This window comes from Schistocerca americana, chromosome 8 (assembly GCF_021461395.2).
Source record: "Schistocerca americana isolate TAMUIC-IGC-003095 chromosome 8, iqSchAmer2.1, whole genome shotgun sequence".
NCBI lineage: Eukaryota > Metazoa > Arthropoda > Insecta > Orthoptera > Acrididae > Schistocerca > Schistocerca americana.
The window spans coordinates 111,616,590-111,760,768 of NC_060126.1; the positions used below are offsets into that span (position 1 = coordinate 111,616,590).

The following is a 144,179-nucleotide window of genomic DNA, read 5'->3' on the forward strand; positions in this document are numbered from 1 at the left end:
TTAGTAGTATTAGTTTTTGCCGATATAAATATACAACTTCGCTAAAATAGAGATATATTCAGCTTTAGTAACATGATTCCTTCATTTGTTAACAAAATATGATTAATCACTCCGTCTTTTATGTTATTTGGATCATTTATAGTGACAGTTCTGTCTTTGAAACTAGTATTACGTCTAGTTACTTCAAAAATAGCATTTAATCCCTTCTGAATATATTTAATTGCATATTTTTAGTCTACTGCTGATTATACTTATTTGAAGTTTTTATTTAACAATTGTAATTATGTTTTATTTATTTGATTTTGTTGCGTATTCTGCGTGAACTTTGAATATTATTGTTGGTAGAAAGTTTTTAATTTTTCACTGAAAATCTTTTATTTTTGATTGAAAATCTTCAAATTACGAAAATAATTAATTTTTAAGTTGTGATTCAAATGATTGAGGTTTTTTTTCTTTTTTCTAAATCGTTACTGAGTTTAGCATTTAACTTATTTTCAAAAATTCAAAGTTATTAAATTTAAAAAATTATTTAACTTTTCATTAAAATATGATAGACCTAAAAAAATAAACAGAAATAACTACAAATTAATTACTATTTTCCATTCTTTCAGTGTTATAGTATAAATCTTTTCTCCTTAATTATTCACTGGATGTATAATCTGTTATATCACGTTCATGATTTTTTATTGATATAATATTGTTAAATTATCAAAATAACGTTGATTTTAAGGAATAATTTGTTTTTCAACTACTCTAGTTTCTCCATTTGCTTTTAACACAGTTGGCCTATTCCTTCGATTCTTTCTTTAAGTTGTTTAATTACATCAATAACTGGTTGATCTTCCTTTTTTGAGTTTTCCTGTTCTACTCTTGGTTGATTTTTCGATTTTTAAACTCTTCTTTTAATTCTTCTTTTATCTTTATATTTCGTCTAGCTTTTTAATAACCTCTGGGTCGCTTATTTAAACATTCATTAAGAATAATAATACAATACTGTTTTTTATTTTACATTGAATGTACATATTTAATGTTTTCTGATCAACTTTTTATGTTCACCGTTTTTGTATTTATCGTTTTATATTCAGCATTTTCATATTTAACTTTTTTATTTTCAAAAATTTTATATTAAATGTTTATTTGTAACTTTTAACATTTAAAAAATTGTTAATCTTTTCTCTGTATTTATGATTATTAATTTTTTTGTCGTATGTATTTCAATAAAACAAATTCACCTGCATTTCGACTTTTACTATACATTTCTTTAGAATCGATAAATATCAAATCACAAACATCAAAGTCATGATAATTATAATTTTATTTGTGCTATATTGTCTGAAAATTTTTCAAAATATTAGATTTTTGCCAATTAATTGTTTACGTATTTTTGAGGCAGTTCGAGCTAAAGAAAAACAAACAATTTTTTAGGTCTTCAACTACATTTTGATTTTCAATAAGGAAATCGCGAAAAACAACAACTCAATTATTTTCACATTCTTCTAATGGAATAATTTCATCATTATTTTCAATAATAGTATTAATTTTTCATTACTTTTATTCCAAATTTTTGCCTATCTTTTTATAAATTCTTGATATACTGATTCACCCAATTTTTAAGAATAAACATACAAATGATTTTTTTTTCAAATTTATCCACTCAGGTGCTAGAATATAATTATCAGTCATTAATGTCGTTTTTCAGTAACTACTTGGTCTTATTATCAAAGATCAAATCGACTTTGGATAATGTTTACCACTCTTATTTTTTATTTGTTTTTCAGGAATTTGTATTTTTGGTTCCCGATCTATTATTTACTTGCATAATTATTGTTAAGAGAAATGAATAGATTATTCCAGTTGAGTGATAATTCATCGATTCTTTAAAAAGGTGAACTGTCCTAATAAAAGTAACTTACAAAAGTTTAACTATTTAATTTTTCTTCATCTTCTTTAACTCTAAATATTACAACATTAAATTATAAATCATACACTAATGATTAAACGATTCTATTTTCTGTTGGTGAATATAGTTTGAAAAATTTAGAAAAATTTATTCAATCGAAAAAACCTAATATACACATTAAGAATACAGGGTACTTTTCTGGCTCAATATTTTGTAAAAATCAACACCTATTTCTTTTGTGCACAGTTTGTAATGTATATGTTTTGCAGGTTTTTTGTTGATATAAAGTAATGCAGCACATTTTCTAAACAAATTAGAAGTATTTTGAATATTTTTTAATCTGCTTGTGGTTATTAAAAGAATTACAAGGAAATTCATGCAATTTTTTTCCAAAATTCTTCCTGAAATTGAGCTACCATTTAATGTTATGAATTTGAAGGAGACCAAATGTTTACCAGATATGCATGACCTGATTCCTAAGGTACTAGATCTATTTAATTTCACCTATTATGTATAATACAAGGATACAAAATGTCACATCTTACATTTTAATTTAATGAGTTTTTCCTATTAAAAATGTTATTTTTTCTATAATTTAGTTAAGTCTGCAATAAATCTTAGGTCTACTACATACGTATGGACTATTGCAAGTTGCAGAAAAAAATTAGAGTAATGGTTTATGAATTTAATGAACTATTTGTACCTGAATTCTGAAAAATACAAACTTGTGGGAAATTGCAAATGAGGATGTGAGTCCAATTAAACTCTGCCTCAGAACATTCCAGCACCATTTCTTCATCTTCAAGCTTTTGTTCAACAAAAACAGAGATAGATTCGGTAGAGACAAGTGTAGGACAAACAGTGAAAGCTGAGGCGAAGAAAATTGAGTCAGATATAGAAGGAACGTTTGATTCATAATTAGAAGCTATAAGGGCAGGCGTAGGCAAAATTTCTTAGGAGGTAGGCCTGGTTGACACCAGGGTCGATACAGTGCAAAAAGAAGGACGATGTGGATCGCTATGTCAAGTGTTGTGTGCTGAGGTAAAATACACTTGAGGGAGTAACCACTAAATCAGTTAACAATATCTCAGTTTCAACATTTCGTTGACGGGGAATAACAACTTTATTTAAAATTCCTAAAGCGTTTATTAATCGTGCTGTCAACAGTTGCAGTATTTATAGGTTGACTAGTTTCGAATCTTAGGGGTGCATTTTCAAGCCTGTCCTACTGAGGCTGCACTGACAGTGCCTGATCTTAATAATAAACTTTGAGTGGCAACATATGCTCTATATAATGTTTGCAGGATGAATGCCATAGTCAATACATCTCAATTACCAAGTTTGCTTTTCAAAAATCTCTAACTCCTCACTAGCGCAAACCAATGATATCAAGGGCGGAAACAAGGAAGTTAGAATTCTAACAGCCTTGGACGGAAATGTGTCTTGTATAGCATCTTTGAAGTATTTTTCTAGCTGCGCGACTATATCTTTGTGTTTTGTTGTTAATGTGTTTGTTATGATTTGTATAATGGAGGGATTCATGGTGACGAGTAAGTAGTGCGATGGAAGTTGATAATGATGCATTAAGAGACTTATCTTGCTCTAACGAAAACAGTGACGAATCTGCCCATAAAATGACTGCTGAAGAAGAAGTCGAGGGTGGTAATGATTTGTTGTTTGACCAAAATTCCGACAGTGATTCAGATTCCTCGTCCAACTCGGATGAAGAAGAAGCAAAATTGGAAAAGGAAGCACAGGAGCTAGAAGAAAAGGTATTTTTATTTCTAGTTAATAATAAACGTTGATCTTTGAGTAATTGAAACAGAGGTAAATAAACAATTATTTGCTTGACATTTTACTCTAATATTCAATTAGTGTGATACAAGGGCCAAAGAGACAAACGCATCGATTCTGTATCATTTTGGTGAAAGCCATATCATATAATGGGTATTGAGGTTAAACTACGTAATATGCACTTTCCACATTCTGATCTGTAGCGTAGCCTGATATATAGGTTGGGCTGGAAGACGATGGTCTGCCCGTGAGATGGCGAAGCCAGAAAATATTAACACAAAATGCAGGATATGTTTATGATTTGATGTGTAACAAGTGTCAGGTGTAAGTTCCCTCCATATTTAAACAATTTTTTATTATAGATACTGAGAACTAAAACTCAAAGGTAAATTCATTAAAGCTGTACCAAATAATAAACAACCTTTCAGTGACTATTGCAATGTATATTATACACCTATGTCATGCAACAGTTAATACATAACTCAAACACAAATGATCCATTAAGCGTTGTCACTGCTAAGGTACAAAAATAATTTATGGTGCCTGTGTCGACTACAAACACACTATCATCATTCTAAAATTTATGTCATCAAAGACATGGTCTTCCGTTTAGAGCTACTTTGAATCTGTTAGTTGCTCACACCAAGAAAATACCTATTTCAGTGGCTTTTGTTATGGAAAGGGTTGACGTAGGCTCTGCCATAATACCATCTAGTGCTGTGTCTCTCTGTTCATTCTAGAACAGAGTAAATGAGAAACAAATGAAAATCACAAATTGTACGGTTCTCTTTTCATTCCATTAAAACAGGAGAGCTACAACAAAGTAGATATAGCTCTTTATATTAGCCTATCATGTTGTTGTATTGCAGAGTGATTGTTAATGATGTAGGTTGTCTAAGGACATTTGCCTAAGGTACAAGCATCAGTAAACGTATTTGTATATCATTGTGAGCAACACAAATTACTCGATCCTGAGCCTTTAGTTATAAAATGTATCAACAGTCTCTGAACATGACAACAATGAGCAGTTAATTGCCACTCAATCGTGGTTTGAGTTTCATCTCCTTACATAGATCCTCCACTACAGTTTGTCTGGTAAATGACAACTCTGTAATTCATTTAAATCCTCAAGCACCACATACTATTCTTGTTGTGATAATAACTCTTGTATTGTAGTCCATATACTGAGACACAAATTTTGACAGTTGTCATGGCCTTAGTGCAGCTGCTTTGCACTCCTGTGATGACCAGTCCAGTAATTCAGCTTTGTTTACATTTCTGTGGCAGTGCCTCATTGTTATCAGTTGACTATGGCTTTCAGGTAGATCTGACCCCAGCGTTTTGCACCTCATGCTTGCAAGCTGTTTGGATTCTTCTTTCACTATACAAACTACAGTATTATACTCTGATATACAGTTACCTTTTATACACAGAAGATGCAAGCAAATTGTTATGCTGTTGGTTTGCATATAGTTGGCAACAATGTGTTAACCTTCAATCAGTTTGTTTGTGTTTTTCTGATTGTTTGTTGTTTTTTGTGATTTACCTGTACTTGTAGGCTTTGTAAACAAGTTATAAAAATTTCATGTAATAATTTATTAAATTACATCATGATTGCTTGGATATATGAAAAAAATATTGATGTTACAAGTTTTGGCAAGTAGTTTCCTTCTCCAGATGTGCTTAATCCACTAACAAGCTTTGTACAAATATATAAACAGTATAGTTAGGCACTTTGAACATGATGAAGTCATTTAACATTTCAATGAATGGGCCTCGTATCATCACATGATAAAATACTGAAATTAGAACATTGCACTGTGTTATTACAGGGTGACAGTTATTGCACTAGGCGTCTATGAAAAGAAAACGCAAATTAGTTACAAACTATGGCGTACACACGCTTTATTCAACTTATAAACATCACTGCAAATATTCGGATTTAACTTGACATGTTTGATATGCCTGTCAACATTAGTGAAGGTGTGGCACAGACAAAAAGTTAAATTTTGCGTGACCCACTGAAGTGTCAGAAAATCGATGCTGTCGATGACCTCCTGAATAGCTGTTTTCAGCTCCGCAATAGTTTTGGGGTTATTGCTGTACATCTTGTATTTTAAATAGCCTTACAAAAAGGAGTCACATGTGTTGGGATCTGGAGAATATGGCAACCAATTGAGGCCTGTGCCAGTGGCCAGAGCCAGAATGTGGTCTCCAAAGTGCTCATCCAGGACATCAAACATTCTCCTGCTTTGATGGGGTCAAGCTCCATCTTTTTTTAACCACATCTTGTTGAAATCAGGGTCAGTTTGGATAATGGGAATGAAATCATCTTTCGAAACCTTCATGTACTGTTATGCTTATTGACGAACCCATCCAAATGAAAGTGGGCTTTGTTGCTAAACCACCATACTACGAGGAGGGATCAAATATAAACGAAATTTTTGTTCCTGAACATCAACAGCTGGTAGGACTGGCCCGTGCTTATGCTACGCTTAGGCGGGACCACCAGTGTGTGCTGTTATCTATTTCTCACAATTTCATCAGTAACGCTCATGATGTCTGACAACAGGTTCACCCCTCCATTGTGCAAAGCATAATTACCAAATTTCTTGCTCATGAAGGAGTTGCAGCACTGGAAATTTGCCAAAGATTGACTGCACAGTTTGGTAATAAAACATAATCAAGAACACCTGTGTTTGCCTCACATAAAAAGTCCAAGGAATGAAGGACAAGAATGTGTGGAAAATCAGCAACACGATTGCCGTCCTTGGACCAGCATTACAGACAAAAACATTTGTACGATTAAGACATTATTGCTGATGATCGACAGGTGAGAGTATCAGAAATTGCACCAAAAAGTCGGAATCAGTTGTGGGAGCTGTCAAGCAATCATTGCAAATGACCTGCAGTTCTGTAAAGTGTGTTCCAGAGGGTCCATAAACTTTTGACCAAAAATCTTAAGTTGAGACATTTGGAGGTCTGTTAGAGGCTTAAAGCAAGGTTGGCGGAAGAAGGTGATGCATTTTTGAGTCGAATTGTCACCGTCGACGCAACATGGGTTCACCACTACATTCCAGAATTCAAACAAGCCAGTAAGGAGGTGCAGAGGAAAGGGGAAGCAGCACCAGTGAAAGCCAAGACTCGACTGTCAGCTTGGCAAGGTTCTTTCAACCATTTGTTTTTTCAATCAGCGAGGCATTTTGCTGATTGATTTTTTGCATGAGCGATGCACAAACAATGCTGCTTACTAATGCGAACTGTTGAACAAGGCGAGAGTTGCATATCACCGCAAAAGACGAGACCAATCGATTCGACAGGTCATCCTCCTTCACAAGAATGTGCGATCCCATACAGCAGCTCAACTGTCTCGAAGCTACAGGAAATGCACTGGACTGCACTCGATCATCCTCCTTACAGCCCCAACTTATCACCCTGCGAGTTCTATTTATTCTGACCACTTAAAGAAGCTGTAGGAGGGTGATAATTTGAAGATGACGAGAGTGTGGAAGACTTAGTGCGCAACAGGCTGGTGACACGGCCCAGTTCTTTTTATGATGGGGGCATCAGAAAGCTGCCCATACGCTGGGACAAATGCATTTCCAAAGCAGGAGACTATGTGGAAAAATAAATTATAATTGCCTTGAGTTTTTCAATAAATGAATTTAAATAAAAAATAAAGTCCCATTTATATTTGACCCGCCCTCGTAATTGTGATAGTGTATGTACATCATCACCTGACGTATGACATCCATTGCTGGGTAAAGACATTCTCCAAACTTTTCCAATCTGAATGAACATACATACTCCAAAAACCATCATTTCCTCGAGTGTTCCATTCGCAAATAGAGTGAGGAAAAAATGACTGTCTAAAAGTGTCCATATGAGCCCTAATTTTGTGTTCCTTATCTTCATGGTCCGTATGTGAAATGTATGTTTGTGACAGTAGAATCATTATGCAGTTGGCTCCAAATGCTGGTTCCCTAAATTTGCTCAATAGTGAATTGTGAAAAGAACATAGTTTTTCCTCCAGGATTCCCATTTGTGTTCACAAAGCATCTCCATAATACTTGTCTGATGAGTGAACCTGCTGGTAACAAATCTAGCAGACCACATATGAATTCCTTCGGTGTGTACCTGTAATCTGACCTGACTGGGATCGTAGACACTCAAGCAGTACTCAAGAATGGGTCACACTAGTGTTCTGTTCGCCATTGCCTTTATGGATGAGGTACATTTTCCCAAAACTGACTTGTATACACAAACTTTCCTGTTTCAAGGAAATTTGTTGTATTCAGACACAGAATATGTTCAACTTCCTGCACCAAACCTATGTTGAAGATATTGGTCTATAATTACATGGAAGTTTCATATCAGCACACATTCTGCTGCAGAGTGTATATCTCATTCTGGAAACATCCCCCAAACTGTGGCTAAGCCATGTCTCCGCAGTATCCTTTCTTCCAGGAGTGCTAGTTCTACAAGGTTCACAGAAGAGCTTCTGTGAAGTTTGGAAGGTAGGAGCTGAGGTACTGGCAGAATTGAAGCTGTGAGGATGGGTTGTGAGTCGTGCTTGGATAGCTCAGTTGGTAGCACTTGCCCACGAAAGGCAAAGTTCCTGAGTTTGAGTCTCGATCCGCCACACTGTTTTAATCTGCCAGGAAGTTTCATATCAGCACACACTCTGCCGCAGAGTGAATATCTCATTCTGGAAACATACCTCAAACTGTGGCTAAGCCATGTGTCCGCAATATCCTTTCTTCCAGGAGTGCTAGTTCTGCAAGGTTCACAGAAGAGCTTCTGTAAAGTGTGGAAGGTAGGAGATGAAGTACTGGCAGAATTGAAGCTGTGAGGACAGGTTGTGAGTCGCACTTGGATAGCTCAGTTGCTAGAGCACTTGCTCGCGAAAGGCAAAGGTGCCTAGTTCGAGTCTCAGTCTGGCACACAATCTGCCAAGAAATTTCATATCAGCGCACCCTCCGCTGCAGAGTGAATATCTCATTCTGGGGGTAAATATTATTTAACATGTAACAGCTGAAATGTCACTGTTCAGTGTAGCCTAAACAAACTGCGGTATAGACCAGTAAACAAATTTTTTGCAGATCAGTCTGTCACCACAGACACATTTTTCACTGTTACATTCATTGGCTTCGCCAACTCACAACCAGACTGTTACATTCCAGCATAACCCAGACCTGGGACCATGCTATAGACATCTGTCACCACAGCCAGATCTTTCAGTATTATGTTTGTTGATTTGTCAAATCACAACTAGACTATTGTACTCCAACCTAACCCAGATGTTGGCCTACACTGCAGAGCAGTTTGTCTGCACAGACAGATGTTTTTGCACTTACTCCCGTGTTAACAGTTTCATGCTACTTTGCCAGTCAGTGAGATAACCACAGGGTCATAAATCTACATCCATACTGTGCAAACCACTGTGAAGTGCATGTCAGTCGGTACTTCCCCTTGTGCCAATTATTAGTGCTGCTTTCCATTCTGTTAAAGTTCCAAATGTGAAAGGAATGGCTGTTTAAATGTCTCTGTGAGTGCTGTAATTAATTTCATGTCCTCCTCTTTATTCCTACAGGAGCATATTTAGAGAGTAGTAGCATATTCGTAGACTCATCATTTAAAGCTAAGTTCTTGAAACTTTGTTTCCAATCTTTCCCAGGATAGTTTGTATCTATCTGTTGCAAAATTTTAAACGACTATTTTGTCCATACATTGCAAAATTTTAAATACAACAGAGTCCTGCTAATCCGAACCCCGGTAATCCGAATGTTCAGTTAATCTGAAATATGAAAAATGTTAGTCTAAGTATGGAAAACTGTGCATTAAACTGCTGTACATACACACTATTTTTAATTTACACAGTACAATAAACATGTATTACAAAAATTGGCAAGATAACATTAGGCTTAAACAATGCATAACAATGAAAGAAAAGCTGTCAAACTTACTAAAATACAGCGGACATTTTATCCCTACTGTTAAGATTACAAAAACTCAGTCATTGTTTTTGGGCATAATGAAGACAGTCTTTATATGATGCATAGCTGCGCCATCGTCTCATAAACATCAAATTAGCACGTGTAGCAGTGGGCTGTTGCTCCAATAACGTAGCGCGAGGTCAAGGGCTTCTGCTGTGTCACTGTATGGCACCAGATCTCCTTCGTCGCTTTCAGGCTCATTGTCACTTCTGTCACAGCAGTCCACTTTTCCTGGTCTTGAGTCACAGCGGCAACTAAATCAGCGTCAGTAAGGTTCTCCACACACGCCACATCCCCTGCCATCCACTCATCTACATTTTCTTCACTAGCTTCTTCACATCCAGGGATTGTCTGTATCAGTTGTAGTAGATTTTCAACTATGTTGTCCTGAAATTCAACAGATGTCCACAGTTTTCTCCACGATTTTCTCAGAGTATTTTCTGAAATATTCTGGCATGCCTCAGCAGCCCAATAAACAACATCCTTCACACTGGTTCTTTTGTATTTGGTCCACTAAAGGAATTCTATCATCTTGGATCAGCATTCTTAAAAATTGTTTTCTGTAAATCAGTTTTAATGTTTGCTGTACGCCCTGGTCCATCAGCTGTAGAAGTGCTGTAACATTCAGCGACAAAAACTTCGCCACAATTTCTGCATCACATAATTCCTCAGTGCTGGGGTGAGATGGTGCGTTATCAATCAGAAGGATTGCACAGGAAAACAAATGATTTTCCTTAGAAAACTGTTGAACAGAGGGAACAAACTGGCCATGAAACCGTCTTTGAACAGCTTACCACCCATCCATGCTTTTTTCTGGTTGCGATAATATACAGGCAGGGACTTCACGTTGCAATTTTTAAAAGCTCTGGGCCTAGCAGATTTTCCGAACAGCATTAAAGTCAGCTTGTGATTACCAGTAGTGTTTCTGCACGCTAATAAAGTCACACGATCTTTGCACATTTTAAAACCAGGAGCATGGTCTTCTGCTTCTGATGCCAGGCTTTTTGTTGGCAATGCCCTAAAATTAAGGCCAGTCTCGTTAGCGTTATAAATCTGTTGGGGAGAATACTTTCCCTCTCTTATCACTTTTTCAAACTCACCCAAGTATTCCTTCACTGCATCACGGTCAGAAGAAAGCTTCTCTCCAGAATTGTTAGCTGATGGATTCCATGACGTTTTTTGAATCTGTCCAACCAACCTGTACTCGCACTAAAAGACGCATCACCATTCAGTAACTGGTTCAGGTAAACAGCCTTCTCCTGAACCAGTGCTCCACTCAGAGAAGTTCCCCTTTCTCTTTCCTGCATAAACCAGAGAAAAAGAGCTTCATCCACTTTATCATACAGAGACTGTTTCAAAGTCTGCCAAATTTCAAGTGTTTTTCCCGAAGATGTTGCACAGGACTGTTCAAGCTTCACTCAGTTCTTCTTCCAATCACAAGTGGTTGCTTTACCAACACCGAGTTCAGTTGCCAGTTTAGATACATTCTTATCATTGTCTACCCGTTTTAAAGCATTCAGTTTTTCTTTGAGAGTTAACGTTGTATGTTTCCATTTACTCATGACGAAAATAAGTCCACCACTACTTCTGAATGAAAACGATACAACTGTTATGCATGCCAGCGATCAATAACTAACATAACCAAGCGCATTACGAGCCAACTGGCAGTGCACTGACCTCAGACACTACAAAGGTCTCAACAGTGCACAACAACAAGGGTAGGTAGTGAGAGTGAGCCATTGTTCCCACACTTGTTCTCATTTGTTACTATGGTTTACCTACTTATCTGCTTGATATACTTCATTTTAGAAACTCGTCACTGTAATTCCGGCTAATCCGAACAAATCGGTAATCCAAACAAGGTCCAGGCCTAATTAGTTTGGTTTAACAGGACTCTACTGTACCTACAATTCAATAGATTTAACAATTAGTGATATTTTTGTAAGTATCATATTCATAAATTTTCCAACATATAAAATATAACTCATGAAAACATATAATAGTTTCGATGCAATTATCATTTTCACTAGCACATCATTTTTGATGCCAATTACCTCTATAAAATACATGTAACATAATAAAGACACCATTAGAATTGTGTAAATTTGCCTCCTAATGTTGTTAATTCCAAAAAATATTAAATCTATTTTGTTTGGAATATAATTAGCCCATGCAGCAGACGAGGATCTGTTTAAACTCAAAATTATTGCACTTGTAAATGAATCATAAATCTTTTGTTCCATAATTTTGCATCTCTCTTCACTAATGGCACTGCAACAGCAACAAGCTTTTCAAGTTAACACTTATTCTGAGAGAGGTGCCACGTACATTGTTGCTTCGAAGGTTTTGCATCTTATTCACCAGAGGCACTGCAGGCATCATGTTTTTTCTGATTGGCTACTCTCAGCCAATAAGGTTATTATGTATGCTTCAGGCACAAGCGAGTGGTGCAGTGGTTAGCACACTGGACTCACATTTGGGAGGACAGTGGTTCAGACTAGCTTCTGGCCATCCAGATTTTGATTTTCCGTGATTTCCCTAAATCACTCCAGGCAGATGCCGGGATGGTTCCTCTGGAAGGGCATGGCCGATTTCCTTCCCAATCCTTAACACAATCTGGGGTCCAGGTACATGTTCTCAGTCTCGTTGCAAACATACGATCTGTATTTTAGAGAATATCATTAGTAAATATTTAATCATGATAAATAAGTGCATAAAAACCATATGTTGTTGTTGTTGTGGTCTTCAGTCCTGAGACTGGTTTGATGCAGCTCTCCATGCTAATCTATCCTGTGCAAGCTCCTTCATCTCCCAGTACCTACTGCAACCTACATCCTTCTGAATCTGCTTAGTGTATTCATCTCTTGGTCTCCCTCTACCATTTTTACTCTCCACGCTGCCCTCCAATGCTAAATTTGTGATCCCTTGATGCCTCAGGATATGTCCTACCAAACAATCCCTTCTTCTAGTCAAGTTGTGCCACAAACTTCTCTTCTCCCCAATCCTATTCAATACTTCCTCATTAGTTACGTGATCTACCCATCTAATCTTCAGCATTCCTTTGTAGCACCACATTTCGAAAGCTTCTATTCTCTTCTTGTCTAAACTATTTATTGTCGATGTTTCACTTCCATACATGGCTACACTCCATACAAATACTTTCAGAAACGACTTCCTGACACTTAAATCAATACTCGACGTCAACAAATTTCTCTTCTTCAGAAACGCTTTCCTTGCCATTGCCAGTCTACATTTTACATCCTCTCTACTTCGACCATCATCAGTTACTTTGCTCCCCAAATAGCAAAACTCCTTTACTACTTTAAGTGCCTCATTTCCTAATCTAATTCTCTCAGCATTACCCGACTTAATTTGGCTACATTCCATTATCCTTGTTTTGCTTTTGTTGATGTTCATCTTGTATCCTCCTTTCAAGACACTGTCCATTCCATTCAACTGCTCTTCCAAGTCCTTTGCTGTCTCTGACAGAATTACAATGTCATCGGCGAACCTCAAAGTTTTTATTTCTTCTCCTTGGATTTTAATACCTACTCCGAATTTTTCTTTCGTTTCCTTTACTGCTTGCTCAATATACAGATTGAATAACATTGGGGAGAGGCTACAACCCTGTCTCACTCCCTTCCCAACCGCTGCTTCCCTTTCATGCGCCTCGACTCTTATAACTGCCATCTGGTTTTTGTACAGATTGTAAATAGCCTTTCGCTCCCTGTATTTTACCCCTGCCACCTTCAGAATTTGAAAAAGAGTATTCCAGTCAACATTGTCAAAAGCTTTCTCTAAGGCTACAAATGCTAGAAACGTAGTTTTGCCTTTCCTTAATCTTTCTTCTAAGATAAGTCGTAAGGTCAGTATTGCCTCATGTGTACCAACATTTCTACGGAATCCAAACTGGTCTTCCCCGAGGTCGGCTTCTACCAGTTTTTCGATTTGTCTGTAAACAATTCGCGTTAGTATTTTGCAGCTGTGACTTATTAAACTGATAGTTCGGTAATTTTCACATCTGTCAACACCTGCTTTCTTTGGGATTGGAATTATTATATTCTTCTTGAAGTCTGAGGGTATTTCGCCTGTCTCGTACATCTTGCTCACCAGATGGTAGAGTTTTGTCAGGACTGGCTCTCCCAAGGCCGTCAGTAGTTCTAATGGAATGTTGTCTACTCCCAGGGCCTTGTTTCGACTCAGGTCTTTCAGTGCTCTGTCAAACTCCATACATGTGACCTAAAAAAGTAACCAATTTCATACTAATTGTTTAATGAAATATTGTTTTAGCCAGTTGTGGAGAAGCCTCTCCAGCTTCTGTTCTTTCTGACAGCTTGTTCGTTAACTATTGTGATGTCTGTATTGAACTGTGCGCCAAGCCCTACTTTTGTGTGTGGGAGAATATATCATGTCTCTCTTTCTCACGTCCTAAATCAATTTCATATTGGTTTCATGTAATATTAGACCTTCCCCATCCTACACATAATGATAGTTTGGTATTCCTGTCCATATCTATATATAAATTAGTGGCTTCCTTTGGCGTAGGTAATTGATACTTCTAAAATGTAATACATATCAGTCTGTGTGTTTCTGAACTGGGAATGTTTTGTGTTGATAATCCCCATCACCATTAGAAACTCCTGGCAAATCAAAAGAGTCATTACAGCACTGTGCTATGTTCACATGGGAGATTTTATTGCTAAATATGGCTACTTTTGTCAGCATCTTATGTCTGTGTGTGATGAACATGTTGCAGCAGGCAGTTGTGATACATAATCAGCCAGTTTACATAAATCATTTAAGGTGAATACTGGAATGATTCATTTAACAGTTAGTTTGCAAAACAAGGAGGTAAACAAGAGTGTGTCAGAACCGGGAGCACCAGAATATTAATTATCCATCTGTTAAATGACCAATGTAGTTTTCAAGCCATTTTCCATTTTTGTTGAGAGAAATCCTCACTTGGTTATCCATGTCCACCTCAGGTGGAGTGTACACGAGAAGTTAAGTAAGATACTTTCACAAAATGTGAATCATGCAATTGACAGGCTGTTTTCACACACATCATTGCTGTCTTCACATTCAGATTAAAACCAAATATCATTAGAGATTAGTCATGTAATGCTACAGTGTTGCCACATTAACTGTAATTTGCACTTCTGTTTAAGTTCAAACAACAGAAATTGAGCTGCCAGCATGGGCAGAAAGTATTTTTTTTTCTAGCAGCAGTTAAATGGAGTGCCAGTGGTGCCTTTTAACAGAAATTCTTGTACATGACACCACTAAAAAACTGCATGCCAGCTGATAATGCTTTGCTGTGGTGCAGTGGCAAAGACATGCAGTTTGTGCGTGATGAGGAAAGCTTTGATGAGAGAAACTGAGTTCCATGGTGCGAAGAGCCAACTAACAAGTAATTTTAATCAGACTTTAGTTTAAAGTGTTGATGGGTGTCTTGGACCTATATCCAACCACAGAAAAAAAATGTATATCCAGAACTAGCAAAGACACTCTACATGGGGGTCAGCACTGTAATGAGAGCAATGTACAACAATGAAAAAGTTATTTCTGGGTCATTCAAGACTCGAAGTGAAATTTGAGTCTATGTTGTCAGACAATCTGCATGAATGTTTTAGACCTTTGGCTTGTGCATTGCAAAGGACTCTACATCTACATCTACATTGATACTCCGCAAGCCACCCAACGGTGTGTGGCGGAGGGCACTTTACGTGCCACTGTCATTACCTCCCTTTCCTGTTCCAGTCGCGTATGGTTCGCGGGAAGAACGACTGTCTGAAAGCCTCCGTGCGCGCTCTAATCTCTCTAATTTTACATTCGTGATCTCCTCGGGAGGTATAAGTAGGGGGAAGCAATATATTCGATACCTCATCCAGAAACGCACCCTCTCGAAACCTGGCGAGCAAGCTACACCGCGATGCAGAGCGCCTCTCTTGCAGAGTCTGCCACTTGAGTTTATTAAACATCTCCGTAACGCTATCACGGTTACCAAATAACCCAGTGACGAAACGCGCCGCTCTTCTTTGGATCTTCTCTATCTCCTCCGTCAACCCGACCTGGTACGGATCCCACACTGATGAGCAATACTCAAGTATAGGTCGAACGAGTGTTTTGTAAGCCACCTCCTTTGTTGATGGACTACATTTTCTAAGCACTCTCCCAATGAATCTCAACCTGGTACCCGCCTTACCAACAATTAGTTTTATATGATCATTCCACTTCAAATCGTTCCGTACGCATACTCCCAGATATTTTACAGAAGTAACTGCTACCAGTGTTTGTTCCGCTATCATATAATCATACAATAAAGGATCCTTCTTTCTATGTATTCGCAATACATTACATTTGTCTATGTTAAGGGTCAGTTGCCACTCCCTGCACCAAGTGCCTATCCGCTGCAGATCTTCCTGTATTTCGCTACAATTTTCTAATGCAGCAACTTCTCTGTATACTACAGCATCATCCGCGAAAAGCCGCATGGAACTTCCGACACTATCTACTAAGTCATTTATATATATTGTGAAAAGCAATGGTCCCATAACACTCCCCTGTGGCACGCCAGAGGTTACTTTAACGTCTGTAGACGTCTCTCCATTGATAACAACATGCTGTGTTCTGTTTGCTAAAAACTCTTCAATCCAGCCACACAGCTGGTCTGATATTCCGTAGGCTCTTACTTTGTTTATCAGGCGACAGTGCGGAACTGTATCGAACGCCTTCCGGAAGTCAAGAAAAATAGCATCTACCTGGGAGCCTGTATCTAATATTTTCTGGGTCTCATGAACAAATAAGGCGAGTTGGGTCTCACACGATCGCTGTTTCCGGAATCCATGTTGATTCCTACATAGTAGATTCTGGGTTTCCAGAAATGACATGATACGCGAGCAAAAAACATGTTCTAAAATTCTACAAGAGATCGACGTAAGAGATATAGGTCTATAGTTTTGCGCATCTGCTCGACGACCCTTCTTGAAGACTGGGACTATCTGTGCTCTTTTCCAATCATTTGGAACCCTCCGTTCCTCTAGAGACTTGCGGTACACGGCTGTTAGAAGGGGGGCAAGTTCTTTCGCGTACTCTGTGTAGAATCGAATTGGTATCCCGTCAGGTCCAGTGGACTTTCCTCTATTGAGTGATTCCAGTTGCTTTTCTATTCCTTGGACACTTATTTCGATGTCAGCCATTTTTTCGATTGTGCGAGGATTTAGAGAAGGAACTGCAGTGCGGTCTTCCTCTGTGAAACAGCTTTGGAAAAAGGTGTTTAGTATTTCAGCTTTACGCGTGTCATCCTCTGTTTCAATGCCATCATCATCCCGTAGTGTCTGGATATGCTGTTTCGAGCCACTTACTGATTTAACGTAAGACCAGAACTTCCTAGGATTTTCTGTCAAGTCGGTACATAGAATTTTACTTTCGAATTCAATGAACGCTTCACGCATAGCCCTCCTTATGCTAACTTTGACATCGTTTAGCTTCTGTGCATTTCCTAAACTGTTGGTAACAGACTGAGCTAACTAGCAGCTGTAGATGAAATCCTGTTTCATATGTAAGTTTCCTAAAGCTACTAAAACTATTTGTGTTTTTTCTGTAGGTTGGTGTGAATCCATATGACTACAGTGGACATGTAGCTTTGATAACTACGTTGCAAAAATTAGCTGATCTTAGCAGACTGCGTGCTGCCAGGGAACGCATGTGTAAATACTTTCCCTTGGCACCTGGTAAGTAGATTTTATTTTAAACAATGCAATTTTGCTTATATTTCATATAGTAATGTGATCACTTTATGTTCCAGGTCTTTGGCTGTCTTGGTTAAGAGATGAAACTGCTGTTGCTACGTCAGAGGAAGAAAAGAAATCTGCTCTGAATTTATTTGAAAAATCAGTGCAGGATTACATGTGTAATTTTCTGATTTGTTATTAATTCAGTTTTACATTACTGACTCAGGATAATATTTAAAATACCAAATTTCTAATTTTCTTCCAGCTGTTGACATATGGCTAGAGTATATCCGATACAGTCGCAGTTGTGTAGGGTCTGCCTGTAATGAGGATTATGTGCGTGATGTTTGTGAGAAAGCTGTTGCAATTGCAGGACATGATTTCAGGAGAGGTACAGAAGTCTGGAAGGAATATATGTTATTTGAGAAACAATTAGCAGCTGTAAAAGAGGTATGATGTTATGTGTAATATTTATGAAAGAAATATGAATATAAGTGTAACTATCGCTTAATGGTCAGTATGTGGGGCCTTTGTATTAGTTTTTTGATGAGATTTTCCTCTTTCTCATCCTTGATGTTGCCATGTGTTTAAATTGAAAATATCTGTCTGTGTTAACCCGTTCCTGTTTGACTACATGAATTGTTTAATTTTTCTTGGTTGCATTTCTTTGGAAATGCTTTTTCCAGTTCATCAGTCTTCCCAAACATGGATGTTAACTTTACTAAATTCTCATGTGGAAGATGAATGTTACCTATGTAATGGAAACCATAGAGAAGAAATACAACATACATTTGCTGCTGCAGTCAGCCTTGTTTTCAGTTTTGCTGCTCTATTCTTTTATTTATCCCCTTCTGTTTTCTTTCCCCCTGTGTTCTGGGGACTCTTTTTAAAGCATTTAGTACAACAAATAGAATACTTAGTCCTTTCTTGATTTGATGCAAATTATTTCAGTGGGAACAGTAGAGATGAAAGCACCAATTCAGTTTTTGAGTTGGTAAGAAGTACTGCCACATTTGAAAACTACATAAAAACTTTGAAGCTTATGTTTTATTCATGGTTGCATTTGATAGAGAGAAATATGCTTCAAAATATATAAGTCCAAATGTTGAAATTTCAAAAATTGTTTTAAATGTAGATTAATAATTAAATAAAAAACATCTTAATGCTGACCCATAAACATTGGTTAAAAGCACAAAAAAAAGTAAAATACAATCCACACTTGTGCCCCACAGCCCATCATAAGGTATGCAGCAGAGGATACATGCTGATGAGCCAAAACATTGACTGCCTGTTTAATAATGTGTAGGTCCACCTCTGGAACACTATACAGCAGCTGTTCTGCTCGCTTGTGTTCAGCAAGCGTTGAATAGGTTTCCAGAGTTACATGGCACCAGATGTCTATGCACAGGCCATGGAAATCCAGTAAATTACTGGCTGGCAGTCTGTGGGTGCCAGACAGTGTCACAGATGAATGGAGGGGTATTGGTACCCTGCAGTAATGTTCGTATAGTCCACAGATGTCATATAGTTCACAGATGTATCTGATTACTACCACAGCTCCCACAGAAGCCCAGATCAACATCTCCCATAGCATAATACTGCCCTCAACAGTTGTGCCCATGGTACAGTGCTCATTATGAGCAGCTGCCCACCTGGGTGACAGCACGTTGGGACACAATTGTTGACCTTAACTAACAAGAAACTTCATTCATCTGAGCACATAACACATTTTCATTGATACACGATCCAATCCTGCTGCAGTCAGAACTGATTCAACAGTGTGTGCTGAGAGGCATGTTCCAAAACACTTATGCCTCCACCAGCATTATACTCTTGTCATCAGATTGCTACCTATCTTTATTTATAGAGTGGGAAAGCATCTGACCTCTACATTCAGTGGCAAGACATTGGTGTCAGACACCTTGTTGCCTACTTGTGATTTCACCATCCTTCATTCTCATTCCATAGATGCTCACAACAGTAGCACACTAGCAGTTGATTGGCTTCGCCATTTCTGAAATGCTCTTTCCTGGTACCGCTGTAACAAAACTACTTTTTGTCAAAATCGCATGTCAGTGAATTTCCCCATTTGTGGTCCTTATAATTGCTAGAATGATTCCTTGTTTGCCTCTGGTATGGTCTGGTTATGCACTTTCCTTGTTGTGTCACACAACTATAACAGGTGGCATTCGGTCTCATTGTAGGCGGTGGTGAGAATGATTTGGTTCATCTGTGTATAATGTACAGTTATAAAGAGACAGAGTGGCAGGCCAGTACTTACTTTCAGCAGTGAAATTCCTGTACAGTCAATATAAACATTAAAAGTAGATAAATAAACAGCTATAGCTGGCCTTTGGAACAATCAGTTCTTTCATCTGGGGGAAAAGAGGGATAGGACTGGGATTGAGGGCAGATCGGTCAGACTCCGGGGTGAGGAAAACCCACCTGTTGCACCCATTCTACATTTTCTCTCTCTCTCTCTCTCTCTCTCTCTCTCTCTCAAGGTGAACAGTTGCCAGCCATTCTCTCTCCTTTTAATTTTACAGTTTTACTAAAGTGAATTTTCCATTTGATACACTCTGTAAAGTAGGGGCATTTGTATCCTCACCTCATACACTTCTGGTGAATGTTGTGCAGGAAGAACAACCACTATGCATACACGAACTTCCATTATCATTATTTACTACACAACACCCAAATGCGAGGAATGTTATCTAGAGCTGTCTGTTTCAAGGGTGAAGCTCCCTTCATGCGTGTCTGTCTGCATTCAAAGTCTCATACACAGGCACTTAAAAAAAGTACAAAATAGACATGAAATGAAATCAGAGGTATTTCTACATAAAGTCCTTTCTCTTACTTTAAAATTGGCAACACCTGACTCTGTTATGGTTCTTCATACTACCACCCATTCACCAAATTGCTACTTTCCTATAATGGTAACACTCGGCACAACTACTTCGTGCTTAACCATCTGCTTTCCTGTATATTGGCTAGTCCTGTAAACAAGTATACTGACTGCAGTATTCCAGAAATTTTACATGGGACATGAAGAAATAACGTACCAATAGTTGTTTGTGCAAACTGCTCATGTGTATTACGTTACTGCTAAATCCAGAAAAGGTCCATGAAGCTGTTGATGGATGTCTTACTCCTCTCCTGTTTGTACATTATGCTTGTTATCAAATCTGTCTTAGTGAATCAATATTTTTAGTTCTTCACATACGTCAAGCTTGCTTTCTTTCTCCACTATGTGCATCGCTTGTAAATCATCTCCAGTGCATGGATAATATTCCTTGTATTTGTGTATTGTATGCTAAATCACGATAGCGATTATCTTCACAACCATTACATCCAATCCTTACAATGGATAATATTAGAATATGTTAGCTTTTCTATTTTTAGTGTCATGGTATTTACAATATGTATACCTATAGGTAATAATAATACAGGGCATTCAAAAGTGTTTATCTAGATTTTAAGTGATCTCAACTCTGAAATTAACATCAACACAGACACCATATTTGACACATGCATACACACAATCATAAAGTTTTCAGTCATTTAATACACTCAATTTGAGTGTAACTGGCAATGTGTAAAACATCCAAATTGTACTCTGTACTACACCATACATTTTGTTGCTTGACATTTTTAAAGATTTGCATTCAAAAAATGTGCCTGTCTGGTACAGGTTTTACGTACACCTTGGTCTTAACATATCCCCAAAGGAAGAAATCCAGTAGGATAATGTAGCTGTGGGATTGGGCCATCCCTTCTGATCCATTGATTTTGAAATTCTTCATTGAAAGAGTCCCAACTACATGTTGTTCACTGAGACAGTTCTCCATCTAGTTGAAACATTACATTGGGCTGCTTCATATGGAACTGGGGTATAGCATAATTCTGATATGTCTATAAGCACACAGTACCAATAACATGGAAGAAGAATGTACTGATGACTTTGGCATTCATTAGCGCACACCAGACACTGATCTTCCAGGTATCCCTTGTGTGCTTCCTCACAATCTTTCCGTTGCCGCAATTACACATGTTACATCCATTTACAACACCACTTAAATGAAATATTGATTCATTTGAAAATGCTATTTGCTGTAAATAATCTTCAATCCCTTTGATATAGAATAACATATTATTTGCAAGGCATCAGCTTTTGCAAAATCTGGAGTTTTTAATTTTTTTTATTTATTTTATTTATTTATTTATTTTTTAATGTACAGTTGTGACTAGTTCTGTGATCTTCAGTGCCTGAAGCTGATGACCTGTGTGTCTCTCTCTTTTGGATGATGACTGCGTCAACACATTTAGTATGTTTTCGACAGTGTCTGTTGTGGATGAAGGTTGCCTGCTGCTTTTAAAATATTTGCATCTATGCCTTAACCAATTTGACATCTGGTGATGGTTTCCCTTAGTTGTGCTGAACCTTTGTTGTACCATGATTGGAGATATCCGGGCTCCCAGTAACAGTTTCAGGAGTCATGGAAGTTTAACAAGTTTGTCAACACACGAGAAACAGGATAGCATAGGTCCGTGGCATAAGTAAACAGCAATATCTGTTAGAATCAGGGTAAACATTCTGGGATACCTTGTATAGTTTTTGAATTTTTTAGCAGTCCTTTTCTTAATCCACTTTGCCATTTAGCAACCAAAATTTGAGTTTTTACTGTCTGTAACACTCTCAATATGACTACACAAATGCATGCAGAAGCACGCAGCTCTTATTTTAAGATTATCTGTAGTCTGTTAATCTTACATGGTGAAGAGCCATGTATGTAACAGAGGTGTCTTACAGGCTGACTCCTCCACAGTTGATCTATGTGTTTTTCTTTTTTAAGAATTTTACCACTAAATTTAAGTCTTGCATTAGCTTTTTCGACAATTTATGTGGCTATTTCAGCTAAAGCCACGGTAGATGTCAATGGCTAAATATTTAATTATTTCTTGAGACTGAACTTTGTATTGTTCTTGATACATTTTGTAGGAAGTATATTCATGACTTCTTCCAGCCTCAAAACAACTTCAGGTACAGTTGAACAAGGAGTTTGAATCATGATGTAACTTCATTCTTTTTTTCACATATCGTAAGCACTGTCAGAAGTGAAAGATGTGTTAGGTTAAAAAAAATTCTAGGACCAACTGGTAATTCAGCCCTGGACTTTTACATTTGTAGTCTAATATGGGCCTAAGCAATTGCCAACCACATTTCTTGTAAAATGATATCAGAAGGGAAATTCACTTGATTTACTTATTTCTTGTTCCTTGGATTATTTTGCATGATACATCAAGCAAATATGCGGAACGAGTCATTTGCCATTCACAGCACAAATTAATATGTAAATATGGCTACATGCTGAATAATTATAAATAAGTTTAAAAAAACCTGCAGATGTATGTTGGCGATTTCTGTCCACCCCCTTTTACACATTACAATAAAAGAAAGTATTCTATGGAATAGAAGGAGTTGTCAAGGAGAAACTTTTGCAGTTTGTTTTAAAATTTTGCTTTGCTTTTTGGTAGACCTTTTGTATCCCTGGGTAAGTGATTAGAAATTTTAGTTGCAGCATTGTGCACCCCTTTGTGTTCTAAAGACAACATTAATGTGGAATAATGAATGTCATTTGCCATCTGGTATTGTAATTATGTACATAATTGTTTCTTTTCAACTGCAATGGATCAATTACAACAAATTCCTTGAAGAAATAAGTATACTGTGAAACAGTAGTCAGAATAGCCAACTCCTTAAATGTATATGAGAAGATCAGTGAGCGAAGTGGTTAGCAAATTGGACTTGAGTTGGTTACCACGCTGGACTCACATTTGGGAGGACGATGGTTCAAACCCGCATCTGGCCATCCTTGATTTAGGTTTTCCATGATTTCCCTAAGTGGCTTCAGGGAAATACTGGAATGGTTTCTTGGAAAGGGCATGGCCAACTTCCTTCCCTAATTCAATGGGACCGATAAACTCACTGTTTTGTCCCCTCCGCTAAATCAGCCATCAGTGAGCACCAACAAAGATTAAGGGAAATGTGTCAGAGAGAAACTTTGCATCCTCTTTTACTCACAACAGGTGGCTTCCTCACTGAGTCTGAGTCATGTGTGCTGCATCCTCAAACCTATCCCACTTTTCCCCTCGACAAAGGAACTAACATTTCCCAAATGTGGGAATAGTTTTTCCTCTCTCTTTTAAGTTCACGTATTAGCAGTACTGGAATTTCTCGTCATCAAAGTAAGTGCTACCAGCGATACTGTCTCTTCGTAGTTTTGAACATGTAAATGGTACAGTTATGAATGAACCTGACACAACATGATTATGTTTTAGGACTTGTCTTGTGACTGACCTGAGTTCTTGCATATAATACATATCTGGATGCAAATAACAAAGTGATTGATTTTCATGAACACTACCTTGCAAATTATATTTTTTTTATAATACGAGTAAGTCCCAGTTATTTTTGCAACATTTTTTTTCAGGCACCACCCGCCCTGTATAAAATACATTCCTGATAGTATTTTGAGATAAGCACTTTACTACCTATGCCTCACTGATGACATCACATTAGCAATGATATGGTAGGTTCTGCCTAGTAAGAAGCCAACGTGTGTGTGTTCTGGCGTTATGCAAGCATCTGTTTTTTTTTTTTTTTTTAGTAAGCAATAACATGTAACTGGAGCACTGTCTACATTCTTCTGTATTGCATGAACAGATTGGCAGGCAGAGTAATAATCAGTCACTGGTTAAGGAGTCAATGCTAATTCACACAGAAAAATTGATTGGATTTCAACAAAAATTTAATTGCATATGATAAGCAAGTATTGTTCATTTTATGCAATAAATCAGCTTCACTGCAGAAGGAAGTAGGCTTGTACTACACACTTTCTCAGAAACAATAATGACTTGAATCCCTCAAAACAACCTACACATTGGAAACTGCCTTATTTTACTTCATTGGTCATTCCCATAAAGGAGACACTTGTGAGAATAGTAATATGTGAAAGAAGAAATTTATATTTTGCATTATGATAGTAAACACTGTAAGCTGTCTATGTATGTTATCTCAGTATCAGTTCAGCTTGTTATTTCTTTCCAAATTACAAAGTGTGCACCTAAGTGAATTAAAGTTATGATCTTTGTAAAACTTCTATTTTAAATATTAATTGTATATGAATATCCATGATAAGTTACCAAGGTATTCATGTAGGCGGTGCACACTGTTAAAATGAAATTTTTCGTCTTAAGGTGCAAATCAGAGATGCCATTGTACGAGGTACGTTTGCCACATATTGCGTGGAGAGGAGGGAGGGTGGACCAGTAAACATATCATTGTTTGTTGAAATACTCTCACTTTTGCAAAACAGAAATATAATTGTAAAATAATGATGACCTTGGAATGTTTATATTTGGTGTTTTGCGTGCAAGCTCTACTACATCCTTGTCTCTAGATCAGTTAAATTTATGGGCTCTGTTGATTGATATTTTACTCACACAACATACGTTTATGTATACACAATCACTGTTGTCTCTGGCCCAGTTAAATTTTTGGCGTCCATTGATTGATATGTTATTTGTGGAACACAAATTTATGTATACGTAACAGCAAATAATAAAATTACTATTCATTCATGTAGACCAATGTCCCCTCGTAATGCACCAGATAAATATTCATTCTCCTTGCTTCCTTATGTGCATATTAAGCTAGCAAACTATGCTGTAGGAATTGACTCTTGTAATAACATATTTATGTTTGACAGTGACATCAGCAAGGCAGACTTTTCTGTGTGATTGATACCTTAGAGGACTTTCAGAAAGGACAGTTTGTCTCATTTGCTGTGTACATAACATAATTGATAACTTGAAAATAATATGCTTTACTGCATTTTACTTGAGTTGTAGAATGTGACTTTAGAGAAACAGGGTTCTGTTTCAAATTGTATGTAGATAAAATGATTGAGGTTACTATTAAATGCATCTTGCTTTGTGATATATTATTATAAAAATTTGTGTCGTTAGTATAGCCTCCTGTACTGTTCATTGCTCATGAAGAAATTATTGTTAATTTCATTTCTAGGTTGATCAGTTAGAACAGGAAGCAAAACTTTGGCGTCGATTGCTATCTGTCCCTTTGGCAGGGACAGACAAATCTTATAGAGAGTTTTTTGAATGGGCAAATTCACATAATGTTCCAATAGATTTTGATGTGTCTGAGGTAGAATCAGAGATGCACCGACTGGAAAAATTCGAGAAACAGCTGGTATGTTCCTCTTTTTACAATAACATGGCATTCTCTATATTGTTGTTGTTGTTGTTGTTGTTGTTGTATTGTTTGCAGTAGTAACAGTAGTAGTATTACTCACTATACTTGACACTATAATGGAAGAAAGGGTCAAAATGATCCTTGTCATACTTTTTTCTTCAATGTCGAATCCATTTTTTAAAATTTGTTGGTGAAATCACAGAATTTTTTCAAGTTTTTTTCTCCTTGTTATTATGAGGTGTTAGGTTTTAAAAGTCACTATATTTTACTTAGACATTTCATTTGGAAAACTTAGAACAGCAGAAATGGTTGATTTGAGACTTCTGTAATTTCTCTTTTGAATGTATTTATATAATCTACCATAACAATTAAGCAACAACAATCGGTAATCATTATATTGTGTCATTCAGGTAAAATTCTTTGTCTGTGAAAGACATTCTTAGACATGTCAGCGTGGACATTCTTCTGAAGAAATGTTACAACAGTGAACTCTTAATTGACTTCAGTGATGAAGTTAAGAAGTTTTTACCAGAGACAAAGATGAAGACATTGTGAAAGAGGAGGATTCAGATACTGATCTCAGTCAACACTTTCCTCTTCCGTCTCTGTAGACTCAGTCTGATCATCACTACCGAGATGGTTGCTAGGGATGGAACTGCATGGGAGATGGCCAATTTTTCATCTTCTTGAAGGTCGTCTGTGAACATTCCGAAAGAGATAGGAGGCCCTGCCTACTTATGCCTGCCAGTGAGTAGACTACCCTCTCATCAGTGCTTTCTGTCTTATTTTGGCTACATCTCATTGAGGAAATGTACAGCACCAAATGCTAAAAAAGGACTACAAAAATGATGATAGGACCGTGTCACTTGATGAACTGTAAATGTTGCTGGCTGTTATACACACTCAGGGTGTCATTTTTACAAAAGGACTACAAAAATGATGGTAGGACCATGCCACTTGATGAACTGTAAATGTTGCTGGCCGTTATACGCACTCAGGGTGTCCTTTTTACAAAAGGTTTGTTTGTGGATGATCTTTGTTTGTATTCTTGGAGGCCTACTTTTATCAGAGATGTTATGCCAATAGACAGGTTTCAGGAGCTTCTCAGATTTCTCCATTTTAATGAAAAATCAATGCAAGCTGAATGACTTTCAGCCAACAATTTTACCCTTGTATTTGAAATTTGGGGAAAGTTCATAATAATAATAATGATGTTTATTTGTCCATGTTAACTTTACATCATCATGGTAGACCATATTCATTCTCACTGTGCTGGAGAAAATATAACCCCAGACAAGCAAGTATTATCAAGCAAAACAAAATGCAGGTTCATTTAATTCATGCCAAACAAAGACGAAAAATATGGTCTCAAATTGTGTTGCTGTCAATGTAGCAACAAAATATATATGTAATGCATTTCTGTCCCCCAAAAAAGAGGACGCACAGAGAGAGGAGCAGTCATTTGAAGAATACATTGTTCTACATCTCAAGGAGCCATTTTCAAATCAAGGAAGAAACATGATGAAAGACAACAACTTCTCATCTCTTCCAACTTGCCAAGAAGTCCAAAGAAAATAAAACTTCATTAGTTGGTACAATGAGTGATATGAAATCTCTTAAGAGGTAAAGAAGCCAAATACTGAAATACATGTCACCATCATCCTATGTAAAACTGACAGCACAGACTGCACCATGACTACATATATTGTAAGGGAATAAGAAGAAAAATGCCACTCTTCTGAGTGCACTGCATGCTGAAGTAGCAATAAGCGAAGAAGGAAAGGAGAAACCTAATACTATTACAATATACAATGCGATGAAGTTCGGATGGTTGATCAAATGACCCATAAATTTACTACATATTGGACATGGCATCAGTAGATGCATGAGTCATCTGTGAGCAAGGAAATGAAAAGGAAGAAGTTCAAAATTCACCTGGCGAATAAACTCAAGGAAATGAAAAAGCATGAAGAAGAGTAGATGAAAGATGAGGTTATGGGACCAGAATCATCTAGAAAGTTGAAGAAGTTCCAAATCAGCCTCTGCAAAGGCAACAAGACCAGCAACAACTGAGCCTTGTGCAGAAAATGTGCACATAAAGCAGAAATCACCCATGCTAAGTGCGTCTAGCAGATTCCAGTGACTTGATGAAAGAGTACAACAAAGTCACGTGTAAAATATGTGTGAGTATAATATTTGGACCATACATACAAATTTTTCTAGAGAGTTTTACAAATAGTTAATATATGAAAATCTACACCTTAGGAAATTTGTTAGCATAAACAGTGATAAACAATTAAGATTTATTGAAAGAAATAATTAATGTATTACTTACCATGTTAAGCAGTTGTTGTTATAACTTGCAGAAAGGTGGGGATTAATAAACACAAAATAAATTACTTGTTTACTTTAAATTTGAAAGTGTTTCATGTGGACTCAAAATGACCTCTTTCTGCCATATTAGGAATCTGAGAAACTCCGTCATTCTAGTAGTAAGGCATAAGCCAGCGATGGTTCCTTTGAAAGAGTGCGACTGATATTTTCTTCGCCAAAAGGAGCGTATGCTTTGTCTCTCATGACCTTGTTCTTGATGGGACATTAAACCTAAATCTTCCTTCCTTCCATCATTCCTTCTTTGTGTTGTATTTTTTTAAATATAGTTTTAATTAATGTCGTATATCCCCTGGTAATAAAATTCAACTTCTGTACTATGTTCCAATGTCAACTTTGGGACAGAAACACATTTCTTAATTCAAAGCCTTTTTCTTAAATGAAGGCCTACATGAGAAGATTTTTTGATGTGAGTCACGTATGTATGCTGCTGTAATGCTATCCTTTTTGCAGTTGGAACTGTTGTTTGCGGCTGTATTGTTATTAGTCAGAGTGCCAATGGTAAACATTTTCTCAAAAAGATAATACGCTAAGTTACAACTGATAATTTGAACATATCTCATATCACCAGCCCTGCCTGTAAAAGCAGCCTTCTGTATTTTACACTGAAAAATGGGAATTGATACATCAGAAAACAATTTTTTCAAAGCATTTTTTAAGCTTTTTGTTGGCATGTACATATCAGCTAGATTTATTTCCACACTGTAATTGTCTTCACTATTAACACTCTCCTCTTGTTATTTCTTAAATTTTTGCATGCATTCTGATACACATCTTGTCGAGAAAAACCATGTGAGGGGAACGAATTTTCTTCACTTCTTCTGTTGCATGCAAACAATCTGCCATGAGAGCAGTTTCTATCATCAAATGGAAAATCACTCCCAACATCTAAATCAAATAAATAAAAAATTGAAGATACACTAATCGTAATTTTCATGCTATGTTTTGGATGTGGCAGTGCAGTGACTGTGTATGATTGTAGTCTCATTAAGAATAGTACAACTTCTTCAATGACAACAACAATATGGTGTATTTTGTATTTAAGGGACTTAGTGGTACTATACTTGCATTGGTGATATTTCCTCATACAGCAGCTAGACCATATGCCATTACCTTCACTGACCTATCTGCAAGAGTTTTGCAGAATTTGCCACAATTTTGGTCATTGTCTGCATGTGACAGGCCGTCACATATTCTACCACCTTTTATTGTAGCATTGTGGACAGTAATCCATGAGTTCAAGTACAATATGCAGTCTTTCAACAAAATCATTACAGTAGCAAATTAATGTTCCTTTTTTAAAATAAATGCAGTTACAAAAGTTCTGACGTTCTGGCAGAAAGTAAATAATTTAGGAGTAAAGGAGGCCACTCACCAAACACCGGAGGCTTTGAGTTGTTGACAGGCACACAAAAAAGAATTAAATTTTTGTTAGTTTTCAAAACCCTTTAACAAGCTAGGGGACGGACACACACACACACACACACACTCTCTCTCTCTCTCTCTCTCTCTGTGTGTATGTGTGTGTGTGTGTGTGTGTGTGTGTGTGTGTGTGTGTGTGTGTGTGTGCACCTACATTATGCCATCTGGACACAGAATGCCAGGTTTGCAGTTCGGCAGATGAGATGGGGTGAGGGTTGCGTTGGTTAGAATGAGTAAAGGCTGTGAGGACATTGAGGTAGTGGAAATTGGGGCCAGGAGAATTATGGGAGCAAAGGATGTGTTGGAAGGATAACTCCCATCTACATAGTTCAGAAAAACTGGTGCTGTAGAGAAGGATCCAGATGGCACAGGTTGAGAATCAGCCATTTAAATCGAACATGTTGCGCTCAGCAATGTTTTATGCCACTGAGGGGTAAACTCTGTTCTTGGCCACAGTTTGGCAGAGCCCATTGATTCTGATGGACGGTTGGTGTTCATGCCCAATAAAATGCTGTGCAGAAGTCAGCAAAGTTTATACATGATGTGGCTGTTTTCATAGGTGGCCTTGCCTCTGATGAGAATGGGTGAATTGGGCAGGTGTTGCACCTGGGTCTTCCACTGGGATAGAACCCCTGTGGCAAGTAGTTGGGAATTGAAGTTGCATAGGATGGTGTGTAGGTAGGGTGGGCACAGAATACCACTTTAGGAGGAATGGGAAGGGTCATGGGCAGGAAGTCACTCATTTCTGGGCTTGATAGATAACTAAAGTCTTTGGGAAGTCGCTCCATTCCAGTGTGATCATGGATTGCAAGGGGAGTGGGCACTCTTTTGCAGTGATTCTTGGGAGGAAGAAAGGAGTGTGAGGTTACGGCATGGGAAATCTGTTCGTGGAGTAGTTTTTGAGAGCCTGTCTGTGAAGTCCTTGAGCATACTGGGCAAGGGAATTCTTATTAGTGCAGATATAATGTTTGTGGGTGTGCAGACAATATGGGAGTGACTTTTTGGTGTGGAGGGTTGGCAGCTGCCAAAATGCAGGTGTTGTTGGTTGTTAGTGGACTTAATGTTGACAGGGCTTTGGATGGAGCCATCAGAGAGGAGGTGCTCAACATCCAGGAAGGTGGCATGTTGGGTAGAGGAGGACAGATGAAGTGGCTGAGAGGGAAAGTGTGAAGGTTGAGGAGGAATGAGAATAGGGTGTCTTGGCCATGGGTCCAGATCATGAAGATATCATCACTGAATCTGAAACAGGTAAGGAGTTTGGGTTTTGGGGGGCTAGTATGGTTTCCTCTAGATGGCCTGTAAACAGGCTGGCATAGGAGGTTGCCATGTGCATTCCCTTGGCTGTTTATTTACCTTCCCCTCAAAGGAGAAGTAGTTGTGCATAAGTATATAATCAGTAAGGTGTATAAGGAATGAGATATTGTGTTTGTAGTAGGAAGGATGTTGGTAGAAGTGGTGTTCCATTGTGGCAATGCTATGGGCATGAGGGATGTTAGTGTATAGGCATATGGCATCAACAGTGATGAGTAGGGATCCAGAAGGTAATGTGGTGGGGATGCTCAAGAGTCGGTGAAGGAAGTGGTTTGCACCTTTGGTATGAGAGGCTAGGTTATGGCCAATTTTTTGCTCTTTTTGGTTGGTTGATTAGTTTGGTTGGAGATTCTTTCAGTGGGAGCACAGTAACCAACTACAGTGTGGAGGAACATTCTACACAACGCCTTACCACAAGGCTCACAGCTGTGTGGAGTCCCAGGTGCAAGACCTGCCCAATTCACCCACCCAGCACATCCTACTGCAGTCCTGCCATAGGCTTATCCTATCCCATCAGAAGCAGGGCCTGTGAAAGCAGCAGTGCTACAGTTTCTGCACAGCATTTTATGTGGTCATAGCCGCCGACCAACTGTCCACCAGAATAAATAATAACAAGCTCACTGTTGCCAAAAACAGAATTTACCAACCAGAGGCACAACACACTGCTGAGCACAACATGCTTGAGTTCAATGGCTGCTTCATAACATGTGCCATTTAGTCATTCTCACTAGCACCAGCTTTGACCCCACACTTACTACTCAGCAGTTTCCTCTCCTCTGTCCAGTCACTCCTGTCCCAACCCACACTTCCACACCACACCTCACCAGCTCCAATGCCCATGTGTTACACGCGTAGCCCGTGTACCTGCCATAGCATCCTCCTGCATTCCTATCCTTCACATTTGCTGCCTCCCTCCAAGCCAGTAACTTTCTGACCGCAACCCCTCCACCTGCTTCCTGCTTTCCATTCCTTTCCTACTCTACCCATCCCACACAGAACAATCCTCACCTCAGTCCATCTGTCGAACTGCAGCACTGGCAGTGTATGTCCAGCTGGCAAAGTTTATGTATATATGAGAAGGAGAGGGGGGGGGGTGGGGGGGGGGGGGGGGAGATAGAGAGAGTGTCCTCTAGCTTATCAAGGGTTTCTTCCAAAAGGTGGTTCATCTTTCATTCTTCCTTGTGTGCCTGTCTACTGTTCAAAGCCTCTGCTGTTTGGTATTTGCTATTTTAAAATAACTATTTTCTCAGGGAATGTTGTGCATTGAAATAAGGAGAAAGAAAACTTTTGCTGCTTTTCAAACAGAATGGGTATCAATGTAGAGAAACCAAGGTGACACATACATTGACTTTCAGGAATTGGAGGAAATAGACTAATTAAACAGGAGATGTGCTGAAGAGGCACAGCGGAATAAGGTGAGGGAGAAATCAATATTGGAATGCTTACAGTAGAAAACATTTAAAAACTTGAAGTTATATGAGGTAGGCCTAATCGAATAAGTGCTAAGACAGAGAGAGAGAGAGAGAGAGAGAGAGAATATAGTTCGTTATATCTGTAATTCTCTTAGTGGTAATAATTGCATTGCTGGCTTCTCTCTGTTCATAAAATTATTCTAAAATATTCAGGATGGAGTAATGATAATATTATGATAACATATTGCTGAAAAGGATAGATTACTACCAATCATAAAGATAACCTCTTAGTTGCAGCCGGCCAGGGTGGCCGAGCGGTTCTAGGCGCTACAGCCTGGAACCGCGCGACCGCTACGGTCGCAGGTTCGAATCCTGCCTCGGGCATGGATGTGTGTGATGTCCTTAGGTTAGTTAGGTTTAAGTAGTTCTAAGTTCTAGGGGACTGATGACCTCAGCAGTTAAGTCCCGTAGTGCTCAGAGCCATTTGAATCTTAGTTGCAGACAGGACCAATGAAAAGACTATTACACATTATAGCTTTTGGCCAAAGCCTTCTTCAGCAAAGAAAACACACACACACACACACACACACACACACACACACACACACTACCTCCAGCAGCTTCAACTGGAATGCCAAATGCTCATATTTACACAGGTGCACAGTTCTAAACAAATGTAAGGAGAAAAATTGTTGTTTGTAATTGTATCAAAAGTTGTTGCAAATAGGTAATGTTGAATTAAATTTTAAACCAAACAGTATAGTTTTACAGCAAGTGAAAGTATTTCTAAGCATGCACTGCGTAAGCTGCCTGTACGCAGACACTGCATTTTTGAAGTTCGACGCTGTTACAACCTCCTCCCCCCCCCCCCCCCCCCCCCCACACACACACGGAATATGAATAAACATTTAATATGGATACCTGTGGATGGGGAATGATATAATAAAATAAGGGAATACCTCAAACACTCGCTAACCTCATGTAATTTCTGATATCTCTCTCTCTCTCTCTCTCTCTCTCTCTCTCTCTCTCTCTCTCTCTGCTCTTCCTCCTCTCTTCTTTTGAATATTTTGCAATGAGTATTTTAATGCTGTTAATAACTAATGGTGTGCTTTGGCTGAACACCCATGCCAAGAAAATGTGTTAGTAAATGAATTTCTCCATGATCATGACCTGTGTGCTGTTTGTCCTTATGTGTGTATTAACACTAACTGCAAAACACAGTGGATGAATGTAATTTCTACACCTCTGATTGTTTTATTGTCAGGAGTCATGTGAACTTGGGAAAAAGCCACAGCTATACCGTGACTATTGCCATCGTGAAGAACTGAAAAGTCGAGCACGGGCAACATGTATTTGGGAGCGTGCGGTTGCAGAAAGCTGCCTGGATCCTGAACTGTGGTTCGACTACTTGGAGTTTGCATATCAGAAGGGCGGAGGGACAGCCTCAGAAGTGCTAACTCTGTGTGAGCGTGCAGTGCGAAATTGCCCATGGAGTGCCCAGTTGTGGCAGTTTTACTTACGAGCACTGGAACGATTTGAGAAGCCAAATAGTGATGTTACAGGTCAGTGATACTGCATTCAAGCTACTATGACAACATTTATAGCTCATTGGGTTCAAAAATTACATAAAATGCAGTCTTCCGCAGAAATTCTTTTTTTCTCTGAGAACTGGAATTAGTAAAGCTCCTAGTCACCCACTGTGTGTATTTCAATTTTAAGTTTTATTTCTCTTCTTTTACCCAGGATTAATGGAACGAGCCTTGATAGCATGCTCAGATGCAGCTGACAGTTTACGAAGCATCTGGATTGGATTTGCATCATACATGCTGCGCAGAGTGAAATGGTCTACGAAATCCAATTCGGATAGTGACAAAGGTGAACCTGAAGGTCTTGAGGAACTGAGAGCTACTTTCAATAAGGCCTGTGAGCATTTGGCACAATGTAAGTGTATGACATATTTGTAACTGTATTTGGGTGAAAAGAATAGAAAAGATATTTGCTATACAAATGCATTGCAAGATAGTAGAAGTGTCTGTGGATTTGAACAGTTTCTTTTATTTTGGTTTTCAATTCTGATTATTTAATAATAATTCCATTTTATGTCTTAACCACCCCACTTCATAGCACCATGATTTTTCTCCATTTTATGAAAGTATAACTGTGTGTATGATTTTATCAGCCATTCCCATAATGAATTGTATTTACTGAAGTTGTGTTTGGATGTACATAGTTTACTGCAGCTATCAGTGCTATGCTGTAACAGCAAGTTATAAATGAAATCTTATGAGGAATGAACACAGTGACATTATCATACTGATAGCTGTTTCATTCTGTACTTAAGACTTTATTGGACACAGCAAGCTATGTCTACATGTATATGGTGCAAGGCATTGTGTAAAATTTCAGAATAATAATGCATGTAATCTGTGCATCTTCCTGTGAAAAAGTTCCAAGCAGGCCTCATCGAACCTCACTTTATGCAACAGGTGGTCTGGTTCTTGTTGAAGTACCCATAACATGCTGAATTTGTGACTGGATGGGGGGGGGGGGGGGGGTAAAATTATCTGAGAAGCAAATGGTGAAACATGCACAGTTTCTTTAGGCCTGTTGTTTCTCAGTTTAAGTTTCTACATAACACATATGTAGAAAACAATTACAAGGATTGACACTGTACCTGTGAATGACGGCATTTGTAATCCTGTGTATAAGAGTGTGTGAACTTAACATTAGAAAAAGAGCATTCTATGAAGCCTACAGCTCCCATTGTCATACAAGGGCAAACATTCTGGCTAAGAACCTTAAAAAACTCAGGTCCTACATAAAATAGCTAAATAGGTCAGAGTCTTCTATTCAGTCACTCATTGACCAGTCTGGTGCGGCAACAGCAGACAGAAAAAGGAAAGCTGACATTTTCACATTTAAAGAAATATTGGTGATGGAGGAGGATCATGCAGATGTACCATAGTTCGACAGCCACACAAACTGCCATATGGTGGACATAGAAATTGATATCCTTGTTGTTGAGAATCGAAGAGTTGAAATCAAGTAAGTCACCAGGTCCACATGGAATCCCAATTCAGATTTACTGAGGATACTCTTCGGTACTGGTCCCTTACTTAGCCTGTATTTATTGCAAATTTCTTACCCAGATTAGTGGAAAAAAGTGCAGATGACTGCTGCATGTAAGAAGGGAAAGAGAACAGGCCCACAAAATTATAGATAGATATTCATAACATTATTTTTTTGCAGAATTGGTGAGCATATTCTAAAGTTAGAATGTAAGGATTTTCCTTGAGACAGAAAAGCTTGTGTCCACAAAGCAGCACAGATTTAGAAAGAAGTGCTTGTGTGAAACTCAGTTAACCCTTTTTTCACACAGTATCCTCCAAACCATGGATGAAGGGTAACAAGGAGATTTCATATTCGTAGATTTTTGAAAAGCATTTGATGTAGTGGCACTTGCAGGCTGTTAACGAGGATGTGAGCATACGGAATAGTTTCTCACATATGTCAGTGGCTCGAAGACTTTTTAAGTAACAGAACTCAGTGTGTTGTCTTGGACAGTGAGTGTTTGTCAGAGGCAAGGGTATCATTAGTTCAGGAAAGTGTAGCTCATCTATAAATAAGATTGTCTATAGAACACGTGCGCGAGTGTTTTGGGATCTCCTCAGGTCAGATTACCAATAGTCAATAGATTTGATCAACATTCAGTACTAAAATGCTCCATGAACTCCTTGGAGGGAATACGATGTTCTTTTCATGAAATGCTATTGAAAAAAGTATAGGGAAATGGCATTTGTGACTGCCAGCAGAACGATTCCCCCCCCCAACATACACAACATTGTATTAGGGCTATGAACTCAAGATGAGAGAAATTACGTCTTATGCAGAGATATAGATAATCATTTTTCTGTTGGTCCATTTGCGAGTGAAAGAGGAAAAAGAATGGTTAGCAGTGGTACATTGTGCTGTCAAACCATGCACTGTATTGTGGCTTGCAGAATGAGCGTGTCTGTAGTTTGAAAATTAGTCAAGTCTTTGTGCTGTTGTATGAGTCTTTTATTGGCTCATCAATCAACTTTTCTTCATTTTTGCCCATTGGTTAATTGCAAAGGATTGAAGTTCTTCATTTATATCCTTTCTGCGGTAACAAATTTGATTTGATTCTGTCTTGACTGCAAAGATTAGAAACTTTATCATCAGCATATCTGCTTATGAACATTTATGGAACATTCCAACAATAATTACATGAATTTGTTGTTGTTATTGTTGTTGTTGTGGTCTTCAGTCCTGAGACTGGTTTGCTGCAGCTCTCCATGCTATTCTATCCTGTGCAAGCTTCTCCATCTCCCAGTACTTACTGCAACCTACATCCTTCTGAATCTGCTTAGTGCATTCATCTCTTGGTCTCCCTCTAAGATTTTTACCCTCCACGCTGCCCTCCAATGGCAAATTTGTGAACCCTTGATGCCTCAGAACATGTCCTACCAACCGGTCCCTTCTTCTTGTCAGGTTGTGCACAAACTCCTCTTCTCCCCAATTCTATTCAGTACCTCCTCATTAGTTATGTGATCTACCCATCTAATCTTCAGCATTCTTCTGTAGTACCACATTTCGAAAGCTTCTATTCTCTTCTTGTCCAAACTATTTATCGTTCATGTTTCACTTCCATACATGGCTACACTCCATACAAATACTTTCAGAAATGACTTCCTGACACTTAAATCTATACTCGATGTTAACAAATTTCTCTTCTTCAGAAACACTTTCCTTGCCATTGCCAGTCTACATTTAATATCCTCTCTACTTCAACCATCATCAGTTATTTTGCTCCCCAAGTAGCAAAACTCCTTTACTACTTTAAGTGACTCATTTACTAATCTAATTCCCCTCAGCATTACCCGACTTAATTCGGCTACATTCCATTATCCTTGTTTTGCTTTTGTTGATGTTCATCTTATATCCTCCTTTCAAGACACTGTCCATTCCATTCAACTGCTCTTCCAAGTCCTTTGCTGTCTCTGACAGAATTACAATGTCATCGGCGAATCTCAAAGTTTTTATTTCTTCTCCATGGACTTTAATACCTACTCCAAATTTTTCTTTTGTTTCCTTTACTGCTTGCTCAATATACAGATTGAATAACATCGGGAGAGGCTACAGCCCTGTCTCACTCCTTTCCCAACCACTGCTTCCCTTTCATGCCCCTCTTATAACTGCATCTGGTTTCTGTACAAATTGTAAATAGCCTTCGCTCCTGTATTTTACCCTGCCACCTTCAGAATTTGAGAGAGAGTATTCCAGTCAACATTGTCAAAAGCTTTCTCTAAGTCTAAAAATGCTAGAAACGTAGTTTTGCCTCTCCTTAATCTTTCTTCTAAGATAAGTCGTAAGGTCAGTATTGCCTCACGTGTACCAGCATTTCTACAGAATCCAAACTGATCTTCCCGAGGTCGGCTTCTACCAGTTTTTTGATTCGTCTGTAAACAATTCGCGTTAGTATTTTGCAGCTGTGACTTATTAAACTGATAGTTCAGTATTTTCACATCTGTCAACACCTGTTTTCTTTGGGATTGGAATATTATATTCTTCTTGAAGTCTGAGGGTATTTCGCCTGTCTGCTACATCTTGGTCACCATATGGTAGAGTTTTTGTCAGGACTGGCTCTCCCAAGGCTGTCAGTAGTTCTAATGGAAAGTTGTCTACTCCCGGGGCTTGTTTCAACTCAGGTCTTTCAGTGCTCTGTCAAACTCTTCACGCAGCATCACATCTCCCATTTCATCTTCATCTACATCCTCTTCCATTTTCATAATATTGTCCTCAAGTACATTGCCTTCGTATAGACACTCTATATACTCCTACCACTTTTCTGCTTTCCCTTCTTTGCTTAGAACTGGGTTTCCATCTGAGCTCTTGATATTCATACAAGTGGCTCTCTTTTCTCCAAAGACCTCTTTAATTTTCCTGTAGGCAGTATCTATCTTACCCCTAGTGAGATAGGCCTCTACATCCTTACATTTGTCCTCTAGCCATCCCTGCTTAGCCATTTTGCACTTCCTGTCGATCTCATTTTTGGGACGTTTGTATTTCTTTTTGCCTGCTTCATGTACTGCATTTTATATTTTTCTCCTTTCATCAATTAAATGCAACATTTCTTCTGTTACCCCAAGGATTTCAAATAGAAGGATTTCAACTAGCCCTCGTCTTTTTACCTACTTGATCTCTGCTGCCTTCACTACTTCATCCCTCAGAGCTACCCATCCTTCTTCTACTTTATTTCTTCCCCCATTCCTGTCAGTTGTTCTCTTATGCTCTCCTGAAACCCTGTACAACCTCTGGTTTAGTCAGTTTCTACAGGACTCATCTCCTTAAATTCTCACCTTTTTGCAGTTTCTTCAGTTTTAATCTACAGCTCATAACCAATAGATTGTGGTCAGAGTTCACATCTGCCCCTGGAAATGTCTTACAATTTAAAACCTGGTTCGTAAATCTCTGTCTTACCATTATATAATCTACTGATACCTCCTAGTATCTCCAGGATTATTCCATGTATACAACTTCTTTTATGATTCTTAAACCAAGTGTTTTTTATGATAAAGTTATGCTCTGTGCAAAATTCTACCAGACGGCTTCCTCTTTCATTTCTTGCCCCCAATCCATATTCACCTACTATGTTTCCTTCTCTCCCATTCCCTGCTCTCGAATTCCAATCACCCATGACTATTAAACTTTCGTCTCCCTTCACTACCTGAATAATTTCTTTTATCTCATCATACATTTCATCAATTTTCTCTTCATCTGCAGAGCTAGTTGGCATATAAACTTGTACTATGTAGTAGGCATGAGCTTTGTGTCTATCTTGGCCACAATAATGCGTTCACTATGCTGTTTGTAGTAACTTACCCGCACTCCTATTTTTTTATTCATTATTAAACCTACACCTGCATTACCCCTATTTGCTTTTGTATTTATAACCCTGTATTCACCTGACCAAAAGTCTTGTTCCTCCTGCCACCGAACTTCACCAATTCCCACTATATCTAACTTTAACCTATCCATTTCCCTTTTTAAATTTTCTAACCTACCTGCCCGATTAAGGGATCTGACATTCCACGCTCCCGATCCGTAGAATGCCAGTTTTCTTTTTCCTGATAACGACGTCCTCTTGAATAGTCCCCGCTCAGCGATCTGAATGGGGGACTATTTTACCTCCGGAATATTTTACCCAAGAGGACGCCATAATCATTTAACCATACGGTACAGCTCCATGCCCTCGGGAAAAATTATGGCTGTAGTTTCCCCTTGCTTTCAGCCATTCACAGTACCAGCACAGCAAGGCTGTTTTGGTTAGTGTTACAAGGCCAGATCAATCAATCATGCAGACTGTTGCCCCTGCGACTACTGAAAATGTTGCTGCCCCTCTTCGGAACCACACGTTTGTCTGGCCTCTCAACAGATACCCCTCGTTGTGGTTGCACCTACGGTACGGCCATCTGTATCGCTGAGGCACTAACGGCAAGGCCTATGGTTCATGGGGGGGGTCATGAATTTAGACACGCTGAAAAATATTATCTATTTTGTCTCTACTGAGTGAAATGGTACTGTGGTCGGCATACGGAACTTGCATTCAGAGAAAGAGGGAGAGAGAGAGAGAGAGAGGGAGAGGGAGAGGGAGAGGGAGAGAGAGAGAGAGAGAGAGTGGGGGGGGGGGGGGGGGGGCAAATATTCAAATTTCTTTACAGCCACCCAGAGTTAGGTGTTCCACGATTTCCCTAAATTGCTCCAGGTAAGTGGTAGGATGGTTGCGTTGAATGGGGCATGGCCAGTTTCCTTCCTTATCCTTTCATAAACTGAGCTTGTGCTCCATCTCTAATGATCCCACTGCCGAAGGGAAAAATAGGTCTCTTCTGAAAATTCATCATAATTGTATGATATATTGTCTAATTATAATTATTGTTCAATGTTTGTTCCATTTCCGAGTTTCACAAGTTATGTGTGGACCATATTACCTGAATTTTATTGTTTATGCACTTTTAAACAGCACTATGGCTGCATTGCTGTAGACAACACAGACACTAGGTCAAGACCCACCACAGTAGTAGAAGTGTACATACCTAGTAGCTCCACAGATGAATATATATATAAAAACAAAGATGATGTGACTTACCAAACGGAAGTGCTGGCATGTTGATAGACACACAAACAAACACAAACATACACACAAAATTCAAGCTTTCGCAACCGACGGTTGCTTCATCAGGAAAGAGGGAAGGAGAGGGAATGACGAAAGGATGTGGGTTTTAAGGGAGAGAGTAAGGAGTCATTCCAATCCCGGGAGCGGAAAGACTTACCTTAGGGGGAAAAAAGGACAGATGTCATCATTCCACGGGGGAAAATTATATCGAAAAACAAAGATGCTGTAACTTACCAAACGAAAGCATTGGTATGTTGATAGAGACAATAACGAACACAAACACACACACAAATTTCAAGCTTTTGCAACCCACGGTTGCTTCATCAGGAAAGGGGGAAGGATGTCTCCTTACCCTCTCCCTTAAAACCCACATCCTTTCGTCTTTCCCTCTCCTTCCCTCTTTCCTGATGAAGCAACCGTGGGTTGCGAAAGCTTGAATTTTGTGTGTGTGTTTGTGTTTGTTATTGTTTCTATCAACGTACCAACACTTTCGTTTGGTAAGTTACAGAATCTTTGTGTGTGTGTGTGTGTGTGTGTGTGTGTGTGTGTGTATATGGGTTATAAGAAATTATTCATCTCTTTACTGAAGATGAGAATTTAATTATGCTGGAAGATTGGAATTTAAATATAAGAAAGAAAAGGAAAAAGTGCAGTAGAAAATGGACTGGGGAATGAATGAAAGGGGAAGCTATCTGGTAAATTTTTCACAGAGCACAATTTAATTATTGCTAACCCTTAGTTTAGAAAGAAAATTGTATATGTGGGGGAGGCCTGAAGACACCGTAAGGTCTCAGATGGATTATGTAATAATAAGAGAGACATTTAGAAATAAGATTTTAAAGTGAAGACGTTGCAGAAAGATAAAAAATTAAGGAGAGTGGATTAGGGTAATTTGAACAAATCAGATGTTCTTAAGAGTTTCAGAGGGAGCCGTAGGCAACTTTTGACTAAGCCATGGGAAAGAAAGACAATGCGGTGATGGTGGCAGAGGATCAAATAAGCAGAAAGACAACTCCTAGTAGAAATACTTAGATAACACATGAAATATTGAAATTAAATGATGAGAGGATAAAATATAAAAATGCACGAAATGAAGCAGACAAAAGGGAATATAAGTGTCCTAGAAATAAAGCTGACGAGAAGTGCGAAATAGGAAAGCAGAGATGGCTGGAGAAAAAATTCAAAGCTGTAAAAGCATGCATGATTATGGAAAATAAACATGATACTCCACTTTACCAATGAACTGTGTCATCTTGTTTTGTCCCCTGTAACAGCATAGTATGGTACTGTGGCATGAAGATTTCAATGTGTACAAGAGCTACAGACATGTACCCACAAAGAAATAAAAAATAACTATGTAACTTTATTTTTTTGAGCTATCAATTAAAATTATGTGACTACCCTGCACAATGTCTTTTGGCCCCTTAGTGTTGAGGGAACTTAAGCATATTGTGCTTTGCACTGAAATGTGATTAATTGTAACTCGTGTATTAATTTTGAAGAAATACATAAAGAGAGGTAGGCACACCCATTCTGCACAGTAGTGTCCTAAAAAACTATAACATTAATTTTCTCAGTGTCTTTTTCAGAAGTTATGGTAATAATTTTGCTGTCCCACAGACGAAATACAAATAATATGTAAATTTTATTGTGGAGGAAATACGGTGTATCGTTTACAGACAAAACGACAAGTTTTGTACATCCATCTTCAGATATATAATAGGACAGAATATAATATATTTTCTTTGTTACTGTCTAGTACATTCTCAGTTGTGCAGGATTATGACCGGCCAGTTTGTTAGAAATTGTGTTACCTCAGTTATAAGCTACTAAATATTCCTGACACAGGTTGTAATAATTCAAGTTTCTTCTAAAACACTTTTCCAGGTTTTGGGTTACAGGGTGATCCTGCCTGTGAGATATTGCAGTACTGGGCACGTGTGGAAGGTGGACGTGTGGGTGACATGGCACGTGCTCGACAGCTGTGGAATGACATACTCAGTCAGGGCCACAGCTCCAGTGCAGCCATGTGGCTTGAGTACATCAATTTGGAAAGGTGAGTAACTTATATGGTCTATTTCATTCTTCATACATTATACAAAAAAGAAAAAGTTGGGTTGGGTTGTTTGAGGGAGGAGGCCAGACAGCGAGGTCATTGGTCTCATCGGATTAGGGAAGGACTGGGAAGGAAGTCGGCCGTGCTCTTTCAAAGGAACCATCCCGGCATTTGCCTGGAGCAATTTAGGAAAATCATGGAAAACCTAAATCAGGATGGCTGGATGTGGGATTGAACTGTCATCGTCCCGAATGTGAGTCCAGCGTGCTAGCCTCTGCGCCACCTCGCTCGGTAAAGAAAAAGTGTGTTTCCTCAAAGAATAATATCATAATAGAATTGTAACTTTAACATTTATAGCAATAATGTGACCTCCTTTATACGAGTAAAAATTATGTAGCAACAATTTAACATATATTCATGGGAGTGAGAAATTTGTTTTCAGGAATATTTGCTGTCAGTGTTTTTGTTTTCATTCACTGTGTATGAGATGTGCACGATGAATTTTCAGGCTAGTCAGTGCACCTCACATCTCTTTCAGCAGCTGTTTTTTCAACTGAATAGATTGATAATTTGATGTTCCACATTGGGAGTAATCAGTGAAAATACAAAGTTACAGCATTTGTGGGAATAGTTGGGAGACTCTGTTGTCATTAAGAATATTAGAGACAAAAAACTAGTAGGTCTATATGGAAGTAACAATGGAATCATCAGTTCAAACTGAAAAGTTCATAGGACAGATCAGATACAAAAAGGGAGTGTGTGGCCATGTTTATATGTCACAAATACAGTGTAATGAGGTCAGTACAGATTAATAAGATAAAATGTTAATAATAAAAAAATAGACTAAATTGTGAATAGTCACTTTTATTAGTTTCAAACTTGATTAGAGTGGTGCTTGCAGTTGTTACTTTTGACAGCTTGGTACAGAGTGAGTGCATTGAACCGTAGTTGCCAGCAAGTGCCGAGCGCCGGCATTTGACGATAACATCACACCTACCTCAGGTTGTGGCCATTAGCCGGCCACCAGGCCTTTGGTGGTAAGGAAATGACAATACTGAACAAAACAGTCATGTCACTGAATCTCATAGTTACAGTGTAAGTAGAGCGACCCCAAGAGAAGAATAGTCACTATCCTCTTTCTCAGCTCTAGAACTGTTACAGGAGCTACTGAAATTACCATTTGTTCTTCCAGCAGTCCTCCATGAATCCATGTCTCCTCTACTACCTTCTTCATATGGTTGACAATTCAAGACAGGTCCTGTGGGTAACATTTGCAGTGGCCTGTTTTGTCCGCATTTCAATCTTTGATCATAAACTTCTTGTTGTTTCTTGCCACATATATGCTCAGTCAGATTCAAATCAGCATAATACAGAAGAAGCATTACTACACTAAGCCCTTTAGCTTCAGTCAGTTCATCGACCTGATAGTGTGGAGCTTTGGCTTGTATAGTGTTACAAGTTCCATTAACTCCACGTTATTCATGCCAGGCTTGACTTCATCTGATGGAACATTTGTTTGCACCCAGAGCAAAATATTTGCTTTTCTCCACTGCTTTGTTGGGACAACAGAGTGGTAGAGCCCATTTTCCATTACTACTGTCTCATTTGAAGAATATTTTGCAGCAGAACATTAGAAAACCACTACACGAAAACTGTGGCATTCATATGTTCGTGACAGTCACCTCGCTTCCTGGAATGAAACAGCAATAAACAGTTCGGAATGAAACCGCGAGCAGGAAGACATCGAAGCAATTCAGAAGCAGTCTGTTAGATTTGTTACTGGTAGTTTCAAACTGAATTGGGGCTCATATGGAGGTCTATAGAGAGTCATTTTTCCCTCACTCTATTTGTGAGTCAAACATGAAAGGAAATGACAAGTAGTGTTACAGAGTACCCTCTGCCACGCACTGTATGGTGTCTTGCGGGTATCTATGTAGATGTAGAGCCAGTATGAAGGGTGATTATTCTGCTACCCTTGCCTACTGGTGCTTTCATTGTTCTTTTTCCTGTGGAGTCCATCCACCCTTTTGTCAACATGTAATGCACAGTAATTGACGTCTCATCCACCTAAACAGTGTCTCATGAAAACAATTTTGAAGTGACTATCTGCTTCCAATGAACTCTCCACTTCTTTGAGACTGAAAAGAAGTAAAGTACAGTACAGTATTGCTATTGTTGATAACAAGCATACATGCCTGCGCATTGCATCCTGCTGGAATACATTCAACTTGGTAACCTGTCTATTGTAGATTCTTTTCTTGGGTGGGCTGTCTAATAAAGAACGACTTCATGTTGCTGCATCATTGGTATCTTCCATTCTTTCCTTCTCCTTCCCATTTTTCAATGCCATATATATCAATGTATGTTAAGTGCAGCAGCTGTTCTGCTTACCACTCATTTAACATTTAAAATTGGACTGTCACTAATGCACTAAGGTTCAGCACAACTGTGTACAGAGTACACAAATTTGTGCCCTTGTCTACGGATTATAATTTCCCTTCCGGTGCTCGATATTGTCATACCTGGTGAACATGTTCTTGAGTGACCTTGTTTATTCTATATCTTCTGTTCAGATATCCTGCTCTGTTATTGTTGATGCAACATAAACACAAAATACTCATTTGTAACACCTGACGATTGCAGAATGCTTCAGTGCAAAAAGATACTATTTCACAATGAGATCTAACGAACATAGGTGCATCTAATTTGTGACACCACGTGGCACTGTTTATACATGGTGTTGCAACAGAGGTACTGTATCAACTGAGTTGTTAGCAGTGTGGTTGGGAAAGCCTGCTCGCTACTGGTGTTACCCGGGTAATGGTGTCGTGTCCCCTGTAGTGAGCCAAATGTCAAAAGTCACAACTTATTTTAAATGTGCTATATGTAATGTTAAGTAGAGTGCTTCCTGAACAGGGGAACGTTTCTATTACAAAATATATTTTTGCATCTAGTATGTGTAATTGTAATAAATAAACAACTGTAAAAGGTCTTAGAAGCTTGTAATTTTGGTCTCATGTAATTTACTGTTGGCCACTCAGCAGCAGAATGTGAGCCTCCCTCATTACAATTTTAAAGAGTCCATTAGTGTTTAACTTATTCATCAAGAACCTTATGCATTTGAAATCTATTATTCTCAGTATTCAGAACTTCTAACAACAAATTAACGTTTCTGTATTTTCTGTTGCCATATCATTTATATTTTGCATGATGAAACTGCCACATATAAATTGTGCTTGAAGTGTTAAATTTAGTTAGTTGGGTTTCATTGGTTGTGATTGGCCTGTTTTATTTCGTATCTTTTGAGTTAACTTCATCTTAATGCAGGTTACACGGTGAACGCAAGAGGCTGCGCTCAATGTTTGCACGAGCTTTGTCTTCTGTTCAGGATTGGCCGGAAAGCATCTACCAAGCATGGATAAACTATGAACGTGATGAGGGTACGCTCGATACATTGGAAGACTGTGACGCAAAATACAAGAAGTGGTTAGTTGAAACATTATCTTGATTTAAAATATTCCACATCAATAATATTCACATTATCTTGTAAAGTTCATGAAACTACACTCTCATCCCAAAATTTACAGTCTGAGAAACACCGAAAACTCAATCGAGGTTCCGTAAATACATGGTTTGTGTTTAGTGATTACTTTTTAAATGTCAAATCAGTATATTTACAGTAACGTGAGAACTGTTTCCCAGTGCTGGGTAACTCACATAGCTGATTTTTAGCGTATTAATTACTTCACTCAAATGATTTGTACTTAAATTTTACTTTTTATTTAGGCACACAAAACATACAAAGCTTTACAAGGCTATAGGATTCTCCATACGGCAGTTTGGGAACCACAGCAATATTTTAAATGAATTGATATTCGTATTTCTGGTATTTTGTCCTTTCATCCGACTGAAACACATTGTGCTGCAACAAGAGAGATAATGGTATTTCAAATTGTGAGAATTTTTCAGTAAATGTTATTAGTTAATAATATTGTACTGTACAAAATACAAACCTATGCCCCATATGCCACACACAGTGATACTGTTTCTCCTAGATTTAATGCTAATAGCAATGGAAGTGCTCACTCTATAGAACAATAGCTACGACTTTTGCCCTTTGGGTTCTCATGAGGAAAGGCTCTGACTGTTTTACTACCTTGAAAACACATACTACCAAATTATCCATATAGAGGACTGTGTCAGAATCAGTCAAAAACCACTTAAATTGCTGAGTAATGAGTGCATTAGACAAGTAATTTGCAATTTACCTTTTTTATGGTAGCAATGACTGAACATTAGCACTTAGAGGGGGTGTTCCGAAAAATCATCTTGAAGAAACAGTTTGTAGTTCCGTATCACAACTGAGTCATTTACTCAAAGCCACTGGGAAATAATAAAATTGTTCGCATGTGCAACATGCTGCTCAGCAGTGATAAGTTACCAGATCTGTTGCGAACAGGTTGGCATTTAAGGTGACATTTAGTGAGATGGCGAGATGCATTGAAAATGGCCCTTCATTAAAATAAAAGGCATCCTGTTTTGGTTCACCTATAAACTGTATGACAAAATTATGGGGGAAGGATTCAGCACTAAGCCCACTTGTGGTTAAAGCAAGTACTTCCTACATACATATAAATACCAGATATAATTTCAGTTTATTGTGACCTGCTGTTGTAGACTCATTGTGAATTCTTTCAAAGTTCAGAAGTGCTTCTGTATTGCAGTTGTAATACTGCAAGCCAGATAAGGAATTGTAGTGGCTGAGATGCAGAGGTTATTTGTAATATAACTTGCAAACATACTGGATTGGCTTTCTTTGTGATGCAGTAAATGCATTGATTATTGATACTTGAAGACAAATCAGCCATTGCCAATGAAAGATGTCTTGTTTTCCAATATTACAGTGATTGCCTTTTGGACTAATCTGTCTTCACAGCTATAGAGCACAGACATTTGTTCTTTTTTAGCACTAGTGAAGAATTCTTCCAAAAGTCGGCAATATTCTCAGCTTTGCTTATGTGTTTATTGAGGACTCAACACCTTAACTATTGTTGTCTTTACTCATTCCATTATTTGTATTCCACCAAGTGCTTTCCGTTGCCGCAATGATTGTTTTTAACTGTCTGTGTCACTCTTTGAAATACAGATCTTTTACTTTATACACAACACACCATTTTCTCATATCACATCCCAGCCAGCAAAAGTTTTGAGATGTAGAAGTTGAATAGGAATTGATAATTTTAGATTCTAACAAGTATGCAGCCATTATGAGCCACTGAAAGGTGCTTCATGCTTGGCAGGCATTCAGGGAACATCATTGCTAGTTTCAAGATTCTGTTTAATACTGCTACAGTCATAATCAAAAACCATATTTTAACAAAACATAAGCAATGTATTTGCTTGTACTAGTACATGCCATTAGAGGGAAACATTTCGGAGAAATAAAAGCTATTTATATTTCAGTGTGGCAGGACTTTTTTTTACTGTAATTTTAGTATTTTCATTTCATACTGTAAAATTGCTATATAATTGTAATACCAATTTTGCATATAATGGAGTTTGTTTATTAGGAGCATTACTTTTTTTCCCTTCTGCCTCCTACTAAATATTGTGTGTGTGTATCATTTTAACAGTATGGAAGAGGTCCGGAAGCAGAGAGAGAAAGAATCATTCAAACAGGAGAAGAAACGTACGCCTGATGCAAAAGTGAAAGGAAAGAGAAAGGTAAAACAAATCACAAACATGTACATTAAGTATACAGATTTTTGACAAGTGATGTTATTTTCTATTCATAATCTTTACAAATAATTACAATATTGTGAAAAGGATAGTTGCTACTCACTACATAGTGGTGATGCTGAGTCGCAGATAGATACAACCAAAAGACTGTCAGAGGACAAGACCTTCATTGGAAGCAGACAGGAAGAGAAAGAGAGAAAATATGTAGTGTTTTTTGTATTTTTTTGTTGGTTTGGGGACTACTTTGGAGAGCTCACACAATTTTGTTATCTTTCAGGTGTACCTATATGGTACCCTTTATTCATTTGGAGAAGAAGAGTAATGTGTCATGCTACATTTTTTGTGTGTTCACTCCTTGTGTTCATATTTGCCTTTTGATCCTTCCAGTGAAGAAAACACCTTTGTTCTATTTCTTTGAAAGGAGTAATGTAACCTATGTGGCCTTCTGAAAAATAATACTCAACTTCTTTAACAAGGCTACAGGGAAGTTAAAATGAAATAATTTTTTAAAATATATGCAGTTCTATGGGCACAGAGAATAACCTGCTTCAGTAAAGAAAAGGGGGGGGGGGGCAGGAGAAGGAGGAGGAGGAAGAGCTCTGGCACAGTGGGGAAAAGAGAAGTTGTCTGCAATTTTCTTTTACTGCAAAACTACGTCAAGCAAAATAGAGCCCTAAAATTGACAAAAGTTATATAAGAAATTTAGATGGTAGTGCTTGTCAATATGATCAATGATAAGCTTACCATTTAATAGTGTGTGAAGTTCCATGACTAATAATCAGAGATATAACAACGATACGCCAAATACAATTATGTAAAGTTATTGCAAATGGTTGGGCAGCAATCCATAGCAACAGATTCACACTGTAGTGTACAACTGGACACACAGTAATGAAATGAGTGGCACTGCCATGTATTAGTCAGTGGGAAAATGTGAGTGTCCCATAGTGACTGTAACCACAATAGGTAACATCAGAGTAGCAAAGATATAAAGACAAATATTAGTGTACAGAATGAATTTTTCACTCTGCAGCAGAGTGCCCACTGAATGAAAGTTCCTTACAGATTAAAACTCTATGCCGGATCGGGTCTCAAACCAGGAACCTTTTCCTTTTGTGAGCAAGTGCTCCACTGACTGAGGTACCAAGCTGAACTCCAGACCCACCCTTTCAGCTTTACTTCCACCAGTACCTCATCTCCTACCTTCCAAACTTCACAGAATTTGTGCTGCGAAACTTGCAGGACTAGCTCTTCTGGGAGAAAGGATATTGCGGAGACATGGCTTAGCCACAGTCTTTGGAAGGTAGGAGATGAGGTATTGGCAGAAATTAAGCAGCGAGGACGGGTTGTGTATTGCACTTGGGTAGCTCAGCCAGTGGAGCACTTGCCTGTGAAATGTAAAGGTCCTGGGTTTGTGTCCTGGTCCGGCACACAGTTTTAATATGGCAAGAAATTACAATATTAGTCAAGTCTGTGCTTTTTCTCACTTTTGATTATATTTCATACACCTGTTTCCAGATCATTCCAGCTGTGCTATTTATGGTCCCCATTTGGGATAAAGTTGTTTGTTTCTTTAATGGACAACACAATTCCTTCTCATTTTCTGTCTAGTATACTACGTTCATGATATTAAACATATAGTAGGGGCAGACAGTTTTTTTTAACCCTTTAGATTATTTAATTATTTATTTATTTCAGCTTTACCCTCCAAGAGCAGCAAGATTGTAATCATTTTGTGTGGGCTAGCACCAAAACAGGTCAGATGTTTTGCTGGGTATTGTAAGACTTTTACTTTAAATTTTAATCACGTTTATTGTTCTTCACTGACCCTCTCTTCTTTTCTACCCTGTCCAGTTCACCGTTCTGGCAGTGTTTACTCTACACACTCAGAAAACATTGTTTTTACTGACCTACATCTACATGCACAGCTACACTCCGCAAACCACCATGAGGTGCACAGCAGGGTATATCCCACTGTACTACTTATTAGGGTTTCTTCCTGTTCCATTCATGTGTGGATTGCAGAAAGAATGATTGATTGAGTGCCTCTGTGTGTGTGCAGTAATTATTGTAATTGTATCCTCATGATCCCTGTGTGATCGATGTGTAGGAAACTGTAGTGTATTTTTTTTTAACTTCAAGAGTCTTCCATTTCAGTTCTTTCAGTATTTCTGTGGCACTCTCCTGTGGACCAAGAAATCTGTGACCATCCGTGCTGCCCTTCTCTGTATGCGTTCAGTATCCCCTATTAGTCTTGTTTGGTACAGGTTCCACTTACTTGAGCAATATTCTACAACCGGTCACATGTGATTTGTAGGTTGACTGCTCTTCTCCAGTGTTCTCCAATTAACCAAAGTCTACCAACTCCTTTACCCATGACTGAGCCTATGTGATCATTCCATTTCATATCCCTACAAAGTGTTACACCCTGGTATTTTTATGCATTGGCCAATTCCATCAGTGACTCATTGACATTATAACCATAGGATACTAAGTTTTATCATTTTGTGAAGTGCACAATTTTACTCTTCTGAATATTTGAAGCAAGTTGCATCAGAGATAACTGCATCATCTGCAAAAAGCCTAATTTTACAGTTAATATTGTCTGCAAGGTCATTAATATACAACATGGACATGGGTCACACCTGAAGCTACTTCTACATCTCGTGATGACTCTTCATCCAAGACAACATTCCGCATCCTCCCTACCAAAATGTCCTCAGTTCAGTCACAAATTTCACTTGATACCCTGTATGATCATAATTTTTGCAATAAGCGTAGGTGTGGTACTAAGTCAAATGCTTTTCGGAACTCAAGGATTACTGCATCTACCTGACAGTCTTGATGCAAAGTTTTCAGTATGTCATGTGAGAAAAGTGCTAGTTGGGTTTCACATGATTGACGTTTTCAAAACGCATGCTGGATGGCCTTGAGGCGGTCAGCCTGTTCAGGATAGCTCATTATCTTTGAGCTCAGAATATGTTGTAAGATCCTACAAAAAATCAATGTCAAGGCCATTGGGTGGTAGCTTTGTGGATTACTTCGATTACCCATCTCGTAGATGGGTGTGACCTTGCATTTTTCCAGGAACTCGGCACATTTTTTTGTTCAAGGGATCTACAATAGATTACAGTCAGAAGAGGGGCTAACTCAGCTATAAATTCAGTATAGAATCTGATAGGGATTCCATCAGGCCGTGTAGCTTTGTTCAATTTTAATGATTTCAGCTGTTTCGGAACAGCACTGACACTAATACTTAATTCATTCATCTTATCAGTGGTACGAGGATTAAATTGGAACATTTGGAAATGGTGTTAAACATTTCAGCTTTTGCTTTGCTACCCTCAATGTCACTTCCTGCCTCATTCACTAGGGACTGGGACTAACTTCAGTGCCTTACAGGCTTTACATAGGACCAGAATTTCTTTGGGTTTTGTGAAAGATCGTTTGACAATATTCTGATACGGTAGTCATTGAAGGCATCACACATTGCTCGCTTGGCAACCAAATCTGTTTCATTCAGCATTTCTCTATTTATAGTCCTATGCTTTGTTTTACACCTATTATGCAGTAATCTCTGTTTCTTCATAAGTTTCTTTACAGTGACTGTATACTATGGAGATTCCCTCCCATTATGAACTGTTCTACTGGTTACATCTCTCTCCAATGCATGATTAGTCAACTATTCTTTTAAACTTGAGCCGTAGTTCCTCTACATGCCCCTGCCCTGTGCTGAAAGTTTCAAGTTCGTTGTTGAGATACCACACTACTGATTTTTTATCTAGTTTACTGAACACACATATTTTTATACTTGTTTTAGTTGTCCTTTGTACTGTGGTAATTATTGTTACCACCACCATGTCATGGTCACTGATAACAGTTTCGATGTGAACATCCTCAAAGCGGCAGGTCTGTTTATTGCTATTAGATCCAGTATATTCCCATAATGAGTGGGGTTCCTAACTACACAGGGTATCTTATCACACCCACCACTAGCAAAACTGTATTTTTCCCAATTAATTGTTGGATAATTAAAAGTGTCCACCAATGATTACACTGTGATTGGGGAACTTATACACAGTTGAACAGAGGTTTCTCTAAAGTTTTTGTTTACATCAGGAGAGGAGTCTGGTGGATGACAGAAAGCTCCAATTATCATCTAATGCCCACCCCTGATATAGAGTCTTGCTCAAACAATCTCACATGCAGCTTCAATTTCTGTCTCGGTGGATTTGAGTTTCTTGTATACTGGGACAAATACAAAACTTCAATTTACCATTATCCTATTATTTCGGTATACACTTAAATTTTCCCCATGCACATTGATATACAATGAAATACAGAGGTTATATATTCTTTGGCAGAACTGTTAACCACGAATACTGATTTGCTATGAAATAAGTTATGTATTCAAAACACTTGCACTGGTAACTTACGAAAATATAATTTTTTAAGTGTTCAAATATTCTCAAAAATAACCTGTTTCTCACATAATTATACAATGAAATTAAAGGATGATTATATTGAACGAGGGTAGACCTACTGTTCTCAAAAATTGTAGAAGAGCACAAAGAAGTTTAAGCCTATAATTGAAGATAACAATAAGAGTTTATCGCGGCACACATGAATGTTCGAAGCTTCACAATTTATCACAATACAAACTGGCATTGATACGATCAATGAAAGATTATACAGATGTGACATGAACAGGGAAATATGTGAATCTATAATTTCAAGTTTGTAGTGACTCGCCGATCATTCAAAGCGCCGCTGCACAATTACGCGCGTCCTCTATGTGTGGCGCTGTCTGCCAGCCATGCAGCAGCTGCGCCACCTAAGCGGCCAGCCGAGCAGCGGCCCCTAGACTGGGACTCAGTGCTCATTCGAATGCTAACGTGTACACATGTCTTGCTTGTCAACTTACTCTGTGACTTATATGTGTTGTATCGTTCAGAAATATATGTTTTAAACTTGACGTTACAACAATTGGTGTTGAGGTAGTGGATTTTTTCTTTTCACCATTGACCCACAGCTACTGTCGAGCAACTATTGCAAAATCTCCTTAAACAGCAATCGCTTCTAACAGCGGCGATTCGCGATTTTGTTGCGGCGCCCCCCTGCGGGTCCGAGGATTAGAATAGGCCCGAGGTATTCCTGCCTGTCGTAAGAGGCGACTAAAAGGAGTCCCTCCTCCTCGAGGCGGTAGTTAGCGCCTGCGTCCGGAGACGGACGGTTCCACGACCTATATTTGCGGTCATTTTGGTTTTTCAGTTCTTCTCGTTTCTTCCTTCCTTTGGTTGGTTCCTTACTTTGTTCTTCTCCATCTCACTGTCTTCCTTACTCTTTCCCTTGCCTTCTTCTCCTTGCCTTCTTCTCCTTGCCTTCTCTGGTCTCCGCCTCAGCGTTTGAGACAGTCTGTCCTCTCTCTCCCTCTCTCTCTCTCTTCTTTTTCCTCTTCTTCCTTCCTCCCTGTGCGCGCCTGAAGGTAGACCCACGCGTTCGCATGCGTAGCCAGTGGCAGGGTAACGCGTAATTCCCCGCCCTGGGTAGACAAGTAAGTCACACACGTACCCCCTGGTAAAGGCCAGGCCCAGGGAGGGGTGATTGCCTGAGCTGATACCTTCTGACCATGCCGATTGGTCCCTCCACCTGTTTCTCGGGAGGTGTGACTGAGGTGTAAACATTCACCTAAGGCAGGAGTGCCCTCTGAGAGGGTCCCCACAAGGGAGGAGCGCGCCATCCAAGACGCTGGCAATCATGGGGAGTTCCTCCGCAATGGATTTCTCTTCTTCTTCTCTCTCGACTTCTGCCCATAAACGGAAACTTGACCAGCCACCAGTGACAAAAGTACTACTGCCTGCCCCACAGTTCCTCGTAGTTTCTCGATCTGAGGACGGCAAGGATTTTTCCTTTGTCAACCCTTTCGTTATCCAGAAGGGCGTAGATACCATAGCCGGATCTGTCAAGTCGTGTACCAGGTTGCGTAATGGTACCTTGTTACTAGAAACTGAGAGCGCCTTTCAGGCACAAAAACTGCTTCGGGCCTCACTCCTGCACATGTTCCCTGTCCGGGTGGAGGCTCACCTCACATTGAATTCATCTTGTGGTGTGGTATATACTCGATCACTCGACGGATTGACTGACGAGGAGATTCAGTCTTTCCTCGCTGAGCAGGGCGTGACGGCTGTCCATAGGGTCATGAAAAAGGTCAACAACGACCTTGTACCGACCCGGACACTTTTCTTGACCTTTGATAGTGTTCAGCTGCCGTCGCGTATCAAAGCGGGCTACGAGGTTATTTCTGTTCGCCCCTATGTCCTGACACCTACGCACTGCTACCAGTGTCAGTGTTTTAATCACACTTGCCAGTCTTGTGGCAGGGATGCCCATGAGGGTGACTGTCCACCTCCGTCTCCTCGTTGTGTGAACTGTCAGGGTGTCCATGCAGCGTCCTCCCGCGACTGTCCCATCTACAAGGAAGAACGCTGTATCCAAGAAATTCGGGTCAAAGAGAAAGTGTCCACCTCGGCTGCTCGCAAGCTATTTGCTAGTAGGAAGCCCACGCTGCTCCCAGCGGGAAAATACAGCACTGTCCTCGCCTCTCCTTGGACTACCAGGGAGGTGGCGACGCAGACATGCGATCTGACCTTCAGCACCACGGTCGTCCGTTCGGCCAGTGTTAAGATCGCGCGGTCGATGTCTCCTCTTCCTCCCGTCACCCCTCAGACACAAGCACCTTCATCAGCTTCTGCCAAGACGAAGACCCAGAAGTCAGATGCACAGGCCTTCAAGAAGGAACCGTCCCGTGCAGACATTCTACGTACCTCGAGCTCCCAGCCATTGACCAGTACTTCCACTAAACGACCTTCCAGGAAGGCTCATAGGAAGCACAGTTCTCCTTCTCCGCCACGGCGCATTTCTTCTCCTGCGCCACCCAGTGGTTGCCGCCCCAGGCCGTCATCCGTTTCGCCTGGCCGCACCGCTGGTAGCCGAACATCTGGCCGTCCACCAGCGGAAGAAGCTCCTCCTCCCGGCCATCTTAACGAGATGGTCGATGAACCTATAGAACCAATGGACGATGACTGCCCGCCTACTGATAGCGGCGGCAGTGCTCGCTCGGAGCCAGGCCCTCAGCGGCCTTCGAGGTGACCCCTTCTCTCATCTTCCTTTTCTTCTCACGATGGCACTTATTCACTGGAATAATCGCAGCATTCGCTCCAACCGAGAGGTCTTGAAGTTGCTGCTCCGCCTGCACCATCCTCCAGGAAACGAAGCTACGCCCATGCGATCACATTGCCTTGGCGCACTACACCTCAGTGCGTTTTGACCTATCCCCTGTGGTAGGTATTCCGGCTCATGGAGGGGTTCTGTTGCTGGTCCGGGGTGATATTTACTACGATCTCATCACATTGCACACCGGCCCGCAGGCAGTTGCCGTCCGAATTACTCTCCCCACTTTTACATTTTCCATTTGTACCGTTTACACTCCATCGTCGTCTGCCGTTACCAGGGCAGACATGATGCAAATTATTGCTCAGCTACCTGCACCATTTTTGTTAACTGGAGACTTCAATGCCCATCATCCCCTTTGGGGCTCTCCAGCATCCTGTCCGAGGGGCTCCCTGTTAGCAGACCTTTTCAACCAGCTCAGTCTTGTCTACCTCAATACTGGCACCCCTACTTTTCTTTCGGACACATCTCACACCTATTCCCATTTAGACCTCTCTATATGTACTACCCAACTTGCACACCGGTTTGAGTGGTATGCCCTTTCTGACACATATTCGAGCGACCACTTCCCGTGTGTCATCCATCTCCTGCATCATACCCCCTCTCCGTGCTCAACTAGTTGGAACATCTCCAAAGCAGACTGGGGGCTCTTCTCTTCCAGGGTGACCTTTCAGGATCAAATCTTCACAAGCTGCGATAGTCAGGTCGCACACCTCACAGAAGTCATTCTCACTGCTGCTGAATATTCCATCCCTCACACTACTTCTTCTCCATGTCGCGTACCGGTCCCCTGGTGGACCGCAGCATGTAGAGACGCTTTATGTGCTCGTCAACGTGCTTTACGCACCTTTAAACGCCACCCTACAGTGGCGAATTGTATCACTTATAAACGATTATGTGCGCAGTGCCATCGTATTATTAAAGAAAGCAAGAAAGCCAGCTGGGCTGCTTTCACAAGCACCTTCAACAGTTTTACTCCTTCTTCTGTTGTCTGGGGTAGCCTGCGCCGGCTATCTGGCACTAAGGTCCACTCACCAGTTTCTGGCTTGACGGTCGCGAATGACGTCCTTGTGGCCCCTGAGGATGTCTCCAATGCCTTCGGCCACTTTTTCGCAGAGGTTTCAAGCTCCGCTCATTACCACCCTGCCTTCCTCCCCCGAAAACAGGCAGAGGAGGCTAGGCCACCTAACTTCCGTTCCTCGAATCGTGAAAGTTATAATGCCCCTTTCACCATGCAGGAACTCGAAAATGCACTTGCCCGGTCACGGTCCTCCGCTCCAGGGCCTGATTCTATTCATATTCAGATGCTGAAGAACCTTTCTCCTGTGGGTAAAGGTTTCCTTCTTCGTACTTATAATCGCATCTGGATTGAGGGACATGTTCCCCCATGCTGGCGCGAGTCTATTGTTGTACCGATTCCTAAGCCGGGGAAGGACAAGCACTTGCCTTCCAGTTATCGACCCATCTCGCTTACCAGCTGTGTCTGTAAGGTGATGGAGTGAATGGTTAACTCTCGTTTGGTTTGGCTGCTCGAATCTCAACGACTACTTACCAATGTACAATGTGGATTTCGTAGGCGCCGCTCTGCTGTTGACCATCTGGTTACCTTGTCAACCTTCATTATGAAAAACTTCTTGTGGAAGCGCCCGACTGCGGCTCTGTTCTTTGATTTGGAGAAGGCTTACGACACCTGTTGGAAGGCGGGCATTCTCCGCACCATGCATACATGGGGCCTTCGCGGTCGCCTCCCTCGTTTTATTCGTTCCTTTTTAATGGATCGACAGTTCAGGGTACGTATGGGTTCTGTCCAGTCAGACACCTTTCGCCAGGAGAATGGGGTGCCACAGGGCTCAGTTTTGAATGTCACTCTCTTCGCCATAGCGATCAATCCAATAATGGATTGCCTCCCAGCTGATGTATCAAGCTCCCTTTTCGTGGACGATTTTACCATATATTGCAGCGCGCAGCGTACATGTTTCCTGGAGCACTGTCTTCAGCGTTCTCTTGACCATCTTTACTCCTGGAGTGTTGCCAATGGCTTCCGTTTTTCTGCCGAGAAGACGGTCTGTATTAACTTCTGGCGCTACAAAGAGTTTCTCCCACCGTCCTTACGACTCGGTCCCGTTGCTCTCCCATTCGTGGAGACAACAAAATTTTTAGGTCTTACATTTGACAGGAAACTTAGCTGGTCTCCACATGTGTCTTATTTGGCTGCCCGTTGTACCCGTTCTCTAAATGTCCTCCGTGTTCTCAGTGGTATGTCGTGGGGAGTGGATCGAACCATCCTACTTCGCCTATATCGGTCGATCGTCCGCTCAAAGCTGGATTATGGGAGCTTCGTATACTCCTCTGCACGGCCGTCCATCTTACGCCGCCTCAACTCCATACAACATCGGGGCTTACATCTTGCGATCGGAGCGTTTTATACTAGTCCCATCGAGAGTCTTCATGCTGAAGCCGGTGAATTGCCACTGACCTACCGGCGCGATATACTGCTTTGTCGGTATGCCTGTCGGCTACTGTCAATGCCCGAGCACCCGTCTTATCGTTCCTTTTTTGACGACTCTCTCGATCGTCAATACGGGTTGTATGTCTCTGCCCTGCTACCCCCTGGAGTTCGCTTTCGTCGCCTCCTTCAAAACCTTGATTTTTCACTCCCTGTAACCTTTAGAGTGGGCGAGAGCCACACGCCACCTTGGCTCCAGGCTCAGGTTCGCGTTCACCTTGACCTCAGCTCGCTCCCGAAGGAGGTTACCCCCAGTTCGGTATACCACTCCCGTTTTGTCGAACTTTGTTCGAAGTTCATTAATATGACCTTCATTTATACGGATGGCTCTAAGACCAATGACGGGGTCGGGTGTTCTTTTATTGTCGGGGCACAAAGTTTCAAATACCGGCTCCATGGCCATTGTTCGGTCTTCACAGCTGAGCTCTTTGCCCTCTACCAAGCTGTTCTTTATATCTGCCGCCACCGACATTCTGCTTATGTCATCTGCTCCGATTCCCTGAGCGCCATCCAGAGCCTCAGTGATCCGTATCCAGTTCACCCTTTTGTGCACCGGATCCAACGCTCTCTTCAGCAGCTGGTGGACGACGGTTCTCCGGTTAGCTTTATGTGGGTTCCTGGCCATGTTGGTATTCCTGGGAATGAAGCTGCAGATGCCGCGGCCAAGGCTGCGGTCCTCCAGTGTCCCTTCACCAGATTGTAGCAGGGTCATTTGTCGGCGCATTTTATCGCTGTGGCATGCCGATTGGGCTGCATTTACGGACAACAAGCTTCAGGCCTTGAAACCTCTTCCCGCGGCTTGGACGTCCTCCTCACGCCCTTCTCGGCGGGAGGAGGTAGTTTTGGCCCGGTTTACGGATTGGACACTGCCGGTTCAGCTATCGCCATCTGCTGACGGCTGCGCCGGCGCCGTTCTGCCCAAGTGGGCAATTGTTGACGGTCCGCCACATTTTAACGTCCTGTCCGGATTTTACTACACTGCGTCTCGATCTTGGCCTGCCATGTACTCTCGATGCCATTTTAGCGGATGACCCAGGAGCAGCTGCTCGCGTTCTTCATTTTATCAACTTGACAAACCTGTCTAAGGACATTTGATTATACTGTTTTTTTAATCCTATGCCTGTCAATCTTTTATCGTATTTTCCCTTTAGTTGCTGTTTTAAACTTGTGCCTCGCGGTGCATTCCTAACGTAGTCTGGGCGCTAATGACCATTGAAGTTGTGCAAAAAAAAAAAAAAAAAAAAAAAAATCGTTGCGGCGTCAAATGCGGGGCGTTTCTCGTCGTTGGCTATACCTCCTTTTCCTCCTTACGACGAGACGGCGGAAGACTGGTCTGATTATGAAAAACGTCTTGACAGCACTTCTTGGCATTTCATGTCACCGACGAACAACCATGTAAGTCTCTGTTCCTTTCCTGGATTTCACCTCAAATGTATCGGTTGTTGTCGCAATTGGCTCCTTTGAAGGATCCTGGGTCTTTGTCCTTTGCTGAAATATGCTCACTTCTGTCTGTCTATTTTCAAAAGCAAACGCATGTGGTAGCCTCTCGTGTTGCCTTTTATCATTGTCAAAAACAGCCACATCAATCCTATCGCGCTTGGGCTGCTGAACTTCACGGCCTCAGTCGAAAGTGTCAATTTGTTACTGACGTTCACAAAGAATCCTATGCCGATTCCATGGTATGGGATGCTATTATCCGGTTGGCGCCCGACAAAGAAGTTCGGCAACGTGCCCTTCAGTTGGCAAATCCGACTCTGGATGAAGTTCTCTCCATTGCGCAGTCTTTTGAAATTTCTCGCACCGCTGGGGCGCAAATAGAGACATGGGGTGATGTTTGGGAAATACAACCTCTGTGCGCTGTTGACGACGCTTGCGGCGCGTCCCTGCCGGCCGACGTGGCCGTAGTGTGCTCCCACGCGCAGCCTCGGCCTAGCCGTAAACAACCCGCTAAGAAACTGCAGCAAAACCCCCGGCAACTTCCTTTTTTGTTTTACGAAACATTCACGCGAGGATTGTCCCCAACGTTGGGCTGTGTGTCACAATTGCAAAAAGAAAGGTCATGTGTCTTCCGTTTGCAAATCCGCCCGCATACTTGATGTTCATGAACATGACGCTGATTCTAATTCTGCGTTGTCTTGTCAATTGCACTTCTTCCCTTTCAGGTAAGTTATTCCTCACTGTCCAAATCCTTGGTCGAGATGTTCGCATGCAAGTGGATACCGGTTCTGCTGCCACTACAATTAATTCTCAGACGTATCTTCAGATGGGTTCTCCACTCCCGTCACCTGTCACTCGGCAATTACGGATGTACAATAAACAGAAGATTTCTCTCTTGGGACAGTTTAATGCTGCGGTATCTTACAAATCTGTTGTTCGCACTGTTCCCATATTTGTGGTTGACCAGAGCAACGCAGAAAATCTTTTTGGTTTCGGTGCCTTTCGCGTTTTTGGGTTCTCCATAGATGACTCTGTCAATATTGTCTCTGATGCTATTCCTTATGCTCACCTGGATTCCTTGTCGACGACATTTTTGTCCCTTTTATCTCCTGGATTAGGCCGTGCAAATGACTTTGAAGCTCATATCACGCTCAAACCCACTGCTTGGCCTAAGTTTTTTCAGGCTCGGCCCATTCCTGTGGCCCTTCGTGATTGGGTAAAACAGGAGTTGGATCGTCTCACTACTTCAGGGGTCTTGCTTCCTGTCACTTCCAGTGAGTGGTCCTCTCCTGTCGTCGTCGTTGCTAAGCCAAATGGTGATATTCGTCTCTGTGGCGATTTCCAAGCCACTATAAATGCTCAATGCCTCATCGACACTTACCCTATGCCCCGTCCTGAAGAACTGTTCACTAAACTTGCTGGAGGCCAGTATTTTTCTAAAATTGACCTGTCAGAAACTTATCATCAACTTCCTCTCGACGCTGCTTCCCGGCAGTTTCTGGTCCTTAACACGCCTTTCGGCCTCTATCAATACCAACACTTGCCATTCGGGGTTGCTAGCGCCCCTGCTCTCTTTCAGCGATTCTTGGAACAATTATTGCTCCCTGTCCCTGGGTGTATCAATTATATGGACGACATTGTTGTCACTGGCTACACCACTGAAGAACATCTTCAAAATCTCCGCACACTTTTTCATGTCTTACAGACTGCCGGTCTTATGTGTAATCTTCAGAAATCACAAGTTTTTGAAGCATCTATCACATACTTGGGGTTTCAACTCTCTCGGGATGGTATTCGTCCGCTTCAGCAAACTGTCGCTGCGATCGATGCCCTTCCTCGCCCTACATCTGTTAAGGAACTGCAGGCCTTCTTGGGGAAAATAGCATACTATCGCAAGTTTTTACCGTCTGCAGCTTCGGTGGCTCAGCCGTTGCATCGCCTGTTGCATAAAAACGTGCCTTTTCACTGGTCCGCATCATGCGAAGCGGCTTTCCAGAAATTGAAGACTCTGCTGAAACAGGCCCCGTGGCTGGCTACCGTATTTACTCGAATCTAAGCCGCACTTTTTTTCCGGTTTTTGTGATCCAAAAAACTGCCTGCGGCTTAGAATCGAGTGCAAAGCAAGCGGAAGTTCTGAAAAATGTTGGTAGATGCCGCCACAAGTAACTTCTGCCGTCGAATATATGTACCGCTACACAGGCATGCTTTGCAAAGATAAATACTGGCGCCAAAACCTCTGCGTTAGTAAATAAATTTTTAAAAAAAAGGTGGAAGACGAGCTTTTTTTTTCTCCGCCCCGAGTTTCGACCACTGCATTTTCATACATTATCCAACGAAGTAAATACAAATTCCGTTTTGTTCATCTTCGAATGTAGCAGAATTTCTATGTACTACGAAAATCCGACTGGCAAGACTGTTGGGATGTTTGTCAATATGGCCAACTCTACGTTCTGAATTTTTTTCTACCTGTGAGAAGAGATGGTTGCTAATAGGAACCTGATGAAATGTGAATCACATGCAGTATTCTCTTCACCATAAGAATAATACGAATATAAATATTTTGCCATGTATTCTTTCGTGTTTGCTGCTATCTCATTTAAACCCTGTCTGCCTAATAAGCTACGAAACTAGAGTGAGACAACAGCAAATGCGGAAGAATATACGTATCGTGTCATGTTTATATTCGTATTATTCTTATGCCTAATAGTGATACAGTCAGAAATGAAGCACGGCAACTGACTAGATTTTTAAATCTAAGATGACTAATTTCTGTACAGAATTTGATGTACTAAAGAAGCGGCCGCAAAGATTTACAAACTGAGAAAAATTTTCTCTTAACTCTCGTTCAGAACATGTTCTATCATACGCAGTCTATTATTTGGTTCTTGTTGATCATTATCAAAGAAAGCAGCAGTGTAAGTAACAACAAATAGCAGTCTCCTGCCATTGTTTCGCTGAGACGATTCCTCTCCTCTTTTTTTTTTAATTGTAAGTGGCGGTAGCGCGCACAAAAGCAAGCCATGCCGCGAGTGGCGACAGGCCGTAAACACGCTCTATCAGAATGTGACAAACAAGGCATGACACAGTACAGTAATGCATTTTAGCTTACAGTGACGTAAACACGTATAACAAAGAAAGCGGCACTTATCAGATCAAAGAAAAATAGGCAATCGATTCAAGCCAGACGAAGCACGTGAAAAAGGAAGGGTACCCGTATAAATACGAACGGAGCGCCTGATGCATAGCAATGGCTACCTGGTAAAGCGTGACTGCTAAGCTTACGACTCGAACCGAACTACTGTAGCTGTATCGTCTTTCATTCAACCTAAATTGTGTCTCATGTTACAATGGACCAACTTTGTTTCGATTTGGAGGTGCGGCTTAGATTCGGAAAAAATTTTTTTCCTTTATTTCGAGTCTCATTTTTCAGGTGCGGCTTAGATTCGAGTGCGGCTTAGATTTGAGTAAATACGGTACTTATCGAGCTGGCCAACATCTTGTTCTTGCCACAGACGCCTCTCAATACGGGGTCGGTGCAGTCCTTGCGCACTGTTTTTCTGACAGTCCGGAACAACCCGTTGCTTATGCCTCCAGAACGCTCACGGATGCCCAACAAAAGTATTCTCAAATTGAGAAAGAAGCTTTGGCCATTATTTATGCTCTTCATAAGTTTGGTGTTTTTCTCTATGGCTTAAAATTTCATCTTGTTACGGATCACAAACCACTTGTTTCCTTGTTTCATCCATCAACGTCACTTCCCGACAAGGCTGCACATCGCCTCCAGCGTTGGGTTCTTTACTTGTCTCGTTTCAATTATGAGATTCATTTCCAGCCAACAGCTCAACATGCAAATGCTGATGCTCTGTCTCGCCTTCCCATTGGTCCTGATCAGGCATTCGATAGGGACGAACTTTTGTGTTTCCACCTGGATGTTGCCGAGCAGCAGGTTGTGGACGGGTTCCCCATCACTGGGGACAGGCTGGCGGCTGCTACGGGTTCTGACCCTACCCTCTCCTGGGTTTTACGCTGTATTCAGAAGGGTTGACCAGATTGCCTGTCCGCTAAGACTTCTGATCTATTGCGGAACTACTACACTTTGCGCTACCGCCTCACAGCTAGGGATGGTGTTATCCTCCTCTCCACCGACAATGCTTCGCCGCGTGTTGTGGTACCTGCGTCTTTGCGTGCTTCGGTCTTGCGCCTCCTTCACCAAGGGCACTGGGGTGTGTCTCGCACAAAATCTCTGGCGCGCCGTCATGTGTACTGGTCTGGCATCGATTCTGAAATAGCACACATGGTCGCTGCCTGCGGCCCTTGTGCGTCACAGGCCGCTGCCCCGAAGTCATCTTTGTCACCGTGGCCTTCGCCTGATAAGCCCTGGGAGCGCATTCATGCTGACTTTGCAGGACCCTTTTTAGGTACTTATTGGCTCCTCGTAATTGACGCCTACTCTAACTTTCCTTTCATTGTCCGTTGCACGTCGCCTACCACCGCAGCAACCACCAGTGCTCTCGCCCGCATTTTTTCCTTGGAAGGCCTCCTCTCTACTCTTGTTACTGATAATGGTCCGCAATTTGCCTCTTCCGAATTTGCGGATTTTTGTGCTCATCACGGCATTATGCATGTCACGGCCCCGCCGTTCCATCCACAATCCAACGGTGAGGCTGAACGAGTGGTCCGCACATTTAAGGCTCAGATGCGGAAACTTCTGACTTCTTCTGCTGCTGATGATGCGCTTCTCCAGTTTCTGGCGTCTTACCGTTTCACCCCCATGGGTGACCACAGCCCGGCTGAGCTCTTACATGGCCGACAGCCCCGCACGCTACTTCATCTTCTGCGGCCTTCCACCTCACGGCCGCGGGTGCCTTCACTTGGCCGGTTCACCGCTAACGACCTCGTCTGGGTACGGGGATATGGCAGGTGGCCAAAATGGAGCCCGGGCCGCATCTTAAGACACCGTGGCAGACGCCTGTATGAAATCCAGACGGACATGGGTGTTGCAGTGTGTCATTCGGACCAGCTTCGGCCTTGTGTACCAGCAACGCCTGTTCCGAATGCCGCTACACCACCTTTGGCTCTACCTGACGCTCGGGATCTTGGCATCTCTCAATACTCACAACGCAGCCCTCACACCTTCATCGCGATGCCAGCACAAGAACGGACGCCACCAGGAGACGTGCCCATGCAGGAACCGGATGACCATCCTCTGTCAGAGCAAATCTACTCGCCTCCTCCTCCAACGGACGCCGACACATCGCCCATGTCTCCTGTCGTATCAACTGGACTTGCCGCAACGGGCAGATTGGTGCATGGGGCCCCAGCAGATTCGACCCCTATGTCTCCTGTCATCTCGACCCGTTATCATCGGGGACACTTCCATCCGTGCGGGAAGCCTCCTCCTCAAGACTTTACGGCGAGTCAAACAACGCCCATGGACGTTAGCCATCTCCAGGACACCTCCATCAAGACCAGTGCAACAATTTCATAGGGGGGAAAAGTGTTGTGACTCGCCGATCATTCAAAGCGCCGCCGTGCAATTACGCGCGTCCTCTGCGTGCGGCACTGTCTGGCCAGCCATGCAGCAGCTGCGCCACCTAAGCGGCCAGCTGAGCAGCGGCTGCTAGATTGGGACTCAGTGCTCATTCGAATGCTAACGTGTACACATGTCTTACTTGTCAACTTACTCTGTGACTTACATGTGTTGTGTCGTTCAGAAATATATGTGTTAAACTTGACGTTACAACAAAATTTGCACATGAATCCTATACATACAGTTTCACACAAAGTAAAATTCTTAAGTTGGCCTTTATGTATAAATAAAGTGCGAATTGTACGGATTTTTTTCTTGGCTGTTTCTGTGCCAACTTCTACATTGGTGTGTTGAAGAACAACACTGTAGCACGAGTTTTTCTTGGTCAAAATTGCTAAAATCTGCAGAACCAACAAAGCATGTCTTCTGCCTGTTGCTGCTAACAACGTCAGTGTGCGGCTGTATAAATCATTAGCCATCCTGGTATGGTTGGATGGCTAATACAAACAAACGGAAGAAAACCACTTACCTTTACCAGACTGATGTGTGGTGCATAGACACACATAACAGAACACAGTACGAAGTGCGTTCAAGAAGTAAAGCAACATATTTCTTTTATGAAAGCAGGTTGGCTTTATTCAGAATTCCAATTCACCATACTATTTCCCACTCTTGGTTACAAAACCCCATTCCTCAACAGACTCTCCGTTCTATGCGATTGCTTTATGCTACCTACCCGGAATGCCTTTATGCTCACATGGTACCACTCTATGGTCGGCGACAGAGCTAACGTCTTCTGCGTATCAGTAACCTTCCCATCATCTATGTACTACTTCCCCTGAAGTGCATCCTTCATTAGGCCAGACAGATGGAAGTCGTAGGGTGTGAAATATGGACAGTACGGTGCATAAGGAAGGAAGTGCAATGAAGTTTTATGAGATTCTCTCATGTGTGCAGACTTTTGTGAGACCTTGTGTTTTCATGGAGGAGAAGAAGTTCATTTGCATTTTTGTGGTGACGAATATGCTGAAGCCGTTTCTTCAGTTTCCTGAGGGAGTGTGCAGCCAGCTGGCATGTAGGAAACTGAACAGGTTTCATGATCTTGTTGCAATGATGACAGACACATCTGCCAGATCTTCATAGACATTCTGCAAGTACTTATGAATATCTGCGATGCTCTGCTTTTCTGCCAAAAGAAACTCAGTCATCCCTCTCTGCTTGGACTGCACCCCTGTTAAAGATGCCATTTTGAAGGTGACACACAATGCTACCACCAATTGGAACTTCATGAAACTATAGGGGGTGAAGCGGGAGTGCTCCATGATGTCCCACAACAGATTCCACATTTTTCAACCAAAACAGATCAAAAAAAAAAAAAAAGTGTTGCATTACTTATTGAATGCCCCTTATATTAACTAACTTTTGAGCTCTGGCTCTTCTGTGTCAGAAGGTACACATGTTCATACATGCAATCACACAGATACCTAAATGCACACTACCATGACCATGGTGACAGTAATTATTAGAGAGCAGTTTCCTGCGTTGATGGATCTGGGGTGGGGATATGGAAGGACGCGTGAAGCAGAGAGTGTGGATAACGGTATTGTTTAAGACAGGAATGGGAAAGACAAATGACTCAGTGACTGCACAATAAGACAAAAAGAGTTCTAAGGAGGGAGGGAGGGAGGGAGGGAGAGAGAGAGAGAGAGAGAGAGAGAGACCTCATGGGAATGATTTACAGTTAGGCCACTTTCATCGGTTTCGGTTCATCTTCAAACATCCAAACAGTTAATTGCTGCTTACTTTCTGTCTGGTGTACTGGGGTGTATTTCTCCCTCTTCTCCTGCTGACGTATATTTTGTAGGGTTTGTGGTGGGTCTTATACCAGCACTAGTGGGAAGTTGCATCCATGGCCAGTATAACTGGGCAATATGTTGCTGACCCTAATACACTGCAGATGAAAGTAGTATTACTTTTATCCTCTCTTCTCAGAGTAGTTGTTTGGTGGTCCAGATCCTTCCGTGCCACCTCTCTGTCGATCCAACTGCAATGAAGATTCCTGGAATGCTTCCATAGGTTCTCTCTACTGCGCTACTAGATAAATTGCCGCACTTCTCACAAACGTGTATATTTTGCCCAACATTTTCACTATTTCTGTTAACAACAAACAATTGCTACGGTAATACCACTCTCTTGAGTACATTCAAAAACCTCCATACGTGCATACTTTAGGACCTGAGAGAGCAAACAAAAAACAGATAAAAGAACTACTGTGTTTGAATGTTCATTACGCCCTTGTTGGTGTGTTGTTTATTCTATGGCTCTCATATTCAGGCACTTGCTACACCATGGCCCAAATGACTCCCAGACAACCAGTGGTTGCAATACAATTTTTATTGGTCTCCTTCTCGCCAGTTGCACCACTACTCCACATTCACTGCATACAAGAAAGGAAAACACACAGTTTCCCTTTCCCACTTCATTTATCCTTATTCAACTTACTCACGAGCATCTCTTGTCGACGGCTTCCCAATGGTGTGTTGGGATGTTTACTAATATCCTGAAACACTACAGCACAAATATATCCAAGTTTTATAACCTATCGCGATATAGTATACAGCTTTTGTGTCTCCAGTTTGTGGTATTCCCAAAGAGGTCTCTATCATGGCCATAATCTTCAATCACGTTGCACACTGATTCTTTTTTGGAAGAACATCCAATTTTGGCCAGTCTTCACAAATTTATCACAGAAGCAGGACCACCACAAAATTATGCAACTATTGTAAACTATCTTTTTGTGAAGGTGACTGACTAAAAAAAAAATGAATGACATGATTCAAGGCTCTGTCCCTCGCCCCCTCCCTCCCTCCACACCCACACCAGTTAGGCCTTCATGAAAATCATGATATAATGTAAACTATCATGTGATATTTCCATTTTATGTCAATACTGCTGAACGCTCACTGTAAGCAAACTGCTTGCGTATTTTCTGGGCTGCCAGTGTTTTCACAATAACAAGGGACATATTTTAAAACACTAGAAATGTCACATCTCAACAGTACCATCTAGTTGTCAACTGTAAAAACTTAAATGGCGACCCTTGTATTGTTATAATGTATATAGTTTTCAACTTCTGATTTTAGCAGCTGAAATAACCTTGCGACTCTTAAAATTTGGTTAATTCCCTACCTCATAAGTAGACTGTAACTTCATTTTTAAAAGAAACTATGGGCTTCTTACTCTATTTCACTATGCTCTTTAAATTTTACCTTGAACTTCAGCATATTCATTACCTCAATACCTTTTCTTGAACAGGCTGACCATACAGAAAATGAAGGGAAGTGGGCAAACGTGCCAGCAGCAGGATCTGTTGTCTCAAGTAAGGAAGCAAAGTCCGCAACCAAGAGTGATGAATCACAGCCTCCAGCAAAGAAAATTAGAAAGGGTGAGTTTTTACATTGTTTCTAGTACTTGCAGCATACAGGTTTTAATACTCGTTAGTGTCATTCTCAGCTGTCTGCTTGTTCAGTGTGATTCTTTTGGAATGTTTTTGGGTTAGTTTTCTTTTTAGGGCCACGAGGCAAATACCGAAACAGTACTTCCAAAACCAAATGCTGTTACCTTAATTACAGTGTGCAGTAATCCAGCAGAAAAGATCTGAGAGCTATGCAACAACCCTCCCTAACCACTTAACATTTGGCACTGAAACAACCCAAACAAAACCTAATGCTCTGCCCAGTACTTTGTCAACTTGTTTTTACCTTGCTAGTGATTATTTCCATTCTCTGTAGATATTTTGAAATCAGCCTGTGAAGCAGTTAAAATGTTCATCACAAACTCTGTTGTGTCCCCTCAGCATACAAAACTAGAGTTCTGTTCACTGATGAGTAGTGTTTTGTGTCCCCCCCCCCCCCCCCCTCCATTCCTGCCCTTTCTTTCATATTCTCATGTGGTTTGTTTTTGTGTGAATTCAGTGGTTATCATGTGAAAAAACACTATTCTTATGATACCCAAAGTTCTGTAATACAGTATTACTACTTTGGAGCTATGCACTGAATTTTACACGTTACTCGTGGAGCCATGCTACTGACTGTTGATTATTGTGATTACGTACACACTTTTCATTGTTGCTGCAGTTAAATTTAAAAGCAATGAAACATACTGATAATGGCAAGAAATGTGTTGAGTTATTAATGAGCCTGACAGAGCAGCTCAACAGAAAAAGTCCTGTTAAATTGGAGAACAATCTATGTCTGCTCTTGGTGATTACAGAAGGTAAGAAGTCTTCTGTGAGAATTAATGAACCCATCCATGCCCGGATCCATCAGCTACATATTAGAGGTATGTGAATTTCGAATCCTGCAATTATGTCCAAAGTGAAGATACTGTATGTGTAGACTTCTGATGAGAAATCTGAATAGGTGTATAATACTTGGGATTCAGCTGTTAAAATTCTCAGGAGAAAAGTCATAAGCTGGTGGTGGCATAGCAGCTATCCTGTGTTATGAGTAATTCCAAGATATGATGGAAAATGGGATTATTCACATTGTTAACTGTCTGAGCAGATGAGACAGGCTAACATTTATTGAATGCCACCTGCTGGCATTGTGGGCACATGACACAGTAAGGAAACTACATAAGCGAAGCAGGGTGAGTGGGGAACCATTCTAGTGATATCATAGGCTGCAAATGGGGAAATCCACTGGCAACTGACTTTGACAAAGGGCAGATTGTTACAGCAAGGTGCATACGACCCGGGACAACCGGGAGTTCCGGGAATTTTTTCATCCGGGAGAAAACCGGGAAAAATGCGGGAATTTTTTAGAATTCCGAGAATTTTTCGTTGTTTTAGTTTTGAGCTTAATTTTTGTAATTTTAGCTGGCAAGAACCGATACTCTAACAAAGGATGTTACAGTATCCCACTACTACAGAATAATAATGCAGCATTAAAACTTGAACGAGAGAAAAATCGAAAATAAATTGAAAGGCGCCATATAAAACACACAGTGCACGTACAAGCGTCTGCCAACAGCAAAATGTGCCAAAGGCTTTAGGAAGACTATGCAGTGCTTCATAACAACAAATTGCCTCCGATGAGCGGGACGTCACAACTGTTTACATTAGATTCATTTAAGCAGTTACGAGCGGGCTCATGAACACGCGCAATGAGTCGCGTATGAGTAATACCTTCTCCCGCTTCTGGCAACTGAAGTGTGACTGTTGGCTGTGTAAGCAGCAACAATAGCAGCAACCAGCCACATGGGGTACCCGGAAAAATTTTACTGGTGCGCCCAAGCTGTCAGATTCCCGCGTGTGCAGCAGGCCCGGATCTGGGGGACCAGTTCATATTCTTGAGGAAAAAACCTTGTTTCACAGAGCACGTCGGGCCATTGATTATTCATATGATTGTGAAACGCACTGCTGCTGGTTTTTGGACATTTTTGAACACAGTCTAAGTTGATATTTTAATGCGTGCATAGTGTACGTGATGTGTCCACCAGGGGAATCTAGAAATTAATTTTCCTGCAGACAAAACAGGATGGCGCTATACGAGCTGAGTGGAGTAAAGCCAAACCGGTGAACATCAACTCCTGCTTGTTTACGTGGTTGATTCGGTTTGCAAGTGTTCAGCGTTGTTATAATTACTAGCGAAATCCATAGATTCAGACTACCAGAGTGGAAATAAACGACTAACAGGAATAACAGGTAAGAAAGATCATGTATTATCTTCTCGGTGTATCCAAGAAAGTGAAATTCTAACAGAAAATTATTGGCCAGATCGCTACACTTGACAGGGCCAGTTGTAGTCGGCGGCTAACAGCCTTTCTAAGTTCCATTCTGGGAATATCGCGGAAAACGCATTGTACGAAATCGTAATAGTCGGCCGCTGTGGCCGAGTGGTTCTAGGCGCTTTAGTCCGGAACCGCACTGCTGCTATGGTCGTAGGTTCGAATCCTGCCTCAGGCATGGATGTGTGTGATGTCCTGAGGTTAGTTAGGTTTAAGTATATCTAAGTCTAGGGGACTGATGACCTCAGATGTTAAGTCCCATAGTGCTTAGAGCCATTTGAACCATTTTTTGAAAACATAATAACGCCTAACCGGAGAATAATCGCTGAATAACTAAACCGGTCATTGTGGCAGGGTTAGTAAAGTTAACCAAAGGATGATTTTTGACAGTGGTTGGAATAGTTACAGAATTAGTGATGACAAGATTGTTTGTTAGGATGAGGAAGGAGAAGAAACGGGGACATCACACAAATTATGGAAGAATATGACAATTCCAAATTTATGCAAAAATTTCATTCTACTACTTTTCGGTCACGAGCATGAGAAACAGTAGCGTATGAATGAATTGTGAAACTATTTACTGACGTAAAGCTATTTGATTGTTGTAGGCCAAATAGGTATTTCGTATTGGTACTTCGTGAATTATATTGTCATATTATTATAATGATCATTATTGCCAAAACAGTCTCGCTTATTTGGTGTGTGTTACAATTGCTGCAATATTAGAAAGGCCTATTTTTGTTTTACCCAGCACACGATGACAAAATAGACGTAATCAGATCGAGAAACCACATCAGTCTTTGGTACTATTTGTACTAACAGCTTTTTCAGTATTAGACAACATCATTTCGATTTTTCATGTTGACGAACTTTGATGAGGTAATAGTTCTTTTGCAGAAAGGAAAGCACGCCATGTAAAGCTGTAGCATGGTCAGAGAGAAATATCGCTATTGAGTAAATGTGTACCGACTTGCCTGTCTCTTGTCTTTACTGGTTTTAGGTACCCTATATTTAATTTTATGTCACTCAGAAGAGCAGTTATAAGCTAATAGGCAATAAACAGTGCTTGTTCTCCTGGTTACAAATAATCCCATCCAGTATTAACTGCGATTTTTTGAGAGGGGCAAGTTGTCAAACCGGCCGACTGGGAGTAGGAGAGGCACTACAGGACATTTTAATTTCCACTGCCCTGAAATAGTTTGATGGCATCCATTACAAAATATACACGTCTGAGTTCCATGGAGTGAAATACAGTGTTGTGCCGTATAAGAATGTTATTCGAACAGGCGTGGCACTGCACTTCGGCACACTTAAGACCAAATAACATCTCTTACATTCCCTCGAAGATATATGTTTTCTGTATCGCACTCTTCATAAAGATGTGTGCTACAAAATGAACTTCTTTTTGAAAAGCCGTTTTTTTAAAAAAAAAGTTGTTTTTTTTTGCGTTGTCTGATGCGCAGAGCAGTCTGAGTTATAGTGGAAGGGGGATGGGGGTGGGCGTAGTCTCCACGTGACCTGCGTTTACATTTAGTGATTTTTCTGTTTCCTCTTCGTTTACTGCTCTCACGTCAAATTAAAAGAAGACGGATTTCTGTGGCTGGGAGCTATCGAGTGAGTGAAAATACATTCACATAATTACGGAAGGCTAAAATATGTTACTAGTTTCAGATTTGATTTTATTTCCACCTTTCTATCAGTCAAGCATTAATCGCCTTGCAGAACAATAAAGTTATTTATTCAGTTTGCTAAAGAAATTTGGCTTTTATTAAGCTTTCCTGCTGAGACAGTAAATTTATTTGAAACGAAGTGTTTAATTCCACACTATTGGCTAGTTTCAACTGTTCGCTGCATTTCAAATGCACGTTTTCATCTTCTAGCACATATGGCAGTACACCATAATAAAGAACCAAACATAACATAATACAGTACTGGTCCTCCAAGAAAATTTACGTGCCGAAAACCACACTGAAAAGCGTGATATCAGATCGAGGCGTACACCATTGGTAATCTGGACATACAAATGTGCGCTTAAGGCGAACTATGCATTTTAGTATGTTTAAGGCAAACTATGCATTTTAGTATGGTTCACGAAATTCCGACGCTCTTGGAGTATCTTCTGATGTGTTGTTTCTTTTAGGACAAAATGTAAGAAAGATCTTCTAATGTTTTACGCGTACGAATACGGGCTTCCCACGTCACCGTAGCTGCCCAAGTGCGGTGACGCCTCTTATCTGGCGCTCTATGGCAACTGAAGAAATGAATCTAAACAGGTCACGGGAAAATATTGCGAATTGTGGTTCGAAAAGCGTTATTTTCAAAGTAAATTTCCTTTAACGCAAGATGATGTGCGAGAATGTACAATGAATTTCTTAAATCACAAAGCGTTTGCTCTCATTTAAAAATCAACTCTTTGATGACGAGCCATTTAGAAGTATTTCGAGCCCAGGAGATCAGAGATTTACATCGGTATTAAAAATGTTACTGGCGTATTTGTGTGATGTATCTTAAAGTGTAACATTATATGTGAAAGCTTACCTTCTCTTGTAGCTTATTAATCTTCAAGACAAATATTATATGGGAAAGCTTTGCTTTTCTTGTAGCAACACTATATATATTAACTTAAACCATTAACTTTTCCTGTTGGTGGAATTAGAATGTATACTTTTGTAATACGAAAATATGCAGCGTACATGTTGCTGCACATCAAAGATCTTTCCAAAACGTGTTACCCCCCCTGACTTTCATTTTCTAAACTCTACGCTGCTGTATAAAACCATATCCATTCAAAGGATTGATAAGTTTTACTGTTTTGACGGAAAGTATACTGCCAATTAACACGGAAGAAGTGTTCTTTCACCCGGGAGAAAATGTATTTTTAACCGGGAGATCCGGGAAAAATCCGGGAATTTTTTTTCCTTGTCCATGTATACACTCTGTACAGCCCGACACCTGAGAATAAGGAGCCGAGAATGGTGAAGTTGGTCAGCTGTTCACTTGCTACTGTCGTGAGCATCAATTGAAAAGGAAACCATGAGTAGGCAACAAAAGCAGGATAGGCAGCGAATTGTGGCAGATCTGATGATGGAATACAGTGCTGGTGTATGAAAACATGTTTTAGAGCACACATTCAGTGCCCGTTGTGGACCGTGGGACTCTGCAGCATACGATTCCTACTTGTTCCAATTTTGACTGAATGAAATTGTCAAATATGATGCAGTGGGCATGTGATCATTGAGAGTGGACTCTGGATCAATGGAAACCTGATGCCTGTTCAGATGAATCATGTTTCTTGTTAAACCACATCATCGGTTGTGTCTAAAATTGCCACATACAAGTGACTGGCTGCTCAAAATATGCACAGTGCCATGGATGCAAGCCAGTGAGGGCAGTATCACGTTACAGTCATGACAGCTGTAGGCTATGTGAACACTAATTGCACCCATTTTATGCTTGACATGTTCCCTGATGATGATGGTATCTTCCAGCAAGACTAGGGTTCTTGTCACAAGGTCAGAGTAGCGCCACAGTGGTTTAAGGAGCATGGTAGTGAATTACGTTGATGTCTTGGCTACCAAATTCATCTGGTATAAACCTAGTGGAACACATATTGGGACACTATCGGGTGCTAGCTCTGCACTTGCAAACTATTGACTGGCTCAGTTATGGTAACTGCATGACCTATACGTAGAAATCAGTTGCCACATACGTGCAGAAATCTATCAAGGACTTATCGAATCCATGCCACGCAGAATATTTGGTGTATTGCACTTGTAAGGTGCACCTACACGCATGGCAAGAACACTGTAAAAATTCTTCCAAAAGGCTCCCTGTGTTCTACCAAAATCATCAAAGTGGAAATATATCTAAAGTGGGGAGAGGGGGAGGGGGAGAATAATTGCAAAGTATCTCCCACCCAAAATGAGAGGCATGTTAGGAAATAAGTGTAATAGATTTTTGTATTTTTTATAGAAAAACTTGGTGAATGTTTCTCCACACAATTGCCATTCAATTCAACGCATCTGGTGAACCATGGCACAAACTTCTTTAAGTCCTCCTCTAACAATATCTTTGTGTGGTGATGATCTCCTGAGGCAGAAATTTGATCAGAATGCTGCACTTTCAGTCCCAAAAGACTGAAGCCGTGATTCTTTTGCATTGAAATTGTGCTTTTGAATTTTTGGCAGATGAGGAATTGGTGTGAGGCCCTGTGATGACTGTCTTTTTGCTTCAGGCATGTAATGAGCTACTAACGTTACATCAGCGGTCACAATAGAGCTCAGAAAATCCTTCTCTTCCAGTTAAAGCTGCTCTAGAAACTCATGGGTGCTATGACCCAATTTTTCTTATGCTGCTCTGTCAGCTGCTTTGGGACCCATCTTGTGCTCAATTTCCAGTATCCCAACATTTCTGTGAGTGTCTCATGTAAGAGAGTGCTGGATTGATGTGCAAACATTGCAGAAATGTCATCCAGTGTCAATCGTGGTCTTCACAGACAGTTTCCTCGATTTTTCACACCAAGTAATCAGCCAAAATGGAATGTCTTCAATTCATCTGTTCATCATGAAAGTTTGTTCTGCCTCCGCCAGACTTTTTACACCACTTACACACGCTCACTCTGTTCATAACATCTTCGCCATAACCATTTTGATTCGCGAAAAAATTTTAGCACCTGTTATTCACTCCACAAGTAGGAAGCAGACCACACCACTTGGCTCCCACTTGGTGGGATTTCTTAGTGACATCTTTCATGCAAATGGACACTACAACATGAGTTTACACGCTGCCATGTTCCTAGAATGCTCTCTCTGGTCTGGGAACCCCCTCTCCACCACTCATTGTTGCTAACACTAAAAAATAAAAAAAAGGACAGCCTATTATAGTCACAGTACACTTAAGTTCTGAACATACCTCATACAAGTAAAATTCAAGCCATGGACCAAGGAGTTGTAGAAGACTTTAAACAATGTTTGCCTCTGAGTCTCAGTGACAGTGTGCTTTTACAAGACTGTGCACGAGTCATAAACATTAAGCTCACTACGTACTAGGCAACTGAAGATTGGAACACGGTTTGAGAAAACAACTAAAATCATCATAACTATAATTGAGAAGACTTGACATCAGTGAACAATCCTCTTTCAACTTTAATAAACAGTATTCCTGAACTGGCAGACATTACTTAGAAAGATGTTGTGGTATACTTCCTCTTTTAAATTCTGTTCCTCTTAGCTTTTTATTACTTCAGATCCTCTGGAAGTTATATGTTACTAATTGCTTCTATAATCGGCAATACATATCTAATTAGTTTGGGAAAAAAGAAAAAGAAACTGTAAAACAGTTTAATATGCAGTGCATATTTCAGTATTATAAGAATTCTCATAATAAAGATGGCTTCAGTCAAAATGTGTAACAAGTTTGTCCATTCCCTACACAAATCCAAGCACAGGTGTCTGCAAGGTGGGGAAAGAGAGAGGGATGTGCACCACGGTGGAATCTGAAACACAGAGTTTTTATTCAGTACAGAACTCTCATGCACTTCTGGAAGTGAGTAGATAACCATCAGTTGTCTGGAGTACAGTAAATTTTTTTGTGTCATCTACAAAATTTACTTATTGTGGCATGGCACATCTTGAAAATAACCAACTCATTTAAATGCAGAAATTACAATTTTAGAGTCTTCCACCCCGCTCCTTCCCCTGTATAATTTTCTGTGGATGCTGATGGTTCTAACACAACAATCTGAAAGGCACCTATGTTGTTATAAAAACATTGTTCTCACATTAATCTCTGTGGCACAGTTCAGTGTAAATACACTGCACTTACACAAGATGTTACTAGCATTAACTTAATTTGAACCATTACCATTTCGAGGCCTGGATTGTCAACTATATACAATTAATGCTTAATGCCAACAAGCTTTGTAGTGATGGCTAGCAAATTTGTTGATAATGAAAGAGATTGACAAAGAGTCTGATGATGGCAAATGTGCTACAGATGAGTTTGTTCATTAACTAAATTTTTGAAGTACTTGACACCAACTTAAAATTTGTTGAGCATGCTCTTCAGCCTCATTAAGTGAAAAGATTGTGACATTCATTTAAGGTGTCGATATTTACAGTAATGATGTTTATAAGTTGGAGAGCCTTCACAGATGTAACAGATACATAGTGCTTAAACAATTATTTGATATATGATGTGATTTATCTTTCCCACAGAAAGTGAGTCAGAGGAACAAAGTCATGGTGTTACTGTTCCACATGACCCATCCAAGGATGATCGCACAGTATTTGTCAGTAACCTCGCATTTACTGAAACAGAAGATGCTGTGCGGAAATTATTTGAAGGTGTTGGCACAATTACAGACTTCCGTCTTGTCCGAGATTACAAAGGCCGTTCTAAAGGCTACTGTTACGTTGAATTCAGCACGACAGTGAGTACCAGTCATTAAACCTCTGCTGCATTGTTTAAAATGTTCATTTGATGATGAGAGTTGTATGCTCCAGAACTGGTTCAGGAACTACCTGCTATTTTTTGTCTATTAAAGACAAATAAAATAGTTGTTTAGTGATAAAAAACTGGAAATTGAGTATTGTTGCTTTCTTGCTTCAGTTTCTCCTTGTAACATGCACAATTGTCCAATTATTATTATTATAAAACTCTGTGTGAAAAACTAACTATATTGATAAGTGGACTTGAATTAGAAAGTATTACAGTGCGACAATATATGATGAATGCAGTTTTTTTAGTTTTCTTGTACTGTTTACCAGATAGAATTTTCAGAACATCACATCTATATAAAAATTATTGATTTTATCAATATTTTAGGCTGAAGCATCAGATGCTTTGAAAAAGGACAGGACACCATTGAATAATAGGCCTGTGTTTGTGTCAAAATGTGATCCTGATAAACACACACGCAAACCTGTCTTCAAGTACAATACTGGTCTGGAGAAAAATAAACTTTTTGTTAAAGGTTTGTATATTAATACAGTATTACTGATATAATACCATGCTCACAACTCAGATCTGTAACTCCAGTTCACTTCATAATTTTCACATGTTTTAATTTCATAGCTATGTGTAAGACTTTTTTTTAAGTCATTCTGTTATTTATTGGTGATTCCACAGTATTTCAAAATTCTTTGTTTCTAGGACTAGCCTTCTCAACAACAAAAGAAGATTTAGAAGAAATTTACAAGCAATATGGTGCACTGAAAGAAGTTCGCCTTGTTACGTATAGGAATGGCCACTCTAAAGGCCTCGCCTATGTAGAGTTTGAGGATCAGGTAATATTTTTGTGCTGTAACTCTTTCATCACAGCATTTGCTTTTTTATTTATCTACCCCCCCCCCCCCCCCCCTCCCCTCACACACACGCGCGCGCACACACACACACACACACACACACACACACACACACACACACACACACACACAATAACTGGCAATATACAATATGTTTCGGTATCATGTGATGTCCCAAATGATTCGTTTTCTTTGTTTTAATAATTTGTGAGTGGGTTTCTGAAAAGTTTCATCTTTCCCAAATATTTTACATTATCTGTATATTTAGTGGTTGTTTCTCTGCTGAACTAGAAGGTAACTATAATCACTAAACAGAAAAAACAACATGCTGACTCACTGTATTTCCTTTCAGGCTTAGTAGTGAATACACACTATTCATGGTACACTTCATGGTTCTGTTTACTCTTGCAGTGAAAATTATTGTGTGCAGTTGCAAGAAAGCCTTCCTGGCAAATCTGTTGCAAATACTCTGCTCAGGTTTACTGCTGGATAAAATTCTCCCAAGTCCCACAATATTTCATCAAAATAACTGTTTGACATCACCATATGGTGGTGGTTGCTGTGTATATTGCTGCAAGAAGCGACGTGTGATGCTCTTTTGACAGTGGTAGCAGAATTTATCACACTAAGAACACAGCAACAGCCTCCACCTGAAGATATCGTATGGTTATTTTGGTGAAATATTGTGGGACCTCCACTGTGTCTTCCACTGGAAAATCCAAGATGTGTATTTACAAAGCCTAAGTTGTTCCCATTGTTAAATAAAAGTTGTAAAACCAGTCCACATAAATATTTTGTATTATCATCACCAGTTTGCTGTAGAATTCTGAACTACATTTTATACTTGAATATGATAGTTTGTATCTGGTAATCGAAACTGTTGTGTAAACTCCATTTCAGTATGTTTTACAGCAGAAACTGGATGCCAGAAGGAAACAATGGGCTGGTGGATAGCTGGGTTGCTTCAGCAAAGGTTAATGTGAAATGTATAGAAAAGTCATGCATCATTCCAAGGGAAACCCTTAAGATTCCATGGAAGAATTTTCCGAAATCAGGTTTATAATCAGCTGTGAAAATACTTTATAAGTATGCTGTGTCGAAGAGGGAAGAAATGTAAAGAGCCATGTGATCAAGGCCTATAGTCCATAGAAACAATGAATACAGTAGTGACTACTACAAAGTGGGACAACTGGTAACGATAACATTTATTAACACCAAAAGTTGGTCACAAGAGAGTAATCCAAAAGGAAGTCCAGTAGTAGATCCAAGATAGTTGTAGCACAGGGTACTAGAAGATGTTCATTCCGGAGCAGCTAACAAAGTAAAGCATGGATCTCAGTCTTTGGCATAAGTAAACTGCTGTATTCAAATGGGTGCCAATTGGCGTGCTGTAGCATAAGCATGCGTATCAGTATTGCAGACTTGCTACAGGGGAGGAGGTGCTATTGCTGGCGGTTGATCTGGAATGGAGGCTGTGGCCAACGGAAGACCTTGATGATGTAGTGTGGTGAGGTGGGAGGGAAATGATATGATGCTGTTTACACAGCCACTCATCAACTGTGTCCACTCATCAACTGTGTGTACTTCAAGTAGCGGCCAGTCGAGTGACAGTAACCACTGCTGGACGATTTGGTGCTTGAGAGAGGCGACTTGTTGGCAGCTGTAAAAACTATTAGACTTGTCACTCTGATAGGCTCCCATGAATGCAATGTCCATGGTACTATCAGATGGTGGAGCCGCCATCAGCTCCCTCCTTGCTGGTTTTGAGCTGTAGGGTCATAAGTGGCCCAGATAGGGGTGGGCGCTGTGCAAATGGAGGTACAGGAGTTCTGAAAAGGGTGCCTGCTGTGCCGCCAGTGCTAGTGATGCAATCTCCACGCCCTGGGACCCCACTGCACCACAGAGGGGTAGGAGTGTGGCGGCGCCAGCCACGGTTCCCGATGTGGAGGTCCAGTGTGCTGCTGCACTCCATGTGATGACTGGAGCCTGTAGAGTGGGGATGAGGGGGCTGCTGGGTGATGGCAGTCAGGCCCCCTCTGATGGCTGAGCTGAGGTAGTCAACACCTGCCAAGGCTTGGAACATAGTGTGTGAGACTCCTGGCTCAGAAGGCATGGACAGTACAGGGTGAGGAAAAGAGAGGGATGCCCGGATGGGTGAGGCCAGAGGTGAGGGGGAAAGGGTAGGAGAGGGATCGTCCACTGGTGAGGGGGTTGTAACTGCCTGGCAGTCTACATGTAGGCTGAGGTGGTAGGGGCTTCCCTGTACCCTATCCGCTGCATAAACACCTTGTGCCCTTGTTGTTGCTGGATGGCTGCCGGTACCCAACTGTCCTGACGACCAAATGCATGTACCCAGACTGTGATGCCTGAACAGAATTGAGGCACTGGTGGTGCTGGCCCCAGGTGCAGAGCTTGTGTCAGCAGGTGAAGCATCATGCATTGTTGGTGGCCATGCAGAAGCTCTGCCAGGCTCCTATCACCTGTGAGTGTTGCTCTCTAAGAAATTAAAAACTGAGTTAAAGCATCTTCTGCCCAACAGTCTTTGATGCACTTGAGCAGAGATTTAAAGGTGTGCACCAGACGTTCAACTTCACCATTTGATTGTGGGTGAAAGGCTGGTTACACAGAGTTTCATAAAGATGTGTGATAGAAACTGGGGACAATTGTATGTCATCAAAGTCTGGGGAAGATTTTCTATAGAAAAGATTTTTGTTAGGATGTGACAGTACCGTCCCCTGTCATGGGCGTGAGGCTGAGCAAATATGGTAAATGGAAATATGCATCAATCACAATGAGCCAGTTTGTTCCTAGAAAGGGGCCATCGAAGTCCAAGTGGATTCGTTCTCACGGTGCAGACTTAGGCCCTTGAGATGACGTCGTCTTGGGAGCTGCTTGCTGTTTGATGTATCCGTTGCATGACTGGACCAACTGTTCCATGTCTTTGCTGATTCCTGGCAAGTATACATGACATCCTGACATTGCACCAGTTTTTTTGTTCTGGTCACTTCATCGTGCATCCCCCTCATTGTCGACATGGAGAAACTGCAGAATGTCATTCTGTAATGAGAGGAGTCTGAATACTCATGGTGACGCATATTCTGTAGCCAGGAGCACAATGCCATCAATCAATTGCAACTGTTTTTGTAGCTGAAAATATTGATAAAGTGGATCTGCCTTTGTGACAGCTACTCTGGCCACCCCAACAGAATGTTGTGATTCACATGTTGTTCCACACACATGGCTGCTGTGATGCAATTGCTCGTAATGGGAAATGTATCGCTTGTGAGGTGCGCCTCCTCATCAAGGTAGAAACACAGGATCTCTTCTTTGTTGAATAACAGATCGAGGCTAATTGGTAGCCAAGAGAGGATGGACCGAGCGAGGTGATGCAGTGGTTAGAACACTGGACTCGCATTCAGGAGAACGACAGTTCAGTCCCGCGTCTGGCCATCCTGATTTAGGTTTTCCATTATTTCCCTAAACCATTCCAGGCAAATGGCATGATGGTTCCTTTGTAAGGGCATGGCCGACTTCCTTCTCCTCCTTCCCTAATCCAAAGAGACCGATGACCTCGCAGTTTGGTCTCTTCCTCCAACCAACCCAACCCAACCCAAGAGAGGACATATGCATTTTCATGTTTATCTATGGTACAAAAATGACTTTCATAATTTTATCTGCTAAAGTAGAGTGCCCATTGCTACAGTCTGTAAGCCGTTTTATCAGAGAGCCTTTATGAGGGGCAGAATAGGGAAATGAGCAGCTTGTGGTCCATTATCAGATGAAACTTCACCCCATACATAAAGATGTGAAATTTCTTGAGTGTGTTACAATGGCTAAGGCCTCATTTTCAATCCGGTAGTCCAAGTCGTCAGTCGCCACTACCAACTGTTTGCCAGGTTGTAAAAGGTATATGGCTCTGATTGAAAGCAAGTTTCCAAAGTTTGAAAGGCACTCTCACACTCCTATGTTCAATCAAATGGTATGTCATTTTTTTGTAGTTGATTCAATGGATGAGCGATCTTGGAAACACTGGGGATGAACTTATTGTCATAAGAAACCATCCAAAGAAAAGACAACATTTTCTTGACATTCTTTGTTCGAGATAGTGCTGGGATTGCTTCCACATTAGTGGTCGTCGATTTGATGCTTTCTTTTGAAATTACATGTCCCAGATATTTAATTGATGGCTGAAAGAACTGAGATTTGCCAAGATTACACTGTAAACCTACACTGTGTCGTGTGTGTGGAACAGAAGATACCGGAGATGCACCTCAGTGGAATTACTATGATGTCATCAAGATAATTGATACTTATTTGATCAAGAAACCATTGAAACATAGCAACAGCACTTGCGATCATGAATTTAAGCACTTTATTTAAACAGGCCAAAAGGAGTGTTGACTACAAGGAGGTGCTGCAACTTATCAAATGGAAGCTACAGATAGGTTTTGCCCAAATCAGTTTCCCAGAAATATCTCCCATCAGCAAATTTGGCAATTAATTCATCTGGATGTGGTATAGGATATAAATCCATATAGGTCTGTGCATTTACTGATGTTTTGAAGTCACCATATAATCACAATTTTCTGAACGCTTCTTGATGAATGCCAGACTATATGTATCCGGTGCAATAACATCCAGTTGTGTTAGTCTCTTAAATTCTTCTTTAACTTGGTCGCAGAGAGCTAGTGGGACAGGACACACTCTGCAAAAGTGAGAATGAGTGGAAGATTTGAGCATGCACAACCAAGTTCACGAGAGAAGATGTCAGCAGATTCCTTGCATAATACCTCTGAGTCCTGAAAAGGTACTTCATCTGATACTAAGTCAGCACTATCTGTGATAATAAAACCAAATGACATGAAGGTGTCAAGACAAATAGGTTTTCCGCCGAACTGCCATTTTGTACCAGAAAAATTAATTGCCAAACGACACTTTTGTATGTGCTGTCAGTTGTGAATTGACTGTTGATAGAAATGGTTTGCTTGTTGTACTTTACTAAGCGGCGAGTTGCTGGAGACGGGAAGTTTGTCTAGTTTCAATTACATCTGTGTATTGATAAGCGAAGTGCCAGCACCAGTGCTTGCAACTGCACTGTTTGAGCATTGATGTGCACCATGTTTTTTTTTTTTTTTTTTGGGGGGGGGGGGGGTGTATGGCAGTGCTCAAGTTTATTTCCATAGGCTGTTCTTGCAGCTGACAAGGCTGAAAGGTGGAAGACTGACACACTACTGCAAAATGTCTTGACTTACTGCACTTGTGGCAATTTGCCCAACAGTAGGGACAGTCTTCCCAGGAACATTTCTTATAACATGCTGAGCAAGACGGAAGTGGACAATGCTCTGACTTTTCCTGTTGCAGCACATGCATGGGTTGGGACTTGTTTATGGGCAGGCAGCACTGCCACTACTTCTGCATCATCCAAGTCTACTGATGCCTTAAACTGCCTTCTGTCATGCCGGCAGCTTCATTCGTCACCAATATTTCTAATTGCTGGTCTGCTGCAAGCAAAACTTTGAAATCCTGTGCAAGAGCTAGAACTTGTTCAAGTGATGGTCATCAAACTGTAAGCTTGATGTCTAACATCTTTATGTGGGGCAGAACAGATAATGATGCTCCTTACTGTTATGTCAGCATATGATTCCTTATGTTCCAGAAGTGATGAAATGACACTATTGACTAAGGACATTCAGTTCTGCCACCTACTTACTCCCTGTGCGTTGATTAGTGTATTATTTACTTTGATAAAATTCTACCTGAGATGCAATCATATGTGCATGCTGGTGGTAGTATATAATTAGTAAATTACACATTTCCTCAAATGACAACTGAAAGGGTTCAGTGAGTGGGGCCAGTTTACATTAAAATCTATAAGTTTGTAGCTTGGTCCAAGATAGGAATAGGGCTTTGATAGTGTTGGCATTATTTACCTGAAAGGCTTCTCAGTGCTGCTGGAGCCCCTTTTATTTATGATTCCCAGTCCTCCACTGATTCCTCGCATGGTGGGAACAGCAGCGGGTTGGCCGGCTGTAGATGCTGCTGCAATCTGCAACTACCGGAAGAAAAAAAAAAAAAAAAAACCCTTCCCAGTGTAGTGATGTGGCTTGCCGAATTTGTTCTATCTGTGACAGGTTTTCCAACTGGCGAGGCTTTGAAGTACATTTTCTGCTGAAGTGATATCATCCATGATGTGTTAAGAAAAATTGTGGCGCTGATTCTAAACTGTTTAATTTCGGAGCACTATTTCCTGATGGCACTGTTTATCATCGTTCATATCTGCCTCTCTTGAATTTTCTGTTTGAAAAAACAGAGTACACTAAGCTCCATTGGTATACTCATACTGAGTGTGAAGGAGCAATCTGTATTTACTTTCTTAGAGAAGAAATACTGGATGCAATATTGTGACAATTTGTGTACATAGTAATTTTAACTTTTACGTTTGACATGCCAACACATCATTCCTTTCATGTGTAGTGCATTTGGGGATTTAATGGAAAGATTTTGTCTGCATCTGGCACATGGTGTTGATAATAACCTGTACGGAGATCTGATGCTGGTAACATAGTTTTACCGAAACTGGTCATCCACAGTACAGCGTTTTATTGCAATCTTGGCTAAGAAGTTTTTTCTTCTCGTAAGACAAGTAGTTCCGTCTTGCACCACTTGTGTAGCAATTACTATACAGTGAGACAGCCCACAGTGATAACATTTATTTACACTAAAAGTACAAGCACTGACAAATATTGATCCAAAGACAATAATCTAAAACTAAGTCCAGTAGTAAACCCAAGCTAGTCATAATGAAAAGTACAAGAATACAATCATTATACATCAGCTAATGTAGTGAAGCTTGGAGCTTGGTCCACAGTCCAAGTAAGTTGCCATAGTTCAAATGGGTGCCCATTGGCACACTGAGCATCGGCATGTGCATTTAGAGAAGCAGGTGCTGTTACTAGTGGCCAACCTGGAATGGCAAATGAGCCTTGACGATGGTGATGCAGAAATGGTGTAATGCTGTTTGCATGGCCACATGTCAGCCATGCATACTTTTGAGTTGGCCAGACGAGCGGCAGTAGCCACTGCTGGATGAGTTGCTGGAGATGGGGATGCTTAGTAATGTGGTAATCACTGTGCGAGTTACTGCAGATACAAAACTATAATTCTGATAGTATACGGGACGTTAAACTCAGTCCTCCCCTCCTCTGATAGTACAGAAAAGAAAGTCTGTTTAGGAATTTGATTCTGGCCTTTGATCTAGTGAACGGCAACTGTTTAAGGTATGATTCTGTTTTCACCCAGATGAATTGTACAGAAGACATCACAAAATGAAGCATAATATCCTGTTATAACTTTATTAATTACAGAGGTGTTGGTATCTACTCTATATGTTAATTTCTGTTTCTTGTATCATAGATTTGGAAGAGACAAATTCAACCATATTTCACTCTCTGAAATATGTTACATTATTTCAGAGAAATTACAATATTTAGAACTTGAGATTTACCTATTTTGAATGTCATACTGATTGCTGCCATATGCTGAAGGTGGTATTGTGGGATGGAACAGTTGTGTCTAGCTGGTGGAGAACTCCAGCTTGATGCAATTAAGAGAGGCTGATTACAGATTTTGAATAGTTGGAAAAAAGTTTATTTCAGAATTTATACTAATCACACATAGCTACATGTAGTTGAATTGACACCCCAACTGGAAGACAGAACATGTAGTATCTAATGATGATACAACAGTTACTGTACCATAACAGTTCTGCCATTGTATCTGCCAGAGCCTTGAACGCAAGCTAATTGTCACAAACTGAATTGATTTGTACTTTGGAAATTGTGCTATAGAGATTGTTGAATAATAATTTCATTTGAACAAAGAAATAACATGAGTTTAATTTTGAGGTACCTATTTACATTGTAGAATTACATCATCATCCAAAAATAAGCAAATAAATAAATGAAAGTAGTGACAGGCATTTCCATAGCATTTCATTTATGACATCAGATTTTTGACAATACACATTTGCAGTAACTGGTGCAATTATTTCTTGACAGATTGAAAATATTCCTTTTATAATGTTGCACACACTGCAGCAACACAATACTTTAAATTACTTTTGGGTCATCAGAACTCGTACATAGACTCACCTTCAGGGAAAAATGTCCAGTGGCATCAAATTAGGTGAATGTACAGGCCAGCTGTTAATGTTTTCACATCCCGTACAGCAACCAGGGAAGAGTTAAGTGAGGGCTTTGCTAGCCACAAGCGAGTAATGAGCCTGGCACTCATCATGCTGGTTTCATATAAATCTATATATTCCTAGTGGTGCTTCCTCTAGGAAAGCTGATAGCAATTAGATAAAAAATATATATATATATATAAAACCCTGTCTGTTACCCATTAAGCTTTCTTCAGTAAAGTTTAGATCAGTAATCCCATACAGAAAATTCACACGCCACTGCCACTGATCTTCAGTAGCCTTATAATGCATGTTTCTTATATTCAAATTTCCACAGCTTGCAATGTTTGCTGATGTTCAGACTGTCTCAGCCAGTTTGGATTCTCAGTAGCCCTATAACGCATGTTTCTTAATATTCGAATTTCAACTTCTTGTAATGTTTGCTTTATCTTTAGAATTCTTTGAAGAAAGAATCTTTTGTTCTGATATCACATCAGAAATTAATGACAGAATTCCATGCTTATTCTATAATTCCAGTGGTTAATCTTCTGATGACGTGAAACATGATACAGGTGGAAGCTATTATGAGCAAACTGCAAACAACGCCTGAATAACATATTCTGGAGTCAGTGGCAATTTTTCAGGAGCTAACATATGGATTATGAGACACAGTTGCTGGTACATCTATTTCATTCACTCCTTTCATTGGAGGTTTGCCCCTTACCTTTTATATAGAATTCCAGTGCCTTACATTTTTGCCTATTTGCTAATTTATTATTCTTTTTGTACACTGCCTGTCAAGGCAACTTCGTACACACAACTTCACTGTACTTTTAGCATTCCTTCTGCTTTCCCCATAAAGAAGCAGAATATATCATTCCTAGTAGTTTGCAAAAGACCTAATTTTTCCTAAGGCAAACAGCACTCAGTATATGCAAACTACGCGTAGAACATAGAAGGCTAGATTTCATCTGTGCCACTTTTATACAGGTATTATGGTAGTTTAGCGCTCTGTTGCCTCCTTATACAACATATCATATTTCTTTCTTTGGTTATGAAATTGCGAACTTCCTCATAAGATAACAATCAGTTTGATGTTCAAACAGAGAAATCCTAAGTTCTACTGACGTGACGTTTCTGTTCTTTTAAAATGTATAATTTGTTATTTTTATGTTGGTGACAACTCAGAAATTGTCAATTAGTTTGTTTATGGTGAGTGATTAAAGGAATATTGTTGTGAAAAACAGGAAATTTCCATTTTTTCTTGGGGTATTCGTATAAAGACTCAACTCAACAAAATCCTTTGAATTGCTCTGTTCAAATTTATCACCTTCAGAAAAGACTGTTTACAATTGGTTTGCGGAATTTCATTGTGGTTGTGCAGCCATCAATGACAAATTTAATGGCTTCGTGAATTTCGTAAACTTCAACCAAAATCTGTTTCAAAATCATTCACATTGTACGCAAAAAGACTGAAGAAAACTGGCATGTGACGTACTGTAAGATGGAGGTGCCCATAGGCACAACAAAGGCTCGGAACATTCTATTTTGTGTGAACATTTAGCTGCGAAAAAGAAGGTTTCCCATATATTTCACACAACTTGGCCAAAGCTTGGAAACATGCTTGTGTCAATTCTTATAAGAAATGCTCACCCGCAAAGATACCCAAGTGCATTAATGTGCCCCAGGATATAGGGAGGTGAGCCTGTCTCAGCTTAAATCTGCCTCTTTTGTTAATGATGAGGACTGGTGAGCCGGCCAGCCTCAATGTGGTTTTTAGGCAGTTTCCTCACAACCAGTAAGGTAAATACTAGACTGGTTCCCCCATCTCACCTCATATTCACAATATGCAAACATTTAGAAAATGTTCTCACATTTGAACATGAGATTTACTCGGGACATGGAAGGATTGGATGCACAAATTCTGCCCCGGAGCATAGTGGTGGCATCAGGAAGGACATCAGGCCACCAACTACCTTTAACAATGCTGCAACACAAATAATTCCTTCCAAAGCCATGTTTTTGAGATATCAACAGCAGAGTGGAAAATTGGTTTGAATGCCTGTAAAAGCATATAAATTTTAAAGGTGAATATTTTGAGCAACAATAAAACAATGTACCAAAAAATATTTTCTTCTGTTGTTTTTGTTACAACTTAAAAGGTGATCCTCATATTTTCACAAAATATCGTGAGGACATATATGTTCATCTCCATAAATACCACACAAGGATTACAGTGACAAAATTAGGGATTTGAATGTGTACCTAAGTGTACACCAGAGTCATCTATGAATTAAATGTGTAGGGAAAGAAATAACACTGGTAGCAGGCACTCTCCTGCAGGTATTGTTTAGCAATTATGAAAATGTAAATTTAGATAAGATTCAGAGCTACTACCTCCCCTTATTCAAATGTCTGATACCATTTCACTTTTTTTGCAGGCTTCTGCAGCACGTGCACTTCAGGCAACAGATACAATGACTATTGCAGGTCATACTATCTCAGTGGCCTTCAGTAGACCACCAGAGAAGAGAGACAAGGGCGCAGCCCCGACAGCAGCAGAACTAGTGGCACCTATTGCTTCTGAAGCTGTAAAGCCGTAAGTGACTAATTAACAGAAAGTATTCTTTATTCCAGTCTTTGATTGCGATAGTTACTAGTTTCAGTCAGTGATAATCATCTTTGTATCTGTAATCGAGCAGCTTAATTTGAGTTTGCCTCCACCGCATCTTCTCAATCATATTTTATTTCAGTGTTTGGTCTAGATCACAATTTTTATTACATGCAATAATATATTTCCACCTAGGCCATCAACAGATTCAAGTTGAGCAAACTTTGATATGCATCACCACAATAATGCTAAGTGTACTTTTATATACCACAGACAAGTGCACTTACCAATCTTCTTGGAAGTACACATAGCGTTTACATTTTACTGAGCATAAAAGTTTTTATCATGGCTCTGATGATAACCTAGTCCAAAACATGTTATTTTATGTAGTGTATTAAACATAAAGTATGGTGTAGGCATTGTGTCAGGGAGGGGGATGGGGACAAAAAAGCTTTTTTCCCCCACCCATCAAGGGTAGTGTTCTAGGATCCTGCAAGAAATGGACATTGGGGATATTGGACTGTGATTCTGTGTCTGTTCTTGTGCCTCTTTTACAAACAGAGCTGAATATGCATGAGAGTCTCGATAATACATTGTGAGGGGGAGGGGGGGGGGGGGGGGGGGAACGCGTCACCAAGAAGGAGTTATGCCACATAAACAAAAGTTGGAAGGCATATTTCTACATCTGAAATATGCTCTATTAAAATTTTGCACCATTTGCATAAGACTGGTGCTAATAGCACCACTATGAGGATGAAAATCAGATTTGCTTAATATAGACACTGTGTAGGTCATGAGCATTAGTTACTTTTGAGATTAGGCGTGGTGAGTCGATGTTAGTCAAGAATACCTTTAAGGCAACAAAGACACCATTATTAACACCTCATCGAGTTTGAACGAGTTCGTGTAACAGGGCTGTGAGAAGCCGGATGTTCCTTTTGCGATAATGCAGAAGGCAGGAATGTAGCCACTGTACATGATTGCTGGCAGCTGTGGTCACGAGAATGTACAGTCGGAAGAAGACCAGGCCTTAAAACAACTACATGGCACTACCGAGAGGGAAGACCATTGTGTTTGGCGTTTGGGTCTGGCGCATTGTACTGCATCTGCAGCAGCGATTTGAGCAGCAGATGGTACCACAGTGATGTAACAGACTGTTACAAAGTGGCCACTTCAAATACAGCTTCTATCCAGACGCCCTGTAGCATGCATTCCGCCAACCCTAAACCACTGCCATTTGCAACTTCAGTGATGTCGAGCGAGAGCTCATTGGAGGGCAGGGTGGAGGTCCATTGTGTTTTCTGATGAAAGCTGGTTCTGCCTTGGTGCCACTGATGACTGTGTGCTGGTTAGGAGGACGCCAGTTGAGGACCTGCAAATAACCTGTATGTGTGCTGGACACACTGGACCTACACCTGCAGTCGTGGTCTAGGGTACGGTTTCATACGGCAGCTGCAGCGGCACCCTGACTGCAAATTTGTACGTCAATTTTGTGATTCGAGCTGTTGTGTTGCCATTTATGGACAGCATTCCAAGTGGGGTTTTCCAACAGGGTAGTACTGTCCACATACTGCTGTTGCAACCCAACATGCTCTACAAAGTGTTGACATGTTGCCTTGGCCTGCTTGATCTCCAGTCGAGCACATACAGGACATCAGCGGGTGACAACTCCAGTGTCCTCCATGTACAACATTAACCATCCCTGTATTGTCCAGGTGTGACAGGCGTGTAACTCCATCCCACAAACTGACATCCGGTACCTAACACATGGACATTTATATCCTTGAATTCAACATTCTGGCAGTTACACTGGTTATTAATGCACCAGCACTTCACATTTGCAGTGGCTTGCATGCTTGCATTAAACTGTGATCTTGCAATGTTAATCACTTACACATGTCTGGAAATTTCATTACTCTACTTCTTTTTTTATATATATATATATATATATATATATATATATATATAGAGAGAGAGAGAGAGAGAGAGAGAGAGAGAGAGGGAAACATTCCACGTAGGAAATATATATATAAAAACAATGATGATGTGACTTACCAAATGAAAGTGCTGGCAGGTCGACAGACACACAAACAAACACAAACATACACACAAAATTCACGCTTTCGCAACAAACTGTTGCCTCATCAGGAAAGAGGGAAGGAGAGGGAAAGACGAAAGGATGTGGGTTTTAAGGGAGAGGGTAAGGAGTCATTACAATCCCGGGAGCGGAAAGACTTACCTTAGGGGGAAAAAAGGACAGGTATACACTCGCACACTCACACATATCCATCCATGTGGGTAAGGAGTCATTCCAATCCCGGGAGCGGAAAGACTTACCTTAGGGGGAAAAAAGGACAGGTATACACTCGCACACTCACACATATCCATCCACACATACAGACACAAGCAAGATTTTTCACTTTAGAGCTGTTGTTTTTCATATTGAAAGTACTTGCATTTAGTTTCTATGGTGTCACCGCCAGACACCACACTTGCTAGGTGGTAGCTTAAATCGGCCGCGGTCCATTTAGTACATGTCGGACCCGCGTGTCGCCACTGTGTGATCGCAGACCGAGCGCCACCACAAGGCAGGTCTCGAGATACGGACTAGCACTCGCCCCAGTTTTACGACGACTTTGCTAGCGACTACACTGACGAAGCCTTTCTCTCATTTGCCGAGAGACAGTTAATAGCCTTCAGCTAAGTCAATGGCTACGACCTAGCAAGGCGCCATTAGCCATACATAGTATGATAATTATCGTATGAAATGTCTCATCAAGAACGATGTATACAACAAGGATTAAAAGTTATGTAATAGCAGCTACGTACTTTTCTTGCTACCATTTATTACGTATCCTGTTTCAGACTTCAAGATTCTGCGTGAGCTTATAGCGTGCCTATCGGCCCCCTCAAAATAACACTGTGTCGGCACTTCTGTTGACACATCAGTTTCCATCTTTTGAGATTTCTGAACAGCATTGGCACTTATATGGAGTGCCTACTGAAATATGTGATTGATTGAAAGAATTTTTTGCTAGTAGAATGTAGCACATTATATATTAGATCGAACATCTTCATCAAAAATTAAAGTGGCCTTGGCTGCTCCTTATGGACGTATATTAGGATTTCTAAATATTCTCAATAGTTAATAACACAGGTCAAACAGCATGCTCAGATTATTCATTGACAATTCAGTTGGCTGCAGGAAAAGTTGGAAGACTGTAGAGAAATGCAGGACAATTTACACAGTATTTCCACTTGCAGTGAATGACAGCTCTGTCTTTATATGGATACCTGCAAGATAATGCCTATAGGCAATAGGAAGAACCTGGCAGCTTTCAGTTACCTGATTAGTACTTAATGTTTGGTGCTTGCCACTTTGTTTGTAAACATGAGGGCTATATGAGCAGTCTGAAATGGAATGAACAAGGAAATCAGTAGTAGGGAAGGCAGACTGCAGATTTGCTGGGAGGATTATGAGAAAACACTCAAGTGAGATGGTGTATTGGATATGGCACTGGCATGACATTTATGAGGAGAGGGACTCATATCTTCATGAAGCCACCCAGATTTAAATTTTCTGAGCTTGTTTTAAGCTGTTCATCTAAGAACAAGTCATCTGTTAGGAAAACACATTCAAGACAGTAGTGCAACCAATTCTAGAACAATGCCAGTTTGGAGTTATGTGAAGTACACCTGTCGGCAAATGTTGATGTAACTCAGAGACAGAAGTGCAGTAGTATTGCAACAACTTGGTATAAAAGTGTTGCATAGGTGTTAACTTAAATGGAAATTTTTGGAAGAAAAGTGACATTGTTCCTTTGAAATCCTGGTGAGGAAGTTTAGGTAAACTCAGTAACTATTCTTCTGTGTCCATCGTATGTCTCACATGGGTATCACTAGATAAATGATAATGATATTTTCCTTCACTCAGTTTCTGAATGAAATAAGTTTGTTACAAAGTGCCCTCCATCACTCACTGATCTGTGACTTGGGGAATATATATGTAGCTTTGGCTAGGCAGCTGTTAGCTTTGTTAGCTGAAGATATTATAACATAAAATGTTCAGAAGTAGGAATGTTGCAAACTGAATTATTTGACACTATGTTTCAGTCGTGGTCTCAGCATGAGGAAGATGGCAATGTTCCCAAGATCTGTACAGCTTTCTAAAGGGACAACTGTAGCTGCCTCAAGCTCAAGATCAAGCTCAGCTTCTTCTTCCTCCTCTTCATCTGCTCCAGTCACAAACGGTGAAACTCAAAAGCCTATGACTAATGCAGATTTTAGGCAGTTCCTCTTATCGGGGAAAAAATCTTGAACGATTTGTTATTATACTCCCCTCAATTCTAGCAGATTAAACTTCTGCTACCATATAGCTATTCTATTTGTGTTTTAAGAAGATAGTATTAAACATTTGTTATTTTCATAAAACAGTTTTTATTTATTGTAATGATTTATTTCATTGTGCTGGTATGTGTTGCAGTGAAGAACCATTACAACAAACACTTTCATAAAAAATTAAATATTTATTTATAACAATATGTACAACACACAACTCTCTCAGTTACAGAATATTTCCAAAGCAGTGCATTTTTACAACCTCTTACTTTTATTTTTGTGTAAGAAAGAAATGGTTTGTAATGTTTTTAGTACCCAGTTGATTGTATCTTCACTGTTCTCATAAATAAGAATTATTGACATTGTACAATTTTCAACAGTTATAACATAATTTAATTTTTGATAAGCAATTGACTATCAGCCCAAGTTTTGCTCGGATGTGGAGTAATTTTGTTTCATTGAAACTTTTTCATTTTTAAACCCACCATTTTTCTATTTAACTTCTAATTTGTTTTCCATACATTGAATATAGCAGCAGTACAGTACCGTTACAGTTCTGCTGCTTGAATGGTAACAGTAACCATTTCAGTGATCCTTATGCGTAAATGAATAAGAAACACACTTTCTTTGTGAATTCAGACTACAAAAAGATATAATGAGATAATCTTAGAAACCATATAGCTAAATTCATTAACAACACTCCATCATCTTTCCATGTTTCAGTATTTGTACTCAGACAAGATGTTTCAACACCACAGAAATAAATACAAACTTGTGGTGTTCATGGATAGGTGGAGCAGAATCTATCTTTCAAAAGCAGTATTGTCCAGTTGGTTCACAACAGTGAGACAGCCTTACAGTCAGTCTCATGTTCATTATTCTATAATTAAATAATTATCATATGCATGTAACAAACATAGTATTGTAAAACAATGAGTTCCCATAATTTTGCATGGAGTCACATTACGTTTTCATTTCCTCCTTCAGTAAAGAGTACTGAATAGGTGTCTTGTGGGTGGAGGAAACTGCGAAAATCACTGCTGTCAAATCAGGGAAGAAATATAAACAAACATTATGCTCAGTTTTAGCACAGTAGAAAAGGACTGTATTGGTTCACATTGCTCATGCAACTTATGCCTCTTGCTGCAGTCTCTCTTCTTGTTGCTGCTGGTGCAGATGTTTGCGTGTCCTCGGTGGTGGAATGGGCTGCTTGCGTGCCAGCCATCGTTTGACTGTATCACGAGCATGGTAGAAATACAGGTAGAGCAATGCAATGATAGCACACACTCCAACAAGTGTTGCGAGCACAATAGAAACAACCAGCCAGCGCTCCACAGCGACTGTCTCGGGTGTTGGCGTTGTAACCCCTGTGGCTGGTACAGTCGTTCCAGATGTCTCCAAGGTCTCAGTTGTCTCTGTTTCAACAGTGCCTTCGCCAGAGTCGATTGAAACATCAGCACAAGCACGGAATTCTTCCTGTTGGCAAAGTAAATTTGTAATTATTTCACCGAATGAAAGGTAAACAAGAGAGCTGCTCTGTAAGAAATAAAAAAGAGTGATGTTTGTATCATATATGGATCTTCTGCAGCCAAATCAGTATTTTCCTCCGAGTATTCCTAAAAAAATCGAGAGGGATGAAGTGTTTTACTAGGAGATTATACGATATAGTAAAAGGAATTCATATGTTGCTCTCACTTTTTAGGGTACCTTTTCATTTAGTAAGATATGTGAAAAGCATTCTTTTATGCTTTGAGTAGTGATGAAACCGCATATTGTCAGGTAAATAGCTTCCAGCTTCCTGTCCATTTGCCAGTGACAATTTGGAATAACAAGGGATCTGAATTGAGGAATTATTTTAATATGTTCCATTTTCTGTGTAAAAATATCCCTCAAAATTCATTGCATAGAGTTGTTACTATTTTTTTTTTTCATTTTTGTAATAAAATTTCTATAAAATGACTATTTGTGTAAGTAATATACATGTGGTGTGCGTACTGTAAGACCTTCGGTACACACATCATCAGATTATTTGACTTGTCGCTCTAACGAAGTAGGTGAGTGTAAACAATGTCTCGTGGCCTTATCATGGCATGTTTATCTTCTGCCGTTAGGTCAGACGATAGAAATGCCACTTGCACGCTTAGAGTAGCAGATTGGCGGTGACCAACTTTAAACAGAACTTCATTAATTTTCACACACATTTATTAAAATAATAAAAATCATAGATATTACGTAACTTGATTTTGGATGCTGTTTACAATTGACAATCTGAAGTTCCTTTGGTCTTGTTAATCTTATTCTCACATATCTCTGATACTTGACAAAGTGTCTATACATTTATCTTCATGGCTACGTACAGGAATATGATAATCTTATTAGGCACAGACTGAAACTTGACTACAGACTAATGCAGACTGACTAATCGGAGGTCTGTACACTCGTTATAATACCTGGAGCGTTCAGGTATCACTGCGTATGATCCGCGAGGAGAAAAGGTTCTACGTTAGCAGCAATCGCATTGGCTGCGTTACATATTAATACGCGGATCGGCGGAAGCAGAATTTGGTCTGTCTTTATGGCAGCGCCATCTCGTAGAGCGGAGACGGACGAGCGCTGTGCCTGCGCTGTTGTGCTTAGTGGGGCGCGCTCTAGTGGGAAAGTTGTGTATGCGCTGACTACGTGGAACTATGTACATAACAATACAATTACTCTTTCTTATTTTGTTTTGGGAATATTCTCAAAATAAAGATAGAATGGTTAGCGTTTAAGAAATACACAGAGTTTGTAGAGGCAAATACAAATACTTCAAGTGAACCATGAGATTGAGGCCAGCTAAGATCTATGTGATTTAAAGACAAACCAGGAAGTAATATCAAAGCCACAGGTGCTGTTCCAAAATCACCATTCTTTACTACTAGCTGTATGCTCAAGCTTCAGGGTGGAACTTAAAGAAGAGCTTGTACAGACCATTGCTTTTTTTTTATAGGAATTGGCTGCTGAAGTAATATTTGCAGGTTTATCATGAGGAGCTACTTTTTTCCTCACTTTGAAAACTTGTGTACAAAGCACAAGTGAAAAATTAAAGAGCCATCTATTGAGTACTCTTGTGTTAAGTGCTTTATGGTTACAGCTAAATGTTTCTGTTTCTTAGTTAAAATCTTGTCACAAGGAAAATGTTCCAGTAGAAGGTGGCAAGAGCAAGTTAGACGAAAAGAAATGAGACATCAATATGATTCTACATAGAGTATGTGAGAGATCTTATCTCTCTTCCAGCAATGGTTTACCATTAGTCTCTGGAGGAGTGAAGCATTTTTGCTAATTAGAAAAAGGCAAGGTCATTCCCATTTTCTAGAAGAGTAGTGAAACAGACACACAAAACTATAGGCCTATATCTCTGATGTTGGTCTGTTCTTGTAGAACCTTTTTATGCTCATGTATTATGACATTTCTGTGAGAATCAACATAGGTTCCAAAAACAATCACCATGTGAAACAAAGCTATCTCTGTTTGACCACGAGACTCAGAAAGCAGTGGATACAGACACACAGATAGATGCCACGTTCCTTGATTTCTGTAAGGTATTCTATGCAGTGCCACACTGCCACCTACTGAACAAAATATGAGACGATGGAATATCAGACCAACTGTGTGATTGGTTAGAAGAGTTTCTAGCAAACAGAACACATGTCATTCTCAGTGGAGAGAAGTTTTCAGACATAAAAGTAACTTTGGTGGTTATGCAAGGGAATGTTACACGCTTATTACTTCTCACAATTTGTATGTAAGAAACATATTAGACAAAATTGAAAGTTCCATGAGGCTTCTTGCTGATTATACTGTTTTATAACGAGAAGTTTCAATGCTAGAAAATTGTAGGTGAAATGCAGGAAGATGTGCAGAGTATCCTCAATATGAACAAATTAACATATTTTGTAGATTGAAAGACCCATTATTGTATGATTACAATCTTCCTGAACATTCAGTGGAAGCAGTTACTTCCATAAAATATCTAGGAGTATGTGTACAGAACAATTGAAAGTGGAATGACCACATAAAACTAATTCCAGGAGAGGCAAATGGCAGACTGAGATTCAGTGGAAGAATACTCACAAGGGAACCTCCCCATCGCACCCCCCTCAGATTTAGTTATAAGTTGGCACAGTGGATAGGCCTTGAAAAACTGAACACAGATAAATCGAGAAAACAGGAAGAAGTTGTGTGCAACTACGAAAAAATAAGCAAAATATACAAACCGAGTAGTCCATGCGCAAGATAGGCAATATCAAGGCTAAGCTGAGCTCGGAAGCGCCGTGGTCCCGTGGTTAGCGTTAGCAGCTGCGGAACGAGAGGTCCTTGGTTCAAGTCTTCCCTCCAGTGAAAAGTTAAATTTTTTAGTTTCAGTTTATGTGACAAACTCTTATGTTTTCATCACTTTTTGGGAGTGATTATCACATCCACAAGAAAACCGAAATCAGGTAAGGTAGAAGAATCTTTTTACCCATTCGCCAAGTGTACAAGTTAGGTGGGTCAATAACATATTCCTGTCATGTGACGCACATGCCGTCACCAGTGTCGTATAGAATATATCAGATGCGTTTTCCCGTGGAGGAATCGGTTGATCTATGACCTTGCGATCAAATGTTTTCGGTTCCCATTGGAGAGGCACGTCCTTTCGTCTACTAATCGCACGGTTTACCGGTGCGGTCGCAAAACACAGACGCTAAACTTATTTCAGTGAACAGAGTCGTCAATGAACGAACGGACAGATCATAACTTTGCGAAAATAAAGAAATTAAACTTTTCACGGGAGGGAAGACTTGAACAAAGGACCTGACGCTCCACAGCTGCCCACGCTAACCACAGGACCACGGCGCTCCTGAGCTCTAATAACCTTGATGTTGCCTATCTTGCGCATGGACTACTCAGTTTGTATATTTTGCTTATTTTTTCATAGTTCCACACAACTTCCTGTTTTTTTTGATTGATCTGTGTTCAATTTTTCAAGGCGTACCCAGTGTGCCAACTTATATCTAAATCTGAGGGGGGTGCGATGGGGAGGTTCCCTTGTCAGAAAATATAGTCCATCAACTAAAGAGTTACAGAACCCTATTTCAACCCGAGCTTGAATATTGCCAGTCAATATTGGATCTCTACCAGGTAGGATTGATTGAGGAAATACAGATGATCCAAACAAGAGAAGTGCGTTTTGTTACAAGTTAACGTAGTAAGCACACAAGAGTCACAGAGGTGGTACATCAACTCCAGTGGCAGACACTGCAAGAGAGTTATTCTAGATCAGTGTGTGATTTACCATTAAAGTTCTGAAAGCATATGTAGCCAGAAGAGTCATCAAGTTTTAATACTTCCTCCTATCTATATCTCACAAAAATACCATAAAGATAAAATCAGAGGAATTTGAGCCCCCACAGAGCATACTAGCAGTCAGTGTTTCTGCGAACCATTCATGACTGGAACAAGAGTATGAGGACAAGTGACAGTAGTACACAAAGTACCCTCCACCACACATCACAAGGTGACGTGTGGTGTGTAGATGTAATGTAGATTTTTTAAATAAGCAAACTTCCATGTATAAGAGATCTTCAAATGTCTGAGAACTTTACAAATGTGTTAATTATTTGACTTCAGCCATGTAAGGAAGAAAAAATGTAGGGAAGTTTTGAAATTATGCTTAAAATTTCGTGGAAGTCACTAAGTGCTCTCATTATCTCAAACAGTGGATGAATATAATCTGGATAATGTGCGCCCCATTTTAAACAACAGCTATTTTTTCACACATCTCAATATTTATGATGTATCTCTTGAACTACGTAGCATACAGTGATATAATTGTGCAGATACATTCAGTGGTATATGTGGATACTATCTGCAAACTGTGTTGCATATAGAATTAGTGGTAAAGAAGTAATAAATTAAATTATGCTTCATGCTGAGGTTTTACTGCATGAACAACGAAAATGTAGTAAATGATAAAATTCTTTCCTTTCATCATTTCGTGTGGGGTGTCAGCAAGAAAAATTTTCAAAAAGCTTTAAAATGATGTGTAAAGTTTGTTGGAAGTCATAAAGTGTTCTCATTCTCAAATACTAGATTAATGAAGTCTGTTTAGTTGCACACCATCAGTTAACGCTGCCTCAAGACAAACACACAATTTCCAACTGTAATAATGTTTTCTTGCATTAAACTTTTAACATAAGTTTATACTTCATCATGAGTAGATTTTGACAGCATTTTAAATTCTGTCAATAACTATGCAAAATCTTGAAGATCAAATTTTTATTGACCCAGGAATCTGTTAGATAGGCAATCTGCAACAGGTTCCAGGTTTCTGGGCACTGGTGTAGCCACTTTTTGTATGTAAAGACTTTTTAAAATACTTTTTAACAATGTTTGTTACCTTGGAATTCAATGGGCAGAGCAAAGTGAGACGGTGCTGTTCATTCTGCACACAGAGCCTTCATGGCCTGTAAAGATTAATAATAATAATAATAATAATAATAATAATAATAATAATGGTGTGGATAATTCAGTTTCAAGAACTGAACGTGATGTATAGTTTAGGGCAGTTGCATATTTTTGAATTTCAAACCTACAGTCCTGATCTCCCAACCATGACTATTACCTCTTCTTGCTCCCGAAACAATGGCTTGATGGATAACAGTTTGGAAAGATGAATGTAAGACTACCACTGTCAGGTGGTTCAATTCCCAAGCTGAGAACTTTTATGCAGAGATGTTAAAGAAGTTACTGCAAAGCTAGTAACAGTGCTTAGAAGGATGATTATGCTGGAAAATGAAGTATATTTTTAGAAAACAAACTGCCAAGAAAAGGTCTTTATAATGAATATAAATTCCTTTTTGACCAAATGCCTCTCTTCAACTTTGTCTCCTGTTTTAGCTGAGCACTGCCACTATGTTGTATTGATGGTGCGCTTTCAGGTGTACAGCAAAGTTACTGTTTCCATTGGGTGCACAACAGTTTGATGTTTGACCCTGTCACGGTCTTCAGTTGCTGTGAGCAGTGCTTTTGACTAGAGTCTAGTGCTTAGAATGAAATCAACACCTCGGCTGTACACTCAGAAGCACACCACTAATCAGTCACTCAGATAAGTCCTGAAAGATTGCAACAGTGTTGTAACATATGCAGTGGATCTTGCAAGCTGCCTTGTGGTATTCCATGAATCATATCACAAGATTCCCTTACCTAGAGAATTCACAGTCCACGATTCAGAGATATAAGTGATCATGAGGCCAGAAGAACGGATGAAGTTAATACAAATTCAGACTGAGAAATTCATCGTTTGCAGTTAGTCCTGAAGTGCACCTTAATATATTCATTGCTTGTACCCAATAGACTATCAAGTGCAGACCATCCAGGCATTACTTCTCTTGTCTATAAAGCAGGAGTAGGAGGTATCATTCTACTAGATACAAGGGTACTTGAGAATTCGTATAAATGATGCCCCAGATGAAACATTTTGAGGATGCATGCATGAAACAGTTTGTGAGAAAATGTGCTGTCCTCGTAGATGCAATCACTTTGCTGTTGAGGCACAGCATTATGCATCAATGGAAGAGTGGCTGGAAGTAAGGGACAATGTGCAGTGGTCAGTCAAGCCATTAAGCCCTCCTTGGCATTCCTCCTTCCGACACTCACGTGAGGGGAAGCAATGTTAATGTGTCTCCAGAAAGGGTGTTGTTTTTTGTCACACAGTTTCTCCTCTGGTAAGTAGAGTCACCGCTGTGCAATGATTGTAGTATAGAAGTTTCTGTAAGTCACATTTTGACTGAATGTGTTTGTATCATGGCAAGAAGGTAGAGTTTGGTGTACCAGCTGGTCTGCCCTCTAGTTTAAGTTACATTGAGACAATTGAGATCCATGTTTTAAGGTTCTGTGTTCTCTCAGAAATTCTGTCTAATGTATCAAAAGACAGATCAATCAAACAAACTATTGTATTATGTGACAGGATTCCTGTCAGTGTTAACCATCAGAAAATGAAATATTTACTACTGTTGATAGGTACATGTAACAGCAACAGCAAATGATACTACCTGGCTTTCCAAAACTATCAGATCCTTCCCCAGGGACCAGAGAGACATAGATTGTGGAAAGTGAAAAAGGAAGGAGAGGACACTTGTAGTCCAGGATAGATGGTTGTCTACCCTCCCCTCCACTGCAGGTGGGTCCCACTCACCCTGTGGCCTGAGAGATCTGCTCTTTGTTTTAAACATTCCCCAACCTATCCCTCCCTCCTTACTGAGGAAGAAACTAATAGTTCAGAAAACTACGATAGTGTTGTGTGTTTTTGCTCTTATGTGTATCTACTGGCAGCACTAAATATTTCATTTTGTGAAACCGTTTGCCTAAATGTTTATGTAGAAGATTTTAATGTGTTGTCAGGCTGCCTGGCTCAGCCATTTTTGTGTAAGTGAAGAGCCAGGCACTACATCCTACATTATTATTTTAGTTCCTTTTATTTGTGTGTGGCATTTTAACAGTTCATTGTAAGAAAATAACAAGTTAACTATTTCATGTTTTATGTGCCAGGGTGTGAGTATACGCATGTATAAACAATAGTAAGTGAATGGGATTTTAACAAAGATTTAGTGGAATAAGTTTTCAAGTTTTTGACTACAGTTGCCATGAAATGTTATAGACTGTCCAGTCACATTAATGTGGCACCTGTCAAAAGTCTGAATAACCACTTTTTGCAGAAAAAACAGGTAAGAGACATGCAGGAGGAGAGTCATTCAGGTTCTGAGAGGTACTGACAGGGATGCAGAGCCATACTAGCTCCAGTGCCGTGGTCAGCTGCACTTGGTTTTTCAGTTAAGGATCCATGATGCAAACAGCTCGATCAAGGTGGTCCCCCAGATTTTTGATTGGGTTTAAGTCCACAGAGTTTGGTATCCAAGGGACTACAGTAAACTTACCCTGGTGCTCTTCAAACCCTGCACATACATTGCGAGCTATGTGACATATTGCATTTTCCTGCTGGTAGATGCCGTTGTGCCAAGGAAAAACAAATTGCAAATCCCCAAGGATTTTCAGAATGATGAGATCATCCAGGGACTGCCACAAAAACATTCCCCAGATCACAATACTCCCTTCTTCAGCCTGGACTCTTCCAATGATTGTTGCAGGGCGTTTGCTTTCAGTTGCTTTATGCCATACACACTAATGCCCATCATTCTTCTGAAAAGGCCACATGTCACCACACAGTGGACATCCCATTCAGCTTCCAGCATTCATCACCGATGAACAGCAGTCATCGTGGATGCATGAATGAGGCACCTGTTGTGGAGACTCACATGCAGCAACGGTCATTAAGGAGATATTGTTGGTAGACATTTGGTTCATCTGGGTGGTTACTTGCTCAACAGTCACTTGTTTATTTGCCTGTACATATCTCCGCAGCAGTTGTTCACCTGTTATCTATGCCCTGTGGTGCACAATCACAGTTGTCTCGGCATTGGTATGTGGTTTTGTATTCATTTCTGCCTCTCATTATCTGCCCTAATAATGTACATCAGACAGATGTACAAAGAACAATGGAATGCTACAGATATTTACAAGTTCAATGAACACTGTACTTGCAAATCAAACTGTTCTTATGTTTTCTTAATAACTGTTACCTGTGGTCCACAGCCGACAGCTCCTGTTCCGTTTGGGCAGTTTCCCCAATTGTTCCCTGCTATGTACCTCCACTGTAGGATACATTGTGAGCATGTCAGCCCAGCAGGAAGTTTGTATCGGAGCTCAAATACACGATTTCCGCCACTGCCGGGGTAGAATCGTGCACCACCACCACGTGCCTGGAAGCAGTGACACATTATTAATGTCACGATGTTAGAAGTCAATTTGTTTTGCAAATGTTATATTTACTACTGCTTTTTCTCAAAACTTGTTGTAGTTTTCATCATTATTCTCTGTTTTCAGTTTATAATATACTGCTGTATTGCCACAGATTATAACATGCATCCAATTTTTTGAAGGAAATAGTATATATTAGGTTGCAAAACATGGTCATGTATGTAAGTGCTTTACAGAGAGTTCAGGAAACAAAATTATTTAAAGACAACCTTGTTGTTTTCCATAACATACAAAAAAATAACCATTCAAATTTTTACCAATTTAGAGTTAAATTAGATTTGCATTGTTAGTTATAAGACCACCATCAAAGTTTATGTACAGATAAAATCAATAACAATGTAATATTTGCACTTATGTACTGGAATGAAAAATCATTGAGGTCACTACTGCCTGACTACACAGACCAGAATTTTGAAAATATTTGCAGCTTTAAAAATGAGTGCTGAATTTAATGGTACAATATCCATCAAAATATGTATAAATGCAAGAGTCACTGGTTTTTACTCTTGTAGTTTTCCAGTAATGGCATGTGCTAATTAGTAACCTACCTGTTCCAGTAAATACTTGTCTAGGCATTCCTGGGTGGCAACTCGGCGAGGATTGTTGTGTGGACACAGTCGGAACTCAAAATAGCCTTGATGATTGGCTGTGAGTTCCACTCTTATTGGAATAGCTGCACCAGGTTTGTACTTACGAACTATCACACCCAGGCCATACTTGCCACCAGCTTCGTGGGCACGAGGCTGAAACACAGCAATTGGAAACAATGAAAGGCAGTAGTGACATATAACCAATCTGCATCACTTTCAGTTTTCTTGTTAGGCATGTTGAGCCACCAAATGTTTGAGATATGTAGAAACTTGTAATGTGGTGAAAGGGATAGATATGTTGGACCAAATGGAGTTAATGAAGCCTGAGGATTATATGGGAGAAATGCTTAGCAGTGATGCTGACTCACTTTCTTGTCATCTCCCACTATTTTCCCATTTCTGCATCACTACAGGCTGCCCATAATTAAAGTTCCAGTTTCAATATGGTGTAGAAAGGGAACTACTGCTCAGAATGATGTCATATTATTGCTGCAGGAGGAAAAAAAAATTAATAATCTTACCAATAACTGGCACTGAAAGCATCGTGATATAAATGGGGTTAGCTACAAATGACAGATGAATCACAAAAGGATTGCTGTGATTCGAGTTGCACTTTACGTCATTGTTCAATGTGCATGACCACAGAAGTTCAGTAGTCGACGGTTGCAGCACTGTTAATTAGGTAAGCACATCCACCACGTCAACTTCATACCACATCGACATCGGATGGGAAAAATTGGTTTTTAATTGTCCTGGGACCAAAAACCACATAAAAATCAAAACAAAATCCTGTCACGACATGTTCAGTATGCTGTCCAACATTTTCTCCCACAAGTTGAAACTGAGAAAGGGCATGTTCCATAACAGATCAGAGTGTTTCGAGGATCATGTTCAAAATTCAGCTTCATTTGTAATTGTAGCACTGAAAACATCATCTTTCAGAAAACCTCACATGGATTAAGATCTGGTGACCTGGATGACCAGGCAGTAGGGAAATGACAGCTGATAATTCTAGCATTTCTGAAATGCTTTTGCAGCAGCTGCTTCACAGCTGTGCCGTGTGAGACACCATCTTGCATAAAATTGTCCTACCCACACATCCATGCTGTTGAAGAGTTAGAATGACTTTAGACTCTCATAGCATTTACCAGTGATGGTACAGTAAACAGGACCTGCAGGACTTGTGCTCTTGGAAGAATGTGGCCCTACGATAAATGATGCTGTCAACCTGCACCGTACAGTCACCTTTGCTGAATGAAGTGGGTACCAATTGATATGCGAACAGATGTTGCCCATATTCTGCAGTTCTATGTATTGACATGTCCATGGGGATGGAAACATGCTCCATCTGTCCAGAGAATGTTCCTTGGCCATTCATTGCCAACTTCTATGCAAGCAATGAATTCCAGAGCAAACTTTTGTATTGATGGCACGTCAGTAGGAAGCAACTCTTAAACTGGGTGATTTTGTATGAATAAGCATGCAAGATGTTTCGTAGGATCTTATGCGCCATGTTGACAGGCATGTCCAACGTTTGGGCAATGCCCCATGCAATACATGTTTGCACATGACTGCTCGACCTGTCCTGAAATGCTATGGCTGCATCTTCGACATATGTCAGGTCAACTGCTTTCCTCCCAGTACCACACTGCTCTTTAAATGAACCTATCTTTTAGAATTTTGTATTAATTTTCTCCAGACCCTTAACAGACATCGGACCAATGCCTTTTTTCATACCACTGCATGTCCAGAGCTTTTAAAGGTCTACTGGCACACACTCATTGCTCTTGTCTTTACCAACAGCACATGGCACTTCATGGAAACAGTCACCTTGAACATATCAGACACAAACTGAGAAACAGCCGTGTGCCGTGTGTCTGTTGATGTGCATGTTCTGATGTTTACAATGCCATCTATTGATCAACTTTCCTTTTTTTTATTTTTTGTGTTCCATGACATTCCCTCCTGCGTAAATAATATGCCATTCAAATTCGGCATCATTTTGAGCAATGGTTTTCTTTTTACAACATTTTGAAACTGGGACTATAATTATCGACACCCTGTATTACACTGATACTTCTTTCACAATTTACCTAAAATAGTTACTTCAACAGTGCATTTTTTTCTGCAGCAATGTATCAGAATTCAACCCCACAATAAAAATAGCATATGTCTTGCTCTCAATGTGCTTTGTACTTTGCTGACTTATTATGTTTGCCGTGGTCCCCCACCTGCAAGCTATAGATGGAACTACTAATCAATAAGCTGCCTGGTCACTTACAGCACTCCTCAGTCAACCTGTATCTTCTACAATATAATGTACCACCCTATTACTCCCAAACGCCCCCAGCCTTACTAAGACACTCAGTTTCTAGTATGTAAAGAAGATCAGCTTAAAGTAGTATGTAAATCATGACATTATCTACATCAGTACATTTTTCTACATCAAGACATAACAGGTTGCTCACAGGGTCACTCACACCTGCTTTCATTTGCATGACAACTTTGAAGTTACTGTGACAACTAGAATAAACTGAATGTCTACAAGAGTGTTTTTTATGTGTGTGTGTGTGTGTGTGTGTGTGTGTGTGTGTGTGTGTGTGAGAGAGAGAGAGAGAGAGAGAGAGAGAGTGAGAGTGAGAGAGAGAGAGAGAGAGAGAGAGAGACAGTGACAGTGACAGTGTGTGTCTTAACCAAAGTGAACATGTAAAAGATGTGTTTATAGAGAAGAGACTTTTAAATTGCAATGTGTTGTGATCTTCAGTCTAAAAAATGGTTTGATGCAGTGCTTGATGCTAATCTTTCATGTACAAGCTCCTTCATTTGTGAACACCTACCGCAACTTTCATCTATTTGAACTTGCTAACTGCAGTCAAGTTTTGATCTCCTTCTACAATTTTTAACCCACACACTTCCCTCAGATACCTATTTGACAGTCTGTTGATACCTCAGGATATGTTCTGTTAACTGGTCCCTTATTTAGTAAAGGTGTGCCACGAATTTCTTTTCCCTGAAATTCACTTTAGTACCTCCTCATTAGTTATCTGTCTAATCTTCAGCTTCCTCCTATAGCCTCACATTTCAAAAGCTTCCATTCTCTTCTTTTTGCAACTATTTTTCATCTATATTTCCATTCCGTATAAGGTTACATTCGAGACTAATACATTCAGAAAAGATTTTCTAGGATTTGTATTTGACGTTAGCAGATTTATCGGTTTCAAAAGCGCTTTTCTTGCTATTGCTGTGTACATTTTATACCCTCTCTAATTAGGCCATCACTACTTATTTTATTGGTGAAATAACATTACTCATCTGCTGCTTTTAGTGTCTCGTTTCATAATCTAATTCCCTCAGCATAGCCAGATTCAATTTGACTACATCTAATTATTTTTCTTTTAGTTTTGTAGGTGGTTGGCTTATAACCTACACTGATGAGCTCAACCATTATGACCACCTGCTAAAATGCATGTTGCTCTGCCTTTAGAACACAATACAGCAATTACAGCAGTGACTCCATGTGGCATGGATTAGATAAGTCCTTGGTAGGTGCATCAGATGTCTATGCACAGATAACGCAAATTATTGGCCAGTAGTGTGCAGACTCTGAGCTGGGTAAGGGGGTACTACCATCAATAATGGTATGACATAGTAAATCATATTCTGTATGCACAATTTTTTCTGGCATGGGCATTGTCTGGCAGTTTCTTTCAACACTGCCCAATTGCTAATGGTCACACGCCAAAATGCGAGGATAGAGTCATTGTTCATGTTTTACGCAGAGCAGTTGTGTGCAGTTGAGTCACACCAAAATTATGTGAACAATTAGCTAATGCTATGAAATATGAGGTTGGACATTTTCTGTCGTTTGGTAGGATAACAAAAAGTAATTATTCAGTTTATTTGCAATTACGTGCAAAATTGGTCTGTCATTCTACGTCAGTAGCACACATTGGTGGAACATGTTTCTATTTTAACATTCGTAGTTTGAAACATTAATTTGAAGAAGCAATACAGCAATGCCAGATCTCACTGTGAAAGAGGAATATAATTTAATTGCTAATATGAGCAAGGTTGTTAGGAAGTGTGTTACTTATGAATACGATAAATGAAGACAAATGTTATGCTTTGAAAGCAACATATATATTTTTTTTTTTAGGCAACACAGTCAGATTATGCAATGACTCTGTCATACTGATTTCTGTGAATATAGTTCATTAAAATGAGAATGAAACTAATTTTGCAGCAGCTTACCGTTGGTGAATCCCAAGGATCACCACATATTCCACATTTGCCACCATTTTTATTCCACTGGCGCGAGAAGCCACCACAATACAGTTCGTGGTCATTGTAGTTTGGTGGTGTGTCAAAACCATACCTGCAACCAACAGCTAACATTAAAATTACTGGAACTACTAGTAAAAGTGAAACTTAGCATACAGCTTACTCAGATAAAGAGTGGAAATATTTTGTGGATATTTGAACACAGAATTCAGAAATCGCAGTTTTATTGTTATAGTAGATGTGTGTCACAATTTTTTTCGGGAATTGTTTCACAGAATAGATGATCAGATTATGTTGTCATAAAACTTAACAACTTCAGATTTGTATACCTGCATCAGCTCAGAATTTGTTTTCGGTTATTGGATTCGTGTTTGTTGACTGCAGGGGAATCGCTTTGAGGTTTGAAAGCAAACAAATGAATCTAAATCTTGTGGGTTGAATTATTCTTGTCCAATTCAAGATTGTCTTTGTTTCTAATGGCATACTTGCCAAGAGGCCATTAAACTTTCTTCCTTTGACCCCTATCACCATTCTGAGATGTACAGATGAATGCCTGAGGAATCATTGCATTCTCCATCTGAAGGGGTCCTGTGCCCAAAGTCCTAATGTTTGTTTTATTATCAGTTACTTCAGCAATGATGGAATGTAACATATTTTCATTTTGAGAGATGGGCTGCTTGTCCGTTAGATCACATGGATTTGAAAGTTGGGGTATAATTATGTTGAATTCTCTGTTCTTTTTGTCTCTCTTCCCTTCTCTGCTTCCCTTTCTTGTCCAACAGTCCACTACCTCTGTGCATCATCCAACTGTCTCTTGCATCTCCCCCTGCTTCACTCTTTCCGTCCATTTCCTCCTCTCCCTAACTCTGTGCATCCCCTCCATCCATCTCAGCCATGCTCATAGATACATCTAGCCCATGCAGTGCAGTGCAGTTCAGTAAAGCAGGCTGATACTACACTCTATACACCTGTCATGCAAGGCACCCTACATATCAGGGTCTAGAAAATAATTTATTTGCCCCTGACATACAGGCCACCATGCAAAGCAGCTTGATGAAGCAAGCCGACACTACTACAACAACACAACACACCTGTCATGCAGGGCAGCCTATGTGTGAGGGCCTAGAAGAACAGTTCCTTGCCCCTGACATGTTGGCTGCCCTGCAGAGCAGGTTGATTTGGCAGACCAATACTGTTCCTAAATAGCATGCCTGTCATGCAGGACCGGCTTTATGTCAGGGGCTGCGAAAAACACGTTTGGATCTGTATCTCTACTCTTATTGGAGCTAGGAGATTGTATACTTCATAAGACTGATACTCATGGGACCTTCTGCTACTGTGCAAAATTTGGTTGAAGTTGATCCAGGAGTTTCAGAGGAGACACGGATATTTACACATACTGTTTTATATATATAATAGATTAAATAAACTTGTGTGCCACAGTTGCATTGCTCACCTCCACATGGTAGCTCTGGAAGGTGGTTCGATCAGCCTGCCATGACTGGTCACTTCCCGTGCAAAAAGGACGATGATAAGTGGGAGACACCATAGCAAAGACTGCCTCATCTTGGAGTCTCAGTTTCACAATGTGTTTCTGCAACAGTTGAAAAATGTTGTATGTTATGAAGCTCAAGCAAATAAATGTCTGTTCCATCATATTATTTCAATTAAGTAAAGCACAACTTCTTATTTTACATAATGGTCTGCTGCAGGGCAGGTTTAAACTTGCATGAGGCCTATATTCAGAAATACATACACATATATATTTTAAAATTATTTTACTTCCAGATAATATCTAAAGGTAACACTTAGTAAAATCTTATTTAATTAATTTTGAACACTAACAGACATTATTTACCGTTAGTTTTTAACTATTATCAGAGCAACGTAATTGACATGTTGTAACTCAAGACACTAAAACTGCACGTCACAGTTGCCTGTTATTTTCTTCATCACATAGCATGGAACTAAAGCATTATGTATGAATAGTATTATGAACATATCAATTACATTTCTGGATAGAAGAAAATTTTTAGACATAACCCATAAGACTATGCTACACAATGAAATATAACAAACTGAGTGGGGAAACCTAATATATAGTGTGGTCCATGGATATGCAAACAGTTGGATAAACAAATTTAGAGTGAAGTAGTATGAGATGGCGGGGGTGGGGGGACACCTGTAAGACTATGTTACCAACATGGCAGTTATTTCGGAAGCCGACATCTTGGATGCAGTTTGTAGTTTTTGAGTGGAATTGAGATTGTGTGATGTACTAGACAGACAGAAAATCACATGATGAAAACAATGATGCCTTTCATTTGAGCATAGCTTCATTCATTATTGCATTACGAAATGTTTCTGCCTGACAGGTGATGTGAAGGCTGATGTTGTTAACACATGTCAAATGTGTTTCCATTGTTGGGTCCCTTGCTGATCATGTTTTATATTAGTTACCTTCGGACAGTATTAATAGTAACCTCAGACTTTTTGCAGATGATGTAGTCATCTACAGTGAAACACAGTCTGAACGAAGCTGTACAAATATTCAGTCAGGCCTTGATAAGATTTCAAAGCGGTGCAGTGATTGGCAACTTGCTTTAAATATTGAAAAATAGCAACATGAAGTTGAACGATCACATAGACTCAGTCTCGTGGGTAAAGCTGGTAGCAGACTTTGGAAGTGCAATCAGCCTATGAACGGGATTGCTTACAAATCATTTGTGTAACCCATTCTAGAATATTGCTCAAGTGTGTGGGACACATATCAAATAGGATTAATAGGGTATACTGAACATATAAAGAGAAGGGCAGCAGGAATGGTCACAGGTTTGTTTGGCCCACGGAGGAGAGTCATTGAGATGTTGAAAGAACTATACTGGCTGACTCTTGAAGACAGACAGAAACTATTCCAAGATACTCCACTGACCAAGTTTCAAGAACTGGCTTTAAATGATGACTCTAGGAATTTACTACAACCTCCTCCCATAGAGATCAAGAGGATAAGATTAGATTAATTATGGCATGTACTTAGGCATTTAAACAATCATTTTCCCCACACTCCATGTGTGACTGGAATGAAGGAAATTGTAATAGTCTGCCATGTACTTAACAGCAGTTCACAGAGTGTGGATGTAGATGTAACTACATTGAGATTGTCCTGCTATCAGGAGAGAGGAACACCTGTGTTATCACAGACAATTTCAACCAACACCACCCAGATGGACCACCCTTTACCCAAAGTACAGTGATGAAACATCTCTCAAAATTCTGTGAAATCGACTCTGTCACAGACAGATTGAAAGCTGGAGGATCAAGAATGGCTACATATGGAGCAACATCAACCACTCTTCTGAGACTGTTCAGCAGAAGTCCAGAGCACAGTTTTCATCACATCTCACAGGAAACAGAGGTCAGCTATTTGTCAGTAAAGAAAACTTTAACCACACATAAATGGGACCTTAAAAATTCATATATTACATGTCACCGAGGAAAATCCAGATTATCAGGTCCAGTATTCAGAATGGATGACACATAAGCTGCATGAAAGCTGTTGTTTCCCCAAAAATGTAATGTTTACGGATGAAGCTAATTTCTTTGTGAATCCAGAGGTAAATGAACTGAATCATACATACTAGTCATAAGTCAGCCCTCAATGGATGGATCCATCAAAGTTAGTCGGCACATTAAAACTAATAATTTGGTGGGGAGTAACGGGTTCTCATATTCTTGTGCCCTTCTTCATTCAGGGTATACAAAGAGCAGCCTATCATCTGTTGCTGTTAGATGATGTGCTGCCATCACTGCTGTCTAAAGATGGGAAATGTCCAATTTTATTCATTAAGTATATCAGCAATTGTCAATATAGATAATCATCAGCTGTAGAATGGAATGACAGCAATGAAAATTTTTGCTGTACTAGGACTCGAATCTGAATTTCTTGCTTACCGCGAGTGGTCACCTTACCATTTGGCTATGTGTGCATGACTTACAGCTGGATCCAAACTTCCATATGTCATCAACCAGGCATGCATGTCCAAAGGAACTTCGTATCATAATTCAGAATAACACAAGCAGTGCAATATCGTATTTCCAATTTTCTTTCATTATGATAGTACCCCATGGCATAGCTGTCTGGGCATACCTGGACATCCAGTTTCCCTGGAAATGGGTAAGTACGTGTAGAGGTCTGGTGTAATTGCACCACATTTCCCAGATTTAAGTCCATTAGATTTCTATCTGTGGACACCTGTGAAGGCAGCTGCATATGACCGAAACTCGGAAACTGTGGACACCTCAGTGAGGGGACTGTTGGTGTTTCAAATCACGTTCTAGTACATGTGTCGGTTTAAGCCCATGAGGAATGGGTGAAGCAGATAACAACCACCTTACAATGTGCTGGACAGCACATTGACAGTCGCGCACATCCTGTAGCCTTAATGAGTTGTCACCAGTATTTTCCTTGTTTTGTACAAAATGCGACAAAATTGGAGAATGAACAGGGCTGTGTTCAAAAGAAAGGCACTTGTTCTTATCGTGTAATTTCCCATTTGATAAGTCATTTGACCCCCATTCCATTTGAAAATTTGGATTGCATGGAATCACTTTATATTTCGGTTTATCCACGTGTTTCTTTTCTTTTGTTTTGTTTTAGAAGGGTGGCTCCAGGCCTTTGTACCACACTGTGCATAGCAATGGGAGCTGGAAATCTAATACTGCATCATTAGGCGGGAAAGAATGAGCAGACAGGTTTTCTGTCGGGGTTAAACAACAAAGCGAGCATGATGAGTGTATAAATTCGAATTGAAACGTAATAGACAAACATAATGTAAAGACACACTCGCTTGAAATCAAATTTAATGAAGGGGACGTAAAACAATGTCGCAAAAACTGCACTCATTGAGCTGAACCAGATTGTTTTCAACTTTGCTCCAAACGAGTATTCTCATTGGCCGACAGTTTACATTACATTACGTTACATTTACATAATATGTAAATAAAACTGTTACGCCATTTTTTAACGCGTAAAACGCGATTCAGTGAAATAGAATTACTTCAAATGTATTCTTCATAAATTCAAAAATACAAATTTATGTTGGTGGTCTAGTAATTCCATTGCTTTAAAAATACTGTATAACGATGAATACATAATCCTGAACAGTTTTACTGTTTTCATTTTAACCGAGCGAGGCGGCCAATGGTTAGCACACTGGACTCGCATTCGGGAGGACGACGGTTCAAACCCGAGTCCTGATTTAGATTTCCCGTGATTTCCCTAAATCGTTTCCGGCAATGGTTCATTTGAAAAGGCACGCTGATTTCCTTCATCCCTCCCTAATCCGTCTCTAATGACCTTCTTGTCGACGGGACGTTAAACACCAATCTCCTCCTATTTTCAGTTCAAAAGTGCTAACGGTCAATTTTTCCTGAAAAATACGGCAGTGCTGTTGTGAGTCCATGATAGCACAGCGACCGTAGCGTGTGCCACATGAGTACACTGCCTCTGTATTACCGCACTATTCGACATGTCCAAAAAAGGTACCTTGAATCCGAATAAAAATAGTAAAACTCACATTATGAAATTTGTTTCCAACAAGGGATGAATGAAGTTTGCGTTACTAAAACTGCTAGAGTTCTTGAAGTTGTGATTAATGTTCAAAGATTTATCTGACTCCCATGGCAGTGTCACGGAAATGTTGGAAAACTAGAATTGGCAGATGCTTGAAGATAGACGCCAATTATCCCACAAACATCTCCTTGCAAAGTTTTAAGCACCAACATAAAGTGAAGAAACTGGAGATAATCTTCACCTCTCTACGTATCGCTCCCATGAGAGCTATGAATAGATGCCTACATTAATGGCGGCATGCACCGAAAATTTTAAGCAGTCATTCTTCCCGTGCAGGCGTGCATCATACACGGATGAAACAGGAAGAAGCCAGTGGTGGCCAGTTATCGTGTTCTACAGCATACTGTAAATATCACACTGGACTTAGTGCCATTTCTCTTCAAATGTGAGCCGGAAATCGCATCAAAATTACGCCATTTTCCACCGAATGCGTGCTGGTCTGCAAAGGAAGCGGACAAAAACATATTTTGAAGTTCTCTCTCCACGATGAATACAAAACCAGTGTTGAGAGCTGGAATGAGGGTCAGCCACGCTACAGTCAACTCAGAGAAGGGATCTAGCTGTCTGTTTTCGATTGCAGATGCTCTTTTGTGGCATCATCCGTTCTGGCAATACGAGTGCTACATTGCTTACGGCAGCACGTCGGTATTTTTCTTTGAAATTGCGTGTAGCGTATTGTGCAATGGTAGAGTATGAAAAATTTTTGAGTATCAGTTATCGTAACGACGCCAAGGCCGAGTGTTCAACACAAGACCGGCAATTCGTCGAAATGGGTTCGATTCCCTGTTACCAACTTTTTTTTAACTTTACTCCTCGCCGATTTAAACTATTAATTGTTGTTGTTGTTGTTGTGGTCTTCAGTCCTGAGACTGGTTTGATGCAGCTCTCCATGCTACTCTATCCTGTGCAAGCTTTTTCATCTCCCAGTACCTACTGCAACCTACATCCTTCTGAATCTGCTTAGTGTATTCATCTCTTGGTCTCCCTCTACGATTTTTACCCTCCACGCTGCCCTCCAATACTAAATTGGTGATCCCTTGATGCCTCAGAACATGTCCTACCAACCGATCCCTTCTTCTGGTCAAGTTGTGCCACAAACTTCTCTTCTCCCCAATCCTATTCAATACTTCCCCATTAGTTATGTGATCTACCCATCTAATCTTCAGCATTCTTCTGTAGCACCACATTTCGAAAGCTTCTATTCTCTTCTTGTCCAAACTATTTATCGTCCATGTTTCACTTCCATACATGGCTACACTCCATACGAATACTTTCAGAAATGACTTCCTGACACTTAAATCTATACTGGATGTTAACAAATTTCTCTTCTTCAGAAACGCTTTCCTTGCCATTGCCAGCCTACATTTTATATCCTCTCTACTTCGACCATCATCAGTTATTTTGCTCCCCAAATAGCAAAACTCCTTTACTACTTTAAGTGCCTCATTTCCTAATCTAATTCCCTCAGCATCACCCGACTTAATTAGACTACATTCCATTATCCTTGTTTTGCTTTTGTTGATGTTCATCTTATATCCTCCTTTCAAGACACTGTCCATTCCATTCAACTGCTCTTCCAAGTCCTTTGCTGTCTCTGACAGAATTACAATGTCATCGGCGAACCTCAAAGTTTTTATTTCTTCTCCATGAATTTTAATACCTACTCCGAATTTTTCTTTTGTTTCCTTTACTGCTTGCTCAATATACAGATTGAACAACATCGGGGAGAGGCTACAACCCTGTCTTACTCCCTTCCCAACCACTGCTTCCCTTTCATGTCCCTCGACTCTTATAACTGCCATCTGGTTTCTGTACAAATTGTAAATAGTCTTTCGCTCCCTGTATTTTACCCCTGCCACCTTTAGAATTTGAAAGAGAGTATTCCAGTCAACATTGTTAAAAGCTTTCTCTAAGTCTACAAATGCTAGAAACGTAGGTTTGCCTTTCCTTAATCTTTCTTCTAAGATAAGTCGTAAGGTCAGTATTGCCTCACGTGTTCCAGTGTTTCTACGGAATCCAAACTGATCTTCCCCGAGGTTGGCTTCTACTGGTTTTTCCATTCGTCTGTAAAGAATTCGTGTTAGTATTTTGCAGCTGTGACTTATTAAGCTGATAGTTCGGTAATTTTCACATCTGTCAACACCTGCTTTCTTTGGGATTGGAATTATTATATTCTTCTTGAAGTCTGAGGGTATTTCGCCTGTTTCATACATCTTGCTCACCAGATGGTAGAGTTTTGTCAGGACTGGCTCTCCCACGGCCGTCAGTAGTTCCAATGGAATATTGTCTACTCCGGGGGCCTTGTTTCGACTCAGGTCTTTCAGTGCTCTGTCAAACTCTTCACGCAGTATCATATCTCCCATTTCATCTTCATCTACATCCTCTTCCATTTCCATAATATTGTCCTCAAGTACATCGCTCTTGTATAGACCCTCTATATACTCCTTCCACCTTTCTGCTTTCCCTTCTTTGCTTAGAACTGGGTTTCCATCTGAGCTCTTGATATTCATACAAGTCGTTCTCTTATCTCCAAAGGTCTCTTTAATTTTCCTGTAGGCGGTATCTATCTTACCCCTAGTGAGACAGGCCTCTACATCGTGCGGAACTATTAATTACAAAATTGAAATATATTCAAACAGTTCAATTTATATACATAAAAGTAATATTGACAGTTTAGCTATGATTACTACTCGTGTAAGTCAAAAGGCTGTAGGCCACAAAAATGTAGGATATTGGTAAAATTATACCCGACTCGTTACTGGAAGAGACCTAAAACCACACCGGAGGCACCGCGCGCGAACACATGGCGCAGAGCAGCGCAGAAAGATGCAGACCAGGACAGCACTGTGAAGAATGGAACAGTGCGTTCGTAGGTGCGTAGCATTGCTCCAGTAAGCCGGCATAAAAAAAAAAAAAAAAATAGGAAGTGAGAAATCCCATCCAAACAGAGCGCCCGCAGATGAACCATTTCCTTTGATGTTCGTGCGGAACTTGTTCTTTGTTTGCTCAGAGCAGCATCAGTTGATGTCCACAACAGACATGCAGCGCTGCGCCGAACCTCTTTCCTTGGTTTTGTATGGCATTGTGCGGCTGGTGTGGATGCGGCTTAACATGTGATGCCATGCTAAGTACTGTCTGCCATGCTCTTCACGGTGATTTGCAGAGTGTATATATGGAGATATACATGTAGATACGGCACTGTTACATAGTCAACTATAGCCTTCGTTTCCAGGAACCAGAGTGCAGATATCTTCATACTGCATGCATCTCCCAGGTCTGTTCAGTTGAGGAGATATTATGTAACATAGGCCTACTCAAGTGACTATACACCGATCAGCAAGAACATTTTGACTCGCCAACTACTATCAATATAAACCATTCCAGGCGATAACAGCGCCACCTGGCAAAGAATGACTTCTAGTCAGATACATGCACAGTGCATGTGGTATCAGTAAGCATGCTATCCATGTGTAGAATGAGGAAGACGCATGATCTACCTGAGTTTGACCGAGGGCAGATTGTGGTGGCCCAGAAGCTCTGCACCAGCATTTCGGAAACTGCATGACATGTCGGGGGTTTGAGGAGTGCTGCAGTGAATGTCTTGAAAACGTGGCAAAACCTAGGTGAAACCATGTCCACATGTTGTGTGGTTGGGCTGCCACTCCTCATTACAGATGTCTGACATCATAGGGTGGGCAGACTGGTAAAGCAGAAGAGGCAGTGAGCTGTGGTGGAACTAAAACCAGACTTTAATGCTGGACGGAGTACAATTGTGTCTGAACACACAGTGCACTGAGCACACTTAACGATGGGCCTCTGCAACCAACGACCCATGCATGTGCCAATGTTAACACAGTGATAATGGCAACTATGACTGAAATGCACACATGACCATCAGCACTGGACTCTGGCGCAGTGGCAGAGCATTGCATGGCCCGATTAAGCCTGATACCTTCTTCATCATGCCGATGGGAGGGTACGACTCTGTCATCTTCCAGCGGAACAGTTCCTTGACACCTGCACTGTGAGATGGAGACAAGCTGGCAGCGGCTCCTTTATGCTCTGGGGAACATTCACGTAGGCGTCCATGGGTCCAGTGCAGTTCATGAAAGGCACCATGATGGCCAAGAAGTATCATAATCTGGTTGTAGGCCACGCACACCCCTTCATGACAATCATGTTTTCCAAAGGCAGTGGCATTTTTCAACAAGATAATGCACCATGTCACAAGGCCAAGAGCATAATGGAGTGGTTTGAGGAACACAGTGGCGAGTTCCATTTGATGTGCTGGCTCCCCAGCTCGCCAGATCTGAACACGATCAAACACATCTGGGATGTGACTGTATGTGGCATCAGAGCTCATTGCTCCCCTCCCTGGAATTTACGAGAATTATGTGACTTGTATGTGCAAGTGTGGTTACAACTCCCTCCACCAACTAACCAAGATCGTGTGTTGTGCCTGTTATCCACGCCAAAGGTGGACATACCAGCTATTAGGTAGGTGATCATAATGATCTGGCTGATCAGTGTAGTTGTATATGGAAATTATTTCCTCATGTCTCGAGCATGCATTGGGAATAGTAATACTTCTTGTTCTGATATTTCGGCTGATAACCTGACAGCACTCGCTAAGGTGAGTTGCTGGCAGAATTCAAACCGTTTTACATATTACTGTGGGGCAAACGTGTGTGTGCCTGAGATAACACCGTTTTTTATTAGTTTATTTTTGGCTTTTAGCATACATACATTGCAACCATCAAAAATTAAATGGATTTTCAAACATATCAATGTAATGCGTGACCAACTTCATACATACATATTAGGGCACAGATTCTAAAATTTGCATTCAGACTGGAATTGGTACGTCCACTGCTATTTGTCGCGTGAAAGCTATGCAATTATATTGTGTATTTACAGTAACAGATGGCTCTGTGAATGCAAGTAGTAACACAGAATGCACTGCAAAATCAGTTATGTGGCGAGCGTCAGGCAAGATGGATATATCAAAATATCTTTTTCTGATGGAGAAACGCGAGAGAATGTAAAAGTGGATCGGTGGAAAGGACTCCCGTACTGTGCAGTTGAGTGGGTAGGAATGTTTCAGAAAGGACAGGTGGCAACGTGTAATCAGCAACACTCCGACAATCTGTCAGTGTGCGAATCGATGTGTCACGTGCCATCATCGAGCAGTTCCTGGAGGAAGACAGACGATGGACGCCACTGGAGTTAGAGGGGGCATCGAAAAATGCACCATCCACAGCATATTTCGGTCATAGTTGCAAATGCGCAAAATCGCATTGCGATGGATACTGCATGAACTGATAGTTCAACGGTGGATGCAATATGCAAAAAGCTCCGTCCACTGAGCACATTGACAACAGGACCATGACCACGTCCTATCACGAATAATCGCCTTCGATGAACTGTGGGCCAGGGCATACGAACTGCAGCTTAAACATTAGTTCGCAGAGTGGCAACATGCCGGATTACTAAAGTGACGCCGGCCGGAGAGGCCGAGTGGTTCTAGGCGCTACAGTATGGAACCGCGCGACCGCTACGGTAGCAGGTTCGAATCCTGCCTCGGGCATGGATGTGTGTGATGTCCTTAGGTTAGTTGGGTTTAAGTAGTTCTAAGCTCTAGGGGACTGATGACCTCAGAAGTTAAGTCCCATAATGCTCAGAGCCATTTGAACCATTTTTTTGAACCAAAGTGGCAGGAGTTCCGTCACAATCCTTCCGCTGTGAAACTGATGGTGATCGTCACGTACAACGTCAGGAGTGTCACTGTAAGCAACTTCATTCCACATGGCAGAACTGTGACTGCAGAGTACTACAGGGACTTCCTGGTGCGACAGGTATGTCGTAGCGTTCGGGTGAAACATCCGGATCTTGTGGACAGTGCCACCATACTTTATGACGACATAAAACATGAAGAAAAGTCTGTCTGGCGGCAACTTGGATGCGATGCTGGGGATTGAAAAAACTGGAGCAACCGTCGTATCCTCCTGACGGTTCGCCCTGCGACTTCGATCTCATACGAAAGGTAAAGGAAACCACCACTCAGTAGGCGGTTTGCAACATGAGAGGACACTGCCAGTGCTGTGCAACAACAGATGACCCGATTGAGGCATAGTGCAGCTAACGGTGACGCAGATGGTATTCAGTGCCTCCCACATTGTTGGTAGTGTGTATTGAACGTTGCAGGGGACTTCTCTGAGGCCATTTTGACGCAGTTTTGTCATTTCAGCTGTATTTGCACTGTGCTGTAATCATTTGGCACCGTGAAAATCTGTATTGTTCTGTACACTGCCGTAATAAACATGCGAGGCACAATGTTTTGCGTGTTCTTCAATGGCCACACATGTAGTTCTCACCTCGTCCTTTCCTCTGCATGTGTCGCATTTTCCAACCCTCGTGTATATGTATACTGTGCCTCGTATGCAATGCCTTAGCGCTCTCCCCTGCCATAGTCATTGGTAATGCGGTAATGTTGTGTCGGATTTACTTCTCTTACTGACTCACCTTGTAGTGGATGTGGTACAGCATTGTCCACGATGGTTCCGTATTCGAATCGAGCGCTTGCCGACATGGTGTTTACTAAGGGAAAGGCAAATGGCGAACGGGCGGCGGGCAACATGGTTGTATCAGGAGACCTATCCCCGCCGACAACAATCACAATATTCAATGTTTGGAACAGTATTTCGCCGTTTGTCTGAGACAGGGTCGTTTTAGGGAGCAGGAAATCATGAAGGACGTACCGGAAATGTTCGGACACCAGACTTGGAGAAAAATGTGATTAACACTGTCCAATCATCGTGTCAGCACCAGGCAATTGACCTGCCAGTACAGGGTAAGCCAGACGACCGTGTGGAACATTCTCCATGACAATTGTACTACCCTTATCACTTACAGCGTGTGCAAGGCTTACTAGTGACAGACTTTTCACATCGGGAGCAGTTTTGTCACTGCTTTCTTCACCAGCCAACCACATTTCCGGGATTTGTGTCATCCATGCTCTTCACAGACAAGGCCACCTTTACATCAACTTTCATAACAGTCATTTCTGGGATAGTATGCAGAACACCCGTGGTATGGCGACTGTGAATCATCAGCATCAGTGCAGCCAGAATGTGTGCGCTGGGATAATTGGCGACTGTATTTTAGGTCCAGTCTTTATTCCACGTCCTAACATGCCGGACCGAGCGAGGTGGCGCAGTGGTTAGCACACTGGACTCGCATTCGGGAGGACGACGGTTCAATCCCGTCTCCAGCCATCCTGATTTAGGTTTTCCGTGATTTCCCTAAATCGTTTCTGGCAAATGCCGGGATGGTTCCTTTGAAAGGGCACGGCCGATTTCCTTCCCTATCCTTCCCTAACTCGAGCTTGCGCTCCGTCTCTAATGACCTCGCTGTCGACGGGACGTTAAACAACACTAACCTAACCTAACCCTGACATGCCGGAACTATTGCCGTTTCTTGCACGTGACGTTGCCTCCCCTGCTGGATGAAGTGGCATTGATGATTCGAAGGGTTATGTGGCTGCTACATAATGGTGCTCCCGCTCACTTCGTCATTAACATCCGGACGCATCTCAATCGTGTCTTCCCTGGTCGATGGATCGAACGAGGGGTTCAGTTGCATGGCCTGCTAGTTCACCAGATCTCAACCCGTTCGATTTCTGGTTATGGGATCATCTAAAAAATATCGTGTATGCAGAGCCCATTCCAGAAGTGGAGACACTGGAGCAGCGTATTCATGCTGCCTGTGTCACTGTTCGGATGCAGCCTAGCCGATGTGAATGTGTGAGACACAACGTACTATGGCCCATACACGCATGAGTTGAGGCACAAGGAAACCATTTTCAGTGCATACTGTAACTATGGCTGCATAGTACAGCACGTATTAGACCACAGTCTCTGTGACAATGTAGTATTGAATAAACGTTCTCTAGCAGGAAACCATGCATTTCCGGACATAAGTTCTTTAGACCTTTTTTGTTCCGTATCCTCTCATTGATCAATTAAATGGTTCAAATGGCTCTGAGCACTATGAGACTTAACTTCTGAGGTCATCAGTCTCCTAGAACTTAGAACTACTTAAACCTAACGACATCACACACATCCATGCCCATGGCAGGATTCGAACCTACGACCGTAGCGGTTGCGCGGTTCCAGACTGTAGCGCCTAGAACCGCTCGGCCATTCCGGCCGGCCATCGTTCAATCCCTAGAGTGTGTACACAGTGGAAAAAATCACTATGTAATTGTACACACACACACACACAAACACGAGGATTTTACTTGGCTCTGAGCACTATGGGACTTAACTTCTGAGGTCATCAGTCCCCTAGAACTTAGAACTACTTAAACCTAACTGACCTAAGGACATCACACACATCCATGCCCGAGGCAGGATTCGAACCTGCCACCGTAGCGGTCGCTCGGTTCCAGACTGTAGCGCCTAGAACCGCTCGGCCACTTCGGTCATCGATCAATCCCTAGAGTGTGTACACAGTGGAAAAAATCATTATGTACGTGTACACACACACACACACACACACACACACACACACACACACACACACACGAGGATTTTACTGTTACAATCAAACGCATAAAGTTTTACCTATGACTGACCCTCTTGTTACCAACAGTGTAATCAAAAATCTAAAGGGAATGATGGATGTTGAAAGTAATAAAGTGAATTAAATATTCTCATACAAATGAATAGTTAGCTGTCAACTTGAATCTAGTAGTATAACTGAACATATTTTCCCATGGAAAATAAGAGGCCTTCATGTTCTGCCAAACTGGAAACCCTCGTCTCGGTTGAGCAGGTTATCTGCTAATTGTGTTCCCACAGATTCCTTGACCACTGAGTCCCCATTGGATGAGGCTAACCTGAATTTTCCGTAATTCATGGAATGGCCAGTGAAAATACCGTATTAAGTAACTGCAGAAACTAGTTTGATTTGTAATTTAATTTCCAAGTGTTTTACTATCTCCCCTTTTCCTCTTTTCAAGCAAATCATCAATGATGACTCGGTAATAAGTCGAAACCGGTAATGATGCCAATCGTGACGAAAACATAGCGTCCCTTGTGACCGCACAAATTGGTTTCGTGGGCCGCTGTTTGCAAACCGTTGGTTTAAAATAAAGAAGACGTATTGCTGAAGTGGACATATGTTTTTCATTGTCCAAACGTCCGCTGTTCATTTCGTATTGACGTCATCGTCCTAACCATGGTCCTCACATCGCCAAAATTCGGTTACACCAAGACGATTTAAAGTTCTGTGTTTACCTTTGGAATAAACACGTTTGCAACACTCACTGCAAGCCAAAAAAGAGAAGGTCTATCACTCATTTCCTGACAGGCCTTTATAGGTATCTGACGTCAGGGAGGGCGCGTGAGTATGATTCTTTTCCTTACGTGTTATTCTAGCTTTCTGGAGTCTGTCTGTGAGGGACACATGTCCACTCTGGATTCAGCATTATTTTTACTTTTGTGGTTGGCAGCCCTTCCTGTCGACACAACCTCACTTTAAAATAAGGTTGAAAAGTAAACAAAATCCTCTTACATAATTAGTTCTGGTAGACGCGTGAAGCTGAGCGTGAAACGTACTTTAACTGTATCGGATTTTCTCTGGCCTAACGGGCTAGAGACAGATATGGGGAAAATGCCGGAATACCACACTCTGGCTGACGCTGATCGTGCGTCTGTAAATTGTAAAATTTACATTCTGTATGCTTTCGTTTTTAATTGCGACGTAAGTTGTGGTTCTGAGGCGGCGATAGCGAAATAGGTCATTTACGCCTACACTGCCTATGGCGGAAAGGACCCCTAGCAGCTACCAACATTGCTGCTAACTTTCAACCGTGAAGTACTAAAGTAACACTCAAAGCAATAGCTAGCTGCTACTGCAGCAACACTAAGGCGTTGCCATAGAAACGTAAACAAAATTGTCTTATGTAATTGGTTCTGGTAGACGCATGAAGCTGAGCGTTAAACGCACTTTAACTGCACCGGATGTTCTTTGATCTCATGGGCTAGAGAGAGATGTGCGGAAAACGCCTGAATACCACACACTGACTGACGTTGTGCTTTTAAATGGAACTAACAATGTGAGTGCATTAGCTTTAGTCATAATTGGTTACAACTAGCTTTCCAGAAGTAGCCTACAATGGAGGACGCTTCTGCCTGTTGACTTGTTTCCAGTGCACCGGTACTGTGGCGCCAGTGTCGAGGAATATCGCCGATGGCTCAGATTTCCTTTACCTTTCACAAACAACTCTTAATTTAATTCTGTGCTATTTAGATGGATAATTCAAGAATTACAATGCATCCTTCAAAGGCACATTTTTTTTAAAAAATTTAATTATATACAATCCGTAGTTGGTTCAGCATTAATTTGTGTATTTAATTATTAAAAATCAACAGTAGAGCATTAAAAAATAAAACAAGTATCAGAATGGCTCTGAGTACTATGGGACTTAACATCTGTGGTCATCAGTCCCCTAGAACTTAGAACTACTTAAACCTAACTAACCTAAGGACATCACACTCATCCATGCCCGAGGCAGGATTCGAACCTGCGACCGTAGCAGTCGCGCGGTTCCGGACTGAGCGCCTAGAACCGCTAGACCACCGCGGCCGGCAAGTATCAGAATTACGAGAAGTTAGTAAATAGTAATACAGATTTTGAGGGGCATCTGGATAGCGTGGTAAATTTCGAAGTGAGTTTACTTCTGCATCTGCGCCTAACAGTTGTGTTATGAGTAGCGAGATTTAAACTTTATTAGCTGTACGCAAAGCATACTCCAAGATTCGTTTAGAGACTGTATTATTGTACGATATAAAGTACAATGGAGTTTTGAGACTGAAAGCAAACATAGCCACAGACTTTAAGTCATAAACATCGGAAGGATGCGGAAAAACAAGTCGTTTCAGTAGCTATACTACGGTAAGCATTTCTGGAAGTGCATCCCTTCTTTCTTTCTTTAGCGCAAAATGTTTTCCGGCGTTTTGGTACTGTTAAAGTCGCCTTACTTTGGAATGCCTTACATTTCGGGAGCATCTATCTGATAAACCAGGTGGAGAAATTTCTAGTCTCAGCTTTCACGTTTCTTCTGAAAGGATATGGTCTGGAACGACGTATTCCTGCCAAACAGTCCAGCAACAACTTTCGCTGGAATCGATCCAGCCAACAGCGTCCAGACGTGATCATTGGGAGGAGCAGAGCCAGAGGAAGGGTGGGGGGAGGCATCGAATGGAACAATGGAGCAGCGTCAGTTCTAGGAAGTGGGTTCCTTACCTTCCCAAACTGCCATCGTACGAGCGGTACTGATTTTGCTTTCGGCATGATATTGGCTTAGAGCTTATTTGTCAGTGATACTATAAAATTCGTCCACCTTTACTAAGACGTAAAGTATCTGTGAAATTGTAACTTTGCCACCGACCAAAAAAGTGGATCAATTGAACCGACGGAGACCGGTCGCTGGCTTTGACTCGCGACGTAATGATATTGTGACGAGCGATTCCATACCTCCACAAACAGAACAACAAGAGAATACTGACAATATTTCTTTTGCGTCTGTATTATTATTCGGGGTGTAGCTTGTGGTGATAGACTGATGTGTAGCATAGCCCGAGGTCTAAGTTAGGTTAAATGGTGACAGTTTGGTTGTGAGTTGCCGAAGCTCTATCAAGGGCTTCATTTAACCAAAAAAAAAAAAAAAAATACACGAGAGGCAATCAGACATGAAATAATGCAGTGCTTTTGACTTCTGAGTTTCGACGAGACGGCGATGAAGAATAAATCTAAAGGTATCAGGAATATGTATTCACAGGACACAAAAAATTAATGCATGTTTCAAATCAGGTATATCAGAGGGGAATAAAGCATTCTCGTCATAATGGGTTACTTCTAAAATAACAGCTCTAAATCAGCGAGGAATAAATCATTCTGTAATATCGATACTGACAAATGGTTTCTGTAAGTTTTGGCGATACAGTCTGGAACCGCGCGACCGCTACGGTCGCAAGTTCGAATCCTGCCTCGGGCATGGATGTGTGTGATGTCCTTAGGTTAGTTTGGTTTAAGTAGTTCTAAGTTCTAGGGGACTGATGACCTCAGAAGTTAAGTCCCATAGTGCTCAGCGCCATTTGTAAGTTTTGGTCTGATTTGTAGTCACTGATTGTAAATGAATGCAGATGCTCGGAGCACATCGTGATGATGGAAGTTTTCATCTTCTTTATTCCTTCGACTTTTGTAGCTTCTGTATCGGCAGCTACAGACTGCAGTGGCAGAGGATTCATATTGTTAACTGATTGTCTGATGTTGCATGGTCACTTATTAATCCCATGAAGGCGGCATGCAGTGAATGTTAAACTAGCATGAAGTATTCTACATATTCCGATCTGCAAACCTATACAAACGCTAATACTTCCAATTATTGATTAGAGCGGTGTTACTCTGCAGGGTCCTTTTCAGGAAAGCTCACGGTGTCTGAAACTAGTTATGAATGCCTGTGTTCGTTATATCTGTGATGTTCAACTCTTCGATCATGTTTCACCATCAATACACAACTATTCTGGCTGCAATTTCCATATCCTCTGTCTTTTGTACTCTCCTCTCAACGTACGCTGTCGCTCATCTCTCTCCTCGACCTTACCGCTCTTGTCTGAATAACATGGCAGAAACACTAGTCCCCATCAAAGGAAAATCCTTTCTCTCTCACTTAGAGTTGAAAAACTACCGTAGGCTACAGTAGACTACCGTAAGTAAGTGTAGTTTAGGTAGTTTTCTAGTAACTTTGGTCATTAATGGTCGACCCACGTTTTCTGTACGTAAGATGTGTTGTGTACTTATCGGACGTTACCTCATAGCGATCGTTTTCCTTATGTATGTGATCAGCATCTTACTAGATTCCCCTAAAAACGTGAATCGGTGAATCATCTAGAAAAAGCGTGACGATATATGAACGACCAGGTAAGCAACGGAACATTTTTGATCTACATAGGTATCCTCCTGTCTGTTGCTTAAGAACAAACAGTATTTATACCAAATCTGAAACTGTCTGTGTTTCATTCAGGGTTCATCGAAACTTGTTGATTTGTAACGTGAAACAAATAGCCGTTGTAGTGAAAATAAAGGAAAAATAGAGTTATCATACAACGCTACAATAATCAATTTTCTTAACAAAAAAAAGTAAAACAAAAAGCCACAAAACAAAAATGCATCAAACATTGCTTCAATACTTCGTCGAAGTTATGTAAAACGTATTTCTGTTACTCATAAACAACTTTCGCATTTGTCAGTTATAACAGGAAACTCTTGCCTATGATTATGATGAGGCGTGTTCTACTGAGTATAAACTAACAACAATTATATATGTTTGTCCATATAAACTGCACTCATCAAAAGTAACTGCTAATTGCTTTGGTTACATTAAAGCACAGGAGTTACACGATCAACTAATTTTTATTACTTATAAAATGCGATTTATGTTCTGTACGAATATAAAATACACAATATAATAAAACTGAAAGATTTGCGGTTCTAATTACGTGCAAAACAAACAAGCAACCAAACAAACAAAAAGTCAAAGAGAAGTGGCCGGCTCCCAGTTTCTCTCTTACACATTCATTTATGTTTCTTTACCTACCAAGTCTACCAGTGCTACAGGTAATCCTACCATTTACTACGTCATTTATGTAGTGTACCAAAACTAGCAAACCGTAATATTGGTAGCGCGCGACTCTTGTCCCACTCCGCCGTTCAGCGTCTTTCTCGAAGCCCTTCTCAGCAGCGAGAACCCGACTCTGGAATAACTTCCCGCATTATATTAGATAATTGAATAACATTTGCAGCTTCAGAAAACAATTGATGACATATTTACCAAAGCAACCATAATGATTACCATTGTTCCTGTACGCACTCATTACCCATGTACATCCTTATTTCCAACCAGAGCTTCCTCATTTCCCAGTATTCTTAGCTGCTGCAGTCTCCCTAAATTTCCTTTTCCCAGAATTCGCTATATTAGAAAACACCTTTTTGTACACTTATAAATTCTTTTTATATCTACCACTATTATTATTGCTATTATTGTCATTATTATTACTATTATTATTATTATGATTGTCATTATTACTATTATTATTATCATTATTAGTGGCAGCAGCAGCACTAGTAGAAGTGCTGCTATGTTAACTTGATTAGTTCATAATCAGTATTATTTTCTTACACTGTCAGTGCAAACACTCAAATCATTTTAATACTATTTACCATATTAAAATTGTTATTTCTTAGATATACATGGTTTCCGTGATTAAAGATCCTGTTGCCTTGCCAATTTTTGTGTGTTGAAATAAGCGAGATGTTTATTTGTTATGAGATTGCAGCGTGCATTCAGAAGGAATTATAGAAAAGAACCACCATGTAAACAGAACAGTGTGCATTGGTATCGACAGTTTAGGGAGACGGATTGTCGCCGTAAACAGAAAAGTGCTGGTTGACGAGCTGCGCCAGATGCAGCCGTGGAGAGGGTGAGGAAAGTTTCGCAAAGTCCAAAAAGATCACGGTCCGCGCAAGCCACAAACCTGGAATACTGCAGCAAACTGTGTGGAAGATTTTACGACGGCGGTTACATTTCAAACAGGCTGTTTGCAGCTCGTACAACAATTAAAACCGGAAGATTTTTACCGTCGCCTTCAGTTTTACATAACAACGCAGGAAGCTCTTGAAGATGGACATTTTACCTCCAAGCTGATGTTCAGCGACGAAGCAACCTTCCCTTTATCTAGAAAGGTTAACTGGCATAATGTGAGAATGTGGAGCAAATCCTCATGAAATTGTGGCGCGTGAACGAGACTCGACGAAGGTTATATTTTTTGTGCAATGCCACAGACGAAGCTATATGTGCCGTTTCTCTTCTGTGAGAAGTCTGTGAAGGGTACCTCATACCTTGATATGAAACTTCCTGACAGATTTAAACTGTATGCCGGACAGAGACTCGAACTCGGGACCTTTGCATTTCGCGGGTAAGTGCTCTGCCTACTGAGCTACCCAAGCACGACTCACGAGCGATCCTCATAGCTTCAATTCTGCCAGTACCTCGTCTCCTACCATCCAAACTTCACAGAAGCTCTTCTTCTGCGAACCTTGCAGTTCCCGCGCTCGGGTTCCCGGGTTCGATTCCCGGCGGGGTCAGGGATTTTCTCTGCCTCGTGATGACTGGGTGTTGTGTGATGTCCTTAGGTTAGTTTGGTTTAAGTAGTTCTACGTTCTAGGGGACTGATGACCATAGATGTAAGTCCCATTGTGCTCAGAGCCATTTGAACCATTTTTGAACCTTGCAGAACTAGCACTTCTGGAAGAAAGGATATTGCGGAGACATGGTTTAGCCACAGCCTGGGGGATGTTTCCAGAATTATATTTTCACTCTGCAGCGGAGTGTGCGCTGATATGAAACTTACAGACAAAACAATGGTTCAAATGGCTCTGAGCACTATGGGACTCAACTGCTGTGGTCATGAGTCCCCTAGAACTTAGAACTACTTAAACCTAACTAACCTAAGGACATCACACACAACCCATGCCCGAGGCAGAATTCGAACCTGCGACCGTAGCAGCAGCTCGTCTCCGGACTGGAGCGCCTAGAACCGCACGGCCACCGCGGCCGGCAAACTTACAGACAGATTAAAACTGTGTTCCAGACCGAGACTCGAACACGGGACCATTGCCTTTCGCAGGCAAGTGCTCTACCAACTGAGCTACCCAAGCACGACGCACGGCCGGTCCTCACAGCTTCAATTCTGCCAGTACCTCGTCTCCTACCTTCCAGACTTCACAGAAGCTCTTCTGCGAACCTTGCAGAACTATTACTCCTGGAAGAAAGGATATTGCGGAGACATGGCTTAGCCACAGCGTGGGAGATGCTTCCAGAATAAGATTTTCACTCTGCAGCGGAGTGTGCGATGATATGAAACTTCCAAACAGATTAAAACTGTGGGCCGGCCGAGACTCGAACTCGGGACTGAGTTCGAGTCTTAGTCCGCCACACAGTTTTAATCCGTCAGGAAGTTTCATATCAGCGCACACTCCGCTGCAGAGTGAAAATCTCATTCTCATACCTCGATATGTTTCAGTTGTTATTATTTCCACAAAAGACTGCTGATTCTGACAGTTTCATCTCCCAGCAAGTCGGGGCACCTTCTCATTAGAGCTACTTAAACTACTTAGTCGCTACTTAAACTACGAGATGACATGGCTCCATTCCCTTGGCCCCCCAGGTCACCTGACCTAACGCCTTGTGACTTTGCTTTGGGGTTACAGTACAGACTGCATTCATGTACCACTACCACTAAGAACACTGGAACATCAGTGCTGCTGTAATGACCACTAACAGGCTGTTACTACATAAGGGATGGGACGAACTTCACTATCGGTTGGACGCGTGTCGTGTGATCAGAGTTCACTCATAGAACATTTGTAGAGTGCAAAATGCAAACTTGGTAAAAGGACGGTTTTATTCACCCATCAGTCATGGGTGTCCATATAATACTTTGAAAGATATAAAGCTGCCAAAACGAACGAATTATTTATAGTAGCCTTGTATTTGATTCCTTTAATACATCGATGTCATGGTGATTATGAACAGAGCTGTAATAAATCAAGGTTATTCTAAGTGGAATTTCTTGACATATAAATGCTGTGTACCGGACTGGTACTCGAACCTGGGACCTTTGCCTTTCGTAGGCAAATGCTCGACCCACTGAGCTACACGAGCACGGCTCACGACCCTTCCTCACGGCTTTACTACCGTCACTACCTCATCTCCTACTTTCCAAACGTCACAGAAGTTCTGCTAAACCTGCGAGGTTAGCACTCCTGGAAGAAAGGATATTTTGAAGACATGACTGGCTTTGCCACAGCCTTAAGAAACAAAAATAAAAAACAAATATGTCGTAGTGTTTGTTCTTCTTGCTTCGTAGTGCCTGTTAAAAAGCGCATTTGAACTTGTTCGCTTGGTCTGAAACTTTCTTTTTCTTGTAATCTTACCAGAATCTCATTATGAGTTCACTGTTCCTCTGGCCATTGTTTTCCAGTGGTTCTTCTAGCTTTTTCTGCGGATTTGTGATTTGCAACTACGAGTCCAAAGACTTTGCGCTGTCTGATGGTGTCTTCTGTGGAATTTATTTTTCGTAAGTCCTGCTTAACATCTTCTTACCAAATAGTTTGTACCTTTTTTGAATTTCTTATATTAAGTAGCTTTTTGTTAATCTATTGTTGTCCATTCTGTAGATGTGACCGTAGGACTTCATACGTCTTCTACGCATTGCATCATTGAAATTCCCTCGTATTGTATATTGGTACGTAGTTTTTCTTTTAATCCGTAAGCTTTTTATACTGGGACCATAAATTTTGGTTAGAACTACTCCGGAGTTTCATCAAGTTTTGAATGCCGTCCTAGAGATGCAGTTTCTGATACAAGTAACGCATCAGGGAAGGCAGCAGTATTGTAATGCCAAAGTTTCGCATATGATAGTACGATTTCTTTGAGATATGGCACATGTACAATTGACCCGCAGTTCGTTTATAATGGGAATCTTATGATACTTTTATGTAAATTTTCCATCAAATGAGTCTTCTCATATAGAATTTGAAGGCTTGTCTTGCATTTAATTTCGATTCTCTGTCCCGAGGAATTGTTTGTTTATTATTTATAAAGCTAAAAGGTCGTCTGAGACATATCATATGAAGCGGTGGAATTATACACTTGCCTGAAAGCTATGTTTATCCACAGGAGTTGTGGATTTGGGAAACTATTAGGCCTACAAATTTGCCTCCACCGTTTTTTCTTGGTGTTCGAGGCTTTATTGTGAAAAACTTCTTACCGGCAGCATACGAATCTCGCGACGAAAGAAGTGGGCGTCTTTTGAGCAGATACATGAATCGATCCAATGTTGCACCTGTTCATATGACCTGAAGTGCAGGTCAAGCAGGCTGTGTGCCATTGATCGAAAAAGGTTGTACCCGGGGTTCAAATGGCTCTGAGCACTATGGGACTTAATTTCTGAGGTCATCAGTCCCCTAGAACTTAGAACCACTTAAACGTAACTAACCTAAAGACATCACACACATCCATGCCCGAGGCAGAATTCGAACCTGCCACTGTAGCGGTCGCGCGGTTCCAGACTGTAGCGCCTAGAACCGCTCGGCCAACACGGCCGGCTGTAACCCGGGGCAGCAATGTCTGTAGGATGGGGCAGGACGTCCCATTTCAACTTTCCCAAATATGTTTTGACGGATTTTGCGACATGGGATCGAGCACTACCATGCTGGAAAATCATCTTTTCATGTCTATCAATGTACTGCAGCCTTTTGTCTTTCAGCGCTCGGCTCAAACGCGTCATTTGCTTTCGATTACCATTTCCTGCGACTGTTTCCGTCGGTTTCAATAGCTTCGAAAATCTTCTCTCTTCCACTGCAATGTCGGTCTTCGACGTCCAAATGACTGTTCTCGAAGCGTTGAAACCGCTCTCTGGACCTTTTTTTACCAATAGTTGCCTCACCACAGGTCTTACCCGGCGTTTTCTGAGCTTCAGCCGCAGATTTCTTCATGTGAAAGCAAAAAATTAAAACTTCACGCAAAAGACGAGAATTGCGGTCGTAAATTGAGATATTCAATCGTGAGCATCTTTTGATGCAGTCACAAATCGACTAATTGTTTGATGGCATCGTGTTTACAAATGAACTGAGCGTATTGAATGGCGTGTATGAATTACCATTGCACCATCACTTGCCTTTATTGTTATCTATTGCAAAACGGCGGAAGTGTAGTTGTAGACCTAATACATTGTTATTGGCAGCTCGAGTTGATGCCTATCAAAATAAACTATAAGTAGATCTCAGAGCGGAGGGCACAGCGCTCCTGGAATGCCGTGGGCAGTATTCTATGTGTGAGGAGACTTCACACAGTTCTGTGTGTGTGGCAGTCTGACGACTACCTTTGTTGAGACTCCCTGCGCGGCAGAAACCAGCGTAGCGCTACCGTGCAATGGAGACAACGCGGCCTTGGGGCAGGCAGACGAGTCAGCTGGCAGAAGACACTGGCCTTCACCGTGAACCTCGGCCCCGCCAGCGACAGCCGGTGATTACGGACGAGGCGCAAAACTGGTCCCCAGCGCGTAGCTTTGAAAGCAGAAATAGCTGACCGCGAGGTGAAAACCTGGTAGCCTGCACCGCCCCGGGCAGCGAGGAGAGGAGGGAAGAGGGAGGAAACGTGGTGAGAAAGCAACAGAAAAAAAAGCGAACATGCAAGCGGGAGCGTGCGACCAGCGGCAAAACAGTAGCCGGCGCCGCGCGGCTACCGCTCCACTTTCTCTCGTTATACGGCCCTACTTCCGAGGCCGGCAACAAACCAAACACGACCCTCGAGGCCACAGTAGCAGCAACCGCGGCGCCGGAAAACGTAGAGTAGTTTCTCCGGTGGCGCGGGCTGCCAGGTACGAGCATGGCGACGCCGTCTCTGTGGCAGGAATAGACGACATGCGGGGTGTCCCAGAAATGTTGCTGCAAACTTCGGGGAGTTTAGAGGATGTCATGAGGAACAAATAGATGGCAGGAACCGGTGACCGAAAACACCATTCATCGACGCTACAGAGCGTCGAAGTTACAGGCGCTAGCAGCGGCGCCTGGCAGTAGACGACCCCTTCGGCAGCAAACGTGACTTTTTCCGGTGACGGACCATAAGAATGTCTCGCAATGTTGTTTGTCATTCGGTGATTGGGACTGATTGTCATGATCGGTACTGGAGATGGTGGTGCTAGCTGCTACATGGACAGGCCTTGTCTCCTACGAGGTGTGACAATAAAGTAATGCGACTGATTTTCTTTGCAAGATGTGGCAACCCTGCAGGCTTCCGTAGGTATAATACCTTGGACCTTGGTCCATAAGTTACTTCTAGTCCAAGTGGCACATCGATGCAACTGCTCAATCGTGAGTTATGCTGTAATAAGTTAACAGGTGAGATTTTCACTCTGAGGCGGAGTGTACGCTGATATGATACTTCCTGGCGGATTAAAACTGTGTGCCGGACCGAGACTCGAACTCGGGACCTTTGCCTTTCGTGGGCAAGTGCTCTCCGCTGCAGAATGAAAATCTCATTCTGGAAACATCCCCCAGGCTGTGGCTAAACCATGTCTCCGCAATATCCTTTCTTTCAGGAGTGCTAGTTCTGCAAGGTTCGCAGGAGAGCTTCTGTAAAGTTTGGAAGGTAGGAGACGAGATACTGGCAGAAGTAAAGCTGTGAGGACGGGGCGTGAGTCGTGCTTGGGTAGCTCAGTTGGTAGAGCACTTGCCCGCGAAAGGCAAAGGTCCCGAGTTCGAGTCTCGGTCCAGCACACAGTTTTAATCTGCCAGGAAGTTTCAAATTAACAGGTGTTTGTGTCTCTTGTCACAGAAATGAAACCAAATAATATTGCGCAAAGGTATGCCATTTCTTTAAGCGTTAAATTGGGTGAAAGCGCGACGACAACTTACGGTAAACTTCAGAAGGTTTTTGGAGAGGAGGTTATGTCAACAGCTGTAGTTTTTCGTTAGCATAAAATGTTTAGTGAAGGCAGAACGAATGTTGAAGATGAAGACTGCAGTGGACGACCACCAACCTCACGGACAGATGTCAACTTGGCCAGGGTGCGTGAACTCGTACAATCTGATCGAAGATTATCCATGAAAATTATTGCAAGAAGAACTGAACATCAATCAAGAAACGGTTCGTCTAATAATAACTGAAAATCTTAGCACGAGAAAGATTTGTGCAAAAATTGTCCCCAAAAATCTCACACCACAACAGTGAGAAACATGGAAAAATGTGGCAGCCGATTTGTTAGAGCAATCCACAGCCACCTTATGCACCAGATATCGCTCCGTGTGACTTTTTACTATTTCCAAGAGTCAAAACGGCGGTCAAGGTACACCATTTTCAAACAACACAAGATGTCCAAAAAGCTGTGACGAGGGTCTTGGAGGATATTACAGAAGATGAATTCTAGAAATGTTACCATCAACGGAAGAAGCGCTGGAAAAAGTGTGTGCAATCAGAAAGGAACTACTTTGAAGGAGACAACACTAAACTTGACTAAAGCGGTAAGCAACTTTTTTTTTCACGTGTGTCTCATTACTTTATGTCACACCTCGTATGCTCTGTTGCCTTGGTGGATGACGGTTTCAGACATGGGTTTCCATCTGAAATTAATTTTTCTCCTGTGTACTGAAAAGCATTGGGGACTTTAGAGGGTTCCAGGAGAAAAATGAAATGCAGATTGAAAACTGTGCTTGATATCGTCATCCACCGAGGCAAGAGCACGTCGCACTCATAGGCCTGCAAGGCCTGTCTACGTGCCAGCTAGCTCCATTTCCTGCATTGGCGACCGTGGCAATCAGTCGCCATCACTAGATAACAAACAGCATTGAGAGATGTTCCGCCCACGGTCCGTCAGCGTACAAAGTGACGTTTGCTGCTGAAGGTGTGGCCTACTGGCAGGCGGCAGCATCTGTAACTTCGACGCTCTGTAGCGGCGTTAGATAGCGTTTCCGGACGTGGGTTCCTATCTTCGATTTGTTCCTCGTAACACCCTTTGTAACACCTCATAGTCCATCGCAACGTTTGTGGGACTCCTTGTACATACATCTGTGTATTAAAATATCTCTTTCTATGGTATCGATGCACCGAACTGAAGAAATATATACTATCGTTGTTGTGGTCTTCAGTCCTGAGACTGGTTTGATGCAGCTCTCCATGCTTCTCTATCCTGTGCAAGCTTCTTCATCTCCCAGTACTTACTGCAACTACATCCTTCTGAATCTGCTTAGTGTATTCATCTCTTGGTCTCCCTCTACGATTTTTACCGTCCACGCTGCCCTCCAATGCTAAATTGCTGATCCCTTGATGCCTCAGAACATGTCCTACCAACCGGTCCCTTCGTCTAGTCAAGTTGTGCCACAAACTTCTCTTCTCCCCAATCCTATTCAATACCTCCTCATTAGTTATGTGATCTACCCATCTAATCTTCAGCATTCTTCTGTAGCACCACATTTCGAAAGCTTCTATTCTCTTCTTGTCCAAACTATTTATCGTCCATGTTTTACTTCAATACATTGCTACACTCCATACAAATACTTCCAGAAACGACTTCCTGACACTTAAATCTATACTCGATATTAACAAAATTTCTCTTCTTCAGAAACGCTTTCCTTGCCATTGCCAGTCTACATTTTATACCCTCTCTACATCGATCATCATCAGTTATTTTGCTCCATCTTACCATTATATAATCAATCTGATACCATCTAGTATCTCCAGGCTTCTTCCATGTATACAACCTTCGATTCTTGAACCAATTTTTAGCTATGATTAAGTTATGCTCTTTGCAAAATTCTACCAGGCGGGTTCCTCTTTCCTTTCTTCCCCCCAGTCCACATTCAACTACTACGTTTCCTTCTCTCCCTTTTTCTACCACCGAATTCCAGTCACCCATGACTATTAAATTTTCGTCTCCCTTCACTATCTGAATAATTTCTTTTATCTCATCATACATTTCATCAATTTCTTTGTCATCTGCAGAGCTAGTTGGCAGATAAACTTGTACTATTGTAGTAGGCGTGGGCGTCGTGTCTCTCTTGGGCACAATAATGCGTTCACTGTGCTGTTTGTAGTAGCTTACCCGCATTCCTATTTTCCTAATCATTATTAAACCTACTCCTGCATTACCCCTATTTGATTTTGTATTTATAATCCTTTATTCAGCTGACCAAAAGTCTTCTTCCTCCTGCCACCGAACTTCACTAATTCCCACAATATCTAACTTTAACCTATCCATTTCCCTTTTTAAATTTTCTAACCTACCTGCCCGATTAAGGGATCTGACATTCCACGCTCCGATACGTAGAACGCCAGTTTTTCTTTCTCTTGATAACGACGTCCTCTTGAGTAGTCCCCGCCCGGAGATCCGAGTGGGGGACTATTTTACCTCCGGAATATTTAACTCAAGAGGACGCTATCATCATTTAACCATACAGTAAAGCTGCATGCCCTCGGGAAAAATTAGGGCTGTAGTTTCCCCTTGCTTTCAGCTGTTCGCAGTACCAGCACAGCAAGTTCGTTTTGGTTAGTGTTACAAGGCCAGATCAGTCAATCATCCAGACTGTTGCCCCCGGAACTACTGAAAAGGCCGCTGCCCCTCTTCAGGAGCCACACGTTTGTCTGGCCTCTCAACAGATACCCCTCCGTTGTGGTTGGGCCTACGGTACGGCTATCTGTATCGCTGAGGCACGCAAGCCTCCCCACCAACGGCAAGGTCCATGGTTCATGGGGGATGGGGGGGGGGAGGGGAGATATATACTAATACTAACCCATCAAAAATATCCGGACACCCTTCTGCAATGCGGACTTGGCCACCAGATGTCACAAGAGGTGGACCATCCACTACCAAAGAAGGTGGCGAGTAATGTACTGTCTGTAGCGAATCAGAAACAACGGTATGGGTCGGTCAAAAGAGCTCAGTGACTTTGAAAATGGACTAAGCATCGGGTGTAATCCATCACGGACATTTCAGCGTTTCAGCTCTTCTAAAGCCGCCCAAATCGACTATTGGTGATGTGGACGTGAGGTGGAAACGCGAAGGAACAACCACAGCTAAACCCAAACCAGGCAGATCTGATGTACTGATGGACAGCATAGTGCAGGGTGGCTGTAAAACATGGCATGAAATGAGCGGAAGTTGTAGTATCGTTACCTATCGATACTGTGGAAGCCAGTGCCTCGAAGATTCCTGTGAGCACCATGAGTGGCGCTTTGAACCAATGCAGAACCCCTAGGGTACCGACCAATCAAGACCGTCAGGACGGCGTTATAAGCGGTGGGCACCTGGCCATCAGCCTGCTAGTTCAAGATTGATTATAGTTGCAAGTTGATGCCAAACGTTACACGGAGTTATCGATAGCTCTACTGTCAAACATTCAGTGCACTTCGACGTGCACCCTTGTTGGACCACATCCGCGACAATTTGTGAACAATGTAGCGATTCTTTCTCACAACTTGAGTAAATTGAATTTATTTAACTGCACTTATGTCAACTAATTTTTTGCTTGCATGTCCAGATTCCAACGGCGACAGATCTCTCTGGCCACCTTCCATCCATTTATCAGTAACAACATGGACATAACATTCGGCTCTTTAGAACATAGCGGCTGCCGACTCGCATCATAACAGAAGGAATTCCCAGTAGTCCTCCCAGTACAATGACTGTGCGTAAGGAGTTAAAGAGAATGGGGTATTCTGGTCGAACATCTCGTCCTAAGCAATACATTTCTGTCGTCACTCCTAAGTGATGCTTTAGGTGATGTAAGTGAATGACTGGAAACGAGTTGTTTGGAATGATGTGTCACTCTAAACCCTGTGGTAGTCCGATGGAAGGGTGTAGTGAACGCCTGGAGAATGTTTCCTGCCATCATTTATTGGGCGAATGGTGAAGTACAGAGGAGACGGTGTCTCTGTATAGGGGTGTTATTCGTGTTAGGGTGAGATACCCTTAAATGCGAAGGACGTGAACACATTTACAGCATTGTGCACTAACTACAGTAGAGGAACAGTTCGGAGACGATGAGTGTATCAACATGAGAATGCACCGTGCCATAAACTAGTTCCTGAGAGCCAATGGTTTGTGACAATAACATCCCTGAAATGGAATAAAGTGCCCAGTGCAACAAGTCAGGGATGTGATAGAAAGTCGACTTGGCTCCAATCGCTAGCATTCAACATCATTACCGTCTCTGATATCGACTCCTGGGGACGAATGTGCTGCCACTGCTCCGCAGACATTCAGGCACCAGACTGAAGGTGTCCCCAGCAGAGTCCAAGCCGTCATGCACGCCAAGGGTGGACACACTGCACAATGATGTCCACTAATCGGTGTCCGGATAATTTTGATCGGGAAATGTGCTAATACGCACAATATAGCTGGTCCTTTTGTGGGTGATGCTGGAAGCATTTAAGCACTCGGTCCGTTGACTGTCACAAGGGGAATAGAGGTGTAGGGGAAACCAGCACTGCCCTTCTTGGCAGGGGGGGGGGGGGCACCACACAGGAAGCAACACTGCCTTCACAGTGCCTACTGCAATGCTACGGCGTGTGGTACGGTTTAGTAGCTAAGTTTGGCAAATGGTGGAAAAATTCCTTACCTGCGAGAAGTCAGTCGACTTTCACTGATTTCTTCGCTACCAGAGAAGGCCCTACTTACATTGCGTGTGTAGTACGGTAAACGCTTTGATAAACTCGATGTGTCGATATTTTTTATTCGATGCATCGACTGGGTGAACCTACTTTACTTATGTTGTCCAACTCAGACGTTTTCGTCATCACAAGGAAATTCGTTGGTTTCGTGAATCGGAACTTTATCATCACTATAAACAAGCTAGTGGTACACTGCCATGCGTCAAGCTGAAAAGAAGCAAGAAACAGAATCGAGAATGATACATTCTGCTGAGTGTTGGCACTGCTTTCAACTACTTCTTATTCCGTCATATTTAGGCAAAGTACAAATTTATATGAAATCGTTGTTTAGTTCTAAGTAATTCGCTTTGAAAAATACTCTGTTTCTTGTCATCTTAACTTTGATGTAAACATTACGGTAGGAGTATGTATCCTTAGGCGTTACCCGTTATGTGATTGGAGCCTAAGTTTCGCGAAACTTTGAGGCTTAAGTAACGACGCTCCAGTCGTGTGCAGTCATTAGCGATTATAAGAGAAACACGTCAAATGAAATTTATACGTAATTCGTGAAAATTATAGTCGTTCCATAGTCTGCAAACGCTCTTCGGCACAATTTGTAATTCGGACTAAAACGTCATAAAAGCGTTTCTCACGCGAGCAGGCGAAAAAAATACTCGGACTGAGAAAACGCTAGACAAAAAATAAAAAAAGGCTGTCAGTAATAGTGCAATTCATACGTGTGGACTATGCGTGCAGGAAGAAGCTTTAGACATAACCACGGCGCAGCCAAATATTATGGAAACTAAAGGCATCCTTACAGCCAGTCGTCCAGTAATGTTTTATCATCCGAAGATTTCCAACATAATTTCGTGCGTTAGTTCTGGACGTCTAGTATCCCTCGGTACGGTTGTATTTCTGACAATGTGGCATGCAGCCTCGGAGTTTTTGAAAAACTGAACTTTTGTTGTAACTGTCTTTGTAATTTCCAATAAAAGATTTTGTACATTATGAAAGTATCTGTTTTCTTTCAGTTTCAGGCATGCCTAAACCATATCCATACTCGACTGTAAAAAAAGCAGTCGCTGTATTGGAAACATAGATGTATTGGAAACGTCGCAGAATTTTTTTCTACTAGTATCGGGAAAAAACATCTAGCCTACGTATTTTTTAAAATGTTCATCCCTACTCTTTCCAGGCCGATGCGTTTCCACCGTACCTAGGCACTAACTATATAAAAAAAGCAAAAATCACATCGTCGGTGTGTGGCTCATTGTCAGGCTGCAAACTCAGAGATACAGGATTCGATCAGGAGTCTGTACTGCGATGTCTTCTGTCGTTTGTCGCTTCTTTCACCTCTGGCAACGATTTGTCAATGTGAAAAATACCAAGATGCGCTTTGGTTCCGAGTCCAAGTTAAAATGTGGTCATCCTGTAACAGCCTGGGTAAGGCAATTTGAAGGTCGGAAGTCGAAAGAAAGCAAGGCCACAGAGGGTCTTTTCTGGGTCTGTTGCTTTTCTGTACTCTCGATATACATATGTCAATAACCTGCCACTAAAACCTGACAGAGGACCTTTTTTTTTTTTTTTTTTTTTTTTTTTTTTTTTTTTTTTTTTTTTTTTTTTTTTTTTTTTTTTTGCAGGTGACAAGTGCTATTTTGCAAGGCATAGAAAGTAACATAAACGATGTAGCTAGTGAGGTAGTCGGTAATATCTGCACGTGGCTCTCAGGGTACAGTTTAACGCTTGAAAATTCCTGGCGGTATACAATTGTGTGACGGATAGGTACTCGAACCTGGTATCTTTGCCTTTTGCGGACACTTACTTTACCAGTTGAGCTATCCAGGCGCAACTCACGACGCGCTTTCACATCGTCACTTGTGCCTGCCTTCTTCATAGACATTCTGCTGCGTGCCTAGCACGAACAGTACTCTTGGAAGAAAGAATGTGTCGGAGACATTGCATAGCCACAGCCTAGGGGATTGTTTCGAGCCGGCCGGAGTGGCCGAGCGGTTCTAGGCGCTTCAGTCTGGAACCGCACGACCGCTACGGTCGCAGGTTCGAATCCTGCCTCGGGCATGGATGTGTGTGTTGTCCTTAGGTTAGTTGGGTTTAAGTAGTTCTAAGTTCTAGGGGACTGATGACTTCAGCTGTTAAGTCCCATAGTGCTCAGAGCCATTTGAACCATTTGATTGTTTCGAGAATGAATTTTCATTCTGCAACAAAATGCATTGCACACTGTTTCTGACACAGAATTCTTATAAAAGATACACTGAATCGCCAAAGAAACTGGTATGCGTATTCAAATACAGAGATGTGTAAACAGGCAGAATACAGCGCTGCGGTCGGCAACGCCTATATAAAACAAGTGTCTGGCGCAGGTGTTAGATCTGTAACTGCTGCTACGATGGCAGGTTGTCCAGATTTAAGTGATGTTGAACGTGGTGTTATAGTCGACGCATGAACGATGGGTCACAGCATCTTCGAGGTAGCGATGAAGTGGAGATTTTCCCGTACGATAATTTCACGAGTGTACCGTGAATATCAGGAATCCGGTAACACATCAAATCTCCGACATCGCTGCGGCTGGGAAAAAATTCAGAAAGAACGGGACCAACGACGACTGAAGAGAATCGTTCAACGTGACAGAATTGCAACGCTTCCGCATATTGCTGCATATTTCAGAGCTGGACCTTCAACAAGTGTCAGCGTGGGAACCATTCAACAAAACATAATCGATATGGGCTTTCAGAGCCGAGGGCCCATTCGTGTACTCTTGATGACTGCACGACACAAAGATTTACGACTCTCCTGGGTCCGTCAACACCGACACTGGACTATTGATGACTGGAAAAATGTTGCCTGGTCGGACGAGTCTCGTTTCAGATTGTATTAAGCAGATGGACGTGTACGAGTATGGGGACAGCCTCACGAATCCATGGACCCTGCATGTCAGCATGGGAGTTTTCAAGCTGGTGGAGGCTCTGTAATAGTGCGGGCGTGTGCCGATGGAGTGATATGGGACCCCTGATATGTTTAGATACGACTCTGACAGGTAACACGTACGTAAGCATCCTGTCTGATCACCTGCATCCATTCATGTCCATTGTGCATTCCTGTCCCCAGTAAAATCGCTAAGCGGATCTAAGACTTCTATCCGGACACACGTTGACCAGCCTGGTGTGTCAATTGAAGATAGTCAAACGAAAGCCGAACTTTGAAATTTCGCTTTTAAGAAGTCATTCGCGCAGGAGAATCGAACAGACATACCGTCTTTTGGGCATCGTATAGAGTTCCGTATGGACGGCATAGTAATAAGCATCCCTGGCGCAGAAAACTACTGAAAGAGTTGAAAACAAGTCGCCAGGTACATATGGAATACCAGTCTGGTTTTACATAGAGCGCAGGTGATTCCTGTGTGTAAGAAGGATAAATGAACGGACCCGCAAAATTACAGACCAATATTCCTAACATCGGTTTGCTGCAGAAATCTGGAACATACTCTAAGTTCGAATACAATAAATTTCCTAGAGGCCGAAAAAGCTTATGTCCACGAAGCAGCGCGGTTTTAGAAAGCGTCGCTTTTGTGAAACTCAGGTTACCTTTACTGATGCACTGTGACCTGTGGATAAAGAGCAACAGACAGATACGATATTTCCAGATTTCTGGAAAGCGTTTGACACGATATCCGACTGCAGGCTGATAAAGAAGGTACGAACATACGGAATAGGTTCCCAGTTATGTGAGTGGCTCGAAGACTTCTTAAATAACACGACGGGGCGTGGGTTGTGGTTGGGTAGCTCAGATGGTAGAGCACTTGGCCGCGAAAGGCAAAGGTCCCGAGTTCGAGTCTCGGTCCGCCACACAGTTTTAATCTGCCAGGAAGTTTCAGAACCCAATATGTTCTCCTCGACAGCGAGTGTTCATCAGAGGCAAGAGTATCTTCAAGAGTGCCCCAGGGAAGTGTGACAGGACCACTATTATTTTCTATAGACATAAATGATGTGGCGGGCAGGATGGGCAACAATATGCGGTTGTTTGCTGACGATGCTGTCGTGTACAGGCAGGTGTCGAAGTTGAGTGACTGTACTGTATTGTATTGAACTGTGGACCTAGATACGACGGAGAGGCTTCGTCCCCGCCGTAGCCCTCAGCGGTTCACAACCCCACAACAGGCTATAGCAGTCCACTCACCCCACCGCCGCCCCACACCGAACTCAGGGTTATTGTGCGGATCGGCCCCCAGTGGACCCCCAGCCCCGGAACGTCTCACACCAGACGAGTGTAGTCCCAATGTATGCGTGGTGGGGTAATTATGGTGTACGCGTTCTTGGCGAAACTGTTTGCGCAGTAATGGCTGACATAGTGAAACTGAGGAGGAATAAGGGGAATCAGTGCGCATTCGCCGATGCAGGTGGAAAACCGCCTTAAAAACCATCCACAGAATGGCTGGCACACCGGACCTCGACACTGATCCACCGGACGGATTCGTGCCGGGGACCAGTACGCCTCCCCGCCTGGAAAGCAGGGCGTTAGCCGAACGGCTAACAGGGCGTGCCTGAGTGACTGTATGACGATACAAGACGACTTGCACAAGATTTCTAATTGGTGTGATGAATGGCAGGTAACCCTATATGTGGAAAAATGTAAGTTAATGCGGATGAGTGGGAGAAACAAACCCCTAATGTTCGCATACAGCATTAATAGTGTCCTGTTTGACACAGTCGTGTCTTTTAAATATCTGAGCGTAACGTTGAAAAACCATATGAAATGGAACGAACATGAGAGAATTTTGGTTGGGAAGGCGAATGCTCGACTTTTGTTTATTGGGAGAATATTGGAGAGGTGTGGTTCGTCTGTAAAGGAGACCCCGCATATAGGACACTAGTGCGACCTATTCTTCAGTAGTGCTCGAGTGTTTGGAATTCGCAGCAGGTCGGATTGAAGGAAGCCGTCGCAGCAACTCAGAGGCGGGCTGGTAGATTTGTTACCGGTAGGTTCGAACAATACGCAAGTGTTACGGAGTTGCTCCGGGAACTGAAATGGGAATCATTGGAGTAAAGGCGTCGTTCTTTTCGAGAAATGCTACTGAGAAAATTTAGAGAACTGCATTTGAATTTGACTGCAGGACGATTCTGTTGTCTCCAACGGACATTTCGCATATGGACTACGAAGATAAGATGCGAGAAATTAGGGCTCATAAGAAGGCATACAGAGAGTCGTTTTTCCCTCGCACTATCTGCGAATGGAACAGGAAAGGAATCGACAAGTTGTAGCACAGGACACTCTCCGCCACCCACCGTACGGTGGCTTGCGGTGTTTGTACGTAGATATAGTTGTAGAACTGCCCATTCTTACCTAAGT

General features: G+C 41.1%; 2 protein-coding genes across 2 annotated transcripts; one reads left to right on the forward strand and one right to left on the reverse strand.

The window, feature by feature from the left end:
- The first annotated feature begins 3,379 nt into the window (after positions 1 to 3,379).
- LOC124544699 (squamous cell carcinoma antigen recognized by T-cells 3) lies at positions 3,380 to 93,244 on the forward strand. The gene is made up of 16 exons (XM_047123338.1): positions 3,380 to 3,672; positions 17,297 to 17,423; positions 17,498 to 17,602; positions 17,689 to 17,873; positions 25,510 to 25,692; positions 33,499 to 33,796; positions 33,978 to 34,175; positions 42,316 to 42,484; positions 45,812 to 45,970; positions 48,118 to 48,208; positions 68,242 to 68,371; positions 76,932 to 77,146; positions 77,542 to 77,689; positions 77,869 to 78,002; positions 88,644 to 88,801; positions 92,927 to 93,244. Exons 1-16 carry the CDS (start codon positions 3,463 to 3,465, stop codon positions 93,129 to 93,131), a joined length of 2,715 nt encoding a protein of 904 aa, XP_046979294.1. The 5' UTR covers positions 3,380 to 3,462; the 3' UTR covers positions 93,132 to 93,244.
- A 103-nt stretch (positions 93,245 to 93,347) lies between these two features.
- On the reverse strand, positions 93,348 to 109,515 carry LOC124544700. Its single transcript, XM_047123339.1, has 5 exons — positions 109,370 to 109,515; positions 107,884 to 108,007; positions 103,591 to 103,785; positions 102,805 to 102,984; positions 93,348 to 94,627 (listed from the first exon to the last, which is right to left on the reverse strand). Exons 1-5 carry the CDS (start codon positions 109,477 to 109,479, stop codon positions 94,283 to 94,285), a joined length of 954 nt encoding a protein of 317 aa, XP_046979295.1. The 5' UTR covers positions 109,480 to 109,515; the 3' UTR covers positions 93,348 to 94,282.
- Between the last annotated feature and the right edge of the window lie 34,664 nt (positions 109,516 to 144,179).

Coding starts and splice junctions, on each gene's coding strand:
- LOC124544699 (XM_047123338.1), top strand. CDS start 3,463: ATGGAAGTTGATAATGATGCATTAAGAGACTTATCTTGCTCTAACGAA. Junction 17,874..25,509: donor AATTAGCAGCTGTAAAAGAG/GTATGATGTTAT, acceptor TTTCATTTCTAG/GTTGATCAGTTAGAACAGGA. Junction 34,176..42,315: donor CTGTGAGCATTTGGCACAAT/GTAAGTGTATGA, acceptor ACACTTTTCCAG/GTTTTGGGTTACAGGGTGAT.
- LOC124544700 (XM_047123339.1), bottom strand. CDS start 109,479: ATGAGGCAGTCTTTGCTATGGTGTCTCCCACTTATCATCGTCCTTTTT. Junction 103,786..107,883: donor ATCCTTGGGATTCACCAACG/GTAAGCTGCTGC, acceptor GCTGTGTTTCAG/CCTCGTGCCCACGAAGCTGG. Junction 94,628..102,804: donor CTGTCGGCTGTGGACCACAG/GTAACAGTTATT, acceptor CTTTGCCAACAG/GAAGAATTCCGTGCTTGTGC.